Below are 144179 nucleotides of genomic sequence, written 5' to 3'. Positions count from 1 at the left end.
GACACCAACACTTCTTGGTATTGTTCGTTTTTTTAATTTGCTTCTTTCATAGTTCATACATCTTGCCCTTTGGCATATTCAGTGTTCACATACTTTGACTTTTAGTCATTCCACCTTCTTGCAGGATTGTGATTGCTTTCTTGCCTTTGATTCCCAAACAACTCAGAACACTTCACAGAGACTTTCGAATGTGTGATTTCCCCTCACAGGACCACTCTGTTAGCTTGTATTAATTCCTCTTGCAATTCAACAATTGTCCTTTCCATTACGCATTTTATCAACATACGTGCAACCTTCAACTTTGAAGTTACAGTTACTTTTGTTTTCAACACAAACCAGACTTTTGTTGCCTTCGATAATTCACTAGTTGTGTTAATCAGCCTTCCCTCATCAACGCTGTTCATGCCGCAGTCATGGCCGTTGCCAATGCCTCCTCTGCTCCTCTCTAACTCTGTCATTCACCGGGAGGGTGGCAGGCTGCTTTCAAGTATCTTGAAGGTTTCTTTCTTTTACTCACTCAGTTTCAGTTCTGGAATGCTTACGGCTTCCCGAATGTGGGGGATTCTCGCATGGCTGTCTCTCGATCTTCATAACTGCAAATCAGCCCCTCGGAGTTCTGACTTCCATAGCCTGGTTTGCATCAGCCCCGAAAGAGCTATTGCTTCTTGGACCCAGCCTCGCTCAGAGTGTGCCTGTGCACGCCACCTTTTATTCATCTGAGCGGGTGTGTTAACAAGTGGCAGATGTACACAGTAAGGATTACGTGCCTGACTCTGCCTGGCCTCATTACAGGGACAGAGCCAGTGCAAGTCAGGGGAGGTAATCTGACTGACCTTATTTCTCAAGTTCCTTGGCTCAGTAGTATTGCAAATGTAACATGTGGAGGAATTATGTAACCTGATTATCTCATTTATTAAGGTGCCACAACTGTACAAATGTGTAATTTCTGGTATGACAGATTTGCAAAATGTTCTGTAAGAAGTCTTTTTACATCATAAAATGAAATCTCCTGAACTGAGTCACATGACAGTTGAGGGAACCAACATTGATTGTCCAATCCAGTTGTTTAGAGGCGGGTTTAGCTAAGCCGGCCCAGCAATATAGTCTATGATGTCACGATGCATTATAAATAAGAGTCCCTGACAAGACTCTAGACACACACTCTTCCCGACGTTCCTGCGCTGCGTTCCTGTTCTATCCATCCAGATTCTAGATCCCAACTACAAGGCCAAAGCATTGCTGACCCTATTCCAGGGCCCACTGCAAAACCCAAGCAGTGCTGATCCTTTTCCCAGCAAGGCCTCAAATCTGAAAATCCACTAATCTCCCATTAAAAAGGGCAAAGCTTTGGGGTTTTTGGGAAGCATCCGGATACCACTAACTGCATGCCATCCTGCCATCCAGCTGACCTTTAGTATCCAGTGACCAGAATTGCCATTCCAGTCCCGTGCCATCCGGTGACCAGAATTGCCCAAATGTTTGCAAGGCGCGCTGCCGTGTAGTGACCAGAACGGTTGACGGTCCAAAAATCTCAAACTAAATGTGGACTGTGAATATAATCGCCACCCTATAGAAACCCATAACATATCTTGTATTTGTCCTTATCCCACTCTCTAAGCCATCCCATCCTTATCCTGGTAACTTGTTAGAACTGTCAGAATTATCCCTGCAATCTTGCCCTTGATTTCTAGTGCTAACGCCATCTCTTTAGTAATTTTGTTTTGTGTAATCCTAAGTCATTAGTCCTATTTTGAGTGATCGGACTGGTTTCCGCCAGGGTTGGGTGCTGGGGTGACGGTGTTGAAATCGCGAATCAACCCTGGCTCTTACTGTGTTCCTCTTTGGTGACCTAGCCTGAATACTCTAGTGTAAAGTCAAACTGTTCTTGTCACGACTGATTTCCTTTCCTATTTCACAGCTCCATTTTACTCAAAGCACACCTTTTTATGTCTTGTATAACTCCTTCACTTATAGAATACCCATAGGATATACCTCTACACCCCAACCAAAAAAACGCACTCCAAATCAGTGTATTATTTCACCCGTATTTATTAAAAAAACATTTGGGTAATTTCAGGCGGGAATTGAAAAATTGCAAAGTTTCCAACATGTCATTTTGCTGCAATCTGTTTTAAACTTTCCACTCATTTTCTAACTGTATGCTCTTGGTAATCCATTATTTGTCATTATTAGCATCTTTGCATTGTTGCTTTAGTGAGGAATTATATTTGCTCCAAGGTTTTTAACACACTTTCATTATTTATTTGTCCATTTCTGAGTGTCATTTCATAACATTGCAAGGGGTTTAAAATCCATTTTTCACTCTTATTTGGGGAGAGAAGGTCAGATTTGAATTCAGTTTCCTGTTTCTTATTTCTGATTACCTGCTGCTTCTGTTTATTCACTCAGAATTGATTATTTGTGGGTTGAGGGAACATTGTAGGGGGAAATTCAAGCTTGGGTGCTGTCTTTCCTAAATCAAAAAGTGCTCCTATTCTTCTGTACTGTGTATATGTTCCACTAGAAGGTTAAACACAGTGCATTGCTCACATTTTCATTGTAATTATCACCCCATTGGTGATTGCTGCCCCACATTAAAAGTGTATAATTTCTTTTGAATTTTAAAATAAATAAATAAATACTGCATTATACCAACCAGCCTGGTTTATGGTCAATTGTGACCCGCGGTATTTGAAAAAGGGGTGAGATATGAGTGGTGTACCATCTCAATATGGAATCCATATAACATAAAAAAGATAAGCATTTCAGTCGTGCGCTGCATACTAGGCCGAGACCAAGGTGTGTGTCGCCTGATTGAAATCCTTAACAGGTGTTCCACATGGCTTGCATGTAGTGGGGCATAAAGTTTGACCCCTGTCGCATACTATCTCCTTAGTGTGAAAAACCTTAGGGTGTTTCCCTACTCAAGCCCTGGGGATCCATTATTCTGGTGGCCAGTGAAGGGCCATCGCAAGTAGGTGGTCCTTTGGGAGCGGAGAAGAAACACTGGAAAGCGAGACATGGTATCCCCCATTTACCAATTGTTTACCGCATTTTCCCTCTACCTTTATGGGATACTACAACTCCCATATTTCCCCTCCTTTCTGTGTCAGGCCAAATACTGAGACAAGGAAGACTGAAATTATGAAGATTACCTAATAATATGCAATGATCCTGTCCCGGTAATGAGGCCAGGTAGACATTCAGTCACAATCACACACACCTGAAACACATTGACGGACACTACGTCTGAGCGCTCCTAGGAAACTAGCCCCTCATCAAGGTGAAGGGGAAGTTGGGGTAGGGAGGAGGTAGGGGGGAGACAAGGAGGAGAGGGAAGATGGGGAAGGTGGTGGGATCGGGCCGGGTCAAGAAAATAGAATAGAGGGGGATGGACACCAGGACAACGCACCAACCCACTTAGCGGAACATGGATAGCGGGGGCCCGAACGCCGATAAATGCCCTATCATACAATGTTAGGGTAATGAACACCCAATTAAAAGAAAGAACCTTGAGCGTCAGGCTTGGAGACTGCAAGCAGATACAATATCGTACTAGGAAACCCATATAAAGAAAAAAAACAGGGCACAGGTCAAAATCAGGGGGGCTTCCCAAGTTTACCAGGCGAACACAGGGAGAAAAGAGCAGGGGTCCTTATAGCTATACAAGATAGACTCAATGTTCAGGTGCCAAAATCCCTTGCAGATGGGGAGGGGTGCTACCTATTCCTTAAGGTCAACATAGGAGGCAAGCAATTTACCATAGCCTCAATCTATGTGCCCAATACGGGACAAGAGGGTTTCCTGAGAAAGACCCTTGGGGTACTTGAAGGATTCGCCACAGTGGAAATAATACTCGGGGTTCCTCAACATAGCATGGGACTCCCAGTGGGACTGAAGTTTATAGATGCGGCCAGGGGTGGCAGCCCCTTCAGGGGCCATGAAGAAAGCCCTCGAAACTCTAGCACTCCGGGACGTCTGGCGCGCAAAGAAGGGGGAAATGCAGGGATTCACCCACTTTTCACATGTGCACAGCTCCCAAACCAGAATTGATTATGTGTGGTCATCTGTGGGCCTAGTTGGGGAGGTGGTTGATATAGAAATAGGTCCAATATCCCTCTCAGACCCTGCCCCATTAACAGCATGGTTTAGCATTAACAGGCCAGGGAGAGGGGTGTGGTCTTGGAGATTCCCAGTAGCGATCCTTCACGACAATATTCTAGCGGAAACAATTAAGGGGAATATAGAGCAATACTTTGCAGGAAATGATACAGGGGAAACTCCCCAGAGGGTGGTATGGGATGCCTTTAAAGCAGTGCTATGAGGTGACCTGATAGCAATGAAAATACAAAGGGACAAGCAAAGAAGAAAGTGGGAGGAGGACTTGGAAGGGGAAAAAAACCCCTGGTAAAAAGATGAAATTAGCTCTGAGGCATATACAAAGGCAATTGGGACTGATACAGAATAAGAAAGCATAAATAGCCTTATTAAGTCTAAAGCACAAGTACTACATCAGCGCCAACAAAGAGGACAGCTACTGGCGAGACAACTCTGTGAGAAGGGGCACAAAACTATCATACAACAACTAAGGGACACCAATGGACAGATGAAAACAACTAACAAGGATTTGGGAAAAATAATGAGAGCTTACTATCAGTCCCTCTACCAGTCAGAAGCACCCATAGAGGACAATCAGAAGGCATACTTAGGCTCTAACTCCCCCAGATTTCAGATGCAGACAAAAGGGCATTAGAGAGGGACATAGAAAAAGAAGAAGTACTCCAGGCAATCAAAAATCTCCTGAGAAACAAAGCACCGGGCCCAGACGGATACCCAGACGACTTTTACAAAAGGTATAGGGAAGTGCTTGCCCCGAAACTGACAAAGCTATACAACGACATCACAGACTCAATGAATGAAGTGAAACTGATCATCTTCCCAAACCAAGAAAAGACCCAAAACTCCCGAGCTCATTTCACCGATAGCCCTAATCAACCTGGAAAATTCCTTAGTATTATCAGACATGGAATTATAGACATCTATATTCTGTTGTTCCCCCAGACCCAGGGACACTAAAGAAACTCTAGCTTGAACACAATGGGCTCTTCAGCTGTAGTGTGAAAGATTGCATCGGTCATAGGAGCGTCTTCCTCTTGGATGATGGCTAAGGAGACAGATGGGATCCCTGAAGGTTTACCCTCAAATCTGTGATCCCCTTTCACATGGTCACCCAACCTACAAATCACACATTTGCCAAAGGTCCTTTGGAATGAGGTTTTTTGGTGGTAACCACCCTCTGGTTTGGCTCCATGGGGCTGTAACACTAAGGGTATTGCTGATTCGACCTACAAGAGGTCTGCTTTACATTTCTACCGAGAAATTAAATACATTGCAACACACAATCACGGTCTGTAGAAGGATTATTCTATTCAACATATTCAATATGTGTGCTGATAGGAGCTATCACATTAGGCAGCAAAAAATAGTTTTAATATCTGTTTATTTCTCTTATGTTTTAGTGTGTTGATCCCAACAATGGACCTTCCACCACTGAGTAATAGCCAAAAGGAAACTGGTGAAAGTAGCCTTCTGCCTATTAATACACTTGCAAATTTACACAATTAAAAATCAATCCCAAATGTTTGAGAAGAAATAGGCATTTTACATTAGATAATGCCTGATGCTTAGAATTTTATAGGGCTGTATTTGCACGACAATGTGTAAAAACACTTTATTGGCCAATGTAGTGCCAGCCACTAGAAAAGTCTATCGATTTGTACTAATAACACACAATACATCAAAGGACCCTATGCTATAAGGTCCTTTTCCAACATCTAAAAAATTTACAGGTAAGGTATATATTTTGGGACCCGGTATATATCACAGGTCAAATTGAATTAAGTGAGTCTGTGCCCAGTTGTTCTGTACACAAATCATAAAAACGCATGAGACCAGCTCATACTGTATCGAGTTCGACCGGTTTCATAACCATGTTTTCTTCAGGTCATCTTCATCAGGACTTTTGCTTATAACCAAGGGGTGTCAACTCCCTATGTGGGTAAGCTAATTGTTCCCATTCATGTGTGTTCTTGCTCCGCACTGTTTAATAGACCGCGGCACTGTATTGCTGTGCCCCGGGAGGGAATGGAGCTGTAGATTCCAGCTTTAAAAAGAAGAAAGGCCACCGGCACTCCTTGCTGGTGCCCTTTAGATGAGAAAACTGCCGCTCCTGCGGCTGTTGTGATGGCTTTTGGGCGAGACCCGAAATGAATGCGGGTGGATCGCGTGTACCAAACGGGTTGCTTGTGCACGCTGTCCTGCTGCTGCTTTGCTCGGTGAGTCGGCGCCGCTCATCCTATGGCTCCAGGGTTCACTAGCCCTATGATGTTTATGGGTGAATTTAATCTTATGATGTTTATGTGCCTCATTTGGTGGGGGATTAGTGGAGTGATATTTCCCATCTTTCCTATGCTTTTTTACCTCCTCCTTCTTGTGAGGAGCCCCAGATCCCTTGTGAGTAGACGTGTTAGCTACCCACAAGTCAGCAACTACTGCTAGCTTCGTGGGGCCAAGTTCTTTGGAGTCAGCCAGACGTTGTCTCAGCTCTGGCGAACAGGCATCAAAAATGCACCCACACACCCAAGTTACACATAATACACCATCTTCCTTTTTATGGTCTATAAACCTTTTCACGTATTGGAAAGGGGTCTTCCCAAACCTGACTATGAGAGCTAACATAACGAAATGGTAATATTCTCTATTAGCATCATTTAACTCCATCACAACATCAAAACCATTCTGGGGAAGCCTACAGAGGACCCAGGGGCCTAGCACATTGTCACATATAACGTTCACCTTAAATGTAAACTCAAAAGGTCCCACCCAATCCAGAAGATCAGTTTTCACATCCTACACACTCACCAAATTTTTGGGTAGACAAAGCTTCCTGATCCTGGGGGCATCAGACAGTGAGGACTCCTAAAGGTGAAAGGAGTCAAGCGACAATCTTTTCCTGTCATACTCATGCTGCATCTCCTTCTCTCTGAGTTGCAGATCTTTTGGGAGTTCTTTTCTCTTAGTTCTGACTGTATTTCCAGTTTTCTGAATTTCCATTGGAGTTTCATCTTTTCAATTTCCAGAATAACCTCTGGTGCCATGATAAGGGAAGGGATTTGTATGGGTTGAAGAGCTTGAGGGGGACTACTAGACATTCTTATTTCATCCTCCTCTTCAGACGCATCCCCCACGGGTAAGCGACGACTAAGAATTATACTTTACCTCACATCATCTTCAAACTTATTTATATTAGGAGTAGGGGTTAGAGGCCTACTCACTGTAGTTTGGTGATCCAACAAGCCTTTGACCAATTCACGTTTCTTTCCTTTACAAATGAGGCCTCTATCTTTACATATATCTTTATAATTTTCTACTGTCAGATTGATCAGAGCCTTAAGGTTTCCGTGATACAGCTGTATAGAAGTTACAGTTTAGGTAATACTAGCATTGTGGATGGATTCGCTGGACAATGGTACAACTGATAGTCAATGTGATCCAACACTATTCAATCCCACCAGCTGTAAAACCAGTGTTAGGGGATTTTTACTAAAGTCTACCTTAGGTGAGATGTTACAAAACTATCCCTTGGTAATGTAAGGAAGGCATGGTGTCAAAGTAAGACAGACAGAAGTGATCACAGTTCAAGGGTGTTTATTGTACTGTAAAAGGGGTGAGATAAACGCCTAATCTAAACCTAACTCTAAGATGGGAGCAAGCTATGACCATCAAATAATAATAATAGAGTCCTGGTGGAGTCTCGTCAAATAAACAGGGCCTGTACTGAAAAACGTATTGCTAATTCTTACTGCTATACTACAAAATTCTAGAGGAACAGTTACATGCCTCTGCAGGAAATACCACCCCCCTACCTTCTACATGTTGGAAGCCTGAGATTGTGCCATTTTTCACACCAGCAGTTGTGCCAATACTGCGGCGGATATTCGGAAGAAGGTACCCACTGTGAAAACCCTATCAAATGTATTGCAAAAAGACAACAATCTGAGGGAGGAACTCCCTGAAGGAATATGAAAAGGAGCAAAGAGAGAAGCCAGTGATATCACAAGAAACATGTGTGACGCCCCAAGAATCCTGGCTGAAGAGAATGCATGGATCTTACAGAAATTGATGACGAAGTTAAGAATCGAGTAAACCTTCATATACGAAAAGAAGATTGCACTTGTGCGATGTGCTGCAGAAAATCAGCCGTTCAATAATTGTACAGATGCTGAAATGCAAGTAGATTAAGTAATCTTAGAAGCTGGCTATATTTAGTGAATAGACTGAAGGCAAATCCGCCATTGTATAGGAGCTGGACATCGGTGTCATGAATTAAGTAAGCCAGGACCCATGGAGAGAAAATAAGAGAATTGTGTCGCAGCAAGAATAAGCTGGGATCGTGGAAGTGCATGGTGAGGCTGTCTGGCCTGGTATCAAAACTGAAGCAGCCAAGGTCTGTTATCTATTCTTGAAAGCAGTGAACGTGCAAACAATTAATCATCCCTTTGTTAAGGTACAAAGAAAGAACACCAAGTGTGGCAAGTTTATTCATTTAAGACATTCAAATTCTGCAAAATGGAACAAATCGTGGTCTCCTGTCACGTGAACCAAGGATGGAAATAGAGTTGAGCTTGGAGTCCTAGAACAATGATAGTGAGTGCCTGCACTCCCATATATTCCCAGAGACAAGGATATTTTGCAAGGCCAAGTTCAAAGACAATCTTTATGGCAGAAGGCATGGGTGATGAGAGATGTTGGGCTAATTGGGTGGGGAGGTAAAGTCAAGTCCACCTCCTGGCACCCGGGCCTGAGCTTACGTGTGCTGCTAAGTGAACTGAATGTTCCAGACATGGCACAAGCATGCCAAACAGTTGTAGAGGGTTGTATAACGAAGGGCCTTATAGTTTGAAAACCAATGATAAACTGTGTACTTAATAGTGTTGAACATGACATGTTGTAGAGTGGCCAGCCAATTACAAACCTAGTCCCTATAGAAAATATATTTAGATGTCTCCCTTAGCCAATCCCAACCTTTGATAGGTTTTCTATTATTTGCCATGTATTATGACATCACCTTTGGTGTATTGTCTGCATATAAGGATGTTTTTATGAGAAAATCGTGGAGAGCTTGAGCCAATGTCCCTTGATGTCCGTTGTAAGTCTCTGTTTTAGATAATTGTTAACAGTATCTTTGCCATCTTCCTGAGTTGGTTCAATTATTTGGGGTCAGAGTTATTCTGCAACCCCATCCATTGCATGCACGTTACTAAAGGGCCATTAGCTCAAAATAGTGTGGGATAGTGTTCACAAGAAAAGAAAGAAGTGTTCATAAAATGATAAGTCAGGATGTTATGGCTTTGGTCTCGCTGGCCCAAGTTTTTAGCATGGGACAAGGCAGGCATCTTGAGCACAGCACACTTCTGGGTTTCTCCGGATCCTTTTCTCAATATCAGGACCTTCTGTGTCCAATTCTCTTTCATACAAAGTCTCTTGCTTCAGAGGGCCTGATTTATCATAAACAATAAAACAAAATTTCCTTCTATTTATCTTCACGTCAGATTATTAATCTTCACCCTTGGATGCCCCTCAACCAGGCTCTGATCCTTCTCTCAGCGTTAGCTTCCCTCAGTCGGGCTCAGGTCAACCACTCACTGTAGATATCCCCCAGTCAGGTTCATATTTACCTCCACAACGTGTCATAGACTTTTGACTGTACAAGGGGTTATGCTTGACCCTCGTATGACCACTTTGACACCTCGCGCCGGCCTCCCCTAGGGCCGCTTGGTACTGGTAGTTTCAACAATAACCAAAGACTTTTGACTGTATAAGGGGTTTAGCTTGACCCTCCTAGGACCACTTCAATTTCTCAGTTCAAGACATTCTCCTTGTTCAGGAGCGGGGCATCAGTCAGAGTCCTTCCATTGAACGCCCACGTGGCACCGGACCACTCTCACTGATTCCTATTTTGCTTACAAACGACCGTTGAGCTTTAGTCTTCTTTCTTCATAGAATGTTGCTCTTCACAACTTTGAGCCCAACACAGTCCGATCTATTATCAGTTCTTTCCGACTCACCGGCTGTGCCAAACTCTGTTGGTGTCTCTTGCCTCTGAAGGCAAAGACGGTACCACAATGGCAACCGCTTCATCTTGCCTTGTCTATGAGTGCGGTAGGGTCCCATGTACCGCTGGCATCCTTCACACCATTCGCCAGCTGCAATTCCTGCTCTTACGTTTCCCTTCTCAGAGGCTCTGCAGGTCTGGGTTGAAAAGGGCAAGGGCAATTCCCCCCTTGTCGTCCTTTCAGTTCCCAACCCCTTTCTCCTCCTTTTAAAGTGCCATCCTGGAATAGCTGCTTCTTCGTGCATTTGGCCTTGCTCAGAGTGTGCTTTCGTGCTCTGCCTTTTATCCCTATGGGGAAAGCGAAGAGAAGTCAGATGTGTGTAATTCTCGGCAGTTGCCTGACTCTGCCTAACCCGTGTGTTGGGACATGTCAGGTATACAGCTTTGGTGTTAATTCGTCGTCTTTCATGGTAATCGGTCCGTGAGAAAGTGTTTGTGTCAAGAAAGAGGGGGGGGCTGAGTTTCTAGACATCCTACAGAGTATGATGGGGAAAAGGTGTCATAAGGAAGGGTGCACAGCATCTCACCCTTCAGTGCCCCACTTTATTCCCCAAAGACCCCTCATCCAGGTGATCCTTCCACACTGGTCCACCCCCAGGAACTGGATCCAATAGCGATTGCTGTGTCCTGGCCACCTGGATGACAGATCCCCGGGGACTAGCGGGGGAGACACCTTCAGGTTTCTCACATAAACCTCCTCCATGCGATATAGCTGCAACTGTTTCACACGTGAACCGGGAAAGGAAATCTACATTCCCCTGGTCTTTACCTTTTCGGTGTTCCACAGTGAAACTATAGGGTTGCAGGTCTAACAACCATCGCATGACACGAGAGTTGGAGTCTTTTCGTTGGCTAATCCAAATTAGTGAAGAATGGTCTGTGACGAGTGTGAACCTTCTTCCTTAGAGGTAGTATCTAAGATGGATAATGGCCCACTTGATGGCCAGGGCCTCTAATTCCAGCACGGGGTATTTTTTTTTTGCATGGGAAAAGGCTGTGACTAGTAAATAAGGTGGGACGTTCTAGTCTATCGCAAATCTATGATAGGACAGCTCCTAACCCTGCATGGGAGGCGTTAGTTTGCAATATGAAATCTGTAGAGAAATCTACTACCTTTAGGATAGGATTTTGGCACAAGGTTTGCTTCAAGGTATTATAACATATATCATCTGCGTCAGTCCAATGGAGTTTCTGGGGTTCCGTGTTCTTGAGTTAATCTGTCAGCCTTGCTGTTTTGTCCGAATAGTTTGGGATAAGCCTACGGTAATATATTATTTGTCACAAATACACAAGGAAAGAGTAGCAACATCCTCCCCCGAACCACAGAAGCCGAATGGATTCGACCCTCCCACCGTGGTTGGATCGGGTGCCTGACTGTCACGCCCACAGGTAGCCACGTGGCAGCCAATGGGGGGAACAAGGGATTAGGGAGAGGTTGTGGATAGGGAGAGGGAGATTAGGAAAACCGGAAAGAGGTGTAGGAAAAACTTGTTGGGATGGCTAAGGGGAAGCACAGGGAAAAATACATACACATACTAAGAACCTAACACACTCCTGCAACCCTACTCCAGCCTGACCCCTACTGAGCTCTTCACCTCATGAACCATAAACTCTTACCATAATCTGTACCTTACTTCTTATTGACTGCACATATTTTGGAAATTCAAACATGTAACATGAAACAAGACGAGCAGGGAAACATGACAATAATTAGCAGGCAAAATGAGACAGACTGGGAGATTTTCCCAAATGAATATACAAACACATGGCCCCAGGGGCAGGCAAAAGCAAACATGCCATGAACTTAAATCAGCTTCCCAGCCTTAACATGATTGTGCCTGAATTTGTTTGTGTGGATCTGACATGTGTTTGCAGAGCACACATGTCCGAGCCGTAACTTAAAATCCCCTGCTCCCTCCAACCAAATAACCTCTTGCAAGCTTGTGCTCCTTCCTCACGCGGAGCGTAATGGCTTTAACACACACAAGTTCCGATCATCGTTTGCAAAAACGAAATAACATGTTCCTCCTCGGAACGTAAGGGTTTAACAACCACCCTATCATAGATTCACAGCGTAACTTATTTGCAAAACGAAACAAGCACATCCCTCATTAGAGGTGTGGTGGAGGAACTGCTTCCTGCAGCCGGGACACTGGCCACAACACAAATATCACTATTCAAGTAAGCACCATGCACTTAGCTTTTTTGTCCGGGAGCCCCACGGGACTACCCGGGCTACAAGATGTTGAGCGTTGGGAGCGGGCTCCGTTCTAATCATCGCCGCGCCGCATGGCCCGGAATCCTTTTCCTCCTACCCAGTCCTTGGGCGTGCCACTGCTGCTTCCTGGAATCCTCTGCTCACCCACCATAATCACCCATGCACACAAAATAATGTGCACCTGGCATGGGCGGATAGCAGCCACAACACGCAAACATGCTAAACCACAAAATGTGCCCAATGCTGCTGGTACATGCAGTTCCAAAGTCTGATCTAGTCCTATACAGCCTTTGCCTTGCTGCAATGCCAACCATTCATCTCACATGCTTCAAAACCCCTCGTCTGCCCCAACCCCTAATCCTGATCCTGACACTAATAACCCTAGGAAGGATCTGCAATTTCTTTTAGTTTTAGGTGGCTGAAGCTCCCTATGGAGGAAAACAAAACTGTTTGGAAAAAGGCAGATCAAACATACAGGCTACAAATTGAGGAACTAAAAAAGACTTTTATAACTCTCAGATAGACAAATTGGCCAATCAGATGGGCAAAGTTTTGAAATCCTCAAATCCTTTGAAAAACCTGAGGCCTGTGATTACACCACCCGTAATGCCCCACCTCCTCGGGTTCTATTGCTACTGTTCTATATACACAAGGTAAAGATATTCCAGTGAGTAAGTACTATTTCAACTAATCAACAAAATAGAAAACACAAGCAATACTTCAGGTGAGTAAACGAAAAGTAGGGAGGTATACAGATCATGAACACAGTTCAATGGTAAGTAAACTCACTTTTTATAGCAACTCAGAAAGTGTTCTGTTGAAGGAATAAAAAGGTTATTTAACATCAGCAATAGCTTTTCAATATTTAAAAAGACTTGCCATACTTTTCAGAGGCCTAAAGGATTTAGCAGTCCATCCCTATCTAGGTATGAGTTCTTCAAAGTCAGGCTAGAAGGAAAGACGGTAAGGCAGAGCAGCAGAAAAGACAAAGTTCCAGAGGATTCTTCAATTACAAGTAAGTAAGATGCTTTTGTGGGTCAAAACATTTTTCAGGGACATTGGGAAAAGCTCCCCATAGGTGCACAATCGTTAGGCCTGGGAAAACAGTATGGGCAAACACCCAAACACCAGAATCAGCACTTCAGTAGCACAGGCGTGACACAATGCAGGCGTGACACAATGACTTGAGCTAAGTACTACCATGAGTTCCATAGTACCTGAGGAGTGATGAAGAAGGCGCTGCTGGTTTCTTTCACTGTGCAACAGTGGTGTACCAGGTCTCCTGTTCCTTGGTTGTGGTGACAAAAGGATGGACTTTGAAAAGGATGTTGGAGCAGCAGTTGAGAGAAAGGACTCCCAGCAAATAATTCTTAGTGCTCCAATATCAGTCTGCCGTTTTGGTGATGTTTCAGCGACACCAAGAGGGAAGGTTTACGCCCAGTCAATCAGCCTCGATTCTTCAGCCCTACACTTTAGTGAGGGGACTGTGAGTTAGCGGATATTGGGCCTCATTACGCGTTTGGAGGTAAGTAACTGTCCGTGTAGTAAAGAGCCCGCTAATAGAGGGCTATTACGAGTTTGCGGGCACGAGCTTTGCGTCATGCAGGTAACGACATTACCAGCATGCCACTAAAGTCCAAAAAAAGGACCTTAGCGGCATCACGGAAAGCGCTGACAGCACTACTGGCATCAATGGATATGGCATTAGCGGGAACCGCTATTAGCGGTGACGGTTAAGAGCGGTGACCGCTATTAGCAGTGTCCATAAATAAGCGGAACCGGAAGTAGCGTCATCGCACAGGAACGGGAAAGAACACGGCGGCCATCTTTAAAAACACAATCCATTGCCAACCTCAGTACCCAGGACCTGGAGCATATTGCTGCGTACATAGATCAACCTCCAACAAATATATAATGCCCAAAGCAGTTAAAAAAGGTGCCTCCCGCCAGCGGAAGGAGCGCTTTAATGAGAATGAGCTCACCATGTTGGCTGAGACCCTGGCTGACTATGCCGATGTCGTATTTGCAAACGGCCTCCAGAGGGTTGCAATCCTCAAGAAGAAGGAAATTTGGAAACTAGTCGCCCAAAGGTCAGCACGGTAGTGTGTAGAGGAGGTCCCAAATATGGCCTGCACTCCAGCCACCCATTTCGAGATACCAAAAGCATACTCGCCAAGATACCTGACGTATAAGGAGCAAATGAACCAACAGAGAGCCACAGTGGGGCTCTGTCCAGTACCCATCAGAAGGACTTGTATACCTATTGTAGCGCCAATAACCAGACAACCATGGACTGCAAGGTACCCATTAATAAAACCATACCAGCAGCTAACGCGAAATGAAGACCACTTACAAACTGTCCCTGAAGAGACCCAAAGGGCTCTTATTGGAGGTGAATGGTGACAACACAATGGCCCGGACAGACGGTCAGATGAAAGAAATGACAACCAAAAAGGAGATAAAACAAAGATGAAATGTTGCGAACCATGATGTAATGGACATAGAAGAAGAAACAATGCTGAACTTTAAAGAAACGTAACCATTGAGAGCAGGATGGAAATGTTTAACTGGCCAAATGCTTGTAAATATACTTGGAACGCAAGAAGCGAAGGAAACGGTACTGCTTGCAATGCTTAGTAGGAGGATAGAACGGCAAACGCCAACTATATGTCTACCTCAAGAAGCACATTATACAAGTGCGACTCCATTTTACGAAAGCAGAATTAAGCCCAGGATGGTAGGGGCCTAACAGGACAGGACTCATGTACCAGCACAAAGTCGGACGAAAGAGCGGAATCGAAACTTAGCAAGAAGCAGCTCATGGCTAGGAATTCAAGGTCAACCCAAGGAAGGGAGGAGAGCAGCAACTCCGAAGAATTGAAACCTAAGAGCATAGAAGCCTGCCCCGTGAAGGTCGAGATAAGGAGGCCCAGGCAGTTGGCGAGGCCGAACAAAGAATCAAATATGCAAATAGATGGAAACTGTAGCAGCTTCGCAGTGTACTGACACGTGACCAGCCAAGCGCGAAGAGGTACCAACGTCTGATGTCACCCAAAACCGGAGGATGCCATAACTTTCCCCCGATAAGAAGTTACAGTTTCGAGGCCATCCTCAGCCAACTAATTGACACATGGGCCTGAGGGTAGTGATTGATGGAAGGGAGGCTTGGTGAATCTTGGGCCATCCCGCACCTAGCCAACCATTCTTCATGCTTCTAATTAAAGTGAAGATTTATGCCTAGGGGTGTAACCCACCCAATCACAATGGACCAAATAATCTAGGGTCCCATAGCTAGTAGAACCAATGAAACGTAGTACTTTTAGTGACGTCTATCACGAGTGATGTAGAGGGATGGGCATAGACGCCCACCCGATGAGAGTTATCCAATCCCCACACTCTGCTGCCATATACAAATATAGTACCTATACTAAAGTTACCTTTTCCAACCAATAGAATTGCATGTCAAACTTATGAGTTTTACACTTCAATGATGACGAGAATTTGCTATAAAAGTTACTGTTTGCATGAAGAATTTGGAAGTTGAAGCGAGACAGGCAATCGCAGCTCTGATGATTTCCATTTGTTTCCCTGTTTTTTACACTTGTCATTAAACGGACTTCCCTTTGCCAAACCTTTGACTTTTCCTTATTGAGTGGTGTTGGAGTAAGAGAATCCTGCAGCCCATCCTCCTCAAGGTGCAGCTATCTCGACTTAAGGTGCCGGAGGGTGAGCTCTGAATCTCATGGGCCCGTTCAGAGTCGCTCCGCCCTCCAGTACAAGACAACACCCCCCGCACCACAAAAGGACGTCCGTAAGAGATGGAATGACCAGCGCCTGCGAGTCAGGAACATCCTGTCCGCAAACAGGAGCCAGGCCATGGCTACTGGTGGAGGAGCAAGTTCACCAATAAAGCTGATTGGTGGGAGGAGATCTGTGCCAGCACGATTGTGATTAGAGGCCATCGAAGGAGTGGGCGATATGGAGTGTGGGCCACGTCATCGGCAGAGGGAGGTGTGTTGCATAAGAAAACACTGTAATGCAAAGTCTGATGACAGTCCACCAATTTGTCTGTCTAAAGAGGCAAGTCATGGCCCAATACATACACATTCCCAGCCTAGTTGTTGTCTGCAGCGCAGACACATGCACATGCCCACAGCATGGCAATGCCATACCTGACACACACCACACAAATATGAAAATAGCATAAGTCATACTGCACGCAGGCCACAACAGAAATGCATGTCACATAGCATACGCCCTCCCCAACATGAGTGACCCTGACGGATGCCTGCATGATCCACCCATATAGTAAGCAACTTGATCATCAAAAACTCCACTGCCCATTCCCCCTCTAATGTATAGATGAGCAATAATACAAATGTCTGCAATCAATGTCATGTTGCAATCAGAGACATATGTTCTTGGAAATGGGGAGCGGGGCTTGTGTATGCTGCCAGTTCACCAGTCGAACTACAGAATTTGACATTGGGTTATTTAGACCATGGGAACAGAAGATGTTTTCTAATTGCAATTCCCAAAATGTAATATATGCTATATGGTGTCCATGTCCGAAATTATATATCGGTAAAACAGAGCGAAAAATTAAGATCCGTATTAATGAGCATAGACGCTGTATTAGGACTAAAAACCTTACGGCTCCTATGGTTGGCCATTTTATGATGCGTGACCACAACTGTAATGACCTAAAGTGGACTGTGCTAAAAAGACTTCCTATTACTAATAACAGAGCTGTTATCCAGAGAGGAACTTAAACTCATTTATATGAGTAATAGTCATGTGGTCGGCCTCAAAGAATTAATCAATTGGAATATATAATTTACACCATTTGAATATTTCTCTTTATCTCCCACCGTACGAGAATGACTAGAGTACTATTCTCAATACGAATATTAGTCCGATATGTACTGGTTATGATACTCACAAGTTACGATATAAAGGGCTATATATTTGAGGTACGTAGTGATCCTGTTACATTGCTCGTCCGCGACTTTGTTGCACGTACAGGGTATGAAGTAGGGCTTGGGCCCTTTGACAATAATAGTGTAGAGGGGCTCGCCAATGCTATGCGAATATTTTAGATAGCGTGATGGGTCAGACATCGATGTCAATAACGCACGAATTACCGTGCATTTGTTGCCGATCCCTTATGTCAAATGACGCTTGATACGCGGTGGTCATGTGACTATACGTTAGACCATAGAGCGTATTTAGAGCCTGAGTACTGCCTTGCAGACGGAGCCGGCTATCCGTAAAGCCACCGACTGGGGACACAACGAACGCTTATCGGTAAGTTTACTTATAGATTATGGAATTACTGATATTTTTGGATTGAGAACGTATGCTTATCTAGATCGATTCACAATACTTATAGTCTTACCGTTATCGGGTAACAAGGAAGACTTAGAATGGAACTTAAATGTAATAAAGTCAGAGTTTGAACCTTTCGAACTAAAATACAGTTCCCGCTTTGTTGTATACACAGATTGGGCGCATAATGTGGAACGTAATAAGAGGAGAACACGTCCCATTGGTTGCTCACGACATTTAATAGTTGTGTCGATGCTCTACACAATGAAAACTGCTAGTATTGATTACTGTCAGTGATAAGCTGGGTACGGCTACGGCCACCTTGTTAAGATTGAGAGAGAGATTGTATTAATAATAGACCCTTGTTGTATACCCTTTGAAAATGAAACTCGACATCATAAAAGGGTTTCAATGGCTTTCATGCCATTTCATTGTTATTCTTTCTTTTCCGTAGAGATGGTCCACAGTATATTGGACACTCAATACCTCCTGTTACGAGGGGCCTGATAGCAGCTACATTTATTTATAAAATAGTAGACTGTGACCAACTGATGCTCAGAGACGAAATTGCTCAGAGACGTAAACCCGAAAGAATTGGAATTGCTCTCAAACAGTGAGTTCACTATATTTACGAAGTATATGACACATTGTGCTTTACTATCCACCTGCTGGTTTTCTGTAATATAGAGCCACATTTGGTGACTGGGTTATAAGATAATCGTCTTTCCTCTCTTTGTCTATTTCGGACTACAGCTGTGATTATAAAAATTAATGACACTGTCACAGTGTGTCTAATAGAACCATATAGTCTTGGTGGTATGGGTGAGTCAAGCGGTGATCACAATTGTGGGAGTATGTTAGGATTAGACCAATTGAGTTGGTCTCCTAGTTACTTTACCATTTGGTAATAGTGACCTCTTCTGTTCAGAAGACGATATTAGAGAGGTTAGAATTACCTCTTTAATTGTGCACTTCGCCCATTATTAGTACGAAGATAGCTTATATCAATCAGTATACTATTGCATTTATAGCCTGATTGAGGGTGTTTCTGTGTTTGTTTTCTATAGGAGAGTTCTTGCTGCTGTTCGGCGGTCTACATTGAAAAATATCTCAGTTCTGAATACTCAGGATATACTTAACCCCTGATGAATTTCTGCATAATAATCTGAGTACAGAAAGAAACATGTTGGGTTGGGAAAAACAATCCTATTTTGTATATCATTGTTAATCAGATCATATCACAACGGTAGTAGCGATTTAAACCTCAGAAGGTTGTTGATATGTCATTATTTCACTATTCTAAATAATATTGACTTGTGATTGTATTTTAGATACTTGTTTTATATTTTTGATATAAGTGTTTAAATTTGAATGTATTAAAAATTAGAAGGTTAGAATGTTTGAGTGCGTATGAATGAAGTATGTCTGAGGTATTCTGGCTTTGAGATATGATATTTGTGTGGTACCTAATTATTTTATCATTAATTGACTCTAGATTTGCACTGTCATAGGTACTTCTGATGAATTTTTGAATTTTTAGAATTATATAATTGATTTTCATATAGGTTTTTATACAGTGTTGATATATGAATAAAAAATATTTATGATTGTATTATGTAGAATTGAATTTTTTCTCCTCACACATTGCTGTGAAATACGGACACTTGGTCCTCTTATTTAGATATAGGTAAGAAATGAAGTTTTGTTAACCAACTGTGCACTTGAACTCTCTAACACAGATTCACGAGTTTTATGGTCTTTGATGTTTAAATTAGTATAAGGTTATATACAGGCCAGACCATAGGACTGAGATACGCCTGTTATCCCTTGTTACTCCTGTTGGTGGTTATGGCCCAATACATACACATTCCCAGCCTAGTTGTTGTCTGCAGCGCAGACACATGCACATGCCCACAGCATGGCAATGCCATACCTGACACACACCACACAAATATGAAAATAGCATAAGTCATACTGCACGCAGGCCACAACAGAAATGCATGTCACATAGCATACGCCCGCCCCAACATGAGTGACCCTGACGGATGCCTGCATGATCCACCCATATAGCAAGCAACTTAATCATCAAAACTCCACTGCCCATTCCCCTCTAATGTATAGATGAGCAATAATACAAATGTCTGCATGATGCTTGTCAAACCATCACTCATGCCGTCCCTCTCTTCGTCCCCCAAAGGCTCAGATCCTGACAGCGAGGCCCGGGACTCACCGCCACAGGTGAATACACCCTGGAAGAGGCCCAGGGATGAAGGCAACATGCCTTCCACTTCCAAAGCCCCACACAAGCCACAACAGGCACAAAGACCAAACCAGCCCTGGATGCCACGGCACTGGTGCCACCAAGGCCCATCACCAAAGTACCCACAACACCTATGGCACCTGTAGAGTAAACAGTTGAAGGTCCACAATCTGCAGATAACAGCCCTGTTGGGGATGCGGCAGCTACAGCACCCCTCACAGATGATGACGTGCAGGGACAGGTGTGTGTGCCTGTCGAGGACGACTCCTCCGACCTACCTGCTACACCAAGTCCAGCCCCATCCCCCCAGCTCACACCTGTTGACTCATACTATGACACCACCCTGAAGCAGTCTGGGGGGAGTCCCTTCAAGGGAGCATGAGTCCCATAGAGGTCCCAAATGCAGTTGCCCATGTAACACATGCACCCTCCACCTCCACTGGTGTCCCGGCGGGGGTGCAGCAGGCAGGACACACTGCCCAGCGGGACGAGGAACTCACTGCCCTGGTGAGACAGTTTGTCACAGACAGTGCCCAAGCAAGGCAGGAGGGGCACAACAACACTGCCTCCCTGAGGGAGATCATCGTGGAAAGCACAAATAGATTGTGTGAGGTGGTGTCTTCCCTGAGGCAGGTCCTCACCCGTATTGCTGATTCAATGGAGGCTGAGCGTCAAGCCCCCAGAATGGAGCAGGCGGCCACCCCATCTTCCTCAAGCTCCAAACAAACCAGCCCCCTACGCAGGTCAGCGCGCACCCTGCGCTGCTCGGACAGGCCGCCACCTGGTGCAGGGAGTGGCAGTATGTAGACGGGCAGCCTGATGAAGGAAATAGACAATTGCTTGGACACCATGTGTGGGGGAGTTGTGGGGGGAGCGTGGGGAGGGTGTGTGGGTAGTTGTGGGGGGAGGGGAGGGGAGGTGAGGGTGTGTGGGGGAGTTGTGGGGAGGGGGACGGGGTGAGGGTGTGTGGGGGAGTTGTAGAGGGAGGGTGAGGGGATGAGGGTGTGTGAGGTGGAGGGTTTCAGCACTTTAATATTTTTTGGGCAGTTAAATACACCCGTTGTGTGAAAACAAATTCTTGAGTGAGCATTCCTTATTGCATATGTGTCATTTATTGATATACAGTGCATATAGTACATGTACTCCAACACCCAGTGCCCTCTGGCCGACTTTCATGTCAGCCTCTGCACCCATGTGTGTCAGAAATATTGTATATGTAATCACTGACTGACGCACAGCACGTCCCTCCTGTGCATCGGCACTGCGATGATGTGCACCCACATCTTCTTCATCCCCTTCATCATCACTAGGTGGTTGCAATTCAATGTCAGGGGCAGGGGCACGTTCCGTCGGATACACATGTTGTGCAGCATGACACATGCCATGATGATCTTGGCCACCTTCTCATGCCTGTAGTGGAGTGCCCCACCCGACTGGAGAAGGCAGCAAAACCGTGCCTTCAGGGCAAAGGTCTGCTCGATGACCACATGGGAACGGGTATGGGAACGATTGTAGTCCTCCTCATGACTGTTCTGTGGGTTTCGGACAGGGGTGAGGAGCCACGGCTTCAAGGGATAGCCACTATCACCTGCATGAGAGGCAATGAAAGGTATATGTCAGTCGAATAATGATGGGCAGCTGTACTAGTCACACTTGCCTGCAGATTATCGCTGGTCACATGCACATGTCCCTGGTTGTATGCACACAATTTTAATGCCCTCAATGTGTTATGTGCCATGGACATATGGTGTGGGTTGCATCTCCAAAATGATACACAGTGTACACTGCCTTGATGTTGCTCATGTATTGTGGATGCATACTGCTGTTTTTGTGTCAAATTTGTGATGTTTTTGTTCTGTATGATTTTCTAACTGGCAGCCTTGGGAGTAGGCTCTGCAATATTAGGCATTCAGCACTGATTATTACGATGGTGACAAGCTGTGGATTCCCTTGGTGATTTTGTCAGTGCACTCCCATGGATGCTTGTCCTGTGTAGTGATTTGCTGCTGACATTTACATAGTGATTATTCACAGCATGTTACTGGATTGTGATACTGAGGGTGAGGTACGATGATGGGTGTTGGACGATTTGTGCCATGTGGGGTGTTTTTAAGTTTGGCATGTTGTGATAGGTGTCCAGCTAACTTCATTGCTATGTGATTTGGTTGTCATGTTCAGTTAGGGATGCTTTGGGGCACAGAGTTTTGTGATGTTCACATTGTGCTGTCACATCAACAATGACACCATGGTGGTGTGTGCATCTCTCCCCCCCATTTCACTGCCATGTGCCTGTCATGCAATTTACCAAGCAGCCAGGCACGTCGTCCTGCATGTTGCTCCATGTAGTGTGGTAGCGTGGAGTTCTGCAGGACCATTGAGTCATGAGTTGATCCGGGATATCGGGCACAACAATGTGTGATGATCTTGCTGGCGTCACATACCATCTGCACATTGATGGAGTGGTATTGCTTGCAGTTGCAGTACACCGCTTCCATGGCATGCGGGACCACCAACTCCAGGTGGGTGCAGTCGAGGGCACTTATACAATTCCGCATGCCTGCCAGTGCATGTAAGCCAACTTTTGTATCACAAATCTCCTGGGGAGTCCGTGGTAGGGATATGTAGTCCCTTGTGTGCTTCATGAGGGCATCCGGTACTTGGTTCAGCATGTAAGAAAATAAGGGTTGTGATATGCCATGCATGTGCCTCACTGTGTGCTGGTAGGTGCCTGTGGCAAGGAAGTGGAGCACCAACACTACCTTGAGTAGCGGGGGGATGGCGATGCGTATTTCAATGAGGCTGACAATGTCGTTGTGTATCATGTCCACAATAGTGGTGATAGTGTCCCGGTCCAGATGGTACGGGGTGTGGATCTGCTCAGGGGTTAGGTTGAATGAACTGGCTCTGATGCAAGGGATTGGGGGCTTCCTGCGTGGTACCACTGGCTGCACTGGTGGGGCATGCTGGGCCTGTCTCACCCTCCTTCTCCTCCTGCGTCTCCTCTGTGGTGCCTGCTGTTGTTGTTGTTGTTGCTGGTGTAGCAATGCAAGCATGTCCTCCAGCCCCAGTTTTACTACTACTAGTGGAATCATTTTGGTGTGGGAAGGGGTGTGGTGTGTGGGTGTGCTCCTTTTGTGCTGGCCCAGACTCCATTGCCTCCACCTGTGCTGATTGTGTGCACCTGTGGCAGTTGGGAACACTGCACATATCAGTTTACGGGTCCTTCGCGATGCCGGTATTAACGGCATGCCGGTATCCGATATTAGCGCCTTCATGATGCCGTTATTTGCATGTCCGCCTGACTTGTGATGTCCTCCCATTAGCGGCATAACAGTGTTGCCGGCCTGAAGGGCCGCGTGCCCACGCCCTTGCCGCTATTAGAGGCAACGTTATTAGCGGTGCCTCTAATACCGGGGTCTTAGGTTGGAATAGCCCGGAGCGGTATGCGACGCCGGTAATCCTTTACCGGCATCGTTTTTCCATTACCTCCAACCTCATAATGACCCCCATTGTCTCTTGAGGTCCAACTGGAGCTCACCAATGTTCTGGGAGGATTTGTTCATGGGAAGATGGTGCACTGCAATATGGTCGGGTGGTCCCAGGGGAATTGGTGGTTTGCAGCACAGGAAGCTCACAACATGTCATGAGATGACTCGTCTTACAGGTTGTCTTATGTTCAGTTGATCCCACCAGCCAACGGGACAGAGTCTTCTCTTTGGAGCTCCTCTGTTGATTTGAAAATGGGATCGGGTTAGCTGTGGTGTTTTTGTGGTTACTGGAAGGGACTGCAGTTGTCTCTAGTGGTCTTCTTCTTTGGATCTTCTGTTCCAGTGGTCGACTTGTGTTTCAGCCTCTGCAAACATTACCTGCAGCTTACAGATAGGGGTGGGTGGCTGTCCAATCAGGACAGCCAGCCCCCCCAATAGGACCTGGTTCCTTTCAGGCACACCAGAGGACAAAGGATAGCAGAGTTTCAGGATACTTCCATGCTTTCTGTCCTCGAGGACTCAATGAAGCCTCAGCGGGCTACACAAAGGGTTTCTGCTGAAGACCAGAACCTCCCCCATGCAGGGTGGTAGAAGAAGCACCAATAAAGGACAACTACACAAGAAATGACGCCACCAGATGGGTCAATGGTGACCCTTCTGTGCATAGCCGCAGCTGTGAACAAAACTTGCAAGCACAAATTGCACAAAAGCTGGTAGAAGACGTCTACTGCCACCAGCCTTAACTGTATGCTTCTCACTGTAACATATATGTTACAGGAGCAGAGAGGAAGGGATACTAGGTAACCCCTGAGCATGCCACATAGGGTGTTGTGTACTGATCTCTGAAAAGAAAAAGCTAAGAAGGATACAAAATATCCCCTAACCTTGAGAACAGTAGTTCTTAAGGAAAATAAAAGAATATAAGAAAAAGAGCCCGAAGGGCTTCCAGCAACAATGCATATAGGGGTGTGTGTCTTGCAAAAGTGAAACACAGATGTCCTTAAAAGGTATGGAGGAAAGTATGACTCCATAAAATCAAGTAAAAACACAATGAACAGGATTCCCATGGTCAGAGCAAAAAGAATGAATGAGGGAAAAAGACTCCCCTCATTCATGAGAACAAGAAAACGGCCCAGACGTCCAGCAAAAAGTGCTGGTGGTCTCACAGGTAGAGGGGATTTGGCATAAAATGGATAAATCTCCCTAACACCCCGGTTGCGTGCTGCAAAGCACAAGGAGTTGGATGAATCTGGCGGTAACCACCTGCACTGACTGGAAGTACCCAGACCCAATTGATAAGTCGCACTGAAGCGCTCATTCCCCAATGGCAGCGCCAGCATTCATGATGAGTAGGAATGGCCTGTGGTTGGTAAAGAAGCATACAGCAGGGAGATCTAGAAGTGCAAACAAACTGGCATCTTGTCCATTCAAAACTCCCAGAGCATCACTCACGAGCGGCACACCTGATAACTCACTTGCGTGTCCTGGCTTCATGATTAGATTGAAGAAGGTGTGGGGACATGATATGGCGCTGCTTGTGGGTTGCTGCATACTTTTCTTTGCATTTACCAGTTTAGACTGGTCAGTATAAGCCATGTTTAATAGCGGCAACACCTGGATTACTTTTAGGTTACATGAAAACCAAACTATCCAGTAACAGTAGCCGAAATGGTGACATGATGGTTGGTAGATGTGTGGTGAGTGGGCACAGCAAGGTTACCTGCACAATGGTACTACTTATTTAGTTGGGTGCAAACCCTCCAAAGGCACTTCTGCATGTGACGCCCAAACTGAACATTGAGAGAAAGACTTTGTCCAGCAGGCCTGCCGTGAGAGCTGCAAACCCTACCTATAAATAATGGTAAAACGTTACTGAATGTTCTGTATACAATGGTAAACCATAACGTTGAAAACAGCACATTCATGTGTCTTTGAATTTAAGAAAAGTGAGCCATTTCATGTATTAATTGTAGACAGCCATTTCATGTATTAATTGTAGACAGAAGATGCCTATGGCAGCTGGTATCTGTTTCCCAGTAGCCACTGGAGTGAGACCATTCTGGAATGCTGTAACTTTAATCATTCGGAGTGGTCCCACTGAGAATGAACACAAGACCTGTACTTCATTGGAGGCAATTTTCAAAGACTTTTTTGGGAAGTTTTGACACCTATATTTTAGCAAATTTTTGGTCGTTGCAAATAACCATTTACTGAACATGCCTTTTCACCTAAAGAATACTTCACTTGGGGGCCAGTGGAATATGGTGCAAAGAGAAAGGGATAAGACAACTGCTTTTTGCATCCTGTGACCCCGGGTGCTGTGCTGCGCTGCGCTGTGAGTGCAAGTGTGTGCATTACTGTCAATGCAATTAATTAGATTTTAGAAAAATACAGTAGTGGTCTCACTTTAATACATGTAAAATCCATACACATAAAAATAGAAAAGTAAAGTGTGCCATCAGGAGCAAATATACTCTTTGGAACACAACTTTTATTTCTGCTGGAATTCTTTTTTAAAACCTTGTCAGTTTCACAGGATCTCGCCCAGGTCATGTCACCATAACCAGAACAGAGTTACCACAACCTCTTATTGATCCACAGTGCGACCTGCCAAGATAAATGGACATCTCTCAATAACAACATGGGACACACGTTTAAAATAGCCTGTTCCAAGAAAAGTGAATACATTTAATGTTTAACTATAATAATTGGCACATATGCATGACTACTGACATATTCGTCCATTAAACTTCAAGTGAAAGCTAGCTGTCAGCATGCAGGGAAGCAATGTTTGTATAGTCTTATGAAATATTGATGAGTTGGCCAACAATCCTGTGTCAGTGGCCACGTGCAGTGCCTGCGTGTGCTATAAAAGCAGTAGCACGTCCCCTGGTCTTCATCCACAACCACCATGAGGGGAATCATCCTAGCGCTTCTGCTTGGCCTCGTGGGTAAGTGTGCTCCTCTTGTCATGAGTTGAGGATTCTGGTAGAGAAAGACCTTCTGTCTAGGGCATTGATGTGACGCTCTTTCTAATATGCCTGTTTGCTCTCTTCCCCCACAGGCAGCGAACAGTACAACCATGGTAGGTTCAAGTCATGTGGTCTGCATTTTTGTTCAATTCATAGTAAGTGGCTGGAACTAACCTATAACGCTGTATACACCTGACATCAGAGTTTTTCTGTCTTCTTTCAGAACCTGTCTTCCTTGAAAGCAAGACCTACGTTTACAACTACGAGACCCTGATTCTGAATGGACTCCCAGAGAGCGGCCTGGCCAGAGCTGGCGTGAAACTCAACTGCAAGGTGGAGATCAGCGGGTTTGCGCAGAAGTCTTATCTTCTCAAGGTGAGGAGGCCTTTGTACAGAGTTCCGATGAGTTGCAATCAGAGACATACGTTCTTGGAAATAAGGAATAAGGAATATTTTGGGCTGAACACTGTTTTATGGTTTCATAGATGTTTTTTCCGTTTCCCACAATATCCTTGGACAAGGCAGAGCATGCAGTAGTTACTGGTCCAATTCTACACAGAAGCAGATTGCTGCATGCAACTCAGATCAATGTATTTACTGATCTTGCACACACCCAAAAAGAATAATGTGATGGATTGCAGGGTAATCGAGACTATCGTGACATTAAAACAATTTGGAAACATTACAGTCACCAAAATATGGTTTGCAGTGATAACGAATTTCTTTGCAGGCCTCCTTTTCTTGCAATGCAGTACTCTAGCGAGTGCAAATAACTCTCTCACATCCACAAAACAGCTTCCTTAATCGCTTCTGGGTCTTTCTACTTCCTTAATAAGAAGCAAGTAATGCCTTCCTGATACCAAAGGATCATAAATCTGGGAGTCCTGGGAAAGCCGCTCTTCCCTGCAAAAATACCAGGATCATCTCAGGGACTCTCACATGCTGAGATGCGTGAGTCCCTGGAACATCAGACAAATATGATCCTACCACATTGACCCGCTAGAATTCACAAACCATTTGCTGTGTAGGTAATTTTAAAAACATTGCACACTGTGCATATCGTAATTCACAAATTGCAGCTGCATGACCTTAGCTGTAGATGCACACAAATCTGGGCCCTGGATGGGTCATCCCACAGGGAGTGCAATACTAATTGACAAAGGATTGACGTCTTCTGGGTTCACCGCTGAGTATCCACCTTCCCTTGAACCTGGTTTGACGCTTGTGGAGCAAATGCTTTGTTTCAGCATTACACACCAATGAGCATGAAGCTCGGGAGCATTAGCATAATGCTAAGATTGACAGCCAGAAAAGATTGAGTGAGTGAGCTTTAATGTTATACAGATCTATTCACTTGAAATGTGCTTGTAAAATAGTAATTCCTGGTACAGGCTACAATATACAGGTGAAGAAGGGTGGTCTGGAGGGTTGCCCAAAGCAATGCCAGAGGTTAAGATTAGTTCTTAACCGTCCAGCCATCACCCCTTTCGTTTTACTACAATATACAGAAACTCAAATGTCCTTGGAGAGGTGTATGTGCGTAACATATTCATTCCATGTATGCTGATGATGGCAAGTTTCTAAAAGTAATAATAGTAATTGTAATACATCTGATTTTTAACAATAAATGGTCACAAAAGAAATCTACTGGAAAACGATTATTATTATTGTCATTATTATTGATACTTCGAAACAAAATTGCATTGCCTATCATAAAAATAACACCAAATGATTTGCAAATATCACAAATCACCAGATCACTGTGTATGTGGCATTGTTTCACTGTGTTACATTTTCAAAGGCTGATTGTTAATCTACATTTTAAACAGGCGCCAGAAAGGATTTCTATAAAACCAAGCTTAGCCCACCTCATGCATAGAAAGTACAGTCTGCGGGCAAAGGCTTTGCCAGGTCTAGTACTGGAGCTGCTGGGTGTGTCTTGATGTGTGCATCAAGAGGAACATAGTCATATGTGTTATTAAAATTGTTCACAGATTTACCATCATGCATTGCCAGTCATGTGGCAGATAATTGTGCTGTAAAGAACACTGATAGTAATCAGATTTTGTAATCATGTTCTTTCAATTTTAACTTCAGATCATAGCTCCGGAAATCAAGGAGTACAATGGCATCTGGCCTAAGGATCCATTCACCCGCTCTTCAAAACTGACCCAGGCACTCGCGGCTCAGCTTAGCAAACCTGTGAAGTTTGAGTACAGCAATGGACGCGTCGCAGACATTTATGCCTCAGACGCTGTCTCTGAAACCGTGGTCAACATGCACAGAGGGATCCTGAACTTGCTGCAGGTCACCATGAAGAAGACCCAAAACGTCTATGACCTACAAGAGGTTGGTTATATGTATTAGTAAATAGATCTATGACATCACCATCAATTCCTCTGGTCCTTTCCTAAAAGCTGACGTCCAGGCTCTTGGCACCAATAATATTGTGCCCCTTCAGGCCTTCTAGCCCCAATATCTGCACGTCTTTCCCTCCTCCTGCATGTGTAATTGTTTGTGTGAATGATCCATCACACTCACACCGCCATTGCATGCAACAGTTGGAAAATTCTACCTCTGGTGACCTGTTTATGTTAATGGCTGTAATTATTCTCCATTGATTCCAACAGACTGGCATCACTGGTGTCTGCCACACCAGGTATGTCATTCAAGAAGACAAGAAAACAGATAGAATCATTGTCATCAAATCCCGGGACCTAAACAACTGTCAGGATAAGGTTGAGAAGAACATTGGCATGGCATACGCTGAGAAATGCGATTCTTGTCAGCAGGTTTGATCACTTTAAATATCGGTCCTGTCCAATGTTAAACATTGTTCCATGATCAATAGTGCCAATACTAATGTTGTATTTGTTTCACCTATAGAAGGCAAAGAACCTAAGGGGAGCCTCAACATTCACCTACAAGATGAAGAACAGAGATGCAGGCGCGTTGATCACTGAGGCTACTGCGCGACAGGTGTACCAGTACTCACCATTCTATGAGCTATCTGGCGCATGTGTCATGGAAGCCAGGTAGACAGTTATGGAATTTACTAATCACATAGATTGCTTTTGAGCTGGACAATCACAGATTGCTTTACTCACCCCTACTTCTCTTCTAACCCCTGCAGCGCTGCCTCCCCTACCTTAATCCCTCACCCCCCATTCCAGCACACCAAGCTATCCCCGCCCAATACCCATAACACGTTCGGTGTGTTCCTATGTACTTTACTCTGTTGCTTCCCAGCTAGGGGCCCCCTTTATCAACACTACGCATACAGACATACATACATTTGATAGGTAAACTGAATGATGGGCCAAATCTAAAGAGTTGAATATTATCTTTATTTACATTTGATGACTCGTGATGTTGATATTTAAAAATACCCTAACCAAAGCATTGACTGTAGACCCAGCAACTGTTCACAGTGAAATGTATAATTGCAATGAGTGCCACATTTGCGCAATATACATTGCATAAGAGGATTGCAATTGTGGGCTTCTGCGGTGGGCGGCTTAGATCACTGTCAATCAGGTTTCAAGAAGGGAGTTGGCACCTCTTTAAACTGTTTTCATACCAAAAAGGCACTATTCATGGTGTGTTTTGATATTTCGTAGATTTTGATTGTGTCAACAAGGCAAAATTGTGGCATAAGCTTGATACATTAGGGTGCCCCCCTCATTATTGAGTATCCTGATTGCGTTACATGCTGAAACTGAGGTGAAATAAGGTTGGATCAACAAGGTACTTATTCAAAATGGATGAGAACCTCCCGAGGCTTGCACCAGGAATGTGTCCTGGCTCCATTTTTGTTCAATGCTTACATATGTGATCTAAGAAACGTTTTCATCCAAGTTCAGATGTATCATACTCATTTAGAGAATTTAAGCCTTAAGCATTTAGCATATGCTGACAACATAATTTTGTGTGATATGATGGATTGGGCTCCAAAGATCTTTGACGGCTATAAATAGATATTTAGTAGATCGGAAAATCAGAATGATTAATTATTAAGCCGCCATGGTATCCCAAAAAAAAAGTTAAATTCAACTGGTTCCTTGACGGCACACAATTGGAGGTGGTGGATCACTTTAAGCATTTGGGCGTGATCTTTTATGATAAAGCATTGAAACAGACACCTACTACTTCCTTGCAATCAGCTGCTACTGCGGTAGCCACACAATTGCGCCTCTTATGTTTTTTTTTCGATTTTGCCTTTATTACGTTATTATCAACAGAAATTAGTGCCATGCATTTCGTATGGAGCAGAAAGCATGGTTAATCCACCGGGTTGGGCTAGAACTCAAGCAATAATTTGGAGGAAAACTTGAACTCTTCCACAGTGTGTTCCTATGGGCATTATTAGGAATGAACTTGGTATACTTTCGATACAAGCACGTGTTAATTGGAACATTCCTGCAACTTTTTACTGAGATGCTATCTCCTCCACCAGAGAGCTTGTTTTCAAGCTTACATGAAGAGTTGACACATAGTAAATGTGAAGTTCTACAGGTTTGGAGGGACAAATATGATGCCAAGTTAGTGAATCATTATTCTACGAGAGAGGAGCTTTTAACTCAACCTCTGAAAGTGAAAAAGAAAGTGTTGGAAATGGATTGGATAGCGAACAGAGCCTCAATAATCAGCATAATCAGCTATCATATATTTCACCATTCTCGGATGGAAATCACATCTTTAATACGGTTCCATTGTATTTATTAAAACATCCATCACAATCTTTTAAAATGATGTCTTAAGAATGAAATGTAATGTATTATTAACTAGAGGAGTTCTAGGTTCAAGAAATAATATTCCGAGGCTGGAGAGGCTCTGTCAATACTGTTCACTCGAGGTTCAGTATTTATAGCACCTTCTCACTAACTGCTCTGCGTTAACTCCTCTGCATATTGAACTCTTGCGTAAATGTGTCCATTATGAAGACATTTTAACTACTGAGGCTTTTTGGTATCAAATTCTGAATGCGCAAGAAATGTCATTAAGCATCGCTTTTTTTTAACATTCTTATGGTTGGTTTTAAATGAGTAAAATGTGAGGAAATATTGTGAATTGTGATGTGTGAAAGTTGTATGTAAACAGTTGCACACAATAAATACATAAATACATGGTTCTATGTGATTTTAACGAATGAAATTACTGAGAATGAATTTACGACAAAACTTTACTTTAATAACGAAAAATATACAATTGTTTTCCTTTTTATTGGGGGGTACCCTCCCAAACCCCCATTGCCCCTTGCTTTTAAACCTACCCCAAACCCCGCCTCAACTGTTTGAACCCCTTAATCCACCCCATATATATATATATATATATATATATATATATATATATATATATTGTTTTTAAATCGATACTTTTTCATTATTATTGTTTCGTTATTATAGGCATGCTCTTTTTTTGATTACCAAATAAACCAAATAAACACATGAAGGGGATATCTCCCACAGTTTTCCAGCAGTTCTCATTGTGGATAATGCTAAAAAGTGTGCTTTTGATTGATATTACCGGCCTTGCTACTCAGTGGTTTCGAAACCTGTCTCTGTGCCACAATTAGTTAATGCAGGTGTCTGGTATCTGTCAGGTTGAGGGGTACAGCCCATCCTGCAGTGCAAAAAAGTGTTATATTGTTTAATAATTGCTGCAGATGTCATGGTCACCCACTCTTTTCCCATAACCGAGTTGGAGTTTTTAAATTTAATATAATAAACACTCTCAGGTTGGGGGCCGGGGGGGGCGGTGGGTTCGGAGGGTCCAATTCTTGGACAGTCTTGGAAAAATCTGGACATTCTACACCACAGCTAAATTAAGTCTAAAAGTGAATAAAATAGGAATTGAAAAAGTTTCTGCTCTAGAACCGACTGTGAATGTTCCGCCGTCAGATCTTAACCATCCTCGAGAGTACATTGGGTCTCGAGTCCCATGTGCGCCTGCGCAGTGGGGATGGATTCGGCTTCCAGAAGCAAGAGAAAGCTATTAAAAGAGACGGGCAGATTCCCACACTTATAGAAGAGAACCCAAACCAGGCAGAAAGGACTTGTTTTCAGGCCATATGCTGCCCTGAGATCAAAAGAAACCCTACACCCATCTGCGGACCATGTAGCTGATAGCCTCACTTCAGACCAGTGGTGTCACTTCAACACAGACATGGGGCCAGTGGAAATTACGTCACTTGCCCGTTGATGCACAACTCATCAGAGTATGTGACATCAAATAGGCTTTTAGCCTAATGGTGATGGGAACAGGTCAACATTTCTAGCACAGCTTTCTCAAACCTCTGGGCTACCGCAACATGATCATACACATGGATCGAAATCAGGCCAGTGCAGATATTAATCAAGCAAACCTGACATGCTTTTGTGAGATTAGTCGTGAGGACGGTTAAATCGCGAGAGTTGTAAAGCTGTCCAAGGGTTTGCGCGTCTGTGCTCACCCGTGTATTACCAGAGACACCAAAGTGCAAGCAACCACACGCGCATGCTCACCCGTTCACCCAACGCGCTCACACACGGCAGAGACACATTTGGGCATTATGTGCTAAATGGTATGCATGAATGTTTCTCTGCTCCCTTTCAGGCAAGTGCTCACCCTTGTGGAAACTAAAAGCAATCGCGTAAGCGCCCCTCAGACGGAACTGCAGAACCGGGGCGGCCTCCACTACCGGTTTGCGTCCGAAGTGCTCCAGATGCCAATTCATCTGGTGAAGACCCGCAGCCCTGAGGCACAGGTGCGTAACACTCAATGTAATAATATTTTCGCAGATTGGAAATAGTGTGTGAAGGTAAAATAGTGTCTTCCGACTGCCACAAGACATAAAGATAGTACTGAAATAATGACATTATAATTAAAGACATAATGGTAGTGAGTTTGAATGTATTGGTAGTTGGGCTATAGACTACAATCGTTACAGTGCCCAACACATATGCAACGTAATTCGCAGCTCAAATCACTCCCCCCTTTAAGATGTTGAGTTGTTGCCTGGTCTGCGGCACACAACCTCTGCCTGGTCGTTCCCTGGAGCTTGGCACTATTGCTCACCAATGATATCGCTATGTTAGTGGTCACGGTTATTATTAACTGCTCAGTAATTTGGTATGTGTGTGGCAGCAACCAGCACTCCTTTCCACTTGCTCCCACAATGCCACGTGGTGCCCTTGTACCTCGTCATCTTTAGAGCCGTCCTTTCCAGTCCCTAAATCGAGCTGTCTCTCCTGGACATCCGCATTATAGAGATGGGGCACAGTCTCAACCATGGACTGTAAAACTGCAGATTTCTCAAGTCCCCCCTTGCCATTGGTGGGAAGGCGATCCAGTCCCGTTTTTTTTATTTCTTTGAATTCTTGTAGTTTTGGCTTTCTTTTTTAAATGTACTACTTCAAGTTGCAGAATCCAAAGAAACAGCCATGGACAATAGAAACACTTTGGGCTGTTGTGTAGGCTTGGGAAAGGCACTTGTCAGGCGGGGCCGTTGTGGTATTGGCTGGCCATTGATGGCAGCCGGTGGAAAATGGTGCGAGTTCCTGGGCATCTAATAGCAGTGCCTGGCAAATGCCTAATACTTATACCCAAGTCAAAACTGTTAGCTTTTCCAGTGCTTTTTTTTACTAGAACTTCTTCAGTAGACAGAGATAGTGCTTATAAATCAAGGTCTGAAGGTAGACCTGGTTAAGATTTTCATTACATCACTATTAAGTTACAGCTCCAATTAAATCCCAGTTTTATACCCAAATAATTCCATGAATCAGGGCCTAAATCTTTAACTTTCAGAAGACTGCTTGGAAAAATCATTGGCAGCCACTTTGAGTGCAAAGTTTGTTGATAAGGCTTGATTAAAGCAAGCTGAAAGAGTTCAGATGCGAATGTGATTTTGGGTGGGGAGTGCATGGGCAGTCAACGGGCGGGCAAATAACCAAATAACACCTAGAAGCCATCTCTTCCTCCTCATATGCCATTTCTCCCTACTTGTAGTTTGTACACTAATACAATAGTTTCAGCTTATAGGTATAGTGCAAACTAAAACCTAGACTTAGTCACTTTCTTCCCCATGGGATGGGAAACTTCAGATTGAGGGCTCTGTAACCAATTGCATGATGGAACGGCCATCCTTGTGTTCAAGTTTGCCTCATTGTATCACATGACCACTGTCCGTTCCCTAAAGAATTATATAGCGTTAGCCCCCTCTCCTGTTCCAAGGGCTGGAACGGGAGTAACGGCACTGCAGCCCAAGTTATCTGCCCGAGCTAAGCGAGGGCCTATCGAAGGTCACTGGGCCGTTAGATCCACCACCCTGTTCCAAACCTTGGAACAGGGGGTTAATGCTATTAGCACCCCGAGTTACCAAATCATTAGCCTGGGGGGCAAAAAAAGTATTTTCATTCATTCAGTGGGACGCCGCGTGCGTCCGGTTGAATGAATTAGCACCCTGTGTGCTAATATTGATTATTTTATTAAAAAAAGCAAGTTCCAACCACTTTGTGACCCTTCTTCTCTGCTAGGGGTTGTTCCATGACAAATCTCTCCTTTTCCAGAAGGCTATGCGCAGTGCCCATTTCTTCAACCCTCATCCAGAGTGGCACATGAGTAACATGCCTAGGACTTTACCTGACCATCCTAAGATATTTTTTCTTATAACTTCAAGTGTTCATTACAGCTTCTCCAATGTATACAGACTTTGTTTTATAGGATGTCCCTCCTGAAATAAAATGCCTACTTTAGACTAACATTTAATTTTATGTTTATTGTCCTAGATATCAGAAACCCTGCAGCACTTGGTGCAGAATAACCAGCAACAGGTACACGCAGATGCACCGGCCAAATTCCTGCAGCTCACCCAGATTTTGCGCGCGTCAAGCTATGAAACCATCCAGGCCCTGTGCAAGCAGTTTGCAGATAGACCTCAATACAGGTATGCATTGGTCACAAGGACATAGGCGTATGCTGTCATGATGGACATGTATCTGTGTAACCCTTTGAATGTGGACTGCAGGCGCTGGCTGCGAAACGCAATCTCAATGGCAGGAACGGTTGATGCGCTGAAGGTTATCAAGCAGAAGGTCCACAATGAGGAGCTGAGCCCTAGTGAAGCAGCCCAGGCCATAGCTCTCGCCATCCAATTCACGAAGGCTGATCAGCAGAGCTTGAAAATAGCTGCGGTAAGTATCCCAGAGATCTCTGTTTTCCTTAATTACTGTCTGGAAGTGTGATCCAATCACTCCAGCTTTCTCTAGGTCTGAAGGGTTAAAAGCAGATGCATTGCCATGTTGCATGCCCCGGTTCCATTTTGTAATGTGTAGCATGATTGGAAATATTCCAATCTCAAGATGTTCTCTTCTAATCTTCCAGTATTAAAATGAGGGCCTCGTGTTCAGAGTGAAGAGGAATGAATCCTCTTTTAATAATCTGTAGTGGGTAGGCCCTGCCATACCACATTTGTATGTTGAAATGTCTGCTCATTCAGTGGCCCGAAGCTGCACTACACTTCCATCACTCTGCCCTATTCATCACATAAAGTGTGTTAAAGGTACAGAGCATCCTCCCCATGCATTGATGCCAGTGTCGCATTGATATTAAAGAAGTGGCCCCACAGAATCAAGGGAATGCTCTTTGCAACTAGTGCTTGTGTCGAGAGAGGGCATGTGCCAGAGTTAGCACTACTTTTGTTGGGATTGTGTACTGTGTGCGCCCACTAAAGGGTGTTTTGCGAGCCCAGGAGCCACATTGCTGGACGCCTCCTGAAGATGCTCTGTCTCCCAGAGATAGAACTACCAGTATATAGCCCCCTGTGAGTGAGCCACAGGCTCAGCAGAGACTCCCTGTTGGCAATGGCTCATTCCATAACAGGAATGCCAGTGATTGGCTGTGCAGGGAGCAGCGCCATTGATTCTTAATCTAGTGACGTCTTGGGTCATGTGTCAGTAATTGATGCGCTCCTCTATCTGCAGATATTACAAGGAATGTCAAGGAGGACAGTGGTTGGAATTCGAGTCATCCCCCTAATTTGTCTGTCTAATTGCAGTGTCGCAAATGATAATCATACATTGTTCAGTTGGTAATGAGGTGTTACGTCTTGAGTATGCTACAATAAAGAACACATCTCCGTTGTAACTCTTGCTCTCACGCCTGCAGGATTTGGTGACTGTTGCGGAACATCAGAAATCCCCCGTCGTGTACAAAGCTGCAGTCCTGGGATACGGGTCCATGGTGAACAAGTACTGTGGGGCGCACTCCTCCTGCCCGGACCCAGCTCTTGCAGTGAGTATGCATAGTCGCGTTATGAATATTACCAGAGACGCTTTCATTTGGACTGGAATGTTGATATTTTTACTCGCCTTCTCACTTCCAATGTCACATTAGGGGCAGCAGTCCAGAGTAGGGCTGTGTTCATTGGTACAATGCTTCAATCCTGATGGTGAACCTTGGGTAGCAGGGAAACAGCCCAGGAACCTAATTCTGAATAGAATTGCCAGAGGGCAACCACATGTGCACAATACTTCATGAAATGAAAATCACTGATTTCATGAAACTTACACATTCATAGGTCACAATCAATAAGACTTGGGTGTCATAAATATGCCTGTACTTCATGCATGGTTCTCATCAGATATTTTGGGTTGATGTGCTTTGCCATATATGTTTCTTTAGGGCTCATTAATCAATGGATACCAGTTTTCACCTGGGTTAAATGCATAAACCTTTTAAGCTGAAAAATACATAGATAATATCAATTATCAATAACGTAACAAAAAAAGATTGAAAAATCCCTTAAAAATAACAGCATTATTGTTCTTACCAACTCACTCATCTAATAAAAGTGTATGGTTACTCAGATTAATATGTCTCTGTTTGTATCAAAGTAGAACTAGAAATCAAAGGGAAGCCTAAATTATGCATGCGTTGACTGGCAAGACTCGACAACTGCAACTTGTTAAACCAAAAGCATTAATAAAGGGTTTCTATTCTTAATATGTGACCATTGAAGGAATCCAAAAGAAATTGTGAATCAATTTAGCTGATTGCTGCATAGCAAGTTAGAAAAAGAAATTAAAAAAATGTATAGCTAATTGGCAATCCCAAAGGTGACACTATAGCGTATTACAAGCATTGTGACCATGTTATTACTTACGTACCCAATTAATTCTGAATAATTCTACAAGGATTTAAATAAAATATATCAGTGGTACCTGTTTGGCAGTTGTATGTCCAGTGAAGTGGATCCATTTTAATTGCTGTCCTTTTTTAACTGAAACAAATATTTAGCGATATGTATGTGATTCCAATTATAGCTTTCATGCCCCGGTGAGAGTCAAGGGGGAGCACATGGGCTTTAATAGCCTGAGCTTTGGAAGGCCCAAGCTGCAGGCCGATAATGGCCATTTCTGCCCCTCCCCATCACCCCACCGGGGTGTGAAAGCTATTTGCGCCTCTGGATTTACCGGAGTGCAGATTGTTTTTCTTTTTCTTTTGATTGGAGATTAGCTCAGCGAGAGCACATTTCCTGTAAGAGATTTTTTTTTTGTTTTAATGGCTGCTGCCATTGAAATTGAAAAGGGAATAGGTCCCTTTTTGGGTGACGGCAGCCCTGGAAAACATGATCCAAAATTGCAGCTGCCATCTGAAAAGGGACTTAGTCCCTTTTCTATTTCAACAGTGGCACCAGACAGGAGGAGCTCAGGGACCAGAGCGCAAGGCTTCGGTCCTGCAGGTAAGTGAGGGATTGAAGGGAAATCGGGTGATTTTGGGGTGGGGGTGTGAATAGGCAACAAGGAGAGGCTCTTGATAAAATCCCCTGATTTTAGAAAAAAAACAGAAAATAAAAGCCCCACCCAGGGAAGGGCTTTGGGTGGCTAGGACAGCAGGCATGGATTGTATATTCTCGCCTGGTATTCCAGCCACTTATTTAGTTGGCTCATCCTCCCCGGGTGTAAGTAAAGGAATGATCCTTGGAACAAGTACATGATTAGCTGGTATGATAGCCCAGTGGGTGAAGTGCATGCATTGAGACCTGTTTGTGATCTTTAGGTTGCAGGTTTGAATCCCAGCAAAGCCAGCTCACACTTTCGTTCAGTTAGTGATCTTTGGCTGGGTAATAATAATTGTATGTAAACTGTTCTATGTTCAATGCTTTGGGGAATGTGCTATATGCATAACAAATTATTATTAGCCCTTAATTTAATTAAATCCCAGTAGAATCTGCAAGATGATATGAAAGTCCTGAATGTAGACCCATGTCTCAATATAGCTCAAGCTTTTTAAATCATCAGAAGTGTTTTCTACTCGAAAAAACAAGTTCAGACTCGCAGCCATACACTTTACCAAAGCAACTAATGTTGGAATACTCACGGTTTGAGCTTTTTAGTAAATTGGGTCCAATGATTTAAGTTCTCAGACTGTCATGCCTACACCACATGTGGTTAAGACCGGGACCTGCATGCAGGGGCTACACTTGAGATCCAGGGCTTTGTTCATTATATAATCTCCAATACCTGCAATTGCTGCATTTTTTAAAATCTGGTCATGCCATGCTCAAGATTTATGAGCACGTTAGATCCAGGGAATCACTCCCTACTGCTTTGTTTTCTGTTCAAGCACTGCATTATATTTTAAAACCAGAGATTGAAGTGGGCGATAACTAACGGGTACAGCATTCCTATAGTCTTCGGTGGGAATGTCACCCATTGTTCCCTTACTGCCAGTGACTTCATCACTGCTCCTGGAAGGCAAGCCAAGGGTACTTTTGTGTTTTGCTGCTTTCTCACTGGGGATGTGTACCTGGACCCTGCTGGGGCTGATTTTATATCACATCCTGCTGAGCTCTCTCACGGACACTAGATTGCATGTAGCCTGCTTGGGACACAAAATCTATTCCTAAACTAAGCTAAATGAATTCAACCAGAATTCTGCACCTGCAGTGATCAGGTTTGTCTTGCATGATTAAGGTGGAATTGCTGCTGGCACAGCTGTGGATATAGGTAATGGGTGGCTGGGGGTGGGGGTTGATTTAGTTTTTGGCATGTTCTATAAGAGCTGTGGCCGGTGGGTATTATAAATGAGAGGGCATAGAAAGCTGCATGCTGTCAGGGACAATGACTGAATTAATGACATTCATTAAATATGCACGTTTTTTCAATGTGTTTCTTTCAGTCTCGCTAGTACATTCATAAAACCAACGTGTGGGGGGATGGAAGAAAGGCAGGGTCCAGTTATGGGGATTGTATTGGGGGAAGGAAAGGCTGGGTGGGAATGAGAGGGGGCCAGGGGATCGAGGTAACCAAACTGTGAGAAATATAGGTTCACTACTTTTCTTGTAAACCTTGACCGTTGTTTACAATTCATATATTATATAAGCAATCATGTAGATATTTTAACTGAGGTCCACAGGAAGTGAAGCAGTGTCACCAGAACCATGTCAGTGGAAAGAAACTGCTGATGACCACATAGCGCCTGGCTATGTAGGGCGTGTGCTTCAATGCCACAGAACTGTGAGATGACTTCCACAATCTAAGTTCTGTTTAATGACCCTTCCTCTTGAGTATTCTATTGGGTACAATGGGTGGAATTCTCCTTTTTCTTGGGGGTTGAAGAGTAACTACTTTTAAGACACATGTGGTATGTGTCTTCCGTATGGTTGGATATTTGGGGAAATGCTTGGACAAAAAACAAGGAACAAATGGACGTAACATGCAAAATGCACATGCACTAAATGACAGTCCGTGGTATTACAAATATATTGCAACAGTTTGTAGCACTTCCGCACTTGCCTCGTTGCACCTAAGCAACTGCTGTAGATGAGACGAATGGTCGGTCACATTGCACCGCTAGGGTCAGAATTCAAAGGGCATACCTATTGCTTTCATCGAATAGACCCCATTCTAGCGGGCAGATGCAGCATGCACTGCCCCATCAGCAGAGACAGAGTCTGCTACAGTGTCACTCAGCGTAGGCTCAAGGAGCTTTCAGTGCTTCACTGCACCCTCCTCCCCCACTTTGCGTTTTCTGAAGGTCTGCAGGACCCACTATACACGTCTACAAGCTTATAAGATGCAGGCAAGAAGTCTGCCACTCGATATTCTGAGCCTCTACCAGGGGAGCACATATAACAACTCTTACTCTTTGTAGGAAACATGCTTTCATGGGATGCACACTCTGTGTGCACATTCCCTGTAACGGTACGCGTCTTGCATTCCCTACAGTAATGGTATGTATCACGACCTGCACACTTTTCATATTGTGGGACAATACCTTTTGCTGCTTCTTTAAAGGACAGATACATAGGATGATACATTGAGATTGCATTGATGTCTTCCAAAGTTACGAAAGACATCATTATTGGAGAAACACATGATCAGTAGAAGTGTGTTTCTTTTCTAGCCTCTCCATGATCTAGCAGCAGAGGCAGCCAGCAGTGGCCATCAAGATGACATGGCACTGGCCCTGAAGGCCCTTGGGAATGCAGGACAGCCCGCCAGCATCAAGCGCATCCAGAAGTTTCTGCCAGGATTCTCTGCCAGCGCTTTCCAGCTGCCAGTCAGGATCCAGACGGATGCAGTGATGGCCCTGAGGAACATCGCCCAGGAGGACCCGAAGAGGGTAAGTCCCAGCATGGCAAAAGAATCATTTCCTACCTTGGAAAATAATGGTTTGGGATTGGCAGATAAGATTCTTTGATGCCCATGTAATTATTTTAAAACCAGAATGTAGCGTTTCGTAGATAGGCTTGATATTGTAATTTGAAATGTTCCTTCTAGCAATTTGGGCAAAATGTGATGCCAGGAAAGCTTAAATCATACTAACTGCGCACAAGTATACATTATCCTGAATTGCTTTAGTAAAATGATTGGATTAGTAATTGGCAAAAGAGTTGCTAAATTTGCAAGGATTTTACCTCTCTACTAGAAATATGGCAGGATATAGGCAAGAGAAAAACATGTTTCCTATATACATAGAGTGGCAAGCCAACGATTAAGCCAATTAACAAAACCATACAAAGAATACATGGTGGATGAATAGGTTTTTATTGTGCACATGGCTTTAAATAAAAACACTACACATTGGAAATATTTTTAAATGACAATCAAATCACAACCCTACATAATTCCATTAGACACACACACAGTTAAATGGAGGATGAATTTTGTGCCATGCATTCTATGAGCACAATTCTATTCAATAAAATCCCTGGCTCGTAACAGCAATTTCTTTGCAGAGGAAGCGACTGTCTGTGGGTGAAAGGAGGCTTGTGCCCGGCCCTCTATGCATATCTTTGTGCTGTAGGATATCCAGGCACTCATACATGCATTGAGCTCCATAGGGCACCTTGTAGGGTCCAGTGAACAGACCCCCTACATACCTGTGGTCAGTAAGTACATTTGCAGCGATGGACATTAAAGGTAACATCACTGCAACCACAGCTTTTCCTGTTCCTTCAATGCATCAGGGTGGAAATGGAAAATATAGAGGGTGACGCTCATGCTGGGCATGAGTACTTCCATATTTGTCCAAACAGTGCTGCTATATGTGTGGAAAGATCCCTGTGAGCATTGGGCTTTCATCAGTGCCTGACCTGCCACATGGGAGATTAAGCATGGGGTAAAGAAGTGCAGAACTGGCCCAGATCTGAGTGCACCATATTTTCAAACAGAATCTGCTTTGGTCTAGGCAGTCAAACCCGCAGCACAGCTAATGGCTGCATGTTGATATTAGGGATTTCTTAGTGTAGTAGTAGCAGTAAGGGACCGCCTTAAAGATATTTATACACAGAAGATCACCTCATTAATTTCCCGTATATATGCCACATTATTAGCAGTAAGGGACAGACTTAAAGACATTTACACAAAGTGGAGCCCTTCATAAGTTTCATATATAGAGGCAACATCATTAGCAACTGGGGACCATCTGAAAGACATGTACACACAGAAGATTCCCACACAGAGACTTAGAATGCTTATGTAGTGTTTCCAAATTAGATCACTCTTCAGGTCGGTGGATTTGCTCGCCTGTGCTCCATTCATAAAACATCACCACTGATATTTCAAACACAATTGGGGACTTCTATTTGCTAATAGAGACATGTCAGTGCTTTGGTGTTTTCTCTCTTCAGGTCCAGGAGATTCTGCTCCAAGTCTTCATGGACCGTAGAGTTCGCACTGAAGTCCGAATGATGGCCTCTGTGGTCCTGTTTCAAACCAAGCCTCGTCTGGCCCTAGTGACAACCATTGCCAACATTGCATCAAAGGAGAGCAAAGTGAACCTCCAGCTTGCAAGCTTTGTGTTTTCGCAAATGAAGGCCTTGTCCAAAAGTCGCGTCCCAGAGCTCCACCAACTGTAAGTACAACGCATGTACTAATATGCAGTTATGAATAATGACCATTGATGATTTATTTCTGGATTAATTCATTTATTTGTTTAATCTTCGTCCCAAATAGGGCAGCTGCTTGCAGTGTTGCCCTTAAGATCCTCAACCCGGCCCTCGACAGAATGAGCTATCGCTACAGCAAAGCTCTGCATATGGATACTTTCAAATGTGAGTAATAAAGGAGGGTGAAGTGGGGTTAGTCTATTTCAAAGCTAAAGGTTTCCTTGATTCAGTTCTTTCCAGTATTTTCTATATTAAAATTAATGAAGCTCTTAAATTTGATTATGCCATTGATGAAAATATTGAAAAAGGAGATTAATAATGGAATTTCGGACTATAAATGTGAAAACCGGAAAAAGTCCAGTGAAAATGTTATGAGTGCCATTAGTACCAATATATTCTTTAATTCATTTAAATTGTAAGAGGTGAACAAATCACGGCAAGACTTCATGGTGGGGTTCTAGGTTTAAAGCCTTTGTACAGTCGCACCTATGCACGTTTTTTAACCAAGAAAGAGGCCTTTTCCTGATATGCACCCTGTCTCTGGGAAAAAGAGAGCAATACTAGTAAGAGTGGACCCCTCCATCCTGAAGACCCTACCTGAAAGACCTGAAGACCCGACTCTTCAAAAACACCTCATCAATTACTGTTCGCTCCACTCAACCCTACTTTTCACCCTCCACAGCTTCCTATCCCTCCTGCTCCTTCTACCATCCAGGCTCTTCTGCTACCCTGCACTCTACTTGTAACCTCCAGAGAGCCACCCCATGTCCTATTTAGAGAGCTCCATTGCTCCCTAGCTACGTATGAATGTATGCAAGTATCTATATACATAGATTGGAAAACAATTGGGTATTCCCAAAATTGATGCCCCATCGCAATCACACCAGGACCTAACCAACACCCCTAAACATCACTATACATATGTATATATATATACACATATATATATATATATATATATACATATGTATATACATATACACATATATATATATATATAATATATATATATATATATATATATATATATATATATATATATATATATATATATATATATATATTATATTTTGAATAAAAAAACTCAGGACCAGCTTAATTCAGGGCATTTGGGTTCCGAAGCCCAAGAGTACATCTATATTATAAGAGGAAGGATTCACAATAATATACAAAATAGCATTATGGGGGATCTAGCATTAGGGCGGATATGAATGGGAACTAAGGCCGGTCCTGAGTTCCCGATGCATTGAATTTCAGCGGTATACTTGCAGTAAGTTTCTCACCTCAACTGATCTTTAACTAACGTTTTTAATTGAAGTTGAAGGGTTTTGTTATTCCATAGTTTTTTTCTGTACCACTGGCCATCGGCCGTGCCCACTGTATATTTTAGAACACTACCAGATAACTGGCCATAGCTGAATGGCCAATGAGTTCTCACCCCCGACCTCACTGTATCTGTTAAAATTATGAAACTCTTTTTAATTACTTTTTTGCCATAGCCGCGTATATATTTATAATTAGGGTTTCCTGTTTTTAGTGTTTATTTTTTACTTCTCGGGTGGTTTTCCGGTATTTTCAAAACATTCTGAATCCTTGTTTATCAGTGTTTTCTCATGTGCCTACTTCAAACAATCACAGATGACTGTTTTTTCAACTGTAAACACACACGTATTCTTTTATTGTTACATTGCATACAAACGTAGGGTAATATCTCTCATGACTGGCTGCAAGAATAACATATGCCCAGGTTTTTTTGCCCTCATAGTGGAAATCAAAAGCTGACACCTATGAATGTACACACAGTAAGTGAACATATGTCTTAAAGTGAAATATACAAATGTAGTTCAATTGATCTTCCCTTTAGAAGAAAAAGTGCAAGACAAAATAGCATAGGACTTTCAAAAAAGAAATGAACACAAGAAAAAGAACCTTAGAGAGGAAATGTTCAAATAAATATCCGGGCAAAGTATAAATGGTGCTCAACCTATAAACCCAGCAATCTGTAGTGAAATGATCCCAAGAAAACAAAATCCCAATACGAGACAAGTGCTTCTGGTTTTGTGGGTAAGCGTCTGCACTGGGAACATGACAACCTGAGTAAACTCCTGGTAGCCAAATACTTGAGCAATCTTGCCAACCTCAAAGAAAACTAAGTGGTTGTGTTTGCCCTCTCAAAAAATGTTCTGCTGTCCACCGACATGTGTCCTTTACTTCGGCCCTGAAAAGCAGCCAGAATCAGGGGAGAATAACTGCACCACTGTCCAGGATTCCAACCTCTCTGGCCACATCCTGAGGAAATACTCATGCCTTACTTGCCCTGTCTTTATTTTTCCTCCTCACTCCAATGTCTGGCTGTCAACAATACTCTGCTCTATAAAGATAACTTGAAAAGTACACATACCATAGTGACACTCAAAAATATAAATCCATATAGAACTATGTTAGGCAAAAAGTGTACAATTGTGGTATTATTCCCCCATCTTGACTGGGAGACTACATATAGCAGAATGCAATTCAGCAAAAGGCAACAGAAATGGTCTCTCAGACCATATAAATATATATATTCAGTGAATACACTTTGTTAAAGGGACGTAATGGTTACAAGTAAAACCGAACCCCCTCCAGAAATTCACCAGTTATAGTAAGTTAAGCAACCATAACTCACACTACCACCATGCACTGCTAAGACTTCACACCCAGGACATCAAAGATGATATTACAATGCCTGTTTCCAGTGTATGGACTACAGATTGCAGCAGCTGTGTGTAGTTTTATAGCCTGGGTTATAGCCGCAAAACACATTTTTTGCCCCCCCAGGCCCTCGCCAAGTGTCCCCCTCGTCATTGATGACATCACTGATGCTATCACATATGAAATACATTTTGTTGAAAAGTCCCGACAAGGGGTTGTGTTTATAATGTTGGTAACAAGATGTCAGCGGTAATTGGCCAGCTTGCCCTTTAGAGTGCAATACATTCAAAGACTGACAGTAGCACGGTTTTAAAACAAATATTGTGGTTTATTTCTTTTTTTTTCTATGTGTGTTATGAGATATTTAAAACTAAGAAAACACACAGAATTCAGGACTGTGGACTATCTCCTATCCATGCAGTAACTGGACTGACCCTGCTTAGCTTCAAAACGAGCACGGGACCTGTCCCCTCAGCCCATGTCGCTTTAAGTGGTCTGGAAACTTGTGCTAAGGCTTTGAAGCTAAGCATGGTTGCTCCTGTTTACTGCATGGATGGGAGTCTCGGATGCCTGTTTCCAGTGTATGGACTACAGGTAGCAGCAGCTGTGTGTAGTTTTATAGCCGCAAAACACATTTTTTTTTACCCCCAGGCCCTCGCCAAGTGTCCCCCTCATCTGTGCCAGCTCCTCCCACTCCTGATGACCTCCTCACCTCCCCGGCCCTCTCCCATTCCCCCCACGACACACAGTGTTTCTGTGACGCAGATTGCTTTGAGATGTGAACTATTTGCGGCTATACCCCAGGTTATAGCCAAGGGTATGGGAAAAATGTTTGAGCCTCGTGTTGCAAACTTTGTCCCTAGCTCCTCTACAACCCCCACATTTCACATGGTTTCCTCTTGCGTCTCCCCTCAGCTCTAACCTGATGGCTTTGTGCGTACCTAGTTGTCTTCTCAATTTCAGTCAAATCCGTCACAGGAGTCAAAAGTTATTAGCAATTCATTTCTTTGCGTTTCCTATGGGAGTCTGCCTCATCTTAACTATAGGGCGGCGACCGCCGTTCTATAATACATAGATACATATAAACATGCATGCAGCTACAGGTTTTTTCAATGTGCATTTGTTTCAATTGCATTACATGCCTATTCTTGCACGCAGACTGCAACCATTCGAAGAACATTAAGTGGGACTGACATTGATTGTTTAATAGCTCACTTGTTCACTTGCTCATGCTACTGGTTGTGCTGCTCGATTTTACCTGCAGATTGAAATAGGAAGCAAGAAGCAGATCGGATTAGGAGTTATCAGCCCAGGGCCTGTCTTTAAGGCCCAAGCATAGCGAGGGCTTTTAATGAGGGGCCCTGGGCCGATAACTTCCGATCTAGCACGCCAGATAGAGTATGTATGCTATTAGGTAACCCGTGGTGCCGAGAGCATTTTATTTTGTTTAAATAAACAACATATTTTAGCAAGATAACCAACCACTAGCCATGGTCTTCAACACAAAACTAGGCAGTGGCCATGGCCTTTGGCTGTGCCAACTGTATATTCGGACATATTAATGGGCACTAGCTATGGCCTTTAGCCAAGGCCACTGACTATAGCTTTCCACCTTGCAACACTAACTGACCACTAGCTACAGTGTTTGGTGATGGCCAGTGACCACAGCCTTCGTCATGGCCAAGTCCATGGCCTAAATTGTTATTAAGAAAATCAAAGTTTTTATGCGCTAACATATTAATCACGTTATGTTTAATGCCGTTATCGATGTAATCTGTTATATACAATGTAATAGTTGTGATGTTATGATTGTGGTCATAGGCTGCGCAACAGGGGCCCGGAGTTAAGGTGGCTTTAGCTGAATTAAATGGGTTTTGTTGCGTTATGTTCTCAACTTAACGTCCATGCAAGTAAAGTTTTTTCCTTAAATATATATATATATACAAGCATACTCTTTCTTATGCAACTTGATGGAATTCAAATATGTATATATGTATTGGTTGTATTCTACATTACAAGGGACCTAAAATATACATTAAGCAAATGGAAACATCCTTTTTAAATGTAGTGTCTTCCGCATTGAAGAGCAATTGTTGAGAATGTTATGTTAGTGTAAAACAACATTTTTGAAGAAAATGTCCAATTATTGTTTATTTTTTAGATCCACTGATGGGTGGCGCAGCTGCTGATATCCTTATAATGAACAGTGCCAACACTATGTTTCCAGTATTTGCTTCTTCTAAGATGCGAGGGTACTTCACTGGTGGGGAGGTTGATCTTTTTGAGGTAAAGACTATGAATATTTCAGCGAATCAATGTACTGCTTCCAAGTGCAGGAACATTTTCCAAGGCCACAGATACTGTTCACTGAGTTGTTAACTTAAGGCATGTTCCTTCTCTTTTATGCTACTCAGAACATGTTGGACACTATTGCTGGCCGACCTTGGTATAGTACCAAATACCCTCACTTTCCTCTAGCTTACATGCTTGAGGTAACATATACATAGGGTCCGCACAAATGAGGGTATGTTACAAGTGGGAGAATGTAACTTTTTAAGTTTACTTTGGAATTATGTGATCAATACGCTATGAGATCAGCTGAATTTGCATCCCCAGTTTGGCACCCATCATTCACTCAGATCTGCTTGCCTGTGACTTTTATCAGCAAAGCCTGTTTATAAAAGTCAAACTGACAAAGATTCCAAGGAATTCCATGACGGTATGTTTTACCTTATCATGCTGGCTAAGGGCATGGACTTCTTATCAGACTATCAGACACCTGACCATCAGCTTGTCTCAGCCACATCCATGTTAAAATCAGGGCTAGAATATCACCATCTATACAATTCTAGCATGGATGTCAGTGCGACATCACTCACTTTTCCCAGGTTAGCCAAAGGGAAAGCCAACATTACATTTGAATGTGGGTAGTACATGTCACAGTCAGTACATTATTTGAATGAAGTGTTTTGGGGGCTGATTGGGTCTTGAAGAAGAAGAGAGAGTTGAATTTAGCCTTTTCTCGCACTGATGTCACTGCAATCTTTCACATAAAAGAGAGATAAAGATATTTCTAAATTTCTAAATGCCATCCTCCATTTGACTCATACATGAGTGAATTCATGCTAACTGTGACTAAACTTTGTCCATTTTGTAAGCTATCCAATCTTGTCTTGGAAGGTCCACAGGAAAAGGAAAATGGCACTTTTTTTGGCAACACATTGAGAGGCAAAATATATAATATCTTCATTGATCTTATATTCTTAGATACCCCGAAATTAGTCAATAAATATTTTAACATGTTTCTGAACTGTTAACCTAATTTTGCCTACATATAGTGGTCTTCCAGCTGCTACGTGAATGTTTTGCTATGGAATCGTCCAAGGTGAAATTCTTTCCTATGTCTCATTAGGTTGCTCTCCGAGCCGAAGGCCTGGAACAAACTCTGAGGAAGCAGAATGTCCCATTTGCTGAGTACCCAATGCGCAAAAAGATAATGCAGATAGCGAAAACTGTAAGATTTCTCTCTGTGTATCCACACCTATCCTAACATTGCTACCTAACAAACATGATTGTCATATCTCACACCAATACATTTTGAATTTAACCAATAATCATGCATGATTCCCTCTTTAAAATGAAGAAAATATGTTTTTTCCCTAAGAAGTTACATACAAATGAGACCCCAACCACTCCTGCCTCCAAAAAGTGTACTTTTTTGTGATGAGAGTGCTTAATTGGTGTTTTCTTTGACAATACTTAGAATAACGCATCCAAAGAATTTGTTTGCCGTATGGAGGTCGCAAGGGTAAAACCTGATGCACAAAAGAATGTTGTGTGTGGGCTGACCCTGGCGGCCTGCGAGTGCAAACAGGGGACATGGTAAGTGCAATAAGTGGGCCTCAATGGGAAGGAGGTGGGCGAGGAGGGACGTGGAGGGGGGACATGGAGTGGAGCGAGGCTGCAGCTAATTGAGAATGGGTAGGGAAAGAAATAGAGGTCCCTCCCAAAAATAGCATTGGAAGAGTGCCACCTTGCTGGTGTGTGGCCTGCTGACTGTGGCACATCTCACAATTGACAGTACATAGAGACAGAGAACCAAAGCATACACTCTAGCAAATCATTTGCCTCATTACTAGTTTGGCAATGCATTAAGGTAGTGGTGGTAATTCCATTACCCCTCTTTTTTTTGGATGGTAATGGAATCACTGCCAATATTACAGCACTGCCAAAATTCATGTTTGGCCACAAAGCAGAGTGTTTACCTCCAGCCAGCAGTCAGAGGTAAATTCTCCTCTTCAAGGCCAAAGATTGGCAGATTTACCACAACAGAATTACCTATTGTGGTAAATCTGCCAAATTCCTAATGGCATCATATAGACTCAGAAAATGGGGATTAAAAGCACCATGCCGCCACTTCTAATCCGGTGGTAAACCCATCATACCAAGTGATGAGAGCAGTAATCAAGTTTAACAGTATATCTGTGGAAATACCACAGGGAACTCGTAATAAAGCTTCTTTACTTGTTACACATTTATCCTAACTATTAAAGCAAACAATTGATGAAATTGTTGTGAAAGGCTTTTAAAAATTTCACTAAGCAAAGCATCAAAGGTGACATAAATGGGAAAATTAGCTAAATACCGGAATTCTGAAAATTGAGGCTAGAGGATAGACTATTTATTACCAATTTCAACTGCATTTTAGTTCAATGTGGCTTTTTACCTTATGTGTGGATGTGTTGTTGTATTTTGATGGTTCTGGTATGATTATCTGTTAAGAAAAGGCTCAGTGCTGCTAACTCGTTCTATAGCATCTCTTGGCTCTCCACCACTGGACTCCTTGAGATGGGCAAGTCTTGTGGATCTTTTCAGTTCAGAATCGTTGCTTCCCTGAAAACCAACTGATGAGACCGCTGTATGTCCAACCAGGAAAGAAGCCTGTACGACTGTATGGGCCAGTAGGACCTCCTGGTAATGCACCAGGACGTCGCTGCTTTCCAAGGTGCGGTAAAGCTGAGAGGCAACCAAATGTGTGGAGCTGCCTCCTCAAGATAGTTGACATACCCCACTCCTGTGCATTCCTTAGTAGCCCACTAAGCTATGCGCTGAAGTAGATACCAATATATATTGTCCCTAGGCATGCCATTACGTAGTGCATTTGCTAGCGTTATTCGCCTTTGCAAGGTATCCCTACAAAATATCCCCACGCAAAAGCGATATTTTTGGGGAGGATATTTTGTGGAAGCGGGGTTTGCGGGAGTGCCCCCCGCAGGGTCCATGGGTCAATATGTTGATATTTTTGTATCACAATATATTTTTGCAGTGATATGAACACATGGAAACCTTTCCAGTACATGCAGTTTAATGTAGCACCAGCTTACATCACTTTGGAGATAATATACATCTACCCAGGTTCCTCACTACTACCTCTTACATCCAAGCTAACTCATCAATCAGGACGATTCACAACTTTAATGATTATGTTGTACACAGGAGATTTGTTTTCTTGTTCAATAATTAAAAACATATCACTATAAGTGCTGTGTTTTCTTCACATGTTCTTAGTTGTTTCAATGGAAAGGATTGCCTTCGGAAGTTCCTCTGATTTCTGCTTACATTAAACTATTGGGCCAGGAGATTTGCTTTGCTGACCTCAACAAGGAGTCTATTCAGAGTGCAATCAAGGTAACACATGTCACATTTTAACACCCCCCATTGCTGGTCTTTCACTCGTTCCTCTGGTTTAATTCCCCCTCTGTTTCTTTGACCCATGAAAGGCTCTTTATGAACCAGCAGCAAGACACAGCATGGTGAAGAATGCCATGAACAAACTTCTCAATGGTGTTGCTGGACAATACTCCCAACCAATTTTGGCAGCTGAACTCCGCCACATCGTTCCCACCTGTGTTGGTCTACCCATGGAATTGAGCTTATATTCTGCTGCTGTCGCCAATGCTGCTATTAACAGTAAGATTTATCACAATTTGGATAGTCATTCACATTCTTAAAGTGGTAGTCTGATGAAATGTGCTTTCTCCTTGATTTGAGAAGGAGAGTGTTTTGTGTTAGATCCCAGATTGTTAACATTTTAGCAGTGCTGTTCTTTATTTAATGTGGATCTTTGTCTTTCACAGTTGATGTAAAGGTGGCACCCACTCCATCCTCGGATTTCAGTGTCGCTCAGCTTCTGGAGTCTGATATTCAAGTTCATGCAGATATTACTCCCAGGTAAGTAAATATCTAGTGATATTTAGGTACATATGCTGCTGTTGAACAAACTACTGACTTGGTTCTGACATTATGTTATGGACTTTTTAGAGTCCCAGCTCGTCTACATTGATTTGCTTCTATGCACAATTGTGTGGGTGTGCTGCTGCTTTACGATACTGCCACAGGAGCTAATTCAAGGAGTTCTCTCTCCATAAGATTCACATCTTTGAGTTCCTAAATATGTAGCGGAATGACCCTATAGAGGATGGGAATTAAAGTCCAAAGACAGGTTGGAAATAGAGTAAGACATACCACATGCTCATCTTTAAACTCTTTCAATGGAACTTGAGCGAGCTTAAGGGTACTGAGGCATTGGACTGGATAAGAGAGGGTTTGGTGGGATTTACAATGGTGTTGATTTTAGTGATACCATGTTTCAGGAACATGTCCATGATATGGTGCCTTCTAGACAAGCAATATAAGAAGCTATGGCTAGATCATTAGATGCCAGACTTGCTGAGTGTTATGAGGTTCATGATGTGCAACTTAAGCTATGCATTTGAAAGAGAAGCATGTTTGTAGCTGTTACTGATGTGGCCAAATGTAAGGCAGCCCATAATGAACTAATTTCAAAGAATGTGAAATCACGCTATGAGTAGCTTTGCATGACTTCAGAAAACGTTATATTCATGAACCAATCCGGTTGGTCCACACACCTCTCTCTTTTGCCAGGAGAGAGTTACTTGAATTTGGGTCTGCGAGTGTGCAGATTTAAGACGCCATCTTTGTCAGCTTTACTGATCTGTAGGATCAAGTGATTGCTAATTCAAGGTGGTGGCCACTTTCCTAGTCATCGATATGTTGTTGCAAGATCAGTGAACCTGCGGGAATCTGAACTGTTGCTCTCGGGAGTTAGTCTGTAGCACACGTGAGTGTGGTTTGAGCATATTTCAGGAGCACTCAACGTCTTAGCTTGGCCTCTGTACAGAGTACCATCTGATGGACATAAGGAACTAAACCCATGTGCTCTCCACCCTCTCACCTGTATTATGCGTGTTTGCATCTCTCTGCTTCAGGTGTGACTTGCAATCTCAAAAGTAATTTGGGAGCCAAGACTAATTAGGAAGATGATGCCCCACTGGCCACTGGAATAAAGGTGTAATTTATGGTTGTGTTTATCGCCTACCAGCCTTTTAGAGGGGTACATCATTCATTAGGAGAGATTTAACATGTATTCTTCTAATAAATGCTTAAGATAAGCTAGCAGTTTAACAATAAACATAGTGTGGGGATGACAAACTCTGGATCAATTGGGCGCTGGTAGGGTATGATGGTCCAGTGGTCGCTGTTGAGCGATTTTGATGAATTATATGGTCCAGTCAGGTCTTAATCATTAATTTGTTTATTTTTGGTTAGTTAGCACCAAAGAAAACATCATTGTAGAAATGAATGACAAGTTTTTGACATGGTAAATCGCTACACAGCCGACGCGCGTTTCAACTTAAGTCTTTTTCAAGGCCAATTGAGTTAAGGGGTGGGCTTCAAGATACTGTAGGCTGGTCCTCCCAGATAAGGGCGCCAGGGGGGCTAGATAGCCGATCGTTGGCCGGGTCCGGCGGTTTCGTTGCGTGCGAGCGTTCTCGGAAATCCGTGTGCTGAGATTCGGAAACAAGAAAAGAGGAGGTGCGCAGGAGAAAGGGAGTCCCGCCACGATTAACTCCACCCTTGCTAAAACTATAACAATAAACATAGGCAGATTTAACAAGTTCACAAAGGGGGGTAGAATAGAATGTTCCGTTATTTGGCTCCATGCCTATGTAACTCAACCCCGATTACACATAGGGATCTGCCCTACTTACAAGAATAACCTACTAATTCCCAATGCATTATAGCTAAGGAACCAACCTGCCAGTTGTATTGCATGTGAGCTGACAATTTAGTCCTAGTGCAATGAGGCCACTTGAATTCTAAAAGTACCGCCATTAACATACCATAGCATAACACAACACAACATAACATAGCACATTATAATTAGCTGGAAGATTAAAATGCTATCCACGTCTAGTTAATGTCCATCATGTCAGCTCTAGTCTCCCTGACAAGTGCTGTCCTTGTGTATATAATATGCAAGTTTTACTCTTTTAAGCACTGCAAAGATCCATTGGTGCTATATGGCAATGGATAAGCTGGTGTAGTTAGTGTTTATGCTTGGATTCAACTGTCATCTTGGTGGATTTCATATGGTAATGAGTTCAAATTCTGTGATGTCTGCTTACAGAACAGCTTTTGCAAATTGAAGATCAAAGAGAACAGGCAGGACAGATATAACTACATGTATCAGTAATCAAACTGGGCCTTTGACAAAGAAAATTGCAATGTGAAATGCAGATGGTCTTGTTCACTAGGGTAAGCTAGGGTGATGTGGCCTTATCACTTGAACCTCGTTTTAATGTATTTATTTAATTAATATGGAGTTTCTTTATGGCTCCAGCACATAATACTTATTCAGTTCACAGTCCTGTATTGACTAGATGATCGCAAAGTCAGTGGCTATAGTGACTGTGTAGAGAATGCGGGATCTTTCCCCAATAGTGGAAAAGCCAGACATTGGCTCTCATTACAGGGTTGCCGGTTGCCAGTAAAACCGTCCGGAAGGCGGCGGGTTACCGGCAACCCTGTAACACTGTTTCGGCCACCTGCCTTGCCGGTGCCATCGGGGTATCATGACAGGCATCTTCCTGATGTGTAGCAGGTTGATCTGTTCAGCTCTGGTAGCAGAGACAGTGAAATGATGGAGCTTTAGATTGCTATTGTTGGAGGACCCCAAAGATGCAAGCCTTGAACACTTGGGGAGGTGCTCGGGGGAAGAAGGTGGTCATAAACAGGGGTTGAGGCATTGAGGGCTGGAAGATAAAGGAATTCAGTTTGAGAGGTTTCCAGCATTAGACAATGGAGACACAGGTAGTTGAGAGCATGTGGATACCTCTGAGAATAGGTCTGGTGTGAAGGTGGGAATTGAGAAGAAGAATTAAGTTTATTAATACTGAGGTTGAAGGGTGTAACCCTTATGGACTGTCCATGCGGTCTCCGTTGCTGTTAAGTTACAGGTGCAATACATGAATACCCCTTTCCTGTAATATGACTGTTTTCATGCCTGTATGGAACGGTGGATGGTTGAGCAGCTGGGGGGTCCAGAGTGGGCCCTGGGTAACAGACTTCCAGATCAATCGATTTCTAATCATGTCTGCTTCATTTATATTTAGATCAGAAGGGCTGGGACAAATTATAACATAGTAAAATCTCAAAACTTTTTGGACCATTGCCCTGGCGGCTCTGTATGCAAAACAAAGGGGCTTGAATGTGATTTCTTGCTTCACAGGTGGAGAGATTTCAGAATGGAGGCTAAATGGTCAGTGTTCCTGATCAATGAATACTCTGCCAACATGTTATTACAAACCTTGGCAGACTATTCTGTACTTATCAAAGCCAAACAATGGCTACTTAAGGAGGCCATGGTAGATGTTACCAACACAGTTGAGTTGTGTTGAAACTAGTGCATTAATCTCAGAAACCTCATGGCAAAATGAATGTTTAATCTAAGGCCATCTTGTAATCCACGATGATCCCAAGATTCATTATGGAGATGACGATAGGGAGCCACTTCATCTCCATATGCTGAGCAAAGTGCTCTTTGGGGCAGACATTGATGAAGGATGTATCCACCCCTAGAGGAAGCAAGAACAATGCCCTACTCTCATGGAGGATTTGCACTGTAAATTAGTTTTCGGCTTAAATATTATTATATGGTGAATCAAGGCATTGATGGGCAATGTAATAAAAGGGAGATTGATTTTCTCTAATGAGAGCCTTTACATGCCTGTGCCTTTATGCAAATTAACACTTCCTGATATGGTTCCTATATATTTAATACTCTTGATTGAGTCATGATTGTATTCTACTGTACTAATGTAGAGCCATCCAGGCTGTTCTCATTTCCTGATGTCCGCTCTAGTTATAATTTTGCATAGACAGCGGGTCTTCCATTGTCTGTTCGGTTAATACTGACATGAACCATAGCTATAAAATAAATCAGCAGACAAAAATGTGGACCAATAAATACATGCCAACATTTTGATGCAGCTAGAGGGGAGAATCCATCACGGGAAGCAGGAGAAATACATTTTCCCACAGGATTGCACTGGGGTAACAATTATTTTAGGTGGGAGAAAGTGAAAAATAACAATATTTTAAAATTGAACGATCAGGAGTCTCCCTCCTACATCTAGAGGGTTGGCATGTATGCAATATGAATGGTGGCTTTTGTCCTGTCACCCAAGAATGTGTTATACAAACTGCAATGTATTTGTTTAAGTGGCCTGGAGTTCATTGTGATCTGGGTAGCCTATGGCAACCTATACATGGTACAGGCTCAGAATGTTCCAGGCAACCAAGGTTGATGGGAATGTTTCTGATGATATATATTAGATTTGGAGATAGCAATCTTATAGTTGTGGTTAGGTTGGACTCGACATAGGAGAAAACAAACTTTCCAAAGAGAAACCCTTACCAAACCTATTTGAGAGACATTTATTCGAACGTTTTGAGAGATTCCTTCCGGGGGAAAGAAACACGTATTTAGGGAATGTTTGTACTCAGCTTCATCAAAATGCTGGATGGAGTGACACCAAACATTCCCTAAACACGTGTTTCTTTACATTTTCCCTTAGACATTTCTTTTTTAAAAAGCTATCCAAAAAAGGGAAAACGTGAGGCGGCACAAAAATTCTGAGCTCACTGACCAGCCCGTAGAAGTGCATGCTGCTATTGCAGAGCCTGGTTAGTTCATTTGGATTGGCAGATCGATGAACTGAAGTGGACAGAAGTTAGAAGCAGCTTGGTTAAATTAAAGAAAGCAATTCGGATTGGTTGGTGATGTACTGCACATTTTTAGTTGGCTGCCATCTTGATCTAAGGACTTCACCTGGGGGTTTGCAGGTACTATGTTGAAAGTGATTGGGAAACGGGCATGGACCAACACTCTGGGTCACTCACACAACGGGTTATGGGCTGCACTAGAATCTGACTTGGTTTAATGGAAAGGTGGCGGATTTGTCAATATGGTCTTCACCCTTAGCTTTATGACCCCAATTAAATTGTGCAGATCAGGATCTGTGAACCTGTCTTTTAGATGGTGGTGGTCAATGGGGGTGTGTTTGTTGTACTGTGAGCATAGTCATAGGCAGTGGCCCAGGCACAGTTATTCCCCTGGAATAGTGTCCACCGGGCATAGCTGTGGGAACTTTGGGTAACTTTGATGTGCCTGAGGCACTAGCCATTACAAGTGGGCACATTGGCTCTCTATGAGGTGGCCAGGGCATTGCCAGATGCCACGCACTGGCAAAGGGTTTGCTGGGCATGGCCAACGGCCAGATCCAGTGGGTAATTTATGACTCTTTGAGGTACACTGTTCATGGCCAAAGGTCATGCCCCAGACCAAGTGTCTACAGTGACCACTGCAGGTATGTTAGTGTAGATCATTAAATCAAAATAAACAAATAACAAAAAACCTACTCGAGTTATAGATAACCTTCTTTAATAATATTTTAAAAATTCACAGAAAAACCTTCACTTGAAATAACATTTTGTTTTCAGAGCAAAAAATAAAAAGCAGACACATTCACCAGTTATGATGACCAAGCCAACCATAGGTTGGACACCACCCGTGACTGCCCATGATGTGTTCTATCAATAAGCCAAGATGTGGTCTGATGTCTAAGAGATGGTTGTTGGATCAGAAAACCTGTGCTCAAATCCCTATATCCTCAGGTGCCTCGGTTCCCTTCTCTGATGCTCTGTAAAAAAATACTTCGAAAGAAGCTTTGTAGCGCCACTCGGTGCAGCATAAAAAAAGTGACCTGCTTTCCTTTGAATATCATTAAGTGGCCTGGGAAATGGTTTTAGGAACAGAAAAACGATTAGTTTGACATTTCTGAAGTAGCATCCTGTTCTGTATGAAAAGGTGCCCAGTCGTTGCCACTTTGTGGTTTGAATAGCTCATGTGTATGCCTGTGCAAAACGGTCAGAGGAAATAGGATAAGAAATTAGGGCCTTACAAGGGAGGAATGCCCAGTGCATACTTGAAACTCAACCCCTCCAAGGCCAAATTCCTACTCCTCACCAACAACACCAAACACCCTGGCTATCAACCATGAATTCTAAGGGAGTCACACATGAGCTCATCTCATACACCAAATCCCTAGGGTTCCATATTGGCAAACACCTCTCCTTCAAGACACACATAGCTAAGAAAACTCAGACAGCTTGGTATCAGCTCTCCCTCCCGTAAGAAAGTCAAGACCTTCCTCCCTCCATACAGCTTTAGATCCACCGTTCAAGCACTGGTCTTATTCCACCTGGATGGGGCAGTGCACCCCTCAAAGGCATCCCGTCCTCCCTTGTGCCCCTGAGAGTGTCCTACACACGGCTGCACACCTCATCAAGGGCTTACACAGATACAACCATATCACCTGGTCCCTCTTCGGCCTTCACTGGCTCCCACTGCAGGCATGAATCACCTTCAAGTTTTGCTACATCATCTATAAGGCAGTCGCCCATAAGTCACCAAGCTACCTTGCGAGAATCTCAGCATCTCCGGAGGACAGCATATCACCAGGAAGCCAGGACATGTGCAGACTTGAAATCCGCAGCTGCAAAAAGGAAAGGACCAGAAAACAAGCCTTCTCTGCCTACACCCCAACAATATGGAAATTCCTCCCTGTCAGCATCAGATTGGCCCCAATGCTCCTACAATTCAGAAAAGAACTCATGACCTACCTCTTCAGGGAATCTCTCTGCCTCAACACATACACCATCACATCGCCCCTCGGGCCATCGACTTACTAGAGGCCGCCTGCCCCTCTCCTCCCCGCCACATGGTACAGCTGTACCCCTCTGATGTGCCCATCTGTATCCAATCCCCCCACTGTATATCTGCATTGTTATCTCTGGAAATCACTCTGTTATGCATCTGTACTGTTGTAAACCTCTGTAAAGTGTTCTGTTATGCATCTGTACTGTTGTACACCTTTTTAAAGCGCTATGTTGCTTCTCGAAGCCAGGTCTGCGCTCAATAAATACCATAATAATAATACAAATAATAAATGGAGCCTTCACGACCCACAGAGGGAAAAGGGACATTTAAAATATTTGTACTATTTCCAGCTCGGTTGCGCTGTAAAAAGGAATAAAATAAAAACTCTTCTTAGGGTGCTGTTGGGTGCAGTCCATGGGAAGCTCAGGGGGCGTTCAGAGCAGGACAGAGGGGTTCTTTAGGAGAGCGCAGAGGGGCTCTTAGAATGACAGATTCATATTTGCAGATAACAGAAGGTTTGAATTGGTAACCTGCAAAATATTCAAGATTCACTTTTGGGGAAGTTCGCCCAGCCCTACTCATTCAATTCTAAAGTGCCCTAACTTTCGTTTGAAGCTCTAGTATGCAGTGATATGATACCTATCCATACAGAATGATATGGCATTCAACACAGGTGTACTTTAGAGAGTTTAGGAAGTATGCATCACCATAACCAGAAAATACAATCATTGGACATGGTTCTGTTGTAGGTTAATCACAGCCCACCAAAATTAAACCATATAGTTTCCTTATATGCAAATCAGATTACCATGTCACACATGTGCTTTTAATGTCTCTTTCAGCATGTCTGCACACACAGTGGCAGTGATGGGAATCAACACCCACCTGATCCAGACTGGAATTGAGGTTCATGCCAAACTCCGCACCAATGCCCCAATGAGGTTCAGAGCCAAGATAGACATGAAATCCCAAAACATCAAAGTGGAGACCACGCCATGCCAGCAGGAGAATGAAATCTTTGTTGCAAGGTAAGCATATTCACCTTTAGCATTTAAGGGGTTAAAGGACACCTCATGCACTTGGCAATCACTTTAAATGTATATAAACTTGCAAAGAGTTCTGTTTCAATATTATGGCATTTTTCTCTATGATGTCTGTTAGTATATAGTTCCTCAGCTATGTTGTTTCAGGAGTCCCTGTTTAACTGGGATATGTTGTTTATGAATGTGACAAACTCAACATTTTTGTATTTTACTAAAAATGACGTCAGTCTGAGAAGCCCAAATTAGAATGTCTTAAATGTCCCGGGCACCTTTTGACCTATTTGTAATATTGTATTCTCAGGGCTCAGGTGTTTGCTGTTACGAGGAACGTAGAAGACTTGGATGCAGCTAAAAAGACCCCCCTTTTACCACAAGGAGCAGTGCCAAACATTCTAAAGAAACACTTTGAGACAACTGGAAAGTCCTCGGCGGAAGCTGCCAGCATGATGGTAAGCTCCATAGTGGGTGGTGGATCTATCCAGCATCTGTCCCTTTTCGACCAGGTTAGAAATCTGTCTGCTGCGAAGAGGGACACGTTTCTAAATATAGATTTGATTGTTAAATCCACACCATACTCTCCCATGCTCACCTCTTCAGTCTCCAACCATTTGTTCACCGGCCCAATTAACTGATGGTTAATGATGGAAAATGTAACACACAGGGGCATGGCCCCAACCAATTAGGAGGCTAGAAACACGAACTTGCACCAATGGCCTAAGCTCATGTTCCTTTAGAGCTCTGGCACCACAGCCCACCCAATAACACCATTTATTTAGTACTTAGCCTGTCCAATTTCCCCCATCTCTGCCATGCGCTCACCTCCAATATCTCTACCATCCCAATTTAGCACTTACCCACTTACCATGATTCTGCCACCTTTTTAGCCATCTGCTCTGACTCCCGTTCCTGGTGGGCATCAACATTGAAAAGGGACTTATACCCTATCCTACATTATTGCATCAGGTCACTGATATTTGTCTTTGTTTAATACAGGATGTATCCTCAGAACTGATGTCCAAGAAGTATGCCTACTCTACGGAGGAAGGAAGTCACCGTACTGCGGCAGTGAGTCAAATCGCCTATCGTAAATGTGCCAAGGTAACCACTTTTGGTTTCCAAACCTGCCTTGAGACCAAAGTACAAAGTGCAGCATTCCTTCGCAGTACACCTCTCTACAAAGTAGTTGGAGAACATGAAGCTAAGATCATCATAAAGCCAGGTAAGATTGTTGCTGAAAGAAAATCCACATTCCTTCATTCTTTATGTGAACCCTGGAAAGCATGAAAGCAGCTGATGGTAGTAGAGCATGACATAATGCAATGCTCATTCTGTTTCCAGCACGTACAGAAGCTGCCATCGACAAGATACTGCTGGAGATCCAGGCAGGACCAAAGGCAGCATCTAAGATTCTCACCATGGTAACCATGGAGGGAAACCAAGATGAAGAACTTGAAGACTCTGTGGTTCAAATGAAGCTGAAGAAGATTCTGGGAATTGACGAGGATTATAAGGTAAATGTTTTTTACATCCACATCGATTGCTGCTGACCTTGCAGGATCTCCCAGGAACTGTCCAAAAAGGAATTCTCTTCTGACTGGTCTCTGCCCTAGTGACATACAACCACTTGTCTTCTGTACATGACTTTTAATATTCCCTGGAATCATTGTCAAAGCTGAGGCTTTGTGTGCTAATTCTGTGAATACTCTCTATTCATTCAGTGAAGTTCCTGTAGAGACTTACTGCAGAACCATAGCTGAGGAGAGAGTGTGCAGTGGTATTAGGCATCCACAATTCATCCTGGTCTCTACATGTGCCAGGACCGCCACTACAACCACTGGCTAGTTATGGAAGCCAACTATAGCAGCTGGTTTAGGAGCCAGTGCTTAGTTCTGGGCATGCTCAGAGTCACATGTTTAAGCCCCAACATGTTACATTGTGACTTTCACCCAGGTGAAGTTTATGAACTGATTGCCCAGTTTAACTGAGTTTAACTGTACTCTTCCGTGACCTCTGCAACACCCTCTCCCTGTCCATCCTCCCCTCTGGCCCGACTCACTCTGCAGGGCACATACTAAATTTTTTGATCTCTGACCTCGCCCTCTCCATCCCTCTGACCACTCTTCTCTCCTGGAGTGAACACTCCCTCCTCTCCTCTCATCTCTCCCTCTCTTTTCCCCAAGCCAAGCCTACCCCAACACTGCCACCTACCTTCTCGCACTTCCGGCCCATGAAGCGTGTGTCAGTTGAGGCTTTTGCGGCCACCTTCTCTCCCCCCTCCACCTCTGGCTGTCTCACATTCTGACACAGTCCTGTCTGTGCTCTACTCTCGCCCCTTTCATGAGGATCTGTTTGAAGTCCAAAGCCAAGTGCAATTCCTAGTATGACTTTGACCTACGTACACTTAAACGTAAGTGTAGGGCACCTGAGAGGAAATGGAGGGCTTCTTGTTCATCCTCTGACAAACTGGCCTGTTGCCTGCTCCAAAGGCAATACCGACTCTCTGTCCTCACCAAGAAGAGAGTCCACATTCAAGCTCATGTCTCTGCGGCATCTAACAACTCAGCCAAACTGTACCCCTCCTGTTGCCACCCAGGCTCTTTGCAATGCCCTTGCCTATCATTTTATCTAAAAAACCCAGGACATCCTGTCCACCCTCTCCGCCCCTCCTCTCCCTTCTCTGTCTGTGCTTGCTGACCCTCCTTCAGCCACCCCCCCCACCCTCCTTCTTGTCCTTTCCTCTTTTCTCCCTTGATGAGGTCGCTAGACAAGTCCGATCTATGAAAGCCTCATCAAAACAGGTTCAACCCTGTTCCTCTAAAACCATCAAGGACCACATTGACACCCTCGCTCCTGCCCTTGCTGACTTTTGCAACCACTCCTTTACCTCAGGATCCTTCCCCTCCCCTCTGAAGCACTCCCTTGTGCATGCTCTTCTCAAGAAACCCACAACTGATCGTTCTTGTCTGGCTAACTATCGGCCAATTTCCATTTCTCCCTTTCTTGGCAAACTGCTGGAAAAGTTGGCCATCTCTCAGCTTAACCTTCATTCCGATTCTGTTGGCTGTCTCCATGACCACCAATCTGGCTTCAGAGCTCCAGAAGCACGGAAACTGCTCTCCTGAACTCCGTGAAGATCTGCTCGCCAACCTTGACTCTAACATTCCCTCTGTCCTCATCCTCCTTGATCTCTCCTCTGCCTGCAACACGGTCAAACATACCATCCTGCTCAACCGTCTCAGTGATAGCCTGGGTATCACTGATCAGGCTCTGGCCTGGCTGACTTCTTTCCTCTCTTATCGACCTTCCCACGTCTAACTTGGGTCCTTCCTGTCATCTATCTTCCTCTCTACCTGTGGTGTTCTCCAGGGGTCTACCCTGTCGCCCTGGCTTTTCAACCAATACCTGGCAACACTCGCCCACTGCATTGCCATTTTCTGCTTAGATTTCCAGTGGTACGCTGATGAAAATCAACTCATTTTCAGGCTGCCTTCGGCAACCTCCTCTCATCTCTGATTGCCTAACTGCCATTCAAGACTGGTGTGCCACCAATGATCTTTGTCTGAATGCCAGCAAGACAGAGATCCTTCTCATCGGCACTCCTTCGTCATCCTTTGCCCTCACTCTCTGGCCGGCTTCACATGGCCCTCCTCCTACTCCCACCTGCAAGGCTAAGAACCTCAGGGTCTTCTTTGACTCCACACTTTCCTTCTCCGCCCACATCTCTGAGGTCTCTAAAAAGTCAAACTTCCTACTGCACCTCTTCAGAGGTACTCTTCCTTTCCTCTCCTTCCCCCAGAAGCTCATGGTCTCCCAAGCTCTGGTTCTCTCTAGATTGGACTATTGTAACAGCTTCTTTGTAAATCTACCTGCCTCTACTCTCTGCCCTCTGTAACTAATCCAGAACAGGACTGTGAGACTTGCCCTTGGCCTCAAGCCCTGGGATCGTATCTCTCAATCTCTGATATCTCTCAATTGGCTCTCAGTGGATGCAAGGATTAAATTCAAAACCCTCTGAATTGTCCACAAGGCTTTCTGGGGCCTGGGTCCAAAATACCTTCAGTTATCCCTCTATAAATACCTCCCCCCTCGAGCTCTTCGCTCTTCTACCTCTAACTCCCTCAGGGTCAGTCGTTTTTCAAAGAAACAAGCTGGGGGTAGAGCTCTGTCTTTGGCTGGGGCCTCCATCTGGAACAGTCTCCCTGCCACTCTAAAACTTGACGAGAACCATCTCCGGTTCCGGACGCACCTGAAGACCTTCCTCTTTGCTTCTGCCTTCGCTCCCCCTCTCCCCTGCTGATCTGTTCTCTCGTGCACCTGGCCACCCTCTGTCTTCTGGGCCCAGGTACCTGCTCACCCTGTCACCCACCCCCCCACACTGCCTCCGGGCTACCCCTTGCACTGGTGTCTGTATCTGTACCTATACAGTCACCCCCTTTTTCCTCCTGCACTTATCAGACCTACCCTGTCTGCTGCCTTAATCACAGAACTTGCGAATTGCTGGCTGCACTACCACTGTTTGTTGCCTTATTATTTATTTATTATTATTTATCTGTTTCTCCTTTGCCCCGCACTTTCCACTTCTCACCCCTTCCATGCACTTTTCCCCTCCCCCTTTCCCATGAACTTGCTCGTTCTCAATGCCACTGGGCCTAGTAAGATCGTTATTTTTGTTCTCCCCTGTTCCCCTCCCTTGCCTTGTCGCGCTCTGAAACACTTGTGAACGAGCGCAATAGAAATAAAATATCAATATCAACATCAACTTGTCAGGCCAATTTCCAGAGCCCTAAGGGTATTTGCGTCACACCTTTCTGTATTGGATTCATTTTGCTAATCACTACACATCCTTACATGAATAAATTAGGATTGGCCTGAACTGGTCTGCAAATTAATGCATTTTAGAACAAAAAGAATTGTGACCACATCTGCACCACTAGTCCTGTGGAGGAAGCTTACACTTGACCAAATGAAAGTGAAAGTTACGTTTTGTAAAACAAAATAATTACCAAACTACATTTAATAAATTGATAAATATTGGAGCTTTTCGGAAAGGCAATCTTAAAAACGATAATTTAAAGATGAAATTCCTAATTTAAGGCAGGTTTATACAGCAATACTTTACTACCAGACAGACTAGCACCTTTGAATTCAATCCAAAATAGGCAATACCTCTCAAGAAATACATTTTTATTGCATATATGATGATGTGATACATTTTCACACCTCAACTAATAATTAGGTATTTTTCAAATTAGGCCTTTACTATTATGATTGGAAAATGTGAGACATGCTCAGCTGCTCTAACACTGAGTTTGAATCTCTAAAACTTATTTTTTAAAGCTCAGTTTGAATTATGTTATTCTGTACAGCACGCTTTAAAATATGTTGTATGAAACATAACATGATCTTGTTTGCTAGAGCAATTAAAGATGAGGTTTTCTGCAGTTCAGCTAGATTAAAACAAGTAGATATAATGTTCACCTTTATTCAGAGGTAACGGAAGATAATCTATTGGCATTTTATTTACAGGTGAGAAATGGAAGCTTAAAGCAAAAGAAGCAGAAACACGTTAAACCTCACAAAGAAGTGGTACCAAATGTGGCAGAGGTGGCAACGAATCGAAAGCAGCGGCGCTCCTCTAGTTCATCCAGCTCTTCCTCCTCCTCCTCCTCCTCCTCCTCCTCCTCCTCTTCATCATCATCCAGCAGCCCGTCTAGCAGCAGTCAGCAAAAAAAACGAAATGACAGAGAGGCAGATAAGCACCGAAGACAGAGCAGCAGTAGCAGCAGTAGCAGTAGCCATAGTAGCAGTAGCAGCAGCAGTAGCAGTAGCAGTAGTAGTAGCAGCAGCCAGCAAAGTGCTCGCCATGGAAACAGGAATCAGCATCATCAAAATAAGAGCAACAAAGAAAGGACTCCTGGCAATCGGGGTGGTAGCAGCAGCAGTAGCAGCAGCAGCAGCAGTAGCAGTAGCAATGAGAGCAGACACAGAGGTCATAGAACAAGTGCTCGCCATGGAAAGCAACAGCAGCACCAGCAGGACCGTAAGAAGCAATGGAGCATTAGCAGTGCCAGCAGCAGCAGCAGTAGCAGCAACGAGTCTGCCAGGAAACGGGTAGGCTTTTTTATAAACAAATCATGAGCTAAGTTTAAATGTCCTAATTTCTGTGAAAGTCCTGGTTGTTGTTTCTTTTTAAAATATCAAAAACGGTGCAAGATCTTACATAGAGGATGACCTCATTAGGTTCATTACTATTTGCATCTGCTAACCTTCATGATCAGATGGCCTCTTCCTCAGGCATTAACTGAAAATGAACGCTAATTTATTAGGAAGAACTGTTGGGAGTATAAGTGGACTCGGCAAATGAAGAAACATGTTTGCATTTTGTGGTGATTAAGAGGAAAAGGGATGTCTAGAGACAATAATACTGTGAAAGGAAATTTACTTGGATGAGGTAGAGGAAATTCTTCCAGTGTGCTTGAACTTATTTTTTGTGGGGTTAGACAAAATGTGACATCAAATATTGTGAAATTGTAAGTGTACACCTATTTATAACACAAAAGCTTTCAGTCTGAATGAGGTGGAGGTGTAAGAAATGCATGGACACATTCTATAGCGATGATGATTTCCTGCACAGTTTTATTTTTATTGTTCAAAGCGGGGGCCTAGCTCGAGAGCAGCGGAGCCCTGTACAGAGTGTGGATAGCCCGCATTTGGGCTGCCATCTTTTAAGAGCAGTGCAATACTGTGAGATATGTGCTCAGTATGTGTGAATACAGACTGTGAAACCAATTAACCATATTTCCATGTAGAGTGTACGACACCTTGTGGGGAATCTTCATGCTGTTCTTTGGGGATCACTCTTCTGTTCCCTGTGCACCAGCTAGATTTCTGCAGATTTCCTTGACCATGGTTTTCATGGCAGAATCCATTACAGTTCTCGGCCATGTGCATGGTTATATGACACACATCATCAATTACTGCCTATGTCCTTTATGGTGAAAGGCACGTAACCCTGCGTAGTCACATGTTCCTGTGCCATTCCCAGCACAGATGCATTAACTTGCTGATCAGTTTCTCCCCTGTGCAGAGAAAAAGATGTGCCAGCATTCATGAACCTTTGCTCATTTACTGACCCCATGGAAATTGGTTTTAAGTCTGCAGAATTTGTTAGATGGCCTGCACCTCACACACTTCTAAAACAATAACAATCTTCTTTTTTTGCATTCAGAACACTCCTGAGATTTATGAGCTTCGATTCAACCCAACAAACAGAAATGCGGTAAGTTTTCATTCAACATGTATTTGGGTGAATCACGTCTGATTTGGGATTTAATAGTGTAAATCATGTGGGGCGCTGAACAGGTACTTTGAATTGTTTCAGCTGCTCCAGGCACACAGAAGGTGGGAAGGGCTATAAGCACCTTTTCTGACCGAGTACATGCTCTACTTTGCGACTTTTAGTTAATAGCATGTGAGAGGATGTACAGGACTACCAATGCCAAGTGCAGTAAGAAGAACCAGCCATTGTTCGTAATGGCGAGCGGCACCAGCATGGTCTGAGCTCAATTTAGCACCATGCAGCATAGCACAGGAACAGACTGTGGTCTGCTGCAAAGGTACCCACTGTCACAGTGTGTGTTTGCTTGGAAGGTTACATGAAACACCGTCATGGGAAGATGTGTTATCCCACCACTCACTAGTTGTGTGTCCTGAGGAAATTCCTTAGAAAGAAGGTATTCATGGATTGGCAAAGGAACGTTTCACCATGAAATAAACAGACATCTTTTGATGTAAGAGAAGGAAATAGTACAATTCTGCAGAAAGGGAGGGGGATGGCATATAGTAATGTAGAAATAAAGACAGAGACACCAGGGTGAAGATTACTCAAGATGCTGGACGGATGTGGAAAAAATAAACCCCAAGCCTTCAATGGAAGGCATTGCAAATCATCCCAAAGCTCTACAAATTCCATGTGTCTGGCTTTCGAACCTATGATATCATTCTGTTTCCTTAAAAATGCCTCTGACTGTAATATTTGAGAAAACACATAGCAACATATACTTGGTGGGCATATACATTTGTGGGAATGGGACAAGCCTGGGCATCTGCATGTAAGCATGTTGAAAGGTGGGAGATGCCAGGGTGCCACCACAGAACCTCCCAAGGTACCATTTACTGTATCCCTCCTAACCCCTCACAAACCTGAGAGTACATCCTGAACCTCTGCACCCTCCAAAACCAGTTTAGAACAATTACATGCTGAGAACCCCTTTGTTAGCTGAAAAACCGTCACTATTTTCCCTGCAGTGCCTGCAAACACTAAAAAACAGACCTTTGTCAGTTGTGGTTAGCAGGATATCCATAACCTGGACCCCATCAGGCACTGCTCATGAAGCTGAATATATAACATCATATATAACATGCACAATTCCACAGTTCTCACAGCAACATACCCAGCTAAAGAAACACTATAGTACTCCAGATAGACTAGGTCAATATGTTGAGCTTTACTTTCATCTGTTTTTATGGGCAACACAATACCGGGCCCAAGAACATCACAAAGATTATTCTGAAAAGTTTATTTTCCATGACAGTTGGCTCATTGTGCAATGCCATGTAGAGTGCCTGGTCGTGGCAGAGTCAAAGTTACTTTGGACATTTCTGTAGTTTATATGTTTTGTGATGCAACTGTAACATATGTTCCACTCAAGAGATTGTATGGTGATATATGAAATTAATCCCACATAGCTGCTTCACAGATAGGCCTGCCTTAGCAACCGTCTCTCCAGGCGTCCAGCGAAAATTAAACCACCTTCCATAGCACAGAACATAATAACTGACCAGTACGGATTCCTCTGTCCAAATTGCGTTGGTTCAGTTTGTTAACTATGTGATCCCTGAGCAATTAAGCTAAGAATGCAAGATTTTGTAAATTTACACATTTGTACATATTCAATTTTATCTTTTCTTTTGTGTCAAAACTAGTTCTAATCAGATTTAAAACGTATGAAACTTTTGTTGATGATGTAAACTATACTGTTTGAACGGTTGAATTAATCAGCCAAACCAAAAAAAATAAAAAAAATAAATAAATAACTGAAGGACCTGTGAAAGAAGAGAGAACATTTTTTTTGGCTACAGAGAGCACAAGCTACCCATCAGTAATAGGGAGACCACCCAACAGGAGGTCAGAGACACTAGGTGCAAGAGTGGTTCTATTAATCAGACAAACTGGCAGAGAAGGAAGTAAATATTAAATAGAAATGTATTGTTATTATGTAAAGGTTACAGCAATAAGTGGATGAAAGATGGCGTGTTGATTGTGGGTCTCATCAGTTGCAATACAATACATTCCAAAAGACTTTAGCTCAATGATTTCTAATTTAATGTCTGAAAGATAATCCAATATCTGTGCTATCATAAGAGCTTAAAGTATTTTCTAAATAAGCAGCATGCGCAACTTCTTTTTAACAGAATCCCAACAAGAGAACCTCAGGGCGAAGAGTCTCCTCCCAGTCCAGCTCCAGCTCCAGCTCTTCCAGCAGCAGCAGTAACTCTGGAAACAGGAGATCTCCATCGTGGGTAAGGTTGCCATGGTAACTGTGACATAGCATCAGACTTTTTTGGGTTTGTTCAAGTTCTCCAAACCTGATGGAATGACACTGAGCTGTTTGGAAGGTACAAAATGATTGGATTTGATCAGCATCAGTCTTCAGAACTATGCAAGACTTTTGGAATTTAAAAAATCAATTCTTAAAATGTAACATTTAATCTATTCATTTGAAAAGTACATTCTAAATTCCTACGGTTGCTGATACTATTGCAGTGCCACGTGATGTCCCATTAGGCACCAGGTTATCTCATATCCTGTTCAACCTTTACATGTTGCCACTTATTTCTCTTTTGAGAAATGGTTCCCTTTCCTGTAAGTTCCCAGGCCAATGTCGCCCAGTGTTACCTATAAGTATGTGGCCTTCCTTTCTCCTGAAGTTGGGAGGAGATGGTTGGGAAGAACAGGGCAGGCAACTGGCAGCCACGCAAGTATAACACCTGTTAACCTGTACAATGCACCCACACACCTTTGCCCTCAGCGACATGACTGACATCACCCTTATCCAGATTCCAATTGCAACCTGGTGTAATTGGTGTGGCACTCCATGTGCTACTGATCTGTGAATTTATGTTTATTGTAGCTACTTTCTTGTAAGTTCTTTTTTCGTTTCTGACCTTACATTTTACCTTTGTATTCTCAACTGACCTGTACTTTAATTTCTATGCACGCTAGTGGCTTTTAATTTAAAGCCTGCTGTTGCTAATACTGAATTTTGGCCACTAACGACCTGTAATCTAACTTCTGTGGTCACTACTGGACTCTAGGGTCCCGTTTGTGGTCACTACTGGCATGTAATTTAAATTCATTAGTTGTTACCAGCCTGTGATTTAAGTGTTGTGGTTGGTTCCAGCTTTTACGTTAACTCTCATGGTCCATACTGGCCTGTTAGTACTTTCTGTGGTTTAAATTGACCTATAATGTCAATTCTGTGTTAAGTTCTGTGTTTTCTACTGGCCTGTTAATACATTTTTCAGGTTGATGCTGGCCTGCAATTCTATTTCTAGTCGCTATTCAACTCTGCCATGTACATTAGCACCTTGATTGCCTTTATCTAAGTCTCCCTCCACCAACATACTCTATGGTTCAGAGTCCCTCTCTTCACACCTTCATCATGCTTCTACCTATCCTCTTCCTCTTAATCACCGCCAACTGCACTACCAACTGCACCGCTGCATGGTAGCCTGATCTATCCTTCCAAAGAGTCTATCCTTGTCCTTACACCTCCTCCAAACAACTACTTATTTGCATTGTCACACTTGCTCCAATAACTTCACCTACAGCCGCCCCACTTCACTTATCCCTTGTGTCTCCCTCTGACGTCATCTTACATTACTCACACTGGGTACTGGAATGCCCAATAACTGTGCAACAAGGCCTCCTCTCGACGCAGTGCCAATTACAGATACTCAGATTGCTTTCCATGGCACCGCAACTCATGGACTCTGCTAACAAAAAGTCAGTAGAGTTGGCCTATCGATCAAAAAACTCCTTCCCATACATCTCCCCCCTTCTGATTTCACCACTGTCTCATATGGCATATCACTCTTCACAACTTGACTTTCTGGCACTCCCAATTCCTCCCTCTATGATCTTGCCCTCCTCCAGGACAGTTTACCCATTGAGAATCTAGTTACTCTAAAGGGCTATTTCAACCTGCTGCACATGTCTAACACCAGTCGACTGCTCAGTGGTTCCACACTCACTGATCACTTCCTATTCTCTCTCTGCAATTAGCCAAATTGCAGCTGGGGCACTTTCTTGAGATAAACTTCAATTTCTACTCCTTCATCTACTCTGTGCATTATATCTGCCCACTCCCTCTGACACCCCTCTGAAGATTAACCATGCATCACACTTGGATAGAATTGTGAAGTTCAGCCATGCATCACACTTAGAGTGACATGTGAAGATTAGTTATGCGTCACTCTTAGACAGAATAGTGAAGATCGACCATGTGTCACACTTAAATAGAATATTGAAGTTTAGCCATGGGTCAAGTTTAGATTGAACAATGTGTTACACTTAGATAGAATTATGGACATTAGTCCTTTGTCACAACAGATAGGATTGTGTAGATTAGCCACATAGAAGAATTTAGCGAGTAGCCAGAGTACTAACACCAAGCTCCTACTTCCTCAAACACACCACCCAAACACTATACACGCTGACTGCTAGCCAACCTATACCCGAACACACACCCAACACAAGCTTACAATAAATAAAGCCAGACACTGGACTTTACCTGTACGGACACAACAAGCCAGTGCACACAATCTTTAACACCGAACAATCTACGCATTAAACACATACTCACCCCAACATGACAAACCATCACATAGAAACATCCCAGGCATAGGACTTTACCCATACAGATACAACAGGCCAGTGTGCACAACCATAAATACCCGCAATCTACACATAAAACACACAGACACACCCCATCACACCAAACAGCCACAGAGAAAACATCCCAGGCATTGGACCTTACCCGTGTGGATAGAGCAAGCCAGTGAACGCAACCTACCATCTGCAAGCCAAGACACAGCACTGGTTTCTCCTGGCTTTGGACCTATGTTATTATTCTTCCTTCACTAACCAACCCCATCCTCTTTCTTGCAGAGCCACGTGAGTGCCTAGATACTGCCCTGGGGTGGTATTGGAGGGCACTATAGATTAACACAACATAACATAACATAACATAACATAACTGCTCCTGAATTCACTTCTCAGGCTCCATGCCCCTGCTTCCAGATGCATCCCTTTTCCTCCACTTAAATAACAATTTGACTCCATGTTCACCTAGTTTCTTGAAGACAGGGCTTCCATTCTAGCCCTCTCCATTCACTACACCAAGTCTATCACACACTGCTTTTCACATGGTAACTCAGCACTGGTCTGTCCCTTTGATTAGCACAATCTAGCTCATTCCGTCATTCCCTCACCCCGAACTGTAACAACATTCTGAACGAAAAGCGTTAAGTGACCATATGACTGCATAGGCATTGTGGCACTAAAACACTGTCTTGCCTTCTATGAATTATAAAAGGAAACTCTTCTTCGCCTCTTCTCTTCAATAGACTGCAAACTCTTTATATTTTCTCCATCCTCTTTACTCTCTTCATCCATCCACACACTCTAGAAAATGCTGCCTGGTGCCTTGTTCCATCCCCTTGACTCACTCTGAATAAGATATTCCTATCAATCTTTACAATTAGAATCCTTAACCACCATCCCTTCTTCTTCTTCTTCCTCCACTCCACTAGCCCTCACACCCACTGAATCCACTCTGCAATCATTTCCCCTCACCACCCTAGCTTAACAGGCACCCAGCCTTATGTTTCCAAGCTATGCTGTGTCCTGTCTGATCTCACTGAACAAAAATAATCAACAAACTGGCACCTATTACATCCTCTTTCCTTTATTCTTGAATCATTTACTTAATGAATCTTCATGTTTACTGCAGTGTGTTATTGTTCTTCATATCATTGAAAAACCCTTCAGCTGATATAGCAATGTAGTCTTACTTCCGGACTCTCTGCATCTGCCTCACTACTACAGAATTCATGACTGTGTATTGTTTAACTGCATCACTCAGTACCAGGAGTGCTACAGCACCCGAAATTCCCTTCAATTTGGGGTCTTCAGTAGTCACTACACATGCACAACACCTAGCCACATGGCTAACTTCCTCACCACTGCTCACCATTGCAAGCTCCTCTGTGCTTATACTCCTGACCCAGCAGTGGCCAATGACTTGGTGGACCATCCTATTCTTCTCCTATATCTCTATCCTTGCCTTTCACGGCACTGCCATGGCCCGGATCCTCTACTTTCTTTCTTACCATGCTTCTATCTCTTGGAAAATTGGAACCCACTCTGCAACCCTCTCTCGGCTGATGGTCCATCAGGGTTCAGGACCTGTCTGTTTTTGAATTCCCCTGCACCTCCCCACTAGACAAATGTACATTGTCTTTTGGTATCTTCTACCACATTTTTAAGATTCTATACAAATCCTCTTCTCCCAATCCATTATCCTCGAACCTTTCCCTCATATTTCTATCTGGCTTGCTGCCGTATGTCACTGGTTGGCACTTTGTTGCCTAATGCTAAACTCTTCTAATTCTGAAATCAGCTGTCTACTTTCTGTGAAAGCCCTACTCCTTCGCCTCTCTCCTATATCCTCCCACTAGAACTCCTCACACCATACCTGAAGGTTTTCCGAAATGTGGTCCTTAAACTCCAATTGTGCATTACCATCATGTATACAGCTGCTAGGATTAACCTCCTGAACATCTGCAAAATCCATCCCCATTTTACCTGCTACACCCCCACAAGCTTAATTTCCACTCTTGTCCTCACCAGACTAGGCTATGATTCAATCTCCTGCTGGGAACTCTCCTCTATTCTTTTGTGCCAGGCAAAGAAATAATCACCTTTGCTGCCAACACTCTTCAATCTCCTTTGATTATCTCCTACCTCTTCCCACTGATTATGCGCAGGCTCCTCTCTATGAAATGCCACTTGTCTTCAAATTCCTACTCTTTGTCTCAAAATCCTTTCCACCCAATACCTGGCCATCTCTATCTCTCCCGACTCGTTCTTCCTTTGCATTCTCAAGCACCTCTCAACCTCTCTAGTCCCGCTTCACCCTGCTCTTTATCATGCGTCCGCTACTTCCCACTTCTTGATCCCTACCACAGAAATGACCTACTCTTTGCTATTAAGACTAGTGTCAAAAAGCACATCCAATCCAGGGACATGGCACCAAAGACCTACATTTGCACCACCCCTCCAGCCTAACCTCTAACCTTGCCCTTCTCAGCACATAACTATATTATCCCCATGTACTACCTGAATCATGCTATTCACCATTACAAATCACACTGTAAATGGAATGCCATGCCTCATTTTGCTTTTCCTTAGAACAGTAATTGTTATAGAAACACTATGCGTTCTCTCCAGTAAACGCTAAAAATTACCAATATGTGGAAGGGGAACACTGCCAAAGAATAAATCCTACCTTTAGTCCCAGAAAACAAATTATTTGGGTTCATTCTAGCTTCTACTGCTTCAAACTTGTGTTCCTTGTGCATTTCTCACCTTACATGAATGCTTCCCTTCCAAATACTCCCACACTCTACATCTTCTTGTTGTCATATCTCCAATTAACTCTTTGCTTGAGTATGCCAACAACCTATTCCAGATTGGCCAAATATTACTTTCATCATAACCAAAGAGAGCACTTTTTCGGCAGGGTCTTCACTCTCTTTCTCTCTCTCACTGTCTCTATGATATCCATTGTAGTACTCACAAGATGATTGAGCTAATGTTACATGCAATATATGTCTATAAATAAATAATAATGTAACCCTTGCTTCTGTATTTTGGCGGTTTGCAGTGCTGTTGGATTAATGTTCACATTAGTGTTGTGCAGAAATATGACGTCCTTTTGGGGTTCCAGTAGGTAAAGGACATGCTGCCAATAAAGGCCACTCTCAGCCTCTTCTACGTCCTGAAGTCCTCTTGCGTCTTTTCTATCATGCAAGATTCAAAATTGTCCTTACTGGCCCATGGGTCCTGCTTAGAATGCAGAATCATTTCCATAGCTCCACATGAGTGACGGTTGTCTTATGAGAATAGAAATTGCAAACATGCATAGATCTTTTACAATTGAGAAATTTGGCTGAACTTTGCAAGAGAGTGATCTATCTACAAGGGGGATATAAAAGTAAAGTATTCATCCAAGATAATATGAGTTTGGACATGGGTACGCACTATTTGTGTCACCAATGTCAACAGAATTTAACAATATTCTCCATTAAATCCTCCATAGTGTCTTTCCGGAAATGTTGATCAGTTGCCGTGTCTGACTGGACGGTTGATCTCAGCTTATCACTGTACCTTCTTTTCAATCTTGCAATGAGATTGTTTCTTTGTTTTCCCCTATTAAACATGTCCATTGTTGACAAGTAAAACAATTGTGTCTACAAATGAAATCTGTTTCTTATATTGTGCTTCATGTACTGGGACTGGGAAAGGAACCTGTGCTGCTCAATGTAATGTGACGAATTGCAGGTATTCATCCCTTCTCCCCAAGGAGGAGCCCCTCTTTGATGCTAGGGATGGTGAGTACCCTCCCAAGGGGTCGAGGCAAGTGGGACATTACTGAGAGAGACTCCACTTTTGGGGACAAAGGCTCCTGTTCCTATGAATAACCATCTAAGACATTCCCCATGGTGGCATGGGACTATCAGAGGTGACGAACAGGATAAAATTCAGAGACTTAGGTGAAGACAAAACTAAAAAATACTGCTACAAACAAGAAAGAGGATCTGTCTCTTTAAAATTAGACCCCCATTTAACTGAGACGAGGAGGCTACAAAGAGAGCACATACTGAGAGGAGGCAAAGCAGAGAGATGCATACGCAACCAGGGGAAGCCCTCTGATTGCATCACACCTGAGAGAGGTGGAGCCAAGGAGAGCCACAGTGCCTGCAACTTTCAGAACTACTCTGAAAGTGAGAGCGAAATGCTGGATGCCCAGCATTGGTATGGAGAGAGAAACTGAGGAGAAGAGAACCTAGATTCTGGTTGTGTCATAGCCAAAACGACTTCATGGTGGGCATGGTGCCCGTCCAACAACGCCAAAACCACTACGCAGAGAAATAAGGGAACATCCACTTAAGCGCAGTGTAACTGGTTTGCACAGAGAGAGAGATGACCGAAAGCGGGACACCAGAGAAAACAAGAAGAGAAAATAACTGGAACGATGGAAGAGAACCCGAGCAAGCCGAGGCCCTGAAGACATCTCCAGGTGATTTCAAGGTAACAGGGAGATCTGGAGGCTAGCGAGGCTGCTAAGGAATCGTTATGCAACAAGAGAAATTAATTCCAGTGAAATTGACGAGACAGTTAAGTTGATGAAATGGAACTGTAATAATGTGAGAAAGAGAATCACAACGCAAGCTGGAAAAGAGACCATTCAGAGTGGGGCACACATACCCTGCAAAGGGAAAGTAACTCACAAATACCTGAAGAGTGGGTCTAAATCAGAGAGGGAAAATTTTCTAATGAGAAAAAGAGAACCCTGAGTAAACATGAAAGAGAGGGAGCATTAAGAGCAGAGCACAAATACACCTGAAAGAGGGGAAAGTGCCAAATATGTTAAGAGGCAGAGACGGTACAAATAAGAAGGAGAATTCTACAAAGAAAGGGAAAGCAAACCCCTTGAGAGAAACATTACGAAACACCAACCACCCTTGGAGTGGGAAGGGGGGATTAACCACCAGGAAAGCATATCCCATCTAAGAAAATATAAGTTACAGAAGTACAAAAGAAATATCAGTATGGAACAAAAGAGAAAAAAGAGAGTTAAAAGGGAGCCCTGGAAGAAAATACCTGAAGAGGAGGTAAAAACCAAAGAGCTTGTGAAAGTGTTACAAGTACTTGTACAGATGGTAACAAAAGACTGTTTAAAGTGAGCCTATTAACAAAAAGTCTGAAGAAAAGGGGAAACCTTGCCAGGAGGCCAATCAGGTGAAGGGAGACATTCTCCTGACCTTACTTTGGTATAACAGTGGGCGGGTCAGTTAGAATTAGTTTCTTGAACAGTGGACTTTCTCTTTTGATGACTTTCTGATGACAGACGAGCAACTTAGTTATTTATATAGGCAGAGAACACCCAAATAGCAATAGGGAAAGTTAGAGGCCTTTTTCTTATTATTTATTAAATAACAAGTGAAAATGTTCACCCAGTGTCTTCGTCCTTGTTCTGACTCACCAGAGTAGTCTTGTTTGCAAGACCAGAGTGTTGCCCCTGAGCTATCCTTCCAGGAATGTAAAACCTCTGCCACTCACAGTGGAATCAGATGCTCTCGACATGTTCGTTCAGTAGAAGCATGCAAAGGTAGCTGACTGGCAGGCCAAGAATAGGCTGAAGTTGACTCCATCAGAAGCAGAGCTTATTGTCTTTGGCCACAGAACTTGCATGGGGAATTCAATGTATTGGCTAGCGGCTTTAGAGGCATGTCCTAATCCAGTAGAGCTGGTTAGGTATTGTGGGGGCCTATTAGGCTCTGGTCTCATACTCACATGACAGATTGGTGCTGCAAAAGTGCTCTGCATGGAATGGGCCTCAGAATTATGTCTGAGAAAATGGCCAATCATTTTCCATAGCTATGCTTATTCTAGTATAGAATGGTTGCAATTTTTCAGGAACAAGTGCCAGGTAGATGGACCATGCTTTTTCTGTTTGGGTTTCTTTGATTTGAAATTCTGTAGGGTCATAAAGAGAAGGTGTTTTAATTGGTAGCTCTTCTATACTTCTTAAGCCAAAGTGCTCAGATGCTCACCTGTTGATTTTTATATATAAACAAATAAATCTCCTAGCTTGAGCTGATGGAAATTTGACTTTGATATGTTATATGTATATTTAATTGTACCACTTTTGTTCCCATATTTTAGCCTGCGTTTTTGGGAGACAACAAGCCCCCAATGTTGGCAATTACCGCTCAGGCTGTAAGAAATGACAACAAGAAGCAAGGGTACCAGGTGATCTTATACGCCAATTACCACTCCTCCAAACCCCAGATCCAGGCCTACGTGGTGGAAATCGCTGGTGAAAGTAAATGGCGAGCCTGCGCTAATGCTGTGGTCGTCAACTCTCATGAGGCTCAGGTGAGGCTGAAAGAAGAGCTCTGAGAGAAACACAAGTCATGGGGAGGAGGAAAATTACATCTCCTCCAACCATCTACATTTACTGAATTGATTTTTTATCTTATGATGTAGGCTTCTCTGAAATGGGGCCAGAATTGCCAGGACTACAAAATTGCTGCAAAGGCTGAAACTGGCCACTTTGGCAGTCAGCCAGCCCTGAGGGTGAAAGTAGAGTGGCCAAGAATCCCTTCCAAACTGAAATCAGCTGGGAAATGGTAATATTTCATGTTTCCTTCCTCTTAATGCATGGAACATATGGGGCCTAGATGTGGAAACTTTTTGGTGCAGAGATATTGTTATTTGTCCATTAGCATGTGGCACACAATCATCTAATCATTTATGTGCCATGTTCTCTTGCACACTGGCCAGTTTCTAGTCAACACCGAAATCCAAGAGATGGCCTAATTACTAGAAATCGACTAATGCATAGAAACAGTTTTTTATAAGTATTTTATTTATTTATGGCCATTTAAAAGCCATTGTAAAGGTGTTCAGCTTTTTACCTATGACAGGCTGCCCTGTCACACAGTGTCAACATTTTGAAGGATAACTATATCTAGTAATGCATCATTGCCTGCATTGCACCAGTTTAGCCAATACACACATCAGTATATTGTTAAAGAATTCACCTACAGTTATAAGACTTATAATTTACACACATAGGATTGTGCTTAGTCGTCAAAGCTTTGAGGATAGTTCAGGGGCAACATGCTCTTCTTGGAAGCAAGACAGCACCTAGCAGATGGATTCCATGCTTAGACCCTGGAGTTCATCGTGGAACACGTTACCAAAAAAAAGAAAAAACCCGACTCACTCCCGCAATTAAGACTTTCAGGAAGGAACTAAAGTAAAACCCTCATCTATCAAGTCTCTCCCTCAGACCCACTTGCTCTCCTCTTCACTGCTGTACATCACCCCTTCTTTCACATCTAACTATGCCTCCCCTGCAGTTGAGTATATATTGTGTATTCTTCCATGCTATGCATATCTCCCAGAATACCTGTGCAAGCCGCCTGTATCTGAAGGATCCTAATTCAATCTTTAAATATTGTGCCATCCTCGTCTTAAGTGTCCATGGGCTTAATCATTGCCCAGTGGTTTCAGTGCTGTGGGGGATGAATATAGAGTATAATAAGCATTGTCGGGAATGAACAAAGAGCAGTGAGAATCCTAGAGAAGCTGTAGGACCATAGAAACTGCAGAGATTAACTGCTAATCACGATGAATAAACTGGGGCACATCAACCAGCAAACAAATTGCACTAATTTTATAGATATATAGCTAGTTTAAATAATTCATGAGTCGCAAAAAATCAGTTTTTCTGTAAAATATGTTTGAAATCATAATATTCGTGTATTTCTCAATGCCATACACAGATTTTGTTTCAATACAAATATACTTCAATGTTGTAACATAAAATGTTTTCTTTGTACATCACTTGATTATATTGTTGACGCATAAAATTTCTCATAAAGCTTTGTATTCAAGTCCTAATATTTGAGTAGGAATCAGTTATCTGATATCGTTGTAACAGTAGTCCTCTCATCTAACTATGTGTTTCGGGCGAGTTCCGCCCTTCTTCAGGTTTAAATATTGGATGACTGTTCTTTAATTATCACCTGCAATCAATGACAAAAAAACTAAATCAATATTCTTTGGAAGTCGTGCTTTAATCAATATACTGAATCATGTATAGGTGCAAAATAACACAAACCTCAGTGCTGGATTTGGAGTTCAATCAGGAAATCTCTACACATAGAGATTATATGATCACTAAAAAGTAAATATATATCAATGTAAATAGGAGTAGTTATACGTGTGGAGCAGAGGGACCAGGCACTTACTATAGCGTTGGGTCCCCCTGTCACCACACACCAATCAATCTGACTTCATGCATTTTCCTTGAATAAAAATATGCTTACCCTCACTTAGTAGTGGTGTTTTACTGTGAGGGCCAGTCACGGAAGATGTATGAATTCCCGCCTTGCTCGAAAGTAAGGGGGATTCTTTCCTAGAAATATGCAGTATATTTAGTAAACTGATATGCGTACTGTTCTATTCTATCGGTAGGCGTGTTACAACCCAATCAGGATTCCTACCCGTGCGCGGGCGTGCTTTCTCTGTTCGTTGTGTGTAATCCGATGTCTAACGTTAAGTGTACCACTTCGCTGGAAAGCGCGGTTCCGGCAAATTCCCTGTCAATGTATGAGTGGCTGTAGGACCATGTCATGAGCTTGGGCTGCCTTTCCATAAAAAATGCAATTCGCCCCCAGGGGTAAGTTCAATACAACATTCTCAGATCATTGATCTAAGAGTCCAGACCAATCCCTGTTCGGTGTCCCCATTTTTAAAGCCCATATTTTTCTCTTCTCAATGGGATGAGATCCCTTTGTTCATCTGACCTGAGAAGTCTACATTTTATAAGTAAAAGTATCTCAGCCTCATTACGAGTATGGCGGTGCAGGCAAATTCAGTGGTAATGTGGTGGTAATTATGTCACTGCCATGCTACTGTTGCATTCCCGCACACCCATACTATGAGGTTGGCAAAGAGATGTAGGATTAATCTCCAGCTAAGAGCTGGAGGTAAATCCGCCACATTTCTGCCAAATAAAACAGCAACATTGACGGAATTACTGCCTGCGGTAATTCTGCCAAAGTCCCCATGGAGTCCTATGGACTCCAAATAATGGAAACTAACACCATCACTTGTAATCCAGTGGTAATTTCGCCAGACCAAGTGGAGGTAATGGTAATTTAGTTGGGTGGCATCTCAGTGAATTTACCACAAGATACCACCAATCTTGTTATGGGCCCATGCATTTGAGGTCTCATTTTGTTATGAAGGCCTTATACAGTGCCTACCTCTAAGTGATCGGCATGGTCAATTGATGTAGAGGAAAGCAATGGACAAAACACGTCTACTTTTTATGTTTTTAGTGTCTGCTCATTATGAATGTTCAAATGAACATTATGACTGTCAGCAAACAGTCTTTGCAGGACATTCCCTACACCAATATCCTCTGTCATGTAAAACACAACGACACAACAAACCATTGCATGGGGCATTAACAGAGGCCCTTATATTTGTCAACATTTAGAATTGATAATATTTGTTATGAGACCAATAATTTCTATTGAGCCTCATTGTTCATGCGGCTTCTTCATTACAGTGGAGACGGCTATACAATGTCGTAAATAATGGATATTTGATTTTTGGAAAGAAAATAAAGGTAAGTAATGCTTTCAGTATTAGCATACCATTTACCTCCCTAATAAGGAAACAATACGATCATTAGGCTATCATCAGTATAATTACATTTAACAAACAACTAACAAAAATAACAAGGTATCTACTCGAAAGGGTGTAGGGTTTTGAATTAATTCACGCAAAAAACATTTCCAAAGATGCAAACACATTATAAGGATGAACATTTCAAGATAAAGAGGGGCTTACAGCTAACCAACATATATAACCATATATCCTCAAATGAATATACACCTATTACAATATTCTGTAGGCAAACAGTCTTCTTCTCCATGGAAACCCTGCGGGATGCCATGGACTGCAATTAGAGTGCGTGGAGAAGGGAATGCCCACAATCTCTAGAAATTTACCAAAGGGCCAAATTCTGAAGGAAAGAAATAATTTTCTTAGAGGTCTGTGGTAAAATGAGAGATTCATTGTATTAGACTTTCCCAAAAATGAGGACATTCCTGAGCCATACAATCAAGCCAGCCTCCAAAGATTATGTTCCAATTCATCAACCAAATCCATAACACAGCTTTCAGTAAATACAAATAGTTTAGTATTAATGATGATAGCCATGATAACTCCAAATGTATCTGTTCGAGCCATGAGTGCAATTGATACATCATCCAATTATCCAGTTCATAAATTCCTGCATCTCTTACCAATTTTGTTTTGAGCATTAGGGCATATGAGCAGTGTATACGACATCCTTCCGCAATACTAATACTCAAATGCAAATGATCACAAATGCATTTCATGACCAACATTTGTGTTAAACATATATTAGAAATATGCACTCTTAAGAAGAACATTATTTTGCAGGGCTGCCCAATTTATTCCAGGAGCAGCATTTATGGTGGGATTCTATGAAAAGTTCCAGAAAAATCCCCATAAAGAAGCAAAGGTCATCCTCTCGCTAAGCTCGTCAAGAAGGATGGACACCCTAATCCAAGTGCCAAGGGTAAATACTTTATTAAAACCTATACAGATAGCGCATTACCATCTGGGATAACATTTAGAGCCTTTCATGATGTATTTCTTCTCATTCGATTGCAGCTCACACTATATCGCAGATCCATTGAGCTCCCAGTTGCGATTCCTGCTGGTCCACATATCCAGGCCTCTGCCATTCAATCCCCCAGCTGGAATATCTTCACTGAAGTCCCTGACCTCTTGCTAGACAAACTGAGAGGTAAGTAACAAGTCATTGCCTGCAATGAGATTTATCATGCTGGCCATTCACCAGCGTCCTCTTGTGTATGATTTCCATTGGAATTTCGATTGAACATAGCTCATAGCATGTTCAATAGATCTGACTTGCAAAACCGTAACCAATTAGTTATTTTCCGGACAAAAGATATTATATTAATCAAGTACATATTCATATAGATGGAAAAATGTTATACTAAAATACATTTTTACTTTGTGCTCAACCTATGAATATTCTGATCTCTAAATATAACCACTAAAGAGCTTTAATATTTGGACATGTGAAAAGATCACTAACAATGAATAGCACATTACTTTCACATAGAAATGTATACAACAATATTTGTCAATGCAAATAATGCATGTTATTATTTTAGGTCACTGCACAGTGTCACAAAATAGAATCACAACCTTCAACGACGTTACATTTAACTACTCAATGCCTGGAAGTTGCTATCATGTCTTAGCCCAGGATTGTAGCCCTGAGCTGAACTTCTTGGTAATGATGAAGACAGCGGAAGAGTCCCCAGAACATAAGTCCATCAATGTCATGCTTGGCAGCTAGTAAGTGATGACAGTTCTATGTCCGTTGCCACAGCTATCATACAGTGCATAAATGTCTGCAGTGGTAGCATGCCCAGCATCTTGCTTGATATGTACATTCTTTTTGAGGGGGCCATGATCTTAGCAATACCATAGAGCAGTAGTATTCAAACATTTTGATGTCAAACACTCCCTTGATGAAAAATAGTGTTGCCGGACCTCAGATGCCATATCTGCTCATGTTTTCTATTGAAATCAATTCCCTTTTGGAAGAGCATTGCACTCCCCTTGCCATCTTTCGGGTCCTTCCCCACAATTTTAAGATCACTGCCATTGAGTAAGATGTTCACATTGTATATCTCCTAATAAGCCTTTAAATTCTCAGCACATGGGTAATGCTTTTTCAAGCAGTAGAAATCACCTATGCATAAATGCAAGACAGCACAAATGTATCCTATTTAATATTCAATGCATCAACATTGGTAGAACATTTCTTTACTTCTTTTGGTGTAGGAACTACCAAATTAATTCAAAAGAAAGATCAATTTCCGGGGAATATTCTTGAGGCAAGACTGTATGCCTTTTCCTAACATTTAATAGTTTTTTGAGAAGCAACAATGTCACACACAATTTTAAGCAATGAAGGCAGTGTACCATAAGATCAAACAACCTTTCTTACAGAAAATAACATTAATGGGGCTTATACTGATGTTTCTTAAGAAATCAATGTGCTGGTGTCAGGAATCTAAATCATACGTTTCCATAAAGGGGCATCAATGTTTGTCAAATAGGTCCTGAACTCCTCTGGCTTAATAATGTACACTTAAGCAATGTTAGTTGGTGTAATTCATAGATGTATATGTACATTTTAGTGATTTATTACCCTTCTGATTGCTCAGTGCTATTGTCGTCCTAATCATAATTGCGTCAATTAAGTAGAGCTTTGCCAATTTGTTTCACATCTTACATTCTGATAAATCAATAGAGATGATCAAACAATTCTCCACAGCAAGAGATAATTGAATATTTAGATTAAGAGTTATTACATTTTCTCTCAAATCACTCAGTCAAGAAGGAGCATGTGCACGTATCTTGCAAGTGCCCCAGCACAGCTCCAGCCATGCATGATTGGTTTACATTATACAGTTTCACCGGAGTCCAGTACATGCTCCAATTATTTTGTGCAGCAGCATTTATCACTATATGTCAGCGCCTGTTTAGCAAATGCCTGTGCATAATTATATCCACGAACCTTGCTCAATTGCCAGCCCCGTCTCTGTCTGCTAGTGTAAACTTGTTATCTCTGGCTCTATCTTTCTGAAAATATCTGAGCTTTTTACATTACCTTACATATTTCACTTATTGAAGGAGTCATCAAAGAGTCGGCCGCACCCTGGGCATGGGGGGTCAGGAATCTTTGTCTCTCCAGATATTTTGGACTATAACTCTCATCAACACTAGCCAGCATAGTCAATGGTGAGGGAACGCAGGAGTCATAGTCAAGAACATCCAGGGAGTCACCATTTTCTGACCCCCTCCTGGAGAGGTTGGTAAATACAGATCCTAGTTAAGCCGGCTTTTAGCAGTAAATAGTTTCAGTGCACCTCACTTGCAAGATGGAACTCTGGCTTTGTAGACTTTAGAATGCCATTGCATCTAATGCATTGATTTCTTTAAATTTGGTTTATATATGACCTTCCCAAATGGATCAAGCAACACATTTCCTAGATATTTTTAGAGTGGGATTACATCATATGCTAAGAGATCAAGAAACTCTATTTGGCCAAACAGTTTAATACACACCTTAACATAACATGAAATATATAATGTATTGTCGTATGATGTGGCTCAGGCTATTTTGTATCTGGTTTCCCTCATACGAAAGACAGAGGTTTATAACATTCTGTGTTTACTAATGTGAAGGTGGACTTAAAAGGAATAATTATTTGATTGTGTGAGTCTAAGTGCCCTTATAAACAGACATGTGAATATGAACATACAATAATGTGTTTACTCTGGGAAGACTAGAGGCGCTAGGCGGATAAAGTTGATGTTTATTGTGGGATTTGTGTAAGTACATTGTTGGACATTATACTATATTTCTATTTTAAATGCTAAAATTACTATGTCTATTTCATAGCAGTGCTATAGGGGAAATATTCCCTGCAGACAATCAATTTCTCTCCAATCTTGCCAGTAATGCCTTCAGCATTCCTCTGGCAAGTGGAATATACATTTCTTCAGAAACTTCCACATTGCCAACACAGGAGTGCATAAGATTGAAAAAAAAGGTGTTGTGTGCTCTGCTTCCATTCCACTCAGGGCCTTGATGTTATACCCTTGGCTGAACCTCTGGAAAAGTTTTAAAAAATGTGCAGGACATAACACCACCCAAAATGTGTGAGAGTAGGCAGATCCCCGGACTAGATTGTGCCGCATTTGCCTGTTTTTATTGTACCTACTGCCTGTTGTCTTCTAAATGGGAGACCAAATGTTCACATCATCCTGGTGGTCAGTGTTATCATCAGAGTAATAACTCACAGCCTAATTTCACAGGAGGCAAAGGGCTCCAGCTAGCACACAATGTACTATGCATACAGATGTTTGCAGTGGTTTGAGGGCTCATTGTCATCCTATGTTTTCTGGCATCTAATATTTATTCCTTCAGGGCATGTCTTAAATTCTCTGTCCTTTTTTGTTATCCACTCTCTGATATGTAGAACATCTTAACAGATATGAGCCATCCACAAACCTCAATCTCTCTGTCCTCTTCTTCTTCTTTGCTTTGCCTTCCCTAGCATCACTGGAGAACACGTTTCCTCGCTCGTAGCCCTGATAAGTTTCCATAGTTCTTTCTCCTGATTAGCTCACCATGTCAGGGCTTGAGTCATTCGGGTATCTTGTATCTCAAACTCAAAGACAATGCTTAACACAATTGTGAATTCCTCATTTTTAAGTGACATCACCATGTCGCCATCCGGTGACTCCCAGAAGGTGACGATTAATGGAATTGAAGTCACAAGTTTGCCCTATCAGTCTCATTCAGGTACGTGAATACATGATACGGACCAAGTTCACTGTTGGTTAAAAATATTATTTAAAAATCTAATAAAACGTAAGTTAAATGAGAACCTGAACGGCACATGCCTTGTACTACACCCATGTATCACATTGATTGCACACAATTATATTAAATACCACCATTTCCAGTAAAACTGTCAAGCATGCATAGCTACAAAAGGGTTTAGTTAATTCCAATGAAAATTGGGCCTCATTGGGAGAATGCCACTGCAGTGTTAACGTTCCGGTATTTCCTTTTATTGGCACGTTACCGCACCAGCATACTCCGAGTTTGCCAGTGGCGGGCCTGATTTACCTCCTGACAAGAGCCGGAGGCAAGTCAGGCACCCCACTGACAAAAAGCAGCTGGTATTACTGACACCGGGATTACCTGTTCTGGTAATGCCAGCAATCCCCCAATAGAGTCATATGGGGCTCTACGGAATGGGGATTTAATTTACCCTTACTGGCACTTGTAATCCGCCGGTAATTCTGGCAGACCAAGTGCCGGTAACAGTAATTCCGTTTGGTGGTATCATACCGGATTTACTGGTGGGATACCACCAAACATATAATGAGCCCCAATGTCGAAAACAGCAGTTGTTATGGCAGGAAACTGTTAACAAATGTGCTATGATATAAAGATATGTGTCCAACTAGCTTTATATTTATTACAATGTGTGTGTTTAAATTTGGACAATACATTTGTATATCTCTGATGATTAACAGCTAAACATGTTTGTTTATATTAGCAAAAAGTGACTTGGTAATTCATGGAGCTGTAGCAGGCCCCCTGTTTTATGCAATGTATTATAAATAATAAGGTCTCCAAAGCCAGGTGAAAAATATGGAACATTTGCAACTGTTTACAGGCTCATAACATCCAGTTTGTTGAATTAGATATATAGCAACAACATACTAAACTTTAATTTCTATTTAATTGTACACATGCACATTTAGACATTTAGTACCATATGAAATGTCTTGCACAAGGTTTGCTTCAAGCTGAGGCTCCAATTTGTATTTACCCACTAGAAGGAAAGTCCAATCCGTCTGAGACTGTGTGTTGTTATGGCAACCAACCTTTATTAGAAGGAAATTTGGTACTGTCGTGGCTATTGGATTAACAGACAACTCATATCAACAAAATATAAAGTTCAAAGAAGGTATTTTACAAATAAAAACTGGCGAAGGGTTCTAGGTAGACTGGAACCAAAGTTATAGGGAACTCATGAAAACAAAAAAGAACCATTCTAACTTGCTTGCTGACTATAGTTTGTCAGTTCATCCCTCTCTCCCCTTTTGCTCTGCGAGTCAGTCTTTGGGGCTGTTAAGTGCCCATGACCCTTATTTCCTCTGATGTGTTTTAAGCTGTTCTTTTGCCACACTTGTCAGGCTATTGCTCTTCTTAGTAGCTGGTTCCACCATCTTGTATTCATGAGGCCCATGGATCGTGGGACAAACCTCCAGACTCGGAACACATTGGACTGGACATCTTGGGGCAGGCGAATTTCACAATGTGGAACCCAGTTTGTGTTATTGACAGATGCTATAACAGACTCACCAGCACCGGGTGATAGGTATTCCACCAGTTGAGTGCTACCACCATCTACTCAACCATGTACTCTTTCTCTCCTCATCCAGTCTCTTGCTCTGTACTTCTTCCTCCGTGAAGCACCACAATGATTTAGCTCTCTTCATCTGTTTGTAACTCTCCCTCCTCTCTCCTACCACCTGCTTCTCCTCTCCAAACATCTCTTCTCCTACACTTTCCCTGTTAGTTTGCCATCCAGCAAATCCACTACTTGCTTCAGCTACCTCTCCTAGACCTCATCAAATTCCTACACCTCTTTGCCACCTACAACATTCTCAATTTTTCTCTCCCCTCCAGCTCCTTTTTGCCCCTAATTCTTCTACAGTATTAACTGATCCTTTCCAAACTCCTCCACTCTTTATCTGCCTTTCTGCTTACCATCGTCCTCATTTTTTTCCATTTCCTCCTGATCTCTTCTACCTGCTCTGAACTCCTTTTTTGCTTCTGCTCTCCTTTCGTCACCTCAGTGTACGCTACCAGTTCTGCTCTCTCTCTCTCTCTCTCCTCCTGCTCGACCTCCTACTTCTTTCACTGCTTTTCTACCTCCTCACTGCACTGATTTGCAACCTCTCTCCCACTGAACCTGAAAACCTTTCTTCCTTACTCACTGTTGCTCCTTCAGAGCTCTTATACCTTCCTGAAATAGAAGACTTCTATACAGCTGTTCTCCTCTTTGATCTAAGCCCAGGGACTGGTTCCCCATTTTTCGTCTGAAGCTGTTTTTACTTTCCTCCATGGCTGCGCCCAGATCCCCTGATGTATCTCTCATTATTGCTATCCACCATGTTGATGTCCTGTACCTTCCTTTCATCGCTGCCAGTCTGTTTCGCTGCTCCTGATGCTCACACAAGTACAGTCTCCGAGGAGCAGGAACTCACATTTGTTTCTCCTTAAGAAAGTCTTGCCAAAGCAATTTCCAATCAAAGTCTTTGGTATTTGGTTTGTGTTTCCAGGTTTCATATGCCTTCTTGTGCTGGCGGTCACAGGGAAATACGTCCACCTTGCTATGCACATTTAGGACATGATCACTAGCACATCTTTGGGTAAAGGGTCCCTCTGAAATTAGCAATAGGTTGTCTGTTTCAGCACATCCACATAACATAAAAGGTTAGTCATGGACTGGGAGACCCTGTTTTACATCCTCCAGGATGTAATTGACATAGCGGTTGTTGATCAGCACCCTCCATGGCTTCCTCTGTCCCATCTTCTAACCTCAAACATGATATGTTGTCACAGTAGCAATATAGATGAAAAGAAATATACTGTAATACCATCACTGTATTAAGAGTTGCAAAAGGATTGTTTTTTTGAGAAATCATTAATTTCATACTGAAAAGCTTTTAGAATCACCTGATCCCAAGTCCTGTACTTTTAATATTGTAAAGTAAAGTGTCATTATAATTACATAACATGATCATTAAAGAGAGTAAAAAAGTAATGGGCAACAAAGCCCACTCAGCATAGCCTAAGCAAACATTGTTAACAGTAGTTTGGTGTCTGTAATCTCATAAAATGTCCTTTAATCACCCCAACAGAACTAAATATCACTGCTTTTAAGACCACAGTATGTCGTCCTTTCATCGCTGTATATTTCAAAGTTTGGCATTTAAATGTGCACATTATAATGAAAATGTCTTTCAAGTTTATTAGGGGGGTGGGAAAGGGCAGATAAGGGTTTGAGTGGTTAGTGAAAAGGTAAAAATCGGTGGGCAAAGGTGGGCCGTGGGGGGGACACCCCCCCAAAAAACTATTAGATGAACATTTTCGTTACAATGTACACGTTTAAATGCCATTGAAATATACGGTGATGAAATGACATAGAACCTTGAGCTATGTAGTGTTCTACAGCAAGGTGTGTACTCAATCATTTACTTGTTATCTCAATGTGTCTTTGTCTTGATCTTTTGTTCACTCACTCGTTCATGGTTTCACTCACTCACTATTTTGCTACAAAAATCTCCCACTCACTTAGACATATACCAGATTCCACAGACCTCCCCATGATACATGTATATGAGCATCTCCAAACAGGAGTTGTTCAGGAGGGTTTTATTGATCACTAAAATAAGTACTACAAATCAGGTCCTGCTCCGTTCCCTGGTCACGCAGAAGTATATGGCCTTGAGGAACATGAATCTGTATTCTGTCTTTGCAGACCTCCGGACCGCTTTTGACTACTTGTCACGGGACACGCTGTGGTTCATCATGGCTGATAGCGGGATCCCATAAAATCTCCTGCAAATTATCTTTCAATTGAATTCAAGTAAAACAGCAACAGTGTGATGGGGCCTGGGAGGGGAACTGTCTCAACCATTTGCAGTAACAAGAGGGGTGAGGCAGGGGTGTGTCCATGCCCACTTGTTGTTTCTGCTGTATATTGACAAAGTCATACGCCATGTCAGATCCAAGAGCAGTCCTCTCGTCCACGTCCATCAGGGGCCTGGAAGTTACCTTGGGATCCTTTGACGAAAAGTGCACAGAACTCCAACTGGAGGTTAACTGAGAGAAAACAAAAACACTAGTCTTGCAACCCAAATTAAAAAAATTCACCACGGTCAAACTCTATATTAACAACATTCCGATAGAACAAGTGCTCAGTTTTGATTACCTTGGTGTTAGATTCTATGACAGAGGTGGCTGGACATCACATTTGGCTAAATCTAGTGCAACCATAGATAAATACAGTGGCACAACATGGAGACTTTACTGTGCACAAGGTCGGGGGGCTATTACACCTTCCCTTACCATGTAGACTGTCCAAGTTAAGTCTACGGCAAAGTACAGCGCAGAGATTTGGGGATATGTAGCTGCTAACAATTTAGGGTTGGTAGAGAGAGGGTCTCTCAAACGCCTGCTTGGCTTGCCATCTTCGAGTCTGGGTATACAAACTTACCTAGAGTTGGGCTGCAGGCCAATAAGTGCGGATGTTGCCCTAAGGCCAGTTTTGCGTCACGGTATGGACAACCCCAGAGCTCAAGATATATTGCAGCACTATAATACTTGTGTTGGAGCACCAGGGCAGCAAATCTCTGCCGTGGTTTGCCCACATCAAAACTTTCCTGGCGAAATACCACCTAGAGGCCTGCTGGGATAACCATGCAGATTTCCCAGCGGGCCTAGCTACTAGGTTGAAAAGCATGGTGCGGAAGGATACAGAATCAAATATGGAATGCTTGTAGCAGGCTGGCCATGCCGGCTTTCTACCTGGAAGGTAAATTGCTCCCAGGGATTGAGAGCTATTTCGATGTGGTTATCCCCCCATATGCACATTATGTGTATACGAAATGTAGGAAGGGACAAATAAATCTATCGTACATGCAAATAGGATGCAGCGCGAAATGACAATTATCAAGTTTGTGTCTTGGCAAAGAAGACTCAGTCCCATTTCCTGTTCTTCTGCCGGAGGTATGCCAAGCAGAAGAACAAGTACCTAAAGTTGTTGTGCAATAATGATGGCACACGTCGCACAAGGGACGTTTTGCTGTTATTTTGTTGTTGGCAAAATATTCACATTGTATACTTCATGTCAACCTATCTGTTCCAAGCATGGTGTACACGGTTATGGGTTATGAAGGCTGGGGGAGGCAAGAAAGGAGGGGCCCTTGAAACACAATAAGCATAATTCCCCTACCACGCCCACCTAAAATCTGACGACCCATGAAATGTGATGTGCCTTATGTGTTTGCCAAATGATTACTGATAAACAAAATTCCACTCGTATCTATGGGTAACAAAAGGCCTGCAGGGGAAAATGATTAAATGATTTGAACTGCACGGTAACAATCGCACTTTAAAAAGTGGTGGCCACATACTACCAATACTGTTTTAAATGTTTATTAGCTGTAAATTAATTAAAATTATTGTGTGTATTAACCCTTAAATGATGTTTTTGAACTGTATGCTTTTATGGCCTAGTGCTGAAATAAAGCTAATTTGAATTGAATTGGATTGTATACCCTACTTTAGGTAAGCACAATAACATACACAAACAAATAGCTACATAATTACATACATATATGATATGCAATCATATGTACATTATGCCGACTCTCCAACATGGGCTGCATGAGCAATTTCTTTCTGGTAAAAGAGAACATCACCTCTTCTTTCAACTGCAGAGCCTCATGTGATGATTGAAAAGGAAGGCGATGCCCTGTCACTAATAGCAAAAGACTATGGCATTGAGAAGCTGTACTACGACGGACTCACAGCCAAGGTACTCTAATGCTTTATCAACACCAACAGGTCGGCCATGTTCACATGATGATAAACAGACATGTATATCTTGGATCTCTCTTTGCTTTGTCCTAATGAAGGTTGCCACAGCTCTGTGGATGAAGGGAAAGACATGTGGAATTTGTGGTCACCACGACGATGAGACGGAACAGGAATATCAGATGCCTGATGGTGTTGTTGCGAAAGATGAGGAGAGCTTCGGCCATGCGTGGATTCTTTCAGATGAGTCCTGCTCTGGAGGTATAAAGAATTGCAACTTTTCTTATGAAGTACCCCTAGAACCCACATTTCCAGCACACGTTCTTCACTTTTGGTACTTGAATGTATGTAAGAACTTCATGCACACAGTCATCAATTTCAAAGGTCAATCCCGCTGACATCTATAGAGGGAACGCAGCATAGGCCTTATTACGGTAAATTTATGGAAGCCAATTACACACTTTATTATTCAATATGGCAGGAAATGCACTCTGTCACAGAATACATTCCATAAACACAAATGTTTCATTTTAATTCAGTCTGGTGCACTTTAATGATCCTTTGCTCCCAATATGAGGCATGAACATAGATCAGTGTCTGATAAAGTGTCCCCTTACATTTAACATATAATGACTAATACTCTGCTTTGTATTTTCAGATTGTAAACTACAGCGCACGCTTGTCAAACTTGAAAAACCCATTGTCATTAATGGAGAGAATTCTAAGTGCTACTCAATTAACCCAGTTATGCGCTGCATGAAAGGATGCTCTCCAATCAGAACTGCACCGGTATCTGTTGGTTTCCACTGCCTAAATTCTGGTAAGTTTATAGTTTGCCTAATTTATAAGAGTGCTACCCTGTAAATGGACCACTGGTAATCTATACTTGATTGATGAAGGTCTCAGGGTTTCCTTGAGGCAAAGTCTGTGAGTTTACAGTCATACAGTTGTAAGAATTCTAGGTAGCCTGGTGCATTAGTAGTTGACCCATGTCGATCAATTCACTTGAATTGCCAGCTTTAAGTTGATTAGCTTACATTTCATCTGAAATACTTTATTCACAGTGCAGGACACATGATTTTCTAACTATAGTTAAGGTGTATGACATGAGCATTAGGAAATCCGAAAATTAGATTGCAAATAACTGTTGAAGGATTTGGCTGACATTTTCCAAACAAAACGTTTGTCATCTCATCCCCAGACTGGAAATCTTGGTAAAGATTCGTCAAAAAATGAAAAGGTTATTAAGAAAGCAGCAAAACGCTGTTTTTGGCCCATTACCATTAATTTTCCCATAGAGGAAAACATCGAAATTTGTATCACGTAGAAGCACAAAAACTGCTTGAGGGAATTGGACAAATTAGAAACAATTTAGGCACGAAGTGTTGAGTTAATTTCTGGGACAGGTTTTGGGTTATTCTGTCCAGTAGATTTGAAAATATTTGAGGGAAAGGTGGGCACCCTTCTCCCAAAAATATAGCTATTTCTCCCATTTTACTTTGTTGCAGAGACGATTTTTAGAAATAAAAATTCGCTATTATTTTTGCTCGATGCAAGCAAGTACAAAAAACCTATTTGGAGGAAGAGAAAGGATGAAATCTCATCAGGCTAGGGGGCGGGGCAGAACGAGGACATCATGTGAAGTTAGGGAGTTGGAGGTGGTCTGTGGAGCCATTTACAGTTCAGAGGTTTTCGCATTATCAATGAAATCCCAGGGGAATCTCACGAGATTACTCTGGTATTAACGCATGACGCGCTCAAAAACAAAAATGGGTCACACAAAGCAAAGAGCGAAATGGAATAATGGAAGGGGGACAGGGAGGTAAAAATCAAGTAAGGTGGATGGGGGACCTAGGGAAAAGGAAGGAACGTATTATCGGGGGAATGGAAACTGAGGAAAAATAAATAAATGGGGGACATCTGTTGTGATCACATCTACAATGTAGAGCGAAATGGGGCCTTGTGCCAGTGGCCCTGTCCAGTGGGACCAAAAGTGTAACATGTTCAGCGGCCATGGCTGAAGGCCAGCTTGAAAGAAACCTAGTGTCTTAAAATATACATTGGGCATGGCCGGAAGCACGGCTAGTGGGCCCTACAGAAAACTGTTTGGTCAACATATACAGTGGCCATGACTGAGAACCATGGCTAGTGGCCCTTGATTAAACTACTGTATAACAAAACCCTTGAAATTCAATTCATTGAATAGAAATTTAGTTAAGGGACAGTTAAGGTGATAAGATTTAAAGCAACATAGCCCTTCGAATTCAATGGATGTGCGAAGTGATGATCATCTTAACTCACCATTCACCCTGTTGAAAAGCTCATGAGTACATACATAACAGATTGGATTCATAATGACACACAAAATTTGAGGGGAACAAGATAGCCCAATGGGTTGAGCGCTCGCTGCTGCGATCTGTGTGTGATATACAGGTTGCAGGTTTGAATCCCAACAGATACAACTGAACCTTTCATCCGTCCAAGGTCGATAAATAAGTACCAACTCTGGTTGGGTAACTTTGTATCTATATTTGTTCTATGGAAAGTGCTTGGCCATAAGCGCTATATATAACACATTATTAGATCCAAGGGCTCCTCAATGGGGGACACCAATTTAAGGTAATCATCACTTCCCACACCCGCTGAATTTCAAGGGTTTTTTATATTTATCTATTCATTTGTTTTGTTATTTACATTTGTATTATGTCGATTTGTTGCATTACGTCTGATCACCTTAACTGTTCCTTAACTATAGATTTTCCGTTGAGTATATAACTGTATACCTTTTTATGGATGTATGTTGTAATTTCATCAAAAGAAATGTATCAACAACACAGGGCAGCTAGGTGAGGGGTGAATGACACTTCCAAAGAATGGCATGTAGGATTCCTGCTGAAAGAAATCCTGCTTCAAAGTTGAAATGGCAAAGCAGGAATCAGTCAATCTCACCTGAAGAGCTTCATTCATACTTCCCGTAACATAGACTTCCACAAAGTCATAGTTATTAAAGTTATAGAGAAGTTTAGAAAATGTAATTCTCTGTTAAAACAATAGTGGTAATTATGTATTGGTGATTTGTATATTCACCCATCATGCTGGAACGGTTCCATGGCTCAATACGCATCGTAACTTTAAGATATTTGGCTTGTTTAATAAACAATCATAAATGCACTTTGAATGACAACTTTTCTTTTAATCTTTCTAAATTATCTCATCTTGCTTCAACTAAAAATTGCTTTTACTGATTTGAGACAGTATCTTTAAGGCTAATTGAATGACACGTTTTAATGAATTTCAAAACTGATTTCGAATTCCATTCTGTAATGCATTGCTCTCTTCGTTTACAGATGCCTCTCTGGACCTGGCTGAAGGGCAGGTGAAGCTGGAGAAAGCTGAAGATGTTGTGGAAACGGTTGATGCACACACTGCATGCTCCTGTGGAGCATTGCCGTGCGCATCGTGAAGCACAGATTCCTAATACTCCTACTAAACCAATGCAACATCCAGATTGTTCTTCCGAACCATTAGCTGTAAATTGAGAAATTGAAAACACTTGATATTAATGTGTTCAATAAATAGTATTTTCATGCATATAACAATTTTGTTGATGTATTTTGTTGTAGACAAATTTGTGAGAACCTGAAAACAGGGACAAATCCATCCCATCAGAGAAATATCCTCTAAACCTCTACTAATGCCATATTTACAATAACTTGTCCTAAACATGCTAATCTGCCATTCTCTTTATGTTATAAGTAACTGGAGGGTAGATCCCTATTCTGTATGGGACTGGGATATAGATCTAACAAACATACAACAATGAAATGTCCCAACATTGCTAAGTAACACATACCTCTAAATATTTAGCATTGTGTGTTCTAACTCGTAAAGCTTAGAGAGCTCCAGTTGGAATGCCGAACCATGAATCACATGACCAATTGAAAATAAGCAATGCTGCTATATGCAACATGCCTGAAGCACCTTGTGTCAAAGAGGACAATGTCCCTGAGTTTAGAAATTCCAAACCAGAAGAGGTGTTTACATCACATCTCTTGATAGCCAAATGAGGCAACGTATGTGATATGTCATCCATGGAATATCAACATGGTATTTCAATACAAAAATGATAAGGAGGGATATTTCATTAAGTCACACCCACCAAATCACTAGAGAATGCAGAAATATCATCACTAGAATACTTACTGGAGTTTTAACAATTGGTAGAAGAGCAGGTTCAGCTGGTGAATGCTTGTTCTACTGAGTGAGCAATTGAACAACTAACTAGGAAAATATTCATAGATTTGAAAAGCATATTTGCCTATTATGCTTATGATTGTGGGCAGAAAGATTCACATGTTACTACATTGCCTGAAGATTATGAGGTTGTACTTTTGTTTGACAGTGAAAACATCCAATTCGCTTGTCTGGACCCATTGTCAGAGGTTATACAATAACCTGGGGTCTAGCGGGATTATTAGACCTTTGCATAGCACTTCCAACACTGATATATTGGGGAAATGAAATCCAATGATCTTTCACATCTGTGGGTCATTTTGAGAGAGCTAATTAAGAGTGTTATGGTGCCTCTGTGATTCACTGATCAGAGATTACTAGACATCCAAAAGTCATAGTTCTTCACCACATTCGTCATGCAACCAGCATATTGATGTCTTGTTATCCACAGATTTTCAACATGTGTTCATGTTCACCTTCAAAGGTTGTCAATTTTCATAGATTTGCATGCCATTTGGGTTTGCAAGTAGTGCAATTAAGTTTAAGATTTCCCTTCATAAGGCTATGCCCAATGGAACAGAGCACAGGGTATTCATCTATGTGGCTAATATGCTACTCAAAGGCAGGGAACTTACTATTAACGTTCACAAGAGCATCATGTACTAACCAGACTTCAAAAGGCCAAAGTTTGCAAAATGTCAATCATGTTCAGATACATCCAGTGCCTTGGGGTATTAGGTCACAGTAGGTCCAATGAATACTTATAAGAAATTGAAGGATCCCACAAATCAGAGACATTTGAGAAATAAGCTGGGTGGACAAGCTGAGATTGCAGGACCAGTGATGACATTTTTGTATCAGGGGGGTACCTTGCAATTGGGGCTGGAAACAAGTGAGGTAGCAGCAAAACTCAAACAGAGTCTGGCCAAAAACCTTAGCCTGAGCCATACCATCATAGGGGAATGCATTTTTTGAGACATTTATATCCACATCACTATATCAAAAACATGACCGACAACTAAGTAATAGGTTATGATAGCAAAGCACTTTCACAAGTGGAGAGGAGGTTCAATGAATATGAAAAGGCATAGCAGACCACTGTCTGGGTGTTACAACATTCACACCGTACAGTAATAGTTAAATGGGTAATCATTAAGATCGCACACATGCCAAAGAAGTAATTCAATAGCTAACCTGTCTTAGTCTAGAATAAGGTAATGGCTCAACCCATGCAAGGTTTCAAAGTAGGGTAGAGATCAAATGTAGCAGAAACAAAAAGATCAAGTCTTACCAGTGATCCACGAATGTGCACTAACCACAAAGTCAGACATCAGATATAGAGGATAAATAAGCCATAATTTCCTCCTATGTGAATCCTTCTTTGTTCACATGGAAGGCACAGCTACTCACATCCATATGGCAGATTCTGTCATCTTTCTTCATATTATTCATGATTTTGTTACTAGGAATCTGATGGCCAACTATTGGAAGAAAATCAGGGGGCATTCCGAAGTGCATGGTAATGACAAATATGCAAACAGTAAAGCGAACCAACTAGTGAATATAGGATTAGTGACAGCAGAGTACTTCCTGATTTAACATTTATTGGGTGAAAAACAGGTGTGAGAAATGACACAATTTCACACTAGGAAGGAGCATATTCTTCCTGCTGTTCAATAGACTGTTGACATTCTGAATTTGAACAGGTCCACTCTTAGAAACCTCTGGGTATTAAGCATGTTATAAATAACATATTCTATCATATCATATATCATATCATTACGCACAGATACCACTTTTAAAGTGAGGTTTGATCTTGCTCTGGCCTTACCTACAAGTGAATATTATTGTCATCACATGGGAATAAGATAACGTGAACTATTGATGGATTGGATGGTTTCTGGATCCAAGAGAGCGGCAACACTGATGATCAATCACATTTTCTCCATATTTGGTATAATCCAAAGAATTGAATTTTACCATGGTAGTCCCTTTACCAGTGCAGTAATGATGAAGATGTATCAGATTTCTGGTGTGATGAGGTGTTTTCACATTGCCTATTGAGTGGCATCAACTGTTAGTGATGAAGGATATATTAAAACCATTGTTGATATAGTATACATATTTGTGGTACAGGCTGGGCCTAGGATGGATTTATGCTACCCATTAGCGCTCATGGCAATATAAGCCAAGCACCTAAAGCCCATGAATCTCAGCCCACTGTAATTGAGTACTGGCATACTGATGGCGTTGCCACAACACTTATTTTACATGATGAACTGGTGCTTTTTAGCATTTCAGGAATCCGGAAAAATTTGTCCAGAGAACACAACTGTGTTACTTACAGATTGTATCAATTTCTTTCCTCTCTACACAATTGGCTGCTTATTGGTTGTATCTAGTGGGTACAGTTTGTATATTATTTTCCTCACTTTGTTTGTCTTTGGGAGAAGGGGCACTGCCAATTAGTTACGCAGTTCTGCTCTTCTCTTGCAGTCTTCTGTTCCATACCTCCTGATGAAGACGTTGTACATTAGACATACTACGTCGAAACCGGTTGAGTTTTGTTTTCAAGGAATGTGATCTACACTACAGGGCCATCTTCAGATCTGCCCTTCAGATAGATTGGTTTAATAACTTTTCTTCTACTGTATGTTTCTCTACTTCTATAAAATCAAATAATACATATTAAAATTAGTAGCTGGGCTGTGATGATTGTGCTCACTCCCCACATGAAGTAATTTTTGCTGTTTTTAGCTAGTGTTGATTGGATGAATGTCACGATGAATGCTGTATGGATTGAATGCTGCACTACGAATGGTTTGATTGATGGACTAATTTTAGTCATGTTTTTATTTATATGTACCCCCTATTTGCTGTGATATGTAATAATATGTTTCTTAAAGTATTGTGTCATTAATTGATTATTTTCTAAGTTTCTGTAACACGATTAAATAAAATTGATACAATCTGTAAGTAACACAGTTGTGTTCTCTGGACAAATTTTTCCAGATTCCTGTGACACTATAATACTCTGGTCCAGAGTTTAGAGTTTTCCTGCTCTTTTCTGTTTTTGTAGTAATTCAGCCCTTGGCTGTGCAGGTTGGTCCTGCTTGTGATTTTACTGGTATCCTTACTCTCTGGAACCGATTTTTCTTCTTTTTTTCTTTTCATTCTTTGGTGACTGCGGATTCTTTTCCCTACACAGGGGTGCCTCTTTGTTTTGTGTGTAGATGTACCATGGCAGAGTCAGATACTATTTCGTTTACTGAGGCTCAAATAGCAGATTTGATTGAGGGTCCGTCGTTTTTTGACAATCTTCAGTTGCCCACTCAGGATAATAATACCTCGGGCGATGCTGTTCTCAGACTTAAAAAGAAACAATTCCGTACTGAGATGCACGGTCATGTGCTAAAAGAATATCTTAAGTCTAGTATCATCCCACAAGGTTTACAGGTCAAGATCATTCCCTGTTTATTCCTGGATGATACAGAATATAAAGTAGCCTTCAGCCAAGTAGCTACCAAGTGCAGCCGTGACCTACTAGTTCTTACTATTACTACCGCTCAAAGAGTTAGTCAGAAGATCATGGAGACTGTACTTGAGCAAGAAAAGGCATTTTTGACTAACTCCGCTATCACTGAAGCCAAACAGAAACTTGATCTTATTGAAAAATCTTTTTTGGAGTTCAAAAACCTTACAATTAATAAAAAAACTACCAAATTAAAAAAAGACATCTCTATGTTCAAAAAAGAAATTGTATACCCGTACTTGGTCGAAGATTAAAATCCCCAAACTTTTTGGAAACAACATGGTAACCAACATGGAGGGCCAGGTAGGAGGCGGGTGGTCACTTTTTCAGACACCTCTTCTAATAGTTCAGATAATGACAATTTGACTAACCCCAACTCAGGGACCCACCCTTTTCGAGGAAGGGGCGGCCCCAGAGGTCGCAGAAATTTCCAGCAGAACAGGGGCTTTGTAACGCTCACCTGGTTCCCTCGGAGGCGCTGGTCTTGGGCTGGGCGCTGCAAACGTCTTCAAAGTTAGGCGTAGGGTTCGTTTGGCTCCCGGATTTGGCCCCTTGCTCACTGAAAGCTTGACCTGCAGAGTGAGGTGTCTGCAAGTGGAAAATCAAGGTATTAGTGGCTGGAAGGATGGGAGAAGTTCTAGCCCCTATCTCCCTTTCTCCCCGTGGTACTCAGATGATTGTTGTGCTCACCTTAAGTAAGTGAATGTTGAGCTCTCCATCCTGCGTCTTGTGCAGGGGCGCGGGGTCCAGTTACTTCACTGGATGTGAGTTCCGCCTCTTGATTGCAGAGGGAAGGTGAGAGCGATGCCGCCGTTTTGCTGCACGAGCGTGACTTGTAAGTATTAAAGTTCTCCTTGGATTGCTCTCTTTAAATGTCTTTTTCCTTATGTCTATGTCTTTTGCTTTTAGGATGCTGTCGATGCCCAAGAAGATGCTCTCCCAGATTCGTGGCAGAGAGCGTAACAAGAAGATGGTGAATTCGAAGGCACGTAAGTAGGAAGACTGCTTTAGGGCCGTAGAATGCACCTTAATGTCCCCTTTCGTTTTTACAGGTGCCGGAATGCAGCGCGAACAAAGTTGGAGCAAGCGCAACACAGGTAAGCAGTATTGTAACTGAACTTTACTAACCAATGTTCTTTGTCTTTGCAGGCCCGATGCCGGACGCGGAATGCAGAAAAGAAAACGACTTGGATGCTGCCGATAGCTCGGGTGAGTTGAAGCGCTAACTTTGCCTTTGTCTAACCTGTGCCTTTTGTTTTGCAGGAGCTGCTGAAGATTGAAGATTGGTTCCCAGCAGGTAATTTTCGTAACTACAGGATCCGGAGCTGAAGATTCGCTGGAGCTGACGCGGTGAGCGTCCTGCTGCAGATGCAGAATAACGCGAAGCATGTGGTACCAATCGGGTGTGGTTTAAATAGCCCATAGGAGTACTTAGGTGTCTTCTTCCACCGCAGCCGCGCCCAGGTAAAAGAGTTCCTGCTTCCAGAAGAGTTCCAGCATCAGTAATCCAGGGAGTGGTGCCTGCCCCACCCAGAAAGAAAAGTAGTCCCTGTTAGAAGAGAGTAAAGCATCATCTGGCTGGTAAGTAAGCAGCATGGTCTGCTTCAGGTAGGTTCACCCAAGCACTTTTACACTTGATATGAGCCCGGCGCTTCCTGTGCCGGGACGGGTCCTTACTATGAGCCTGGCACCACCGGTGCCAGGACAAGGTCCAAAAGGTCCCTATTGGGACTTGCTGGTGCCGATAAGGCATGTTATGAGCCTGTTTCCAAGGGTGTTGGGTAGGTCCTGACTCCTTGAAAGCAGTGATCATGACAGCACCCCCCCTCAAGGCCCCTCCCAAATTTGTTCCCTCCGGGGGTCTTGGTTTATCAGGAAAGGTTCGATGAAATTTCTTAACCAGACGGGGTGCATGAACATGTTCCGACGGTTCCCAAGATCGTTCCTGGGGGCCATAACCTTTCCAGTCAATCAAATAGTATAATTTAGATTTGGAAATCTTGGAGTCTAATATGTCTTGTATTTCGAATTCTAGTTCTCCGTCCACGATAATAGGGTCTGGAGATTTGGTCAAACGGGTTCCAGGTTGCATGGGTTTCAGTAGTGAAACGTGGAAAACTGGATGTATTTTCATATGAGCAGGTAGGCCCAATTTTACCGCCACAGGATTGATTATGGCAGTGATTGGGTAAGGCCCCAGGTATCGTGGATTGAAAGTACGCGGTCCTTTTAGGGATAAATGTTTGGTGGACAGCCAGACCTGATCTCCCACAAGATATTGAGGAGCTTCCTTTCGATGTAGATCCGCACTCTTTTTATATTGTTCCTTGGCCTGCTTAAGGTGAGATGTGGCCTCCTTAAAGGCTTGAGTGATTGTCGAATGCAGATGATCTACAGCGGGTGTTCCAAGAGTCTGAGGTGGGTCAAGATTTGAGGTGCGAGGGTGGATTCCATATGAAAGAAAAAACGGAGTTTTTCCTGTTCCGGCGTGGACTGAGTTATTATAAGCGTACTCCGCAATCCAGAGAATGTCTTTCCAAGTGCCCTCTGATTGTTGTAACATGCAGCGTAGATACTGTTCCAAGGTTTGATTGGTCCTCTCGGTCTGCCCGTCGGTCTGGGGATGGTGGCTGGTCGACAGCCTTATGTCAATTTGGGCTAGACGACAACAACTCCGCCAGAAGTGAGGAATAAATTGACTCCCTCTATCTGAGAATAAAATTGAAGGAAAGCCGTGCAACCGAACGATGTTTTCGAGAAATTCTCGGGCCAAAATTGGAGCTGTAGGTAACCCTTTCAATGGGATGAAATGAGCCATTTTCGAGAATAGGTCCACAATCACTAAGATTGTATTAAATCCGGAGCATGGTGGTAAATCCGTGATGAAGTCCATGGAGAGAGTATGCCATGGATGTGGAGGAATGTCTATTGGATGTAGGAGACCTGCTGGTTTCTCCTTCTGGCCTTTGCTTTGAGCGCACACGCCACAAGACTTAATGAAGTCCTTAATGTCCTTTCTCCAAGATGGCCACCAAAAATGTCTCTTTATCTTTTCCAACGTTTTGCTAATGCCGGGATGTCCTTCCATTAAGGAGTCATGGTAACAAGAGATCACCTGTCTTTGTAAATCGGTACATGGTAGATATAATCTTCCTCGAAAGTATAATAGGTTCTTATCCATTGTGAAATCATTTCCCTTGAGCTGCCAGTCTTGCACTTCTGCTGGAGTCAGAAGATCTTTAACTTTAGTTTCAATGTCTTCAATGGATTGTGCATCTATTAAACCCAGGATTCTCTGTTCCGGAATTATAGGTACGAGTTCAAGATTGGTCGTGAGTTCATCTACTCCAATTCGGGAGAGAGCGTCTGCTTTACCATTCTTGTTGCCTGGTCGGTAAGTTATCACAAAGTCGAATTCGGCGAAAAACAATGCCCAGCGAAGTTGTCTAGAGGATTGAGCTTTGGCTGATTTAAGGTACTGTAAATTACGATGATCCGTGATGACGGTGACTGTGTGTCGGGCTCCCAAGAGATAATGCCGCCAAGCTTTAAAGGCGGACTTAATCGCCAAAAGTTCCTTATCTGTAATGGTATAGTTGATTTCAGGAGCTGAAAATTTGCGGGACCAAAATGCCACTGGGTGTAACTGATTTGTTTCCGGGTCTCTTTGCGAAAGCACTGCTCCCATTGCGAGACTGGAAGCATCAGGCTCTACGATATAGGGAAGTTCCGGGCGAGGATGTTTTAGAACTGGAGCCGAGGTGAATTTTGTTTTTAGTTCCAGAAAGGCTTGTTCAGCCTCTGTAGACCACTCGAAACGTTTATTCTTTCTGAGGAGGGCTGTAATGGGTTGGACAACTCGAGAAAAATCTGGGATAAATCTTCGATAAAAGTTAGCAAAGCCCAACATGCTTTGAACTCCTTTCACTGACGTTGGTGAGGGCCACTTAATGATAGCGTCCACTTTTCTTGAGTCCATGTGGACTCCATTTGGTGACAAAATGAATCCCAAAAATTCGACCTCCGTGACGTGAAAAACGCATTTTTCCAATTTTGCAAAGAGTCTGTGTTTTCGGAGCCGCTCCAGTACTGCGGTGACATGTTTTCGATGTTCCGCCTCAGAGGACGAGTAGACCAGAATGTCATCAATATAGACAACTACACATACATCAATGAGCTCTCTGAGGACGTCATTCATAAAATACTGAAAGGCTGCCGGAGCGTTGCAAAGCCCAAAGGGCATTACTTGATACTCGAACAGTCCATATTTAGTACGAAAGGCCGTCTTCCATTCATCGCCCTCCTTTATTCGTACTAAATGGTAAACTCCTCTGAGGTCCAGCTTTGTGTAGATACAGGCACTTTTAACTTGGTCAAGAAGTTCAGGGATTAATGGTAACGGATATCTGTTCTTAATCGTAATCTGGTTCAAGGCACGGTAATCTATGCATGTTCTTAGGTCTCCCTCTTTTTTTGGCACGAAGAACAAAGCTGAAGAGGCTGGGGACTTCGAGGGACGGATAAATCCATTAGCCAGGTACTGATCCAAATACTGCCTTAGGTGAAGATTTTCAGGTTCTGTGAGGGCATAAATTCGACTGCATGGAGGAGTGGATCCTGGAACCAAGTCTATTTGGCAGTCGTATGATCTGTGAGGGGGCAGTGAATTAGCTTGATCTTTTCGAAAGACATCCTGAAATTCCCGGTATTCAGGAGGCAGGTGAGGTCTCTCAGAAGCAGTTGCAGCTAGTTTCGTGGGGGGCTGCGGATAGCAGGTAGGTGCTCATTCTGGAAACCGGATTGTCTTTGCTCGCCAATCAATTTGAGGATTGTGTTTTTCCAGCCAAGGGATTCCCAGGATAACTTGAAACTGTGGAGCCTTGATCACGTCAAACACGATTTTCTCTTGATGTCCATCTTGGCTTACCAACGTCACTTCCATGGTGGTGTGAGTAACTGGTCCGGAAGCTATTTCCCTACCATCCACGGTGGTGATGACGTCTTTCACCGACTTAGGACAAAGAGACAGATTCATCCTGGCGGCCAATTCACAGTCCACGTAATTGCCGATTGCACCACTATCAATGTATGCTTTAATGGCATGCATACGATTGGGTTGTTCCGGACTCACGAGGACCATGGGCATGGTAAAATGCGAGGTCAAAGAACTGGTTTTTACGCTCGGCAAGCGGACCTCTACACTTGTCGGGCGAGGTCGTTTTCCGACTCTGAACCTTTGGCACCCTTATCGGAAGCTCCTACTGTCTTCTTCTTTGGTTTCACTGGACAATCTTGGAGGAAGTGCCCTGAGTTCCCGCAATAGAGGCACAATTGTAGTTGTCTTCTCCTTTCTCTTTCCTTTTGGGTTAGAGGTCCTTTCACCACCCCAATCTACATGGGTTCCACGGTATCATTTCCTTTAACGGAGCTCTGTGGTCTTGAAAAAACTCGATTTTCAAACCTGGAACGATCGGCTTTTCGATTTTGTATCCTATGATCTAATTGCACCACCAGATCAATGTATTCGGAACAGTCTTGTGGTGGATTCACCACCTGGGCCAGAACGTCTTTAAGTTCTCCACGAAGGCCTCTATAGAAAAGGGTGATTCTCTTATCCTCAGGCCATCCGGTTTCAACCACTAGTCTGTTAAATGATGCAATGTAGGCCAGAAGATCTTGATTGCCCTGTCGTAGCGAAAGAAGTTCATTGTCCAGAGCCTGTCCCTGAGAATGCCTTGCGAACAATCTTTCCATACTAGCTTGGAAGTCCTGGAAATTATAAAGGATAGGGTTATCCTGAGTCACTAAAGGAATAGACCAATCTGCGGCACTGCCACTAAGATATGAGAGCACAAAGGCTACCTTAGCCTGGTCTGTTGGAAAAGCGGCAGGTCTACATAGAAAGTGCAAACGACACTGATTGATGAACACAGCAAACCTTTTCGGATCACCTGAAAAGCGTTCGGGCGGAGCCAAAGGTACATTTCCTGGTAGATTAATTTGCACCGGATTAGAGGAAGCCGTTGGGGCATGGCTTCCACCAGGGGTAGGCAGAGGAGTCTGTCCCGCTTGGGCTTGTAACAATTGTCTAGCCAAGTCGTCTGTTCGCTCCTTAGAAATCACTAGCTCTCTCCTTAGGGCATTTGTTTCCTGGCATGCTGCGTGTACTTCTGCTCTCAACTCCCCGAGCAACTGGGCCAATTGGTCTGTGTCTGAAGTCTCCATTGCGCCTGGGCGGGAAATGTTTGGGAGGCTTCGCGTTCTGTAACGCTCACCTGGTTCCCTCGGAGGCGCTGGTCTTGGGCTGGGCGCTGCAAACGTCTTCAAAGTTAGGCGTAGGGTTCGTTTGGCTCCCGGATTTGGCCCCTTGCTCACCGAAAGCTTGACCTGCAGAGTGAGGTGTCTGCAAGTGGAAAATCAAGGTATTAGTGGCTGGAAGGATGGGAGAAGTTCTAGCCCCTCTCTCCCTTTCTCCCCGTGGTACTCAGATGATTGTTGTGCTCACCTTAAGTAAGTGAATGTTGAGCTCTCCATCCTGCGTCTTGTGCAGGGGCGCGGGGTCCAGTTACTTCACTGGATGTGAGTTCCGCCTCTTGATTGCAGAGGGAAGGTGAGAGCGATGCCGCCGTTTTGCTGCACGAGCGTGACTTGTAAGTATTAAAGTTCTCCTTGGATTGCTCTCTTTAAATGTCTTTTTCCTTATGTCTATGTCTTTTGCTTTTAGGATGCTGTCGATGCCCAAGAAGATGCTCTCCCAGATTCGTGGCAGAGAGCGTAACAAGAAGATGGTGAATTCGAAGGCACGTAAGTAGGAAGACTGCTTTAGGGCCGTAGAATGCACCTTAATGTCCCCTTTCGTTTTTACAGGTGCCGGAATGCAGCGCGAACAAAGTTGGAGCAAGCGCAACACAGGTAAGCAGTATTGTAACTGAACGTTACTAACCAATGTTCTTTGTCTTTGCAGGCCCGATGCCGGACGCGGAATGCAGAAAAGAAAACGACTTGGATGCTGCCGATAGCTCGGGTGAGTTGAAGCGCTAACTTTGCCTTTGTCTAACCTGTGCCTTTTGTTTTGCAGGAGCTGCTGAAGATTGAAGATTGGTTCCCAGCAGGTAATTTTCGTAACTACAGGATCCGGAGCTGAAGATTCGCTGGAGCTGACGCGGTGAGCGTCCTGCTGCAGATGCAGAATAACGCGAAGCATGTGGTACCAATCGGGTGTGGTTTAAATAGCCCATAGGAGTACTTAGGTGTCTTCTTCCACCGCAGCCGCGCCCAGGTAAAAGAGTTCCTGCTTCCAGAAGAGTTCCAGCATCAGTAATCCAGGGAGTGGTGCCTGCCCCACCCAGAAAGAAAAGTAGTCCCTGTTAGAAGAGAGTAAAGCATCATCTGGCTGGTAAGTAAGCAGCATGGTCTGCTTCAGGTAGGTTCACCCAAGCACTTTTACACTTGATATGAGCCCGGCGCTTCCTGTGCCGGGACGGGTCCTTACTATGAGCCTGGCACCACCGGTGCCAGGACAAGGTCCAAAAGGTCCCTATTGGGACTTGCTGGTGCCGATAAGGCATGTTATGAGCCTGTTTCCAAGGGTGTTGGGTAGGTCCTGACTCCTTGAAAGCAGTGATCATGACAGGCTTCTACAGACAAGTACATATGCAGACACAGAATGCTCCACCACAAGGCCAAGGACATCGGGATTTTCAAACCCGCAACCGGTCCTACAGGTGGTAAATGAGGTATTAGCAAATGAGGTATTACCGATTTTTAATTTATCCTCTCGGATTTTGACAGAATCAGAAGTGGCCGTGCTTAAAAGAGGCTTATCATTCGTCCCCACACAGACGCCTAGTGCCATGCAACTCACTAGTGAGATCCAGCAGTTTTTAAGAAAAATTAGATTGAGGGTTTCTTTGCAGCCAAATAAAATACTACTGATGATAACAACATCTCGGGCTTATCTAAACCCTCGACCTTTACACCCAGTGTTACTGAACTTCCACCAGAAGTCCTCACTTTTGAAACCTTAATATTGAAGGAGCTGGACAGATGTTTGCTACATTCCAGAAACACAACTAGACCCAATTTGGATCTTGCAGAATTCAAAGCGATTAATTCTTTAGCTCAGGATTCCACCATAGTAATAAAGGCAGCTGATAAGGGTGGTGGGATAGTTATCTGGGATGCAGACTCATACGACCAGGAGGCCCTTCGTCTTCTCAGCATACCAGGCCACTATCAGATTATCACGAGTGACCCTACTTCATCTATAAAAAAGAAAATACTTACTCTCAGTGAAATTGGACTCTATGCAGGCTTCCTTTCCTCCAAGGAATATCACTTTATAAATTTTTCGGAGGAGAGAATCCCTCTCTTTTATATCACTCCGAAAGTACATAAGGATGCCTCTAGACCACCCGGCCGCCCAATTGTGTCTGGATGTAGCTCCATTCTGGAACCTATGTCCAAATACATTGATACCTTCATTAAGCCCCTAGCCATGGCCACGTCTACGTTTCTCCTGGACTCTAGGGATGTGATCAATTTGGTCGAAGCACGACCCTTTGACGCCTCTACTCAAATTTTGGTCTCTTTGGACATAGAGGCGCTTTATACTAATATTCCTCAAGATAAAGCCGTCTCTAGTCTACGTACTATGCTAGACAGAAGGACTCTTCCTCATATTGTTCCCACAGAATTTCTTACTGACTGTGCTGCATTGGTTTTGTCTAATAGTTTCTTTAAGTTTAAAGACACTTTTTATTTGCAAACCAAGGGTACAGCCATGGGCTGTACTTTTGCCCCCAATTTGGCCATTGTTTTCATGTTTTTGTTTGAAGAACATCATATACTTAATATTACTAACCCATTTGTTCAACATATCAAATTGTACCGTCGGTACATAGATGACATCCTGATGGTTTGGGAAGGAGATCTTGTGACATTGGACAACTTTATGTCTTGGCTTAATCAGGTGGATTCTAATTTAAAATTCACAATTGAATACTCTACCTCCAGACTTGCCTTCCTCGACTTATCCATCTATGTCGAGGAAGGTGTTCTCCACACAGAACTATATAGAAAACCCACTGAACGCAATACCACCCTGCAATTTAAGAGCCAACATCCTAAGAGCTTATTACGCAACTTACCGTATGGCATGTCCCTACGATTACGGCGTAACTGTACCACTATTTGCCAGTTTAACAAACATGCAGATATATTACAAGCAAGGTTGCAACTTTGTGGGTACCCTAAAAAACGTATCAAACACTCCAGAAAAAGAGTGCGTTATATCAACCGTGACGCCTTGCTTATTGCTCAACCCAAAAACCCTGATAATGAGCAGATTGTTTGCGTCTCTACTTTCTGTAGGTTTAGTGAATCCATCAAGGGCATTATTCTTAAGAATTGGAGGATTTTGAACTCCGCGGATATCAACCTAAAAAAACCTTTGTTTGCATTTAGAAAAGGGAAGAGTCTAGCTCAGAAGCTTACTCGAGCTAGTAGACTGCCGTCTCAACTTCACGCAGTTAGGGACGTCAATTTACAACCTGTGGTAGGGCACTACCCGTGCACCACATGTATGGCCTGTAGATTCTCCAAAAAAATCACATCTTTTGTGAATGAAGGTAGACAATGGGACCTTTGTACTTTCACTACTTGCAAAAGCAAGAATGTGGTGTATGCCATACAATGTCCGTGTAACTTGTTTTATATAGGCAAGACCTCTAGGGAGATACGCATACGGATTAATGAGCATCACTCTAAAATCAGGATGCTTTGCTCTACTGCCCCTATGGTGTCCCACTTTTTGGAGAAGGGCCATGATGCAGACTCACTTAGATGGTTTTGCCTTGAAAAATGTTTTGCCCGTGGCGCGGTACAAACTGCCAATAAATTGGCTTACAAAGAGCAAATGTGGATTTTCAACCTCAGGACCTTACAAAAAGGGCTTAATTCTATGGAAACATGGGAGTTCAATTTGGTATAGCCTATTATGTAATTCAGCTCATACATCTGAGTCTCTTATTGTCCCAACTTTTACAGATACTTATGTGTCCATTTATATTGGGTTTTGGGTTTTGTTTTTCCTGCTTGGCAGGATGGGGGCATTTTGCTCTGTTTCACTTTGTTTTTTAAATAAATTATCCATTCACCTATTGGGCTTTATTTATTTATTCATTTCCTTAGTCGGCTTCCTTTTTTATTGTCATTCATCGTCCACTCTTGCTTTCATGCGTTACAGGTTGCCATACGTATGGTTTGGCTCCGCTTTATTTTGCAAACCAGCCTCTTCACGTGACCTGCCCCGGTCACGTGACCTACGCTGCGCATAGTTCTACATTTGGTGGATCCCGCGCTCGGCAGCATCCGCAGTACGCAGGAGTGTTGCATTCAAGCCAGCGGACTGTTGGTCGCTTTTTACCGGCTCACCCTGGCTTCGCATCGGGTGGGTGGATTGTCCCTCCTTTGTTTTTATGCGTTACGGGTTGCCGTACGGATGTTTTGGTTCCGCTTTATTCTGTGAACCAGCCTCCTCACGTGACCTGCTCTGGTCACGTGACTTATGCTGCGCTTAGTTCTACATCTAGTGGATCCCGCGCTCGGCACCATCTGCAGTACGCATTAACGTCGCCCGCAAGCTAGCGGATTGATGGTCGCTTTCACCGGCTCACCCTGGCTGCATATCAGGTGAGTCGGATCCTCCGTACAACATTGCGCTTATTAATGCTGGCAGGACGTGTGGGGCTGCTGTTGCCAATTACGACTATTTATGTCAGCTCATGCTGTTATTTTACCCTTGGGTCAGCTTAGATGTTTCTTACTACGTGGACACCTTCGTGCCCCACTAATCATTACATACATCCTTTGAGGGCTTACAGCACTTCTCTTTTATACCGAGTAGTTTTCCTGACTCTAGATATTGTTGGTCCTAGCACTCTACGTGCACATTTCTTTTTTCTATGACCCTATTTCTAGGGCTTCCAACACTGAGCATTGTGCCAGTGTCGGCTCATATGCACATTTATTATCTGTAGAGCCCATTATATTGTTAGGTGGCCTAGCCCTAGTAGTTTTGCATGTGTTGTCCCCCGTGTCATTTTGTTTCAATTTATTTTGTTCACCTCCTCCTCCGCTAACATGGTATGAGATGCACATTATCTTTGGATCCACAGCTCACCCAGGCTTGTTGTATCGAACTGATTTTTCTGTTCGTATCCTGTTCCCAGCTGGGTCCTTCATCAGATCCTTCGAAGATGGCTACTACGGTATACAGGACCTCTGGTCTCACAGGTAGCTGTTCTTCAATTAGTTTTCGTGGTTTTGCTCCCTGGTTTTCTTTGTTATTTACTGTTTATTTATTTTATTTTTTCATCATAAGAACCACCCTAGCCCCCGGCAGGGCCCACTCCTTCAGAACATACATATTGTTCCATCCTCACATTAGTGCTCGGTTTACTGTGTGAGGTCAGTTTTCGCTTATTACTTTTGATTACTTTTCTCACATGGGACATATTTTCCCTCCTGCAGGTTGCCCGGTATGATCCATCTACCTGCTACACTGGCTTCATCTCTCCTGACTCGTTCGGGGCGTCCCTTTAATAGCACTTTCGCATGATGCATCTAGTTGGCACTCTTGTGGTTGGGTAGCTCAATATACCCTTCTAGTATTCTCTATCTCCGCACCAGGGATGTTGATTTGATTTCTCTTCATCTTCTAGCACCATATTATTCTTTCCTCTCTACACAATTGGCTGCTTATTGGTTGTATCTAGTGGGTACAGTTTGTATATTATTTTCCTCACTTTGTTTGTCTTTGGGAGAAGGGGCACTGCCAATTAGTTACGCATTTCTGCTCTTCTCTTGCAGTCTTCTGTTCCATACCTCCTGATGAAGACGTTGTACATTAGACATACTACGTCGAAACCGGTTGGGTTTTGTTTTCAAGGGATGTGATCTACACTACAGGGCCATCTTCAGATCTGCCCTTCAGATAGATTGGTTTAATAACTTTTCTTCTACTGTATGTTTCTCTACTTCTATAAAATCAAATAATACATATTAAAATTAGTAGCTGGGCTGTGATTGTGCTCACTCCCCACATGAAGTAATTTTTGCTGTTTTTAGCTAGTGTTGATTGGATGAATGTCACAATGAATGCTGTATGGATTGAATGCTGCACTACGAATGGTTTGATTGATGGACTAATTTTAGTCATGTTTTTATTTATATGTACCCCCTATTTGCTGTGATATGTAATAATATGTTTCTTAAAGTTGATACAATCTGTAAGTAACACAGTTGTGTTCGCTGGACAAATTTTTCCGGATTCCTGTGACACTATAATACTCTGGTCCAGAGTTTAGAGTTTTCCTGCTCTTTTCTGTTTTTGTAGCTTTTTAGCATTTCTACAGTCAGAAAGTACACACATAAACTCAGGAAGCATCGGCAGCATGCATTTTCATTTGCACAAAATAACAAGGAGAAATCACCTGACAGTGCCAAGAACCTTTAAGATATGAAGGTGTCAGCCAGGCAATATAATGATGGAGACAAAGTTTATTAATTTAACTTTGCAAAGGGTAAGGCAAAGCACTTTAAAAGTGCAATTAAAACCAAGATTCATTTTTTATATGAGCCAACTGAATCGCTGACACCCAAAATTAGAGGTGAGAAACTTTGAGGACTCATATACTGTTACCAAACATTGAGCAGATACAACAATGAAGAGATTTATTGTAACAGGTGTATAGGTATGCTTAGGTATGATGGAGCAGATGGTTGTATACAACCGATGCGTTTTTCATTTAGTAGTTTAGTAGTTTAGAAAGGAGAACCTGAAAAGCAAATTAACTAAAAATCATTGGAATTATTCTGTCTCCTCCTACATGTCACTGGGGAAGTAAGTATGCCCTATTGGTTGGCTCATTGAATTATGATACATATGAAAAATGACAACCTAACATCTAATTTCATACCACAATGTGCATTTTCAAAGTGGGTGTATTTTTACTCAGATTCCCACCTTGGCCCTCATTAGGACTCCGGCGCTAAACCATGGTGTTATTAGCACCATGGTTCATGCCGGAGTCCGCCATGGAGAAAGGGGGAATTACCACCCCATTCCAAGGTTGGCAGGGCGGTAATTCCCCCTTTCTCCATGGCCCTTCCCCATTCCCATTTTTGCCCCATAGGGCTCAATGGGAATGGGGAAGGCGGCAATTACGGTACCGCAAATTGCGGTACTGTAATTGCCATCAAGGTCCCTTTGCGGGTCCCTACTTTAACGGCTGGTCCAGACCAGCCGTTCAGGTCGGGAGCCGCAAAGCCACCTCGTAGAAAGGCGTTAAGGGGTAAACGGCGCTGCAACCTTTTACGGCGCTGTTAACCCCTTAACGCCAGGGTCCTAATGAGGGCCCTTGTCTTCCTGTGGAAAAGATCAAAGGTTCAATGTGTCCCTCTTCTCAGTAAAATGACATTACCAAGATGATATTTTCTTGCAATACATATTATATGACTAAACATGCATTGACATGCACTTAAAATTCCAAAAAGTACAAGCGTCATGATCAAAGTGAGCTGTTTTCTGACATGTGATTTATATTCAGCTAAAATTGGCAGGAATATAGTTATCAAGATGCTTCTTATGAATCAAAAATATACTCAAATCTATATAAGCCGAACACATTTTGAAAATCCTCATACTGCAGTTGACTACCATATCTTCATTTTTCTCTAGTTACATTGGTTTAAATATATACCTCTCCAACTCTTGAAACTATCAAGTTTAACATGTTTGTTTCAGACATTCTGTATTTTTCCTTTTTTCAGCACACTTCAGATTTATAGCTGGAATGCATATTTAATGACACAAGTTACATGTCTGTTTCTTTCAAGCTAAGAATCTTCATTCCCCTGGTAATGCAGGACTACCCATCCCGTCCATCTCATTATTAGGGCTATATGTCAGGCTTCTTAAAACTTAAGAATTGTAATGAAGTCCTGTTGAAGCATCAGACATAATTCATCTTAACTTGATTATCATGGTCTTGGACTAATGAGCAGGCAAACAGAATCTAGTCTTTTCAAAGCCTGGTAGGTTGTAAACACTCTCACTGGATGTGATTAACAACTAGACCTAGATTCTTATCAATTACGTGATGTGAAGAATCCCTTGATGTCGTCACTTCTCACCGGGAGGGGGATCCTTGCCATGGGGCCAGGGAGGAGAGGAAGCTACCCAATAATCCCCTTGGTGGTACTCAGTGGGAAGATCCAATAGTTGGGGACCCCGTCTGTGGGAGAAGTGAGTCTACACTCTGTTATTAGTTATACGAGTCACCTGGCTGAAATTTAAAATAAAGAGGCTGCAAGCTTGCTCTCCTCTGAGAATCAATTTGTATTGGATTTTAGAGTAGTAATATTTAGGTGCTAGTTATTTACAGGGTAATTCATAGAATGCAGCGCACAAGTGTTACACGCGGCTGGCGCACAGTGTGCGCGTGCGACTTTCTGTGCCAGCTGCGTGCGCTAAAATCCAATTCCGCGCACAGCGTATTCATGGATTTTAGCATCCAAAACCAGCCGTGGTGCAGAGTGATGCAGCGACTCTGCAGCAGCGCCAGTTACGCCTCCAACCCCTCCCCGTGCGCCATGCACAGCGCACAAATCCCGTACATGGTGTACAGGCCCCGAACCTCGAAAACGCCAGTAAAACTCCCTGCGCACCCCTCCGAATACATGTACACCCCGGCGCGGGGAGTTTCAAACGCGATTGGCCCTGTGCGAGCAGGGTATGTGTGTTACTGGGGTGCGCGGGTACTTTCACATGCGATTGGCCCTGTGTGAGCGGGGTACGTGTATTACTGGGGTGCGTGGGAACTTTCACACACGATTGGCCCTGTGCGAACGGGGTACGTGTGTTACTGGGGTGCGCAGGAACTTTCACAAGCGATTGGCCCTGTGCGAGCGGGGTACTTGTGTTACTGGGGTGTGCGGGTACTTTCACAGGCGGTTGGCCCTGTTCGAGCGGGGTACGTGTGTTACTGGGGTGCGTGTTACTGGGGTGCGCGGGTACTTTCACACGCGATTGGCCCTGTGCGAGCGGGGTGCATGTATTACTGGGGTGCACGGGAACTTTCATACGCGATTGGCCCTGTGCGAGTGGGGTACGTGTATTACTGGGGTGCGCAGGAACTTTCACACGCGATTGGCCCTGTGCGAGCGGGGTACGTGTGTTACTGGGGTGCGCGGGAACCTTCACACATGACTGGCCCTGTGCGAGTGGGGTACGTGTATTACTGGGGTGCGCAGGAACTTTCACACACGATTGGCCCTGTGCGAGCGGGGTAGTTGCATTACTGGGGTGCGCAGGAACTTTCACACGCGATTGGCCCTGTGCAAGCGGGGTACGTGTGTTACTGGGGTTCGCGGGAACTTTCACACGCGATTGGCCCTGTGCGAGCGTGGTACGTGTATTACTGGGGTGCGCGGGAACTCTCACACGTGATTGGCCCTGTGCGAGCGGGGTACTTGTGTTACTGGGGTGCACGGGAACTTACACACGCGATTGGCCCTGTGCGAGCGGGGTACGTGTATTACTGGGGTTTGTGGGAACTTTCACACGCAATTGGCCCTGTGCGAGTGGGGTACGTGTGTTACTGGCGTGCGCGGGAACTTTCACTTGCAATTGGCCCTGTGCGAGCGGGGTACGTGTGTTACTGGGGTGCACGGGAACTTTCACACGCGATTGGCCCTGTGCGAGTGGGGCACGTGTGTTACTGGGGTGCGCGGGAACTTTCACACGTGATTGGCCCTGTGCGAGTGGGGTACGTGTGTTACTGGGGTGCGCAGGAACTTTCACACGCAATTGGCCCTGTGCGAGCGGGGTACGTGTGTTACTGGGGTGCATGGGAACTTTCACATGCAATTGGCCCTGTGAGAGCGGGGTACGTGTTACTGGGGTGCTTGGAACTTTCACACGCGATTGGCCCTGTGAGAGTGGGGTACTTGTGTTACTGGGGTGCGCAGGAACCTTCACACGCGACTGGCCCTGTGCGAGTGGGGTACGTGTATTACTGGGGTGCGCAGGAACTTTCACACGCGATTGGCCCTGTGCGAGCGGGGTACGTGTGTTACTGGGGTGCGCAGGAACTTTCACACGCGATTGGCCCTGTGCGAGCGGGGTAGTTGCATTACTGGGGTGCGCGGGATCTTTCACACGCGATTGGCCCTGTGCAAGCGGGGTACGTGTGTTACTGGTGTGCGCGGGAACTTTCACACGCGATTGGCCCTGTGCAAGCGGGGTACGTGTGTTACTGTGGTGCGCGGGAACTTTCACACACGATTGGCCCTGTGCGAGCAGGGTACGTGCATTACTGGGGTGCGCGGGAACTCTCACACGCGATTGGCCCTGTGCGAGCGGGGTACTTGTGTTACTGGGGTGCACGGGAACTTACACACGCGATCGGCCCTGTGCGAGCGGGGTACGTGTATTACTGGGGTTTGTGGGAACTTTCACACGCGATTGGCCCTGTGCGAGTGGGGTAGGTGTGTTACTGGCGTGCGCGGGAACTTTCACACGCGATTGGCCCTGTGCGAGCGGGGTATGTGTGTTACTGGGGTGCGCGGGAACTTTCACACGCGATTGGCCTTGTGCGAGTGGGGCACGTGTGTTACTGGGGTGCGCGGGAACTTTCACACGTGATTGGCCCTGTGCGAGTGGGGTACGTGTGTTACTGGGGTGCGCAGGAACTTTCACACGCGATTGGCCCTGTGCGAGCCGGGTACGTGTGTTACTGGGGTGCGTGGGAACTTTCACATACAATTGGCCCTGTGAGAGCGGGGTACGTGTTACTGGGGTGCTTGGAACTTTCACACGCAATTGGCCCTGTACGAGCGGGGTACGTGTATTACTGGGGTGCGCGGGAACTTTCACATGCGATTGGCCCTGTGCGAGCAGGGTACGTGTGGTGCTGGGGTGTGCGGGAACTTTCACACGCGATTGGCCCTGTGCGAGCGGGGTACGTGTATTACTGGGGTGCGCGGGAACTTTCACATGCGATTGGCCCTGTGCGAGCAGGGTACGTGTGTTACTGGGGTGTGCGGGAACTTTCACACGCGATTGGCCCTGTGCGAGCAGGGTACGTGTGTTACTGGGGTGCGCAGGAACTTTCACACGCGATTGGCCCTGTGCGAGCGGGGTATGTGTATTACTGGGGTGCGCGGGAACTTTCACACGCGAATTTGCTGTCAGAGCGGGTTACGTGTATCCAGTGTGGTGCCGGGGGAGTCCTACACGTGAATTGGCAGTGTGGGTCCTCCCAGGTGTCCTCTCTACCCCCTCCACGCCCCCCGCAGGCAGCCCACACCACAGGGGATTAACCTGCACCCCTGGACATGTGCCGCAGGCAGCCCGTCCACCATGGCCATGCCCTCCAGCCAGGCCATGTGTCACGTTGCACTAGTGATCACCAACTCATGTCCCCCTGCACCCCCCCATCAGTGAGGGGCACCTGCCAGCAGGCCCCCACACATGTCCTCCTGCACCCCCACCCCCATCAGTCAGGGGCACCTGCCAGCAGGCCCCCACTCATGTCCCACACATGTCCCCCTGCACCCCCACCCCCCATCAGTGAGGGGCACCTGCCAGCAGGCCCCCACTCATGTCCCACACATGTCCCCCTGCACCCCCACCCCCCATCAGTGAGGGGCACCTGCCAGCAGGCCCCTACTCATATCACCCTGCACCCCCACCCCCCATCAGTGAGGGGCACCTGCCAGCAGGCCCCCACACATGTCCCCCTGTACCCCCACCCCCATCAGTGAGGGGCACCTGCCAGCAGGCCCCCACTCATGTCCCACACATGTCCCCTTGCACCCCCACCCCCCATCAGTGAGGGGCACCTGCCAGCAGGCCCCCACTCATGTCCCCCCCCTAGTGGCAGACGGGGCACCAGCCCCCTCGCTCCCGGATGATGGCAAGTCCTGGGAGGGTGGCTGGGCCTTGCTTCGCCGCCCAGTGGAGGCATCCCCGCGCTTGGCTCCACAGCGCTGTCTCCGCCCTCTTCTTCACTTGACGCTGGGTAGAGGGAGACATAGAACACAAGCATCAGGGTACAGTACGATATTGCCTAGACAGGAAGCAATAACACATGAGTGGCAGTGTCTAACGTCACTTCCATCCTGTCCCTCCACAACACATGGGTGAATGCACGCAACACACATGCATGAACAGGCACGGCGCCTGCAATCAACATCAGCATCCATGTACAAGGGCCTCTATTAATCCAAATGTTGCCTTCAAACTCATATGCATCATGGCTCACACTGATCCCATGCACACACACATCACCGGAGGGTCATGCATCATGCCTTGTACACCACAGACACATTGGATAGACACAGTGCATACAACGGTGACCGCACTGCATGTGTGAATGTGCACATCATCACGGACATGTGTCATGAATTCATGGTGTATCAAAGTCACAGACACACTTCTCAGACACACACACATGTGCACCATACATGTACATAACAGCAGCACCCATCCCTCACACCCCCACCATGTTCAAGAACAGACACTGGCATGCTTTCATGTGTGCATTTGCCATACAGCTCCCCATATTGCATTGGAACTCATGCACCAACCATGTGGTTCACACATTACTGGTCTCACATGCATGACCGTGATGTCCCTGCACACACACATCCATACACATCCATACATGGCCCATGTCACACATACAGGCAAGTATCAGACTACCAGCACACTGCAACATGCCCTGTCTGACACAAAAATGCTTGGCCACTTACCGCTCAACTCCAGACGGGTCTCCCTCCGAAGGATCTGCATACGTGTTCCAGGACACTCATCTGGATGTCACTCATGCTGACCTGGCCCCCCTCCGCGAGACGCCGGGCGTTGTGGAGGGTCCTGGACCTGAAGTCCTCCCAGCGCTTCTTGATGTGCTTGATGTCGCAGGTTGCCACCCCCTCCGTGTTGATGGCAACCACTACGTCGTCCCAGATCCTCTCCCGTCCTTCCTTGTTGGCGCGTGATGTTCCGAAGAGGGCATCATACTGCCCCAGGACATGCTCCACCAGGACACCAACTTCCTTCACACTGAAGCTGGTGGCCCTCTGCCTCTCTGGCTGGGGGTCGCCAGTGGTCTCAGATGGTGTTTGCCCCGACATGGCGACCCCCGAGGCAGGCGTGGGTGGGCAACTGGGTTCTGGGGCTGGGCTGTGGAGCGATGGTATCCTAGTCGGGAGTCTTCTATTCCAGCAGGGGTGGGCACATCAACTGGAACCCTGGCTGATGTGCAGGCACCAAATACCAGGGCACGTGGACAGCAGGCAGGCAGCAGCAGATGACAGGTGGGAGAATGCTCGGGGCTCTGGGGGGCAGTAATTCGGCCTTCTGGGCAGGAGCGTGGTCTTCCGTGTGTTGTTGCTTGGCCAGCTTGATACAGAGACATTTGGCATGTCAAAATCTTGCACGTCAGCATGTAATTCGAGGAAAGGCCCTTTGTGCGTAAGCTCGTCAGCACACGTACGCGGTTTCATTGGACCAAAGGCCCTTAGCGCATAAGCGCTTCTGTGACGTGACAAACGCGGGCGTTTCCCTCATGACGTGGGCATAGTGGTTCAGCGCACGTGAAAAAACTGCACTTCCGCGTGTGAATGCGTGTAATCCGAGGAAAGGGCCTACGCGCGTAATTGACGTAACGCGCGCGGGCGTTTCCATCAACACGGGTGCATGTTCATCGTACACGTCCAAAAATTGCACGTCCAAGTGTCAGCTTGTGTAATTGGAGGAAAGGGCCTTAGCGTGTACACGCGTAAATGACGTTGTACGTGTGGGCCGCTTTAACAGGTACGTGTAGGACCCCATTTCCTTGTACGTGCTTTTCGTGGAGAGCGAGTGGGTGAATTCTGTACTTCTTGTCGGTTCACACGCGATTACTTCACAGCGTTTCAAGTTCGTACTCCCTGTTACCTCTGAGAGCGTTCATTTTTTTTGTTGGGCCTGTTTCCTCAAACAGCGTTCACTTCTTCTTTTGGCTGGGGTGTTGCCAACTCGCACACGCGCATTTTTTTCACGTCTTTTTCCAGGCAGACGGTGAGTTGCGCACGCATTTACCAACTGTGCTTGCCCCGTGTGTTGCGTACCCCTTCAGAGGTCATTGTAGGCCGCGTGTAACACGCGTACGCTTATTTTTGTGTTTCTGGGTGCCACAGCGTAGTGCGGGTTCATTTTTCCACGCACGTGATCTACGAGGTGTTGCATGCACGTTACTTTTTGTTTTCGGGGTGCCTGTGCGTTGCGTGACCCGTCATCTTCCCCCAGGGGTCACAGACAGCCTTGCTAGAGCACTAGGGTACGAATTCCATCTAGTACCCTACCCCTTTCACCCCCAATTGCCCAGGACAATTGTTTACTGCAACTCCCATACGCATAACAACATCAGTGCCATGGTTGGGAGGCGACCAAGCGGTAAGGGAGGCAAAGGTGGCTGACCTCTGAAAGGTGGGCGTGGTGGGCACGGTAGGGGACGTGGGCAGGATTTGCAGGGTGCCCCTAGACCCCCATGTGTGGAGGACCAATCAAGGACGCCCATGCTCCCCCCCCACATGGTTGAGGGAAACGTGGCTGACACCATCCCAGCTCAGCCCTTGTTGCACCAGCCCATTGTGGCACCTGACCCGGCACAGGATGACTCCCAAGCTGACTTCCAGGTCAGCAAGTCTAAGCCACATGTGCCGGTGCAAGATAATGTCACCAGGCCACATGGATCTGGGGCAGCGATGTCATCTGCTGCCCCAAGTAGGCAGGGTGGGGAGGCTGCAGGGGCAGCTGCAGCTCTATCCACCCCAGCTCTGAGCCTCCCAGCCGGGACAGTGTCGGTCGTGGTCCATCAAACTGATGTTGCCCCTGGCAACATCACACTTCAGCCAATGCCTGCACCAAGACCTATGGTCATTGTGCCTTCGCACACTCTCAGTACCCAGTCCACCTGCGCTTCTGCCCCTACTGACCAGAGCGGCGCAAGCCACTCAGGCTCCGCTCCACCTTTGAAAAAGAGGAAGAAAGGTGCTCTGGCACTACAGGCTGAGACCCCAGACACGGCTACACAGTCCGGCACGTCAAGGAAGCCTAGCTTTAATGACGCCGAATTTGATGCACTTGTGACCTATGTGTCGGCACGTAGCCGCGAAATGGTGGTCACTGCAGGGTGTAAGACCACACCTGGTCAACGTAGGGCACACTGGCAGACCATCGCGGACCGCATAAGTGCCCTTGGATTTGTAAGGCGCACACCTGATGATTGCTACAAGTGGTGGAATGACCTGAAATGCAGAGCAAAGAACAAGCTGGCCTCAAATCATGCCACTACTCTGGTGACTGGCGGTGGGTCTCCACCAGAGGACAACAAACTCACTGAACATGAGTCTGTTGCTGGACCTTCGTCACAGAGGAACAGATCCAAGGCGTGGGAGAGCTACCTGATTACGACGCATTGTCCGGTGAGTGCCCATGCATGTGTGTGTAATCCATGTGTATGTTGTTTGGGTGATGGGTTCTGATTGAGTGCCAGGTGAGGGTGTGTACTACTGAGTGTTATGGGTCACCCATGTGCTTCCTCCAATACATTCACGTGCCTTTGATTTGGGTATGACAGTATCCCTTCTGCCCACAGTAGCCAATTAGCCCCACATTACTGCTGTTGCACTTGAACTATCATCTTGCAACAACATTGTTCTGATTTTTTCTGTGTTCATTCAGGTTGATTATTTAGATTATCCCATTTTTCATATGCTTTTTTCATCCCTAATGCCACATATGTGACATGCTTCTGTCATTGTTTACACCCCACATTGTGCCACTTTAGTTACCTGGTTATGTGAATGATTAAACCATTCAGGGCGAGGGAGTATTGGCCTGCTGAAATTTATTTTTAGGGCCTGTTTGCATGTAAAACATGATAGTTGTGTCCTGTCATGTGAAGTGACCAACCATTGATGTGTACATCTGCCAACAATCACTGTCTAATTGTACACTGGATGTGTTGCAGTGTGCGGCACATGCATATTTTGCAACACTATTCTGCATTAATCTTCTCATTATGTCCATGTGACATGGATGTGTGACAGTACTCATTCACTGTCATATCACTGTAGTTATCTAATTTACCATGCCTATGCTACATGACATCTGTGTGCTGGCATGTGTCATGTATGTGTATTGGACATGCCACTCACAGGCTGATGTGTGATGCCAGTGCTACACGACATGCTGCAAATGTGTTGCTTTTCCATCTTGGTGTCCTCATTGTCTGCCTTTTTGACTCCCCTTCAAAATCATTGATAGTGCATGCATGCCAGGGTTATAGTCATGTGGTACATGTGTAAACCATGTACAGGATATCTGTCTTGTCAGGCCTATGTGTGTGCTATGGTTCTTATGCCTGTTTCAATTTCTTGTATTTCATGTTTTTGCAGGTGATGACGCACTTGATGCCGGGGTGAGGGTCATGAGATGGTGCAGACCCAGGACGATTCTCAGCCACGACCAGGCACCAGTGGGGGACGTGGTGTGGTGGTGGGTGAAAACACTTTGGTACTGCAGACCATACTGTCGAGGGGTGCCTCTGGGTGCAGCTCCCCAGACCTCTATTCAGGTGCTGAGTCGGATGATGAGACTTATGTGCAGTCGCAGGTCAGTGCTTCTGGCAGGGATTCTGTTCTGTCCAACCCACCTGCACCAGGGGTAGAACCTCTATGGGGATGTCAGTGTTGGTAGGTCTGCCTTTGGAGGTTACGGGTGCAGGGTCACACTCCACAGCATCTGATCCTGTTCCTGGGCCAGCAGATCAGAGGGGGAATGCAGTCCTGCAGCCTCAGGTAGTGCCAGCACAGCAAGGTGCAGATTGCCTTGCCCCAAACAGGTGTGGTGCACGCCGACGCGGTGGCCGTGCGCCACCAGGCAATACTGTATGGGAAAACTCCATGTACGGTATGGCAACCCAACAGGCAGCATCAGTAGAAATGATGGCTCAGGCAATGGAGAGGGTGGCCACTTCCATTATCCCCCCTGAAAGGCAGATGGAGCAACAAGAGCAGGCAACAGACTCCATTCGCCAATCACACAGGGAAGACATGTTGGCGTCCAACAGGTACCGACGGGCTGCACTGGAGACTGCGCGAATCCATATCAATAGAGTCACAGGGCCACAGGGAAGCCCTGAGGGTGGAACTCCATAACCTCAGGCAGAGTCTGCTTGAACTTGAGGCTTGTTAGGGCAGAACAGAAGCTGGAGAAGCTCACACGTTCGCTCTCAGCTGTGCTGCAGGCAACACGTGAGGAGATCCGGGCATCCTGCAAGGCCATGAGTGCAGAAGTGCAGGCAACCCGTGACGTGCTGCATGGGGATCTCCGCACTTTAATCCTCCAGAATCAGACCTTCCAGACCCGCATGCATGCTGCCATGGAGGACCATACCAGGGCTTTGCGTGGGCTGCCTCCCATAGTGCCACCATCTCCTGATGCAGCAGCAGAGGGTGAAGAGAGCGACAGCAGTTCTCCCACAATGGCATAGCTGTGCAGGCCATGAGTCCATGGAGGTATTTTTTTTTCTGCAACATCCACGCAGGTGGGTGTTGGTGTGTACCCTGTCCTCGAACCTCCTGGGTGGCCTCCCCACCAGCCCCCAAATGGCCATTTTTGATTATTTTCTTTTTTTTGTTTTACAATGTGTTGCCTTGTGTGGCTCCTGTGGGCATCCACTGTATTCCGGCTGGGCACATGCAGGCTTGTCCTGAGTTTGGGTTAGATGCTTGGGTTCGTGACACACACACCGCCATCCTGCTTCCCGTTTCCATGGGCTTGCAAAGGGTGTGACCAAGTGTCAGTGACTTACACAGTGACATTGGGCTCCCATGAGCTGTGTGGGCAGTCTGTAGTCAATACTGTGTGTACATCCCTAGTGGGTATTGTTGTTGTATTGTACACTGCATGGTGTATTGATATGTGCTTGTGCATCCATGTCTTCCACCTAATTTGCAGGTTCCTTCCTCATGTCTTCACAAGGCCGTCTCCTTTGCAGATGGAGTTCATGTTGTATGCAGTACACTGACACGTTTGCGTGGCAGCAACACTCTACAGTTGGAAGGGGTCGATGTGCTGGCTTATTCAGGTTATAAGACTGCCACTACTTTGACTTAGTACTGTAATGTTTTTGCAATGTTTCATGGCGTGTTGCTGTTTTGTGTTGGTGGTATGTATTTGTTCATGTGTGCTGTTTGTTATTGATAACTGGGAGCATATTGTCTGTGGGCAGTTTCCATTTGGGACAGTGCACTTTGTGACACTTGTGTCAGGTCTTGTGCATTGCTTTGTTTGCTTTCACATTGCATGACATGCCACGGTGTGTTGAGTGGCAGATCTGGGGAGGCGTTGGGTGACATGGTGCTATTTTCATGTTGTATTTTGCAAGGGGGTAGTCATTCATGCAGCATAAATGTGTGTTTTTTTTGTGACACAGCATTGGTTGTCTTTCGGCAGGTAGGGATGCACACAATGTAACAAATCCAGGTGACCAATCTCAGGCTGGTATGGTTGTGACAGTTGACTGTCCCTTATGTCATCATCATTGATTGTCAGCTGGTATGTTCCAGGGCTGTGTGCACTCCACAGGGGTGTGATTTTAGGTGAAGTAATTAGCCACCAGCTGCGTACGGGCTGCCTCACCACGTGCCCTTTACCCTCCCATGGGCAGCGGCCGTGCTTGTGGTTGGGGATGTGGGTGCACCACAATGTCCACCGGCAGGTCCCGGCGTGTTGCAACGTTGTGCAGGACACATGCTGCCACTATGATCCTGCACACTACTGGGGGCGCGTATAGCACCTGCCCACCAGAGGGGTCAAGGGAGCGAAAGCGTGACTTGAGCACTCCGCATGTGCACTCCACTATGCCCTGAGTTGCAATATGGGCTGTGTTGTATCTTACCTCGGGTGGTGTGGTGGGGTTCCGAATTGGCGTCATCATGTGGGTGCTCAGTGGGTAGGCACTGTCTCCTGGGGAGGTGATGATGGGTATCATTAGTGGGGTTGTGACATTACTCAGTATCTGACATGCATGCATGTGCAGGAGCATTTATACTCACCAAGCAGCCATGTATCGCCATGCCACCGAGCTTCTAGGTCCCGGTTTAGGGTTGACATTCTGTAAATGAAACTGTCATGGGTGGACCCTGGATAGTTGGCATATACTGAGGTGATTATTCCCTTGGCATCAAATACTACCTGCACGTTGATGGAATGCCAGTGCTTGCGGTTTCTGTAGATGTGCTCAGTTGCCCTCGGAGGACGTTGAGCCACATGGGTGCAGTCAATGGCACCTAGCACTTTGGGGAAGTGTGCCACCCCGTAAAAATCCTGGACGACAGCCTGCCTTTCTGCAGGTGTTCTGGGCAGGTATATGTGCCTGCGGACTGATGGGCATGCAGTCATGATGGCCAACACCTGGTGCACGCAGCGTGACTGCGTGGCCTGTGAACCCCCCCCGACTATGGCAGTTGTCCGCTGAAATGAACCAGTGGCCAAGAAGTGCAGTACATTGAGCACCTTTTCCAAGGGGCTCAGTGCTTGGGAGCACAGGGTGGGTGATGTGAGGTCATCCTCCCACTCACTCACCAGGTCGAGTATTATGTGAGGTGGAAACCTGTACCTCCCATACACCTGGTCATCAGGCATCCCAAAAAGGCTGGTTCTGGGTGTTAAAATTCTGGACCTGACTATCCTCCTCCTGCGGTATCCCACGACCAATGCTGCGAGGAACGGTATATTCATCTTGATGTCTGAGCTTGTTTGTTGTTTGCGCGCACTTTTATGCTGCGCGGGTCCACGTACGCCTGCTTCCTCGCTGGCGTACGTGTTTCTGGATTAGCGCGTCTTTTTTGGGGCATGCGTTAGCCCCGTTTGATTCCATGAATACGTGTTGTAGGCGCGCGTGTGGGCTATCCGCGCATTTGCCTCCTGTACTTCCCCCGTGACGCCCACATTTTCACACGTTGTTCCCCATTGCGCATATTACGCCCCATGTTACGCCTACTTTTGTTGTGTGCGCTTCGCTATGTGCGCTTTCGCTGTGCGCGAAGCGCATGCTGTTTGAAGACGTGTGCGCCAGCATGCGCCACGCGGGATTTTAGCGCTCATCCATGGATTTACACGCGCACGGACTTCCATGAATCGCTGTGCGCTGGTTTCGCTGCGATTTTTACATTTGCGCTGCGATTTGCACGCATTCGCATGCTTGCGCGGGAATTTTCAGCGCACATTCATTCCATGAATCGGCCTCTTAATCTTTAATACTGTGGACATTTTAAGGAATTTTACCAGAAATGTATACATTTGATTTTTTTTCTGTATTGTTGTATTTATATGTGCTTAAAGGTTTACACCGAATAAAGCTTTAATGATTGACTGACTGGCAAGGGACTGAGGCAATAAAAAGGGTCTGCAATTCACTGATTGAGTACATGCTAAGAAGAAGGTAATCAATTTCTACAATGTTCCGGGAACAGCAGCCAATAATAAATGATTTGGCAAAATTTGATTGTCTACTGTGATGAATTCAATGGAAACATAAAAAAAGGCTCCAGCACTATCACTGTATAGTGCTTCTTTTACTTTTACTTGCTTTAACAGAGAGTTGGTTACTGTGGTTTCTCTGCTGCAGCCAGGTTTAAAGCCCATCTGGGCTCATTCCAACAACTTCACATATTCCAATGATTTTGTCAGTTGATTGACTACCAACCATTCCAAATGGTTGACAAGAAATGGAAGCTCTGAAATAGGCCAGGAATTCCCCAAATCTAGGTCCTCCCCCAGCTCCGTCACCCTCCTCTAAGGACTTTTGGTCATCCTTCACCTTCTCTCCAACCTTACATATACACCTATCGCTGTTAACTAACTCGGCTGGCTTTTTATAACTCTACCTTTCCGGCCTCGAAGCTTCCTGCTGCTCCTATCGGCTACTTGAGTCAGCTTATTCTCTGGGCCAATATATGCCTAAAATGTTTCCCTGTAGGCCGGGACTTCCCTTGGAGGTTTTCATAAGGTACTCTAGCCTGCCCTCTTTTTCACCTCCATCTTTGCCATAAGGTCCATGCAGTCACTGTGGTCATTTGTTTTCTGTTCCTCTCCTGGATCATGTAGGTCTTAGCCTACAAAGGTTCTGGGGAGAGGTTCCTTGTCTCACCTAGTGCTGGGTAGCTCCCTTCTGGTTTCACATTTCCTGCTGCTGCCCCTCAGCTCTCCAATAGCCAGTCTGGGTTTTGGGGGTAGGTGTTTAGTCCTTTATTCAACTTTTGAAGGGGGAAGCCTAGTCTTTTCCAACTGGGGTAGACAATCATTGCTCCTATTCTGGGTTTGGTCATGTCCATTGGGCTCAAGTGCAATGTAGTGCTTGTAGTCTCAGTTGTTCTTCCTTATGTTGTGCTGCTTCCTGCAATCCATCATCCATCACAGGTTTCTGAGGAATATGGTGCAGGCTGGTAGTTATAGTTTCCTTGGAACTATCTAAAAGAATAGAAAAGAAGACCTGGTCCGTACAGAGGATGATAGGCATTGGGCAGACAGAGGCATCAAAGTACATGTGCAGCTCCATGCATACCAGAGAGCCATGGACAAGGGCTATGCACAGCTACCCCACATGACCTCTGGGTTGGGATGACTCTGTTGATGTTCTGGTAGGCTGCCTACCCAAGATTGAGAGGGGCCCTTGGCGCTCAAGACCCTGTCAAAAGTATATTTTATTTTTAAAGGAAATGTTTGTATTGTATTTGGTCAAAGAAACTTCAAACTTTACAACATAAAAACATATCATTAACATTCCACTTTATAACAATATATATAAGAAATGAAGAAAATTACATTTATCTCATGAAAACTCTAGAGAAAAAATGAAAAAAGAAAAAAGACCTTAAAACCCATAACATGTAACTGAGTAAACATGTACCATAGCAGCATCAAGTAATGTCTTAAGTTGTCCCGCTCACCAAGGGGCCTAGGCTTTCATGATAAGTTAGTGTGGTACAAAGTGCACCGTGTGTTAAACAATGACAACAATAAATAGTAATTAATTCCACCTGCCAATGTAAACATCTGAAAAACCCAATCACAGCTATGCATTTTAAAGAGGAAAACCCTGTATGCAATATACCCAAATAGAGTCATCATCTTTAAAAGAAATTTCATTTACAATTCCTGCAAAGAACAAAGTGCGCAGTGCATGTAAACCAGTACAATAGACCATCAGATGTTTGAATGTTTCATATGTTTTTGTTTCATTCTTACAAAACCAGCATGAAGCTTCTTCCTCCTTGATCTTATAGCGACGCAATAAAATGTCATTTGTTTGCAATACATTCCATCTGAATCTACTACGATCTACTCTACATTAGCGGTTCGGAAACTCACTCAAGAAGGGAGCCATAACACCATAATTCTTATGCTTCCCTATTAAATGTTGTATGGACGGATAATCATGTAACTTGTTTATGGCCTGGCACCAATCCAAAGAATATGATGATTGCTTTTCTAGTGCAGGGGAGTTAACTAGATCCAATTTGTCCTTGCCCATTTCCCTCAGAATTGTCTCACAGAAATCTTCAATCGTTACAACAGTATGGTTAGATTTACACTCCAAAACCCTACGCAAATCTTTGTATAGTATATTTACCGGGGGATTTAGGATGCACCCATAGAATGTCAGCATCCTCCACTTTACGCCAAACTTAAGAGATCCAAGCACCAACTAAAACCGAATAGCAGTCCCAGGCACAGCATTCGTGGCTCTCAACAGCTCCGTCAGATAAGAGCTTTAATTTTGTCAAAGTGGTTCAAAGCTTTCGGAGCAGAGTAACTCTGAACCATATAGTAGCCAGGGGCTGCCTTCCCCTCAAAGAAAATCTTTGCCAGTTTAAAAGAAAATCTACCATATCTCTGGTTGACTGTGATCATTTGATTGGATAATAAAATGGCTCTCTGCATGAGTTGTCTCTCCATGAAGGCCATATGAGGTCTACTGCATATTGCAAAACCCAGGTATACAAAGTTCTTGACAACTTTAAATTTGTCATTCTCCAACCACCATGCATGAGTCAATATTTTTCCTTTTCTAGTGAGCTCAATGACTTTGGTTTTCTTAACATTTATAGACAAGAGATTGGCCTTAGCGAATATAGAGAAAGCATGTAATAACTGGTAAAGGCCAATAGGGGTACGATCAACCAAGAGGAAGTCGTTCGCGTATGCCATCCATGATATACCCAAATGACCAATCTTTGGAGAAGCAAAGGAAACAGGTTGCAAGTACTCATTCACATCTGAGACATATAGGATAAAGAGGCAGGTGGCCAATATGCACCCCTGCCTCAAACCCGAATATGTCTAGATCTTATGAGTAGTTTTTAAAGACCTTCAGGAATTTCTCACCTGGACAATTTGGACCACAAAACATTTCTATCGATTCTGTCAAATGCTGCTGACCAATCTATTGAGGTGGTGTAGACAGAGCCAGATTTGCAATACCATGCTAAATCCTGAAGACACCTTATAATAATCCCATTAATAATGGTACTATAAGATTTTCTAAAGTCAGTCTGGCATTTTATTAATTGCCCAACTTTCTAGATGTCTAGATATGAGGGATGTGAAGACCTTTCCCTCTGCGTCCAGAATTGTAATTGGACGATAATCTTTGGGGTCGGTCCTTGCACCCCTCTTATAGATTTGAATAACATAGGCATTATGCCAGGACTGTGGAGTGCACGCTTCCAAGGCAATTTCTTTAAAAAGGATAGACAAAATCGAGGACCACATGTCCGGGTCTTTTTTAAACAATTCATTAGAAAGTCCAATAGGACCTAGAGCCCTTAAATTGCTGGCCTTATGGACAATTAAGTTCACCATCTTCTTCCAACATCCAGGCCAAGTACTATTGTTTACCGTTTTATTAGCCACACAAAGCGCAACTGACTTTTTGTCACCGCATATAAGGACGAAAAATGTTCTACCCATACAGCCTCAGCGCCCTGGTTCGTCTGTCTACTGGCCAGCCTATTGTTGATTTTTTTTTTATTATCTCCCAGCAGGCCTCAAAACCTTTATTCCTTAGTTTCCTCTGTAAAACCTGTACAAGCATCCTCTTCAAAGTATTATTATACCTTAACTTCACCTTTTTTTCCATGAGAATTTTGGTTGACCTGTCAGAAGAGGACTTTTCAGTTCGCCTAATCTCTCTCCTCATAATTCTTTTAACCTTTCAACCATAGCAATTTCATTGTCAAATGCATGAGTCAGTGTTCTGCTTTTTGTGGCTTATTGTCTTGGCCACAAACACTGATGATGTAATGTCTGTAATTGAATACTCAAAGGTAGCAGCGCTAACGGAAATGTGCTTCCAGTCATATCGAGTGTCTTCCAAAATATCATTCATTTTATAGTACATTTTCTCAATGGACCCCTCAATTCCATTTTACCAGGTTCCTTCCACAGTTCAAGTGTATACCCACAGAGGCCCCCTTTTCCACTTAACCCAACTGAAACTCGAATTCAAGACTTACCATACAATGGGCACTACAGTCTGAGGATTTAACAATCATTTTACTTCAATGGTCAAACATATTTTTATCAAAAAAGTAGTAATCTAAAACATAGTTAGAAGATCCCTCTATACGATGTAGGTTTACTCAGGATGTTCCCGGGAATAGTCCCATTTGTCCTTAGTAAGCCCAAAGAATACATTGTACAGGACCATCTTGGACCCATTCTTCCGAGGTTGAAAGACTATTCATCCTCGTAATCAATTAAAGGACCGCATGAGTTCAAGTCTCCTGTCAAAAGCACTACTCCCTTTATATGGGCAGATTCCAACTCACTCACAGTGTGGACCAAACCAACAAGCAAGGTGCCCAAGTCACACATTTCTTTGTTCCAAAAGATATTAATCAAGAGAATTTGAATTTCAAACCCATTTTGTACAGAAGAGCAGTTTTACTGTAAGAACCCCCCAATGAAGAGGGAATTTGTCTCCCAACCACACCCTAACTATGTTTAACAACAACCAGAAGACCCCCTGATGGACACCCAATGGCGCCTTTGCTAGCATGCTTTACAAATACCAGGTAACCCTCTAAAAAGGGACAGTCCATCAGTCAGATTTCCTGCAAAAGGATCCAATCGCATGACTTCAACAATCTGACCAACTAAGTGTTTTTAAATAAATGGATGTGTCCTCTTGTATTTCCTGATACCACACTGAGGTCGGAGGAACTACTAAAGATTCCTGGAGGAACCATGTATTGCCTCTGCCAGCCATGTCCAATCTTCCTCAGTATCTCTTACAGAACCCGTATGATGTGAAAATTCAACTCTTCTCTGGCTACTGCCATTGTTACTCACTGATATCACTGTTCTTGCCCATCATGACTATTAAGTGTTTTTGTGTCAAAATGATTACTGTTAGTGATAAATTCACTCAGCTAAATGCCCAGCTATCTCAGTTCAGCAGCCTTGTTTATTATCATTTCAAATAAGCAGCAAGAGAATGTTGGTTCTCCCAGGACTGCCAAACTCAACTCTTTCTATGTCATGGTATGAAATCAGTCTGAGTTTTCCCACTTCATTAGTTCTTTTTAGACAGAGTTGCTTGTGTTCCCGATACATGCTGAGCAGCTGAAGCTTAAAGGGTGCAGTAGCCTTAGGAGCGGGTCTAAATTCAGCATTACTCTGTTTATAAATCTGTTTCTTTGTGTGTCCTGAGTGTGCCAGATTACTACCCCTTTTGATGTCTCACATTGTTTACTCCAAGCACCTCTTAGCATACTAAATACAGGTGTGACATTTTCCTGATTTTTCAGACCACTTTTCCCTGTATGTTTTTTATTGTGTATAACCTCCTTGATATTACTTAGTGAAACTTGTTCTCTACTTGCTCAGTAATTTGTTTCCCTTGCAACTACTTTTTCATGAAGGATACGACCGGCAGCAGGGGAAAAGGCCTGCGATGTCGAAGGAGCCTCCCTCCTTTCCCCTACCGGAATACCTGGTAAACAGTTTATTACATCAGAGTTAGTACAAACACTGATGATTGTCCAGTGCCGACTCTTTATCTACCGTGTAAACAGACCGCATTTGTTGAAACCCATATAAAATGACCGTTCAAAAAAGGTAGCAGGTGCCCCTCTCCAGAAAGAACATGGCATAATAACCTGTTCTGTGGTTTTTGCCATCGCTTTATGCTCACTGTACCTTTCACAGATGGGAAATATCCATTTGCATATCAGTGTTTGTCCTGCCCACATGGGCAGTCCAGCACCGAAATGCTATGGCAATTCCCTTCTGAACAAGAATACCAACAGCAAGCGCATACACGTGTTTCAGCCTTGTTGTGCCTCATCAGTGAAGTGGAGCTCTGCTTCACTGAGCACAGTGAGCAGGGAGTCCATGTCTGGGTTCCCCCAGGAAACTCAGGGTGACCAGCCCCAAGTTCCTTGCAAAGAATTTTCAAAAAAAAGTAGCAGGCGCCCCTCTCCAGAAAGAACATGCCATGATAACCTGTTCTTCTGTTTTTTCCCACTTTGAGAGTTCGTATCCCATCACTGTACCTTTCACAGATGGGAAATAACCATTTGCATATCAGTCTTTGTCCCGCCCACATGGGCATTCCAGCACCAAAATCCTATGACAATTCCCCTCTGAACAAGAGCACCAACAGCAACCCCATACACGTGTTTCAGCCTTGTTGGGCCTCATCAGTGAGGTGGAGCTCTGCCTCTGGGCACAGTGAGCAGGGAGTACACGCCTGGGTTCCCCCAGGTAACTGAGGGTGACCAGCCCCATGTTCCTTGCAAAGAATTTTCAAAAAGGGTAGCAGGCGCCCCTCTCCAGAAAGAACATGGCATGATAACCTGTTCTGCTGTTTGTTCCCACTTTGAGAGTTTGCATCCATCGCTTTTCGCTCACTGCACCTTTCACAGATGGGAAATAACTATTTGCATATCAGTCTTTGTCCCGCCCACATGGGCAGTCCAGCACCAAAATGCTATGGTAATTCCCCTCTCAACAAGAGTACCAACAGCAACCCCATACACGAGTTTTAGCCTTTTTGTTCCTCATCAGTGAGGTGGAGCTGTGCCTCTCTGAGCACATGAGCAGGGAGTCCATGTCTGGGTTCCACCAGGTAACTCAGGTGACCAGCCCCAAGTTCCTTGCAAAGAATTTTCAAAAAAGGTAGAAGGCGCCCCTCTCCAGAAAGAACATGGCATGATATCCTGTTCTGCAGTTTTTCCCACTTTGAGAGTTTGCATCCATCGCTTTTTGCTCACTGTACCTTTCATAGATGGGAAATATCCATTTGCATATCAGTCTTTGTCCCGCCCACATGGGCAGTCCAGCACCAAAATGCTATGGCAATTCCCCTCTGAACAAGAGTAGCAACCCCATACACATGTTTTAGCCTTGTTGGGCCTCATCAGTGAGGTGGAGCTGTGCCTCTCTGAGCACAGTGAGCCGGGGGTCAACGTCTTGGTTCCCCCAGGTAACTCAGGTTGACCAGCCCCAAGTTCCATGCAAAGAATTTTCAAAAAAGGTAGCAGGCTCCACTCTCCAGAAAGAACATGGCATGATAACCTGTTCTGTGGTTTTTCCCCACTTTGAGAGTTTGCAGCCATCGCTTTGTGCTCACTATACCTTTCACAGATGGGAAATATCAATTTGCTTATCAGTCTTTGTCCCGCCCACACGGGCAGTGCAGCACCAACATGCATTGGCAATTCCCCTCTGGACACGAGTACCAACAGCAACCCCATACACGTGTTTTAAACAAGAGTACCAACAGCAACCCGATGCATGTGTTTTAGCCTTGTTGGGCCTTATCAGTGAGGTGGAGCTGTGCCTCTCTGAGCACAGTGAGCAGGGAGTCAACGTCTGGGTTCCCCCAAGTAACTCAGGTTGACCAGCCCCAAGTTCCTTGCAAAATATTTTCAAAAAAGGTAGCAGGCTCCCCTCTCCAGAAAGAACATGGCTTTATAACCTGTTCTGTGTTTTTTTTTTCCCCACTATGAGAGTTCGCAGCCAGTGCTTTTTGCTCACTCTACCTTTCACAGATGGGAAATATTCATTTGCATATCAGTCTTTGTCCCGCCCACATGGGCAGTCCAGCACCAAAATGCTATGGAAATTACCCTCTGAACAAGAGTACCAACAGCAACCCCATACACGTGTTTCAGCCTTGTTGGGCCTCATCAGTGAGGTGGAGCTGTGCCTCTCTGAGCACAGTGAGCAGGAAGTCGTAAAATGATGTTTTCAAGGTTTCCAAGATCAATGCTAACCCGTTATTAGATGACTCATCTACTACAATGATTAGGTCAGTCTGGACAGAAATGTTTGCTCTGTGACTGTCCTGAAGAGTATGATGTAGAGGAGCCTCGGTCCCACTAACGGAGGAGACTGAAAGCACTTCCTTGGAGTTCGTCAATAGGTCCTTGAGGGCTATAGGAGTTCCAGAGTTTGAATTAGCTGAGGAGGAATCTGGGTCGTCAGTGTAGATATCACAATCCACATGAACAGAAATCATGTCATTTGACAAATCAAACTGCTGGATAGACTCCAAATTCACCATACTTTGGTCATTTACATGTGAATGGTCCATCATTACCAGGGCACAGGACGTAACAGGTGGTCCATTTTCTGTGCTAGTGTCAGATTTTGGAAAAAGTCAATATTTTCATGTACAGAAATAGGGGTGAGCCACATTCATCATCATCATTTTTAATTCGGATTTGCATGAAAATGAATACATAAAAACAATACAAAATACAAAAATTCATTTAAATTATGACATGATAGAACATAGCATATAACCTCACAAAAATAGCAGCTAGAGAGAAACACAGAACACAGATCGTTAATGGCTGTGCATAAGATCGTTAATGGCTGTGCATAATCTCATTTCAACGAACTCTACTTTTCAGTCGTTTCCACAGATAAAGTGCTAATTTAAGATATGAGAGCAAAGACCAGCCCACACATGGTGAATCCACCCACAGCAAGTATAGTAGGTCAGCCATGGGACCCTGCCTCCCAGATCCTTATCCTAGCTCTAAACATGGACATAGCCCTAGAGACTCCACCCAAAGCCTGCTTATTCCGCCGCGCCTGTTTAATTACATGGGCGGTAGAGGAGAAATTAGCAGAGAATCAAACCACCAGGTAGCCGAAAAAGTCGACCATGGGGATCACACTGTTCCTGCAGCACATAGCCCTGAATTTGATCTTCCGTCTCCCCGTCCAACAGGCCATCACCGCCGACTTTGCTGCATTCACCACTAAATCTAACCCCTCCAGGAAGTCAGCGTAGTCAGAAATTAGGGCCTGCAGAACTCTCTGGGTATGCACCATCAAAACAGAGGCATCTGTAAGGACCAACCACCCATCTTTGGGACATCGGGAGAAGATTTTAGGAGAAAATTATAAAGACCATTTATGCATAGACAAAAACTAAAGGCACCAGGATGCATCCTTGGCAAACCCCCAATTTGACTGGGAAAAAATCTGTGCAATTCCAATTAGCACCACTCCTGACACATGCCTTTGTGGAGTCATGCAACCTGGCCAAACGCTTTACCAGGGCCAGAGGGCAGTTCATGTATCTGAGCATATGCCACAGCTTTGCGCGATTGAGCAAAGATAAGCCCACAGGCGGTGAATCCACCCACAGCAAGTACATTAGGGCAGGCCGATATTGTACAGAGCCCAATTCCTGCAGTAAGGGTTGTATGAACAATCCTCTAGTCCTCACATAAGCAGGACAGAAGAATACCAAGTGGGCCAAGTCCTCGTAAGGTGCCTCACACACAGGGAAAGACCGATCTGCATCCCCCCTGTACAAGGTTGCCACCACTGCCCATAGAGGGATACAATTAAACCTTGGCCTAGATATGAGTATGTGAACCACAGGGAACTCCACCCACAGCAAATAGCTCTGGACACTCGGGTACATGATTGTCATTAGCCCTCGGTTCTTCGGTTTCAATATTTTCACTTGTTTTTAACCATCTGTTTGTAAATCATCCCATTTTAACTTTACCCCTGTCATCAATAGGGGCTGATCTCTGAATAATCCTTTATGAACGTACCTAAGGGTACCCATACTTCACAGAGATTTGAGGTGTTCTTTATTTTAAGTAAGGTTTGAACCTTCGTTTTCTGATGGTGAAGGCCTTGAGCTCTAATTTCATGTGTCCGGAAACGTATTTGGTTCTGCACCATTTTGCTCTCTGGAATGATAATTTAGGACCTGTGTTCTGTAATTGTATTAGAACATGATTGATTTTCACAAGATGTTTGTATACTGTTTGTACAGATGTTTGTACACTGATCATCAGCATATGCCAAGTTTCCTCTTTTGTTGAGTTTGATATTGCCTTGTGGGGGAAGATGTTCAATTCACTCCCACTGTTGATGTACCAAAAGTACACATGAATCCATGTATTTTGTTGATCCCAAAGGTAAAAGCAAGTTTATATTGATGTTCATGAGTCATGGATACCATCCAAAATCTATTTGTCAAATCAAGGGTGCAATACACTTTAAGTCCTTGTATCTAAGCAAATACTTGGTATAATGTAAGGAGTAGGACAGTTTGACATGTGGACCCTCTTATTCAGTTCTCTAAGGTTGGCACCGAGTCTACTATGTGTTTTGTTTTAATAACCCTGGTACTTGAGTATTACAAGTACTGGGAAGTGGCTAAAAGATCATACAGGACTACAAGTTATTGCTAATCTCTGTGAGTGATTCCATGGATGCAATGGTTGACCACTATCTTTTGACACATACTGGAGCATCACAGTTTCCGTGGGTATTGTAATTTAATGCAAGTTTGTATGTGCACAGTCGTTGTAATCGATGTAGAAGATACTCTGGAAATCCAAATGCACCTGTCTCAGTTGCTGTTTTTGTTAATCAGCCTTATAGACATTATCCAGACCAATGTCTTCTTCGACTATCTGAAGGCAGCCTGTGAAAACCTCTGGTGTTGCGTTTTCAGATGTACCCTCGAGTTGGTTGGAAAGATCTCTGATAATGGTGACATTATTGTCAAATGAAATTTCTGTTATTGGACCAATAAATAGATTTGCCATATCCATGAAAAAAATATTGTAAGTTAATACCCATTCAAACTGAGATGCATTAGGGATCATTGTTGTCAACTAATATTTGAATACTATCAACTTTGAAATCTCCCAATGGTGTCGCGAAAATCCTTGTTGGTGAAGAATGTTATTCCAATTAATAAACGCTTCATCATTAGACTATGTTTGTTTTATATTAGTAAACTGTCTGATATTCCCAGTGGTATTAACCCTCTCTTTTACTAGGACTTCAACATCACAGGGTAGCTGTACAAATTTGATATCCAATTCTGTAGTTTCATCTTATGGAATTTCTATAAAAATTCTGTAATTCCCCAAGTAGAGGTTTCAGAGGGATGAGATTAACCTTGCCCCTGCCTTAGTTCAGAGCATTGCATAAATCTTATATAGGTAATTTAGGACTGTGTGTCCACAACAGGCAATAATTTGATTGCCCCTTAATTAAGGGGCAAAAAAAACCTATCCTCCTTCAAATCCAAAGTACAGAGAAAGTATGAATTATTGGAAAATTAAGAATGTATCCTCTCTATATTGAAGGTTTCATGATATTGATCTTGTTTTTTTTGTTGTGTATGCATATTCCCATTGGTCAAGTTCAGGTAGGTTGGACAAGGAATATGTCAGAATAAAAATACAATTTGAAATCAGTATGGTCTTGTGTCTAATCGCATTCTCTTCTTCCGGGATGTATTGCTTTTTATACAGGCTTGGTCACGTTTTCTTTTGGAGGTGCCATTTTTCCAGAGAAAACCTCCAGTTCTGTCTCAGCTGTGTTTTCTTCTCACTTAAAGGTGCTTTTTACATGTTTTTCTTTATCAAATGTAACCTTCTTCTTCTTACTTTACTTTGAATCAAGGTATAAAGAGGCATTACTGCCAGTTTCTATGCACATTTCAGCAAACTAAGAAGTAGTTGGCCATAAAAAAAGCTTAGCATTTCTTTTCCACCAGACTCTGTTTTTTCATTTCTCCCTGAATCGTTAATTTCTCAAATTTACACTGGCTATTTGTCATGCCTGTCAAGCTGCCCGTGCCTTCTACTCTTCATGTCACTACTAGTACTCAGACATCATGTCCCCAGGGGGCATACTTTGCCTATAGAACGGCTAGACTGTTCTACATGAGATGGAGATTGTTCAATGCACTACCTGGGAAGTGGCATCTTCAGCGAACAAGCCGTTAATATCACATGATGTACGTAACATGTCACATGTCCTGTTGTTACGTATTTAGTAAAGGGCATGCTTCCGCTCGCTGCTTCTGACTGTTGTTTCCTGAGGCATTCCGGAAGCTGGCTTATTCATAACCTTCGGATTACTCTGCAACATTTGGTTCCTGTTTCCAGCTTTTTACCTGTCACCTGATCATCATAGCAGTACGTTGTTCAGTTTCACTTAGTTCCGAAACAGAGCTACTTTGCCATTTTTTCATAAACGGACTTTGGAATTTCCACATCCCGTCTCACTGACATTCTAACAGCGAGGCAGTCCTGTTCACTGACACCGAACGGCTTGCTCTCGTATAGATATCCTTTAGCTGTACTCCAGATGTGGATGTTCATTCTAAAGCTTACCAGCGACACGTGTATAGTCCTGCTGTAGTTTCCTTTGAGTACTCGTGTCAGTTTGTAGTAAGCTGAAGGGCACATTCTGCTCTACTCATTCTGCTGGCTCTCAATTCCTTTGGATTATTATTGAACTATTGCTACGCCAGAATTCCATTTTAACAAGGGCATTTAGATACCTCCTTTCAAGAACATTCACATCAGGTCAATTATACTTTCTTATTTGTGGATACGTGCACAAGACATTATGAACACTACCCAGAAGTGCACCAAACGTTCGTGCTCGTGCCGTTCGGGATTAGCTCCTTTACTAACTTCCCTTTCCCTGTCATTTCTCTATTTTGGATTTGCCTAATGGTTCTGCGAAGGACTTCATGAAAACTACATACTCCATGAGGTTAGTGTGTTCTTCAATAGCTGATACAAGATCCCATATGCTTTAGAATAGTGACTAATGTAGATTTATTCTTGTTACAGTCTGGCGAGTGTTGTTCCCTTTCCTGGCCCTTTCCATTGATTCCTCTATCTGGCTGTAGTTTTAACAGTCAGAGGGTGCCATCAGTTGGAAGGTCTGATTTGACCAGAATTGTTTTCCATGTACAAGAGCGTATCATATAATCTGGGCGACTGCCCTCACAAACTGTATCCTTTCAGGTGGTCAGACGACTTGTATCCTTTGTTCAGTGTAATCACTAAGTACGGTGTTGATTCATGGCACTATTGTCAATTTGGAACAGTAGAGTCATCTTGGATATTGTTTTGGGGGCCACTATTATAATTAGGTATCGTTGGGCCCTCATCAATTTTCTAATGTTTTCAGTTAACTGTTTCGCTTGTCACTACAATTAGGAGACCTTTTCCTTGCCCTCTTGGTTATGCAGATGTCTCTGTGTGCACCTCTACTCCCCCAGGACTGTAACTTTATCTTTATGGGGGGTATCTGGGATAATTCTGGTAGATTGGACCCTCTTTCTCCCGTTCCAAAGGAGGTGTGCTCTTCATCTCTACCACATTAACAGCTGGCACGGGTGTTTGATTTGCATTTTTTGTGTATTTCTTGTTTCTAATAAAGTTTTGCACTTCATAGATTCATGTGGCAAATTATGCCAGAATACCCCAAACACCTTTCCATTCCCCTAGAGGAGTGGTAATGAAATCAATTCAACTGCTTGTGTCAGCGCCTAAGCTAAACTAATGTGTGTGTGGGCATGTGTTCAATCAAGCCACCTCAGCCCAAATTCCCCTTTTGTCCTGGATGGTGGTGTTTTGCATCATCTACCCAATCACCATCAAAATAATCCACTGTCTGGCAGCCACCCTGCCAAAAGTATTTCTAGCATGTCACAAACAAGTTTTCTTTCACCCAAAGTGGTGGCAACGAATGTATTTCAAATGCTCACAGCAAGTGCACTATGATATTTAGGGGCCGATTCATGGAACAAACGTGCGCCGAAAATCTTGCCGCAAGCAGGCGCAAGCGCGAAAAACAGGCGCACGCACACGTGTGCGAATCATGGAAGTCCCTGCGCGTGTTTTCCTCGGGATGTGCGCCAAACCCGTGCATGGCGCACACGTCACTGCAACATCCCGAAAGGCGTGCGCGACGCGCACAGTGAAAGCGCACAACCTCGGACCATACACCAGAAAGTGGCCGGAACACGGGGCGTAACGCGCGGAATGGGGAACAACGCGAGAAAATAAGGGCGTAACTGGGGATGTACTGCAGGGAAGCAGACGGAACGCCCACACGCACTCGAACCACATGTATTCATGGAATCGAATAGGGAAAAGCCGCGCACAGCCAAAGACACGCACAAGCCAAAACACGTCCGCCACATGAAGGCAGGCGGTAGTGTCCCTGCGCATTACAAAAGTGGCAATATACAGCATTGATGAATGTCCCATACTGCGATTGGGCCTGTGCGAGCGGGGCACGTGTATTTTGGGGGTGCGCGGGAAGTTTCACACGCGATTGAGCGGGGTACGTTTATTTCAGGGGTGCACGGGAAGTTTCACACGCGATTGAGCGGGGTACGTGTATTTCGGGGGTGCGTGGGAAGTTTCACACGCGATTGAGCGGGGTATGTGTATTTCGGGGGTGCGCTGGAAGTTTCACACACGATTGAGCGGGGGTACGTGTATTTTGGGGGTGCGCAGGATGTTTCACACGCGATTGAGCGGGGTATGTGTATTTCGGGGGTGCGTGGGAAGTTTCACACGCGATTGAGCGAGGTACGTGTATTTCGGGGGTGCGCGGGAAGTTTTACATGCGATAGGCCTTGGGCGAGCGGGGTACCACTCACCGTCTGTGTGTAGAAGAATGCGTAGCCAACACCCACCCGCTGTGAAGTAATAGCATGTGAACCCCAACGCCTGGAAAACACATGCACCGCACCCCACGGAAAGCACGTACAGAGCAATGGAAATCCATGTGGGATCTTCAAGCCCTGCCAGGGCAACGCCCGTGCGCGATACATCACAGACGTGCTTACTCACTAAGGGCCTTTGGTCCAATGAAATCGCGTATGCGTGCAGACGCGCTTACGTGCTAAGGGCCTTTCCTCGAATTACACGCTGACGTGCAATTTTTTCACGTGCCAAATCACTCCGTATCAAGCTGGCCACGTGAAAACACACGGAAGACCACGCTCCTGCCCAAAAGGCCGAATCACTGCCCCCCAGAGCCCCGAGCACGCTCCCACCTGCCATCTGCTGCTGCCTGACTGCCTGCTGCCCTCGTGCCCTGCCATTTGGTCCCTGCACATCAGCCATCTGCAGGGGTCCAGTTGCGGTGCCCACCCCTGCTGGAACAGAAGACTCCCGACTGGAATACCATCGCTCCACAGCCCAGCCCCAGGACCCAGTTGCCCACCCACGCCTGCCTCGGGGGTCGCCATGTCGGGGCAAACACCATCTGAGACCACTGGCGACCCCCAGCCAGAGGGGCAGAGGGCCACCAGCTTCAGTCAGAAGGAAGTTGGTGTCCTGGTGGAGCTTGTCCTGGGGCATTATGATGCCCTCTTCAGATCATCACGCGCCGACAACGAAGGACGGGATAGGATCTGGGACGACTTTGTGGTTGCCATCAACGCGGAGGGGGTGGCAACCCGCAACATCAAGCAAGTCAAGAAGCGCTGGGAGGACTTGAGGTCCAGGACCCTCATAAAGGCCCGGCGCCTCGTGGAGGGGGGCCGGGGCAGCATGAGTACCATCCAGATGAGGGTCCTGGAACGCGTACGCCCAGTGCTCCATGCCCAGATCCCTGAGAGGCAGACCCGTCTGGAGTCGAGCTGTAAGTGGCCAAGCATTGCTGTGTGAGACAGGGCATGTTGCAGTGTGCTGGTTGTCTGATACTTGCCTGTATGTGTGACATAGGCCATGTACGCATGTGTGTGTGCAGGGACATCATGGTCATGCATGTGAGACCAGTAACGTGTGAACCACACGGTTGGTGCATGTGTTTAAATGCAACATGGGGAGCCCTATGCGAAATGGACACATGAGAGCATGCCAGTCTCAGTTCCTGGACATGGGTGGGGGTGAGGGATGGGTGCTGATGCCATGTACATGCATGGTGTCCATGTCTGTGTGTCTGACCTGCGTGTCTGTGACTTGTGAATGCCATGGATGCATGACACATGTCTGTGACAATGTTCAGGTTCACTGATACAGCCTAGTTATCCTTGCATCCACTGTGTCTGGGGTGTACGAGGCCAGATGGATGAAACTACGGTGAAGTGTGTGCATGTGATAGGCATGACCCATGATGCATGTGAGTTCCAAACAACATTGTATGTTTCAAGAGTCCCTTGGACATGTATGCTAATGTCCATAGCATGCGCCATGCCTGTTAATGCATGTGTTTTGCCTGCACTGACCCATGTGTTGTGGAGGGACATGATGGAAGTGATCTTTGACAGTGCCACTCATCTGCTATTGCTTCCTGTCTAGGGGACCATTGTACAGTACCCTGATGCTTGTGTTCTATGTCTCCCTCTACACAGCGCCAAGTGAAGAAGAGCGCGGAGACGGCGCTGTGGAGCAAAGCGGCGGGGATGCCCCCACGGCTGCAGCGGAAGGGGTGGGTGAGCCCCCACAGGGGCTTGCAATGGTGGAAGACGGTGTGGAGCCATCCAGGTTGGTGGTTTCCACAGAGGAGGAGGAGGCCTCTACTGAGCCGCACATGGGGCCTGGTGGGGGCATCCCTGCTGGTGCAAGTGGTGCAGTCCAGGGGCAGGGGCAGGAGGCAGCACAGGTTGCCGTGGAGGGGCCTGTGCATGTCACTGTCCCTGACACTGCGTCTGCACCACCATGCACCAGCAGGGATGCCCCATCCCAGGCCCGTCCACAGGTAGGGGGGATGTCCATGTCATCTGACTCCCCTCCACCTGCGGACAAGGGGACCCCTGGCCGTATGGAGAAGGTCCTGATTGGTGTCACGTTGCGCACGGGTGTCATTCGTGATGACGTGCGTGCTTCCCGGGGGAGCACGCACGTCATCACGAAGAGCACCGTGCCAACGTGGCCCAGTTGGGAGCAGCCATGGTCGGGGGTTTCGTACATGTGTCGGCCACTCTGGCAACCCTCTCTTCCTCTGTGGAGGCTATGTGCCAGTCGTTCTCCATGCCCAGATGCCACCAGGGCCCCCTGTGGACCTGCCCCGACCAACGCAGCCAACTCAGTGGGGATCCCATCCCTGCCACAGTTGGGAGTCGGAGGTGCAGCAGGGGTGGACAGACCAGCAACTGGACCCCAGCAGATGGAGGATGTGACGGCATCATCGGGCAAGGCACGTGAACGACGGCGTCAGTGGATTCCATCAGCCTGGATGCCGTTGTGCTGGCAGAGGCAGGCTCGACGCGGGAGGCATCCTGGCTCGGGGCCATCAACATCAGGGGGGCAGGCATCGGCCGGAGGGCAGGAGAACCCTGGAATGGGAGTATCTTCCGTGTGGGAGCGGTTGGGCCAGCAGATAGGTGCGGAGCGGCGGCAGGCGGAGGAGGAACGGCTCTCAATGGTCAGGGCGGAGAACTCCATGCGGAGGGCGCTGAGGCGGGCTGAGTGCCTCGAGGGTATTCGCAGGGAGTTGGAGCTGGACACCGCATTATCCCTGCGAGACCTCGGGGCCAGGGAACATGCCCGCCTCCAAGCCATTGAACAGGAGTTTGATGATGCCCTGGCCCATGACATCAACCAGTGAGCCGTCGGACTAGCCCGCCGCCTTTGTATATAGTTATTTAGGTTTAGGTTTCATTTCTTTATTATTATGATTTGGAGTCCACGGACTTTGCTCCACTTTTTGTATATAGTTGTATTTTAGATAGGGTTCTTGGTAGGTTTCATTTGCTTTTGGGATAATGGACCCTTCAGACTTTCGTTTTCAATTTTCAGGACATGTATATACTTTCTTTTAGTCATATTCACATGGAGTAATGTTTTTTTATGCTTTTCATCTTTGGATTTCGTTCTATGGACTTTGGGGATGCACCACTTATATTTTTTCATGTTTTGGATTTCTTTTCTTGCTTGGATTTGACTTTCTTTTTCTTATTTCAAATATTATTTCTTCATTTGCATGTGTGCTTTGCATTTTGACATTTGTTATACTTTTCAATACATTTCTTTATTCAACATTATTGGTGTGGTGTACAGTGATGATTTTGGTGCATGTCTCCATGAGCATTGGCACAGTCATGTGTTGCAACTGTGTGGCTCTGTAGGAAATGTGCTGATAGGCATGCTGGTTCTTTTCAGACTATCATGGAATTGGTGATTTACTAGGGAGTGGGT

At 44.2% G+C, this 144179-nt stretch overlaps 1 protein-coding gene across 1 annotated transcript; it reads left to right on the top strand.

Moving 5' to 3' along the window:
• Positions 1 to 26353: 26353 nt before the first annotated feature.
• On the top strand, positions 26354 to 95430 carry LOC138540883 (vitellogenin-A2-like). The gene is made up of 35 exons (XM_069641716.1): positions 26354 to 26419; positions 26533 to 26553; positions 26664 to 26815; positions 28538 to 28789; positions 29071 to 29232; positions 29327 to 29475; positions 33035 to 33185; positions 35206 to 35363; positions 35445 to 35610; positions 36584 to 36709; positions 40826 to 41044; positions 42555 to 42778; positions 42880 to 42977; positions 47665 to 47789; positions 48916 to 49017; positions 51072 to 51191; positions 51284 to 51473; positions 51641 to 51734; positions 59430 to 59615; positions 59932 to 60079; positions 60624 to 60849; positions 60969 to 61141; positions 65157 to 65741; positions 66859 to 66909; positions 69105 to 69212; positions 77707 to 77919; positions 78031 to 78173; positions 82033 to 82171; positions 82267 to 82402; positions 82797 to 82983; positions 85920 to 86008; positions 91735 to 91832; positions 91933 to 92092; positions 92490 to 92651; positions 95179 to 95430. Exons 1-35 carry the CDS (start codon positions 26380 to 26382, stop codon positions 95292 to 95294), a joined length of 5469 nt encoding a protein of 1822 aa, XP_069497817.1. The 5' UTR covers positions 26354 to 26379; the 3' UTR covers positions 95295 to 95430.
• Positions 95431 to 144179: the final 48749 nt, after the last annotated feature.

The sequence above is a fragment of the Ambystoma mexicanum genome, chromosome 1q (assembly GCF_040938575.1).
Source record: "Ambystoma mexicanum isolate Mex_15411 chromosome 1q, UKY_AmexF1_1, whole genome shotgun sequence".
Lineage (NCBI taxonomy): Eukaryota > Metazoa > Chordata > Amphibia > Caudata > Ambystomatidae > Ambystoma > Ambystoma mexicanum.
Note: the sequence above shows the minus strand (reverse complement) of the source record. Positions and strands in the feature narration are given on the sequence as shown.

Excerpts from the sequence above, each read along its gene's own strand:
- LOC138540883 (XM_069641716.1), top strand. The coding sequence starts at position 26,380 with ATGAGGGGAATCATCCTAGCGCTTCTGCTTGGCCTCGTGG. Across the intron at positions 42,978-47,664 it reads GCATATGGATACTTTCAAAT|ATCCACTGATGGGTGGCGCA; the intron begins GTGAGTAATAAA and ends TTTATTTTTTAG. Across the intron at positions 82,172-82,266 it reads CCCTAATCCAAGTGCCAAGG|CTCACACTATATCGCAGATC; the intron begins GTAAATACTTTA and ends ATTCGATTGCAG.